This window comes from Salvelinus alpinus, chromosome 3, assembly GCF_045679555.1.
Source record: "Salvelinus alpinus chromosome 3, SLU_Salpinus.1, whole genome shotgun sequence".
Taxonomy (NCBI): Eukaryota; Metazoa; Chordata; class Actinopteri; order Salmoniformes; family Salmonidae; genus Salvelinus; species Salvelinus alpinus.
Genome location: NC_092088.1, coordinates 62,318,089 through 62,429,279, shown reverse-complemented (window position 1 = coordinate 62,429,279; position 111,191 = coordinate 62,318,089). Strand labels below are relative to the sequence as shown.

General features: G+C 42.9%; 1 protein-coding gene across 1 annotated transcript; it reads right to left on the bottom strand.

The window, feature by feature from the left end:
- Window positions 1-45,322: 45,322 nt before the first annotated feature.
- On the bottom strand, window positions 45,323-109,683 carry crtac1b (cartilage acidic protein 1b). Its single transcript, XM_071393623.1, has 15 exons — window positions 109,571-109,683; window positions 99,893-100,083; window positions 93,905-94,101; window positions 93,300-93,436; window positions 80,579-80,735; window positions 57,804-57,938; window positions 57,534-57,679; window positions 52,322-52,458; window positions 50,616-50,698; window positions 50,136-50,236; window positions 49,841-50,009; window positions 49,160-49,305; window positions 47,421-47,463; window positions 47,096-47,239; window positions 45,323-46,757 (listed from the first exon to the last, which is right to left on the bottom strand). The coding sequence occupies exons 2-15, from the start codon at window positions 100,078-100,080 to the stop codon at window positions 46,630-46,632; spliced, it is 1,911 nt and encodes a 636-aa protein (XP_071249724.1). The 5' UTR covers window positions 100,081-100,083; window positions 109,571-109,683; the 3' UTR covers window positions 45,323-46,629.
- Window positions 109,684-111,191: the final 1,508 nt, after the last annotated feature.

Below are 111,191 nucleotides of genomic sequence, written 5' to 3'. Positions count from 1 at the left end.
AAAGCAAAAACAGTTTTTTATAAATGTTAGCAAATGTATTAAAAATGATCAACTGTAATACCTCATTGACATAGTTATTCAGACCCTTAGCTATGAGACTCGAAATTGAGCTTGGGTGCATCCTGTTTCCATTGATCATCCTTGAGATGTTTCTACAACTTTATTGGAGTCCACCTGTGGTAAATTCAATTGATTGGACATGATTTGGAAAGGCACACATCTGTCTATATAATGTCCCACAGTTGACAGTGCATGTCAGAGCAAATTGTCCGTAGAGCTCCGAGACAGGATTGTGTCGAGGCACAGATCTGCAAAATGGTACCAAAAAATGGCTGCAGCATTGAAGGTCCCCAAGAACACAGTGGCCTCCATCATTCTTAAATGGAAGAAGTTTTAAACCACCAAGACTCTTCCCAGAGCTGGCCGCCCTGCCAAACTGTGCAATCGGGGGAGAAGGGCGGTGACCAAGAACCCTATGGTCACTCTGACAGAACTCCAGATTCCTCTGTAGAGATGGGAGAATCTTCCAGAAGGACAACCATCTCTGCAGCACTCCACCCACTCCTCAGTAAAAGGCACATGACAGCCCGCTTGGAATTTGGCAAAATACACCTAAAGACTCTCGGAAATTGAGAAACAAGATTATCTGGTCTGATGAAACCAAGATTGAACCCTTTGGCCTGAATGCCAAGCGTCACGTCTGGAGGATACCTGGCACCTGAAACCTTCACCCTACGGTGAAGCATGGTGGTGGCAGCATCATGCTGTTGGGATGTTTTTCAGCGGCAGGAAATGAGAGACTTGTCAGGAGCAAGGGCATGATGAACAGAGCAAAGAACACAGAGATCGTTGACCTCAGACTGGGCGCGAAGGTTCACCTTTCAACATGACAACGACCCTAAGCAGCCAAGACAACGCAGCAGGGGCTTCGGGGCAAGTCTCTGAACGTCCTTGAGTGGCCCAGCCAGAGCCCGGACTTGAACCCAATCGAACATCTCTGAAGAGACCGGAAAATAGCTGTGCAGCAACGCTCCCCGTCCAACCTGACAGAGCTTGAGAGGCTCTGCAGAGAAGAATGGGATAAACTCCCCAAATGCAGGTGTGCCAAGCTTGTAGCGTCATACCCAAGAAGACTCAAGGCTGTAATCGCTGCCAAAGATGCTTCAACAAAGTACTGAATAAAGTGTCTGAATACTTATGTAAATGTGATATTTCAGTTTTTATTTTTTTTATACATTTGCAAAAATGTATAAAAAACTACTTTTTTTCGCTTTGTCATTATGGGGTTTGTGTGTAGATTGAAAAAAACAAAACTATTTAATCCATTTTAGAATGAGGCTGAAAAAGTATACTTTCCGAATGCATTGTACTCTCTCTCTCTCCCTGTGTTCCACACACTCAGCCATGCAGTGTTCTTTGTGGTCTCAGCTCATTGGAATCACAAGCAAACCTCCATCCCTTTAATAAAGCCATGCTAGTCCCTGCCCTGGCCTGTAACACTGCTAAACTGCCTGGCTAATTGTAGATTGTTCGTCGCTCCAAACGAGGCCTGTATAAAGTTTATTTAGACAGATGTGGTTCACAGAGGATTGACTCAGTGTAGTTTTAACACTACAGCTGGATAACGACTGCTCTCTGGTTCTCTGGTCTCTCCGTATATGATTGGGTGTTAAAATGATGGCCCCTAGTGTGTATGTTGGAGGATTCTCCCCACGCACGCACTCTCACATTCACTCATCCATGTGTAACTATGTGTTGTTGTATGTGTCGAACTGCTTTGCTTTATCTTGGCCAGGTCGCAATTGTAAATGAGAACGTGTTCTCAATTTGCCTACCTGGTTAAATAAAGGTTAAATAAAAAAAATAAAAAAAATACATGCGCACACACACTTTCTCTCAAACACACACAGACAAACACACACACACACACACACACACACACACACACACACACACACACACACACACACACACACACACACACACACACACACACACACACACACACACACACACACACACACACACACACACACACACACACACACACACACACACACACACACACACACACATACACACACAAAGAGAGAGGGATAATTGAGCCTTTCTCACAATGGACATAACTGACTGCCTCTCTATGGGAGAGAGAGAGATCAGTTGAATAGGAGTAAAGTGGAGACTGATTACATTTCTCTATGCCAGCTGGGTCTGACTGGGTTTTCCTCTGTGGACTCTTGGCTATCACAGTCAACCATAGAGATGGATAAAATAACATAATGCAATATTGCCATGGGTATAACTTCTGTGTTATCAAACCACACATTGGGACTTCAAAGCAAGTGGCTGAGTCCATTGACCCTGCACACAATGTAGTTGCTCTCCCTCTCTCTCTCTCTCTCTCTTCTCTTACTCACTCGTTATCTCTCGCTATCAAACACACACATACTCACACACATTGCAATTTTGAATCTCTGGAACACTGCTGACAGGAATAGTATTAAAAATAATGTCTCCGAAAGAAGTCTCCTTGGAAACACAGGGGGTCTCAGTTTCTGTCTCACATTGTCATCCACCCATTTCACTATTATTTTTCATTTTCCCTTTTTATGTGACGCACAGTTATATCACCCTCTAGTGTGTGGACTGAGGAAGTGCTACCACCAAGTTACCCTAAGACACAGATCTAAGGTCAGGTTTGTGATTTACTACTGGTGATCACAGTTAGGATCTAGGGAGCATAATCTGATTCTAGTGCTGTGCCTAAGAGCAACCTCCAGCCAAATCCCCCAACAATCAGACATGCCTCTTCTTAATCTGCACTTACATCAGATCACCCACCAAGCAACCCTCCAGAGCACACCCTCTAAATCTCCACTCATATCAGTTTGGCCATGCTTGTTGTGCAGCCTCCTTTGCTTCGATACCTTCTAAATCTACTCTCTGACCAGCCTCCTATGCTTTTAATGCCTTCATGTTTCATCCCTGTGAATTGGTTACCCAACCTGGGGCTGACTGACCAACACAAAGACTAACACTGCCAACGAGCCAACCGGTGGGCTCTATGGACATGTATATGAACCAATCAGTGGACATCTAAATAACCTTTGAACTTTTGTATGTGTAGACTCTATTGTCACTATCTGGCCATGCTAGAAAAAGGCAAAGATATATGGTGCTTTACCACTATTCAACAACATTTGCCCATTCATTTGAATGATGTTGCCATTTTTTTTTCTACCATGGCCATTTAGTATCTACTCTGTAAAAGTGCCGTCATCGAGTGACCAAGTCTTGTTTTTGTGTAAATCTTTGATGATGATGATGATGATGATGATGAGAAGGATACTCAGGGGAGGAGGAGTGGAAGGTGCCAAATATATAAAAGAGAAGATGTGCATACATACTGTATTGACTGACAGCATGTTATATTTTGTGTAGCATTTTTATTCAGCCAGCAATGGGAATGTAGCATACTGAGAGACGTAAAGACGTAAAACTGTATATATTGAGAGAAGAGGATGTACTCGTGCTGAACGTTTCTGTACTGTGGAGATGGAAGGGAAGACAGAAAACTAACCAAGGGCTCTCTATTCAATCCGTATTGCGTTCAGTGTTAAAGCGTGATTGAAATTTAAAGCCAATGTTCTCGTGTCAGCAGAGCCTGCGTAAACGCTGCATATGTTGGCTCAATCTGAAATTACCTTGACATTTCTATCGCGCAACCTGTAACACTCGGCGATACATATTGAATAGAGCCCCAACAGTTGTTATGTTATTGGCTTTTTGTAAATCTGATGGGACACTGAATTTGCAAATGTCAGACTGCTTATAGGCCGCTGTAAGCTTGCTAACTGGAACCCAACAAAAATGTGGTGATGACCAAGTTAAGATGTATTGTAGATGTTAAAATGTCATATACAGTACCAGTCAAAAGCTTGGACACACCGACTCATTCAAGGGTTTTTCTTTATTTTTACTATTTTCTACACAGTAGAATAATAGTGAAGACATCAAAACTATGAAATAACACATATGGAATCGTGTAGTAACCAAAATAGTGTTAAAAACTTCTTATGGAGCAGGGGCAGTATTGAGTAGCTTGGATGAAAGGTGCACAGAGGTGCCCAGAGTAAACGGCCTGCTCCTCAGTCATAGTTGCTAATATATGCATATTATTATTAGTATTGGATAGAGAACACTCTGAAGTTTCTAAAACTGTTTGAATTATGTCTGTGAGTATAACAGAACTCATATGGCAGGCAAAAACTTGAGAAAAAATCCAAACAGGAAGTGAAAATTCTGAGGCTGGTCGATTTTCAACCAAGATCCCATTGAAATCACAGCGAGATATGGATGAGTTTGCACTTCCTACGGCTTCCACTAGATATCAACAGTCTGTAGAACCTTGTCTGATGCCTCTACTGTGAAGGGAGGCCGAATGAGAGGGGAATTAGTCATGTCTGCCATGACCTGACCATGCCTTCACCATGCGCGTTCACATGAGAGGGAGCTCTGTTCCATCGCTCATCTGAAGTCAATGTAATTCTCCGGTTGGGACGTTATTCAAGACTTGTGTTAAAAACATTCTAAAGATTGATTCAATACATCGTTTGACATGTTTCTACGGACTGTTACGGAACTTTTGGACATGTCGTCAGGTTTTAGTGAACGCGCTTCCCTGACGTTGGATGTGTTTACCAAACACGCTACAAAAATAGCTATTTGGACATAAATGATGGACATTACTGAAAAAAAAGAAAATTTCTTGTGGAAGTGGGAGTCCTGGGAGTGCATTCCCAGGACTCCCACTTCCACAAGTGCTGAACGCTGTTTTCAGGTTATTGAATATTGTGTTTTGCCGTAAAGCTTTTTGAAATCTGACACAGCGGTTGCATTAAGAACAAGTGTATCTTTAATTCTATGTAAAACATGTATCTTTCATCAAAGTTTATGACGAGTATTTCTGTTATTTGACGTGGCTCTCTGTAATTTCTCAGGATATTTTGGAGGCATTTCTGAACATGGCGCCCTTGTAAACTGAGGTTTTTGGATATAAATATGAACTGAATCGAACAAGATATATATGTATTGTGTAACATGAAGTCCTATGAGTGTCATCTGATGAAGATCATCAAAGGTTAGTGATTCATTTTATCTCTATTTGTGCTTTTTGTGACTCCTCTTTGGCTGTAAAAATGGCTGAATATTTTTGTGAGTTGGTGGTGACTTAACATTATCGTTTGTGGTGCTTTCGCTGAAAAGCCTATTTGAAATCGGACACTTTGTTGGGATTAACAACAAGATTACCTTTAAAATGGTATGAGACACATGTATGTTTGAGGAATTTTAATTATGAGATTTCTGTTGTTTGAATTTGGCACCCTGCACTTTCACTGGCTGTTGTCATATCGATCCCGTTAACGGGATTGCAGCCATAAGAAGTTTAAACAAATCAAAATATATTTTATATTTCAGAAGCTTCAATGTAGCCACCCCTTGCCTGAATGACAGCTTTGCACACTCTTGGCATTCTCTCAACAAGCTTCATGAGGTAGTCACCTGGAATGCATTTCAAATAACAGGTGTGCCTTGTTAAAAGTTAATTTGTGATATTTCTTTCCTTCTTAATGCATTTGAGGCAATCAGTGTGTTGTGTTAAGGTAGTGGTGGTATACAGAAGATAGCCCTATTTGGTAAAAGACCAAGTCCATATTATGGCAAGAACACCTCAAATAAGCAAAGAGAAATGACAGTCCAGCATTACTTTAAGAGATGAAGGTCAGTCAATATGGAAAATTTCAAGAACTTTTAAAGTTTCTTCAAGTGCAGTCGTAAAACCCATCAAGCGCTATGATAAAACTGTTTCTCATGAGGACCGCCACAGGAAAGGAAGACCCAGAGTTACCTCTGCTGCATAGGATAAGTTCATTAGAGTTACCAGCCTCTGAAATTGCAGCCCAAATAAATGTTTCACTGAGTTCAAGTAACAGACACATCTCAACATCAACTGTTCAGAGGAGACTACGTGAATCAGGCCTTCATGGTCGAATTGCTGCAAAGAAAGCACTACTAACGGATATCAATTAGAAATAGAGACTTGCTTGGGCCAAGAAACAAGATTAATGGACATTAGATCGGTGGAAATCTGTCCCTTGGTCTAATGACTACAAATTTGAAATGTTTGGTTCCAACTGCCGTGTCTTTGTGAGATGCAGAGTAGGTGAACGGATGATCTCCGCATGTATGGTTCCCACCGTGAAGCATGGAGGAGTAGGTGTGATGGTGTGGGGGTGCATTGCTGGTGACGCTGTCTGTGACTTATTTAGAATTCAAGGCACACTTAACCAGCATGGCTACCACAGCAATCTGCAGCGATAAGCCATCCCATCTGGTTTGCACTTAGTGGGACTGTCATTTGTTTTTCAACAGGACAATGACCCAACACACCTCCAGGCTGTGTAAGGGCTATTTGACCAAGAAGGAGATTGATGCAGTGCTGCATCAGATGACCTTGCCTCCACAATTACCCGACCTCAACCCAATTGAGATGGTTTGGGATGAGTTGGACCGCAGAGTGAAGGAAAAGCATACAACAAGTGCTCAGCATATGCGGGAACTCCTTCAAGACTGTTGGGAAAGCATTCCAGGTGAAGCTGGTTGAGAGAATGCCAAGAGTGTGCAAAGCTGTCATCAAGGCAAAGGGTGGCTACTTTGAAGAATCTAAAATATATTTTGATTTGTTAAACACTTTTTTGGTTACTACATGATTCCATATGTGTTCTTTCATGGTTTTGATGTCTTCACTATTTTATTCTACAATGTAGAAAATAGTTTAAAAAAATGTTTTACCTTGAATGACTAGGTGTGTCCAAACTTTTGACTGGTACTGTATGTACAGTTGAAGTCGGAAGTTTACATACACTTAGGTTGGAGTCATTAAAACTCGTTTTTCAACCACTCCACAAATTTCTTGTTACCAACTATAGTTTTGGCAAGTCGGTTAGGACATCTACTTTGTGCATGACACAAGTAATGTTTCCAACAATTGTTTACAGACAGATTATATCACATATTTCACTTGTATCACAATTCTAGTGAGTCAGAAGTTTACATACACTAAGTTGACTGTGCCTTTAAACAGCTTGGAAAATTCCAGAAAATGGTGTCATGGCTTTAGAAGCTTCTGATAGGGTAATGTACATAATTTGAGTCAATTGGAGGTGTACCTATGGATGTATTTCAAGGCCTACATTCAAACTCATTTCCTCTTTGCTTGACATCCTGGGAAAATCAAAAGAAATCAGCCAAAACCTCAGAAAAGATTTGTAGACCTCCACAAGTATGGTTCATCCTTGGGAGCAATTTCCAAACGCCTGAAGGTACCACGTTCATCTGTAAAACCAATAGTACGCAAGTATAAACACCATTGGACCGTCATACCGCTCAAGAAGGAGACGCGTTCTGTCTCCTAGAGATGAATGTAGGAAACAGGTACAAATGTATCTATATTCACAGTAAAACGAGTCCTATATTGACATAACCTGAAAGGCCGCTCAGCAAGGAAGAAGCCACTGCTCCAAAATTGCCATAAAAAAGCCAGACTACGGTTTGCAACTGCACATGGGGACAAAGATCATATTTTTTTGAGAAATGTCCTCTGGTCTGATGAAACAAAAATATAACTATTTGGCCATAATGACCATCATTATGTTTGGAGGAAAAAGGGGGATGCTTGCATGCCAAAGAACACCATCCCAACTGTGAAGCACTGGGGTGGCAGCATCATGTTGTGGGGGTGCTTTGTTGCAGGAGGGACTGGTGCACTTCACAAAATAGATGGCATCATGAGGCAGGAAAATTATGTGGATATATTGAAGCAACATCTCAAGACATCAGTCAGGAAGTTAAAGCTTGGTTGCAAATGGGTCTTCCAAATGGACAATGACCCTAAGCATACTTCCAAAGTTGTGGCAAAATAGCTTAAGGACAACAAAGTCAAGGTATTTTAGTGGCCATCACAAATCCCTGACCTCAATCCATAGAACATTTGTGGGCAGAACTGAAAAAGCGTGTGCGAGCAAGAAGGCATACATTCCTGACTCAGTTACACCATCTCTGTCAGGAGGAATGGGCCAAAATTCACCCAACTTATTGTGGGAAGCTTGTGGAAGGCGACCCGACACGTTTGACCCAAGTTAAACAATTTAAAGGCAATGCTACCAAATACTAATTGAGTGTATGTAAATTTCTGAACCACTGGGAATGTGATGAAAGAAATAAAAGCTGAAAGAAATCATTCACTTTACTATTATTCTGGCATTTCACATTCTGAAAATGAGGTGGTGATCCTAACTGACCTAAGACAGGGAATCTTTACTAGGATTAAATGTCAGGAATTGTGCTAAACAGATTTTAAATGTATTTGGCTAAGGCGTATGTAAACTTCTGACTTCAACTGTATGTTCTGATATGTAAACCTGTGAAAGTGAGTGATAATCCGATCTTCCTATAAAGTAAGGTTGTATTCATTAGGCCCGAAACAGGAGAAAGCAGACAAAAAAATTGAAGAACTACCTTGACGTGTAGAATAAGAAACACATTTTTCGTTGCAAATTTTAAAAAAAATGTTTTCCATTGCTTGCCCCAATGAACCAGATGTTTTGTAATGTTGAGTAAGCTGAGTTCTGTTTCTGCTTCAGTCATCTTGTCATTGTCTTACTGTTGTTGGCAATGCAACAGTGTAGCATGGTGTTAAATAAAGAAACAGTCAGGTACTCTGGCTTGTGTTCCTTAGGCACCAAACGGAAGAAAAGAGACTGAAACAGAGACTGAAATGGTGTTAAATAAAGAAACAGTCAGGTACTCTGGCTTGTGTTCCTTAGGCACCAAACGGAAGAAAAGAGACTGAAACAGAGACTGAAATGGTGTTAAATAAAGAAACAGTCAGGTACTCTGGCTTGTGTTCCTTAGGCACCAAATGGAAGAAAAGAGACTGAAACAGGGAGGGACTACCCTAGAAACACTTTTCATTTTCCGTTCCAAACTATTTTGCTCTCATGAATACGGCCCAGGCTAAGGCTGTTGAGTCTGAGTGCTGAAATAATTTCTTCCTTGTATAAGGTAGTCTACAACAGGGATCTCCAAAGAGTTAACACGACTCACGTCTGCTGCAATGAGAAAATGAGGATCTTGGAACTTAACTTAATACTGTTTATGTATTTAGAGTATCCTATTTATGTATTTGCATAATCCTATTTAGTATTTATCAGTCAGAGTTATGTATTTAATTTTCACCAAGATTATTATTATTGATGTGAGCCTTGAAAGTTTGAACAGTAACTGGAAGATAAAAAAAAAAATATTACTTCAAAGATTGATTTATTGTGGCAGGCTGTGTGTGTGTGTTTGTCTGTGCGTCGGTGTGTGTGCGTGTGCACATGTTTGTGTGTGTGTGCTGGTCTTTGTGTGTGTGTGTGTCCTAGCTATGCTTGGTCCATGGGAATAGCCTCAACCTTCAGTTGTTTAGCAACAGAGTCCATGTTGTCCCTCAGTCCCAGTAAACACTATGGACACCAGTTCATCTGAGGTAAGAGCTGAGATGTCTCTTTTCTTATTTCCCTCTATTTATCTCCCTCTTAACCTCTCTTTTTTCTCTTTATCTTTTTCGCGCTCTCAACTTCTCTCACTTTCTTTCCCTTGTTTTTATGCCTCTTTTTCTCTCCCTCTCAACATCTCTTTATTTTCAAAATTTCTCTCCTTGTCTTTCCTTTATCTCTTTCTCTCTTCCTCTCTAACTCTTTTTCTCCATTCCCTCTTTCTCTTTCTCTCTCTCTCAAACCTCCGTCTGTATCTTTTTCTTCCCCTCAAATGTTCTCCTTATCCCCTCTGTCTCTTTCTCCCTCTCCATATCTCACATTTCTCCCTTGTCAAATGAAAGTAAATGCTTTTCCCTTTACTACTCCCAAACTTTATTTGTATAAATCGAATGATAAAACAACGGTGGTCATTGACAGGGTCGTTATCCTGTTTCCGTTACCTTGTACCTACAGTAACTACTTGCTTTCATTTGTTGATTTTTATCTTCTTGCTGTCTTTCCAGAGTTCAACTAGGGTAACTGCTCAGCACTCAACTGCTCATCTTTTATGATGACTTTGTAAGATGGTGCCGACAGGTAGATAGATAGTGGTGGATCAGGCTTTGGGACAGGACAGGATATCTGGACCATTACCTTGCGTGGGAGAGCCCTAAACTGCCTTGTTACACACACACACACACACATACACACACACACACACACACACACACACACACACACACACACACACACACACACACACACACACACACACACACACACACACACACACACACACACACACACACACACACACACACACACACACACACACACACACACACACATACCAGCTGGCAAGTGTCTTCACTGACATTTTTTGTCAATCAGACCACCATAGTTCCTGTCCCCAAGAACGTCAAGGTAACCTGTCTAAAGGACTGTCGCCCATAGCACTCACGTCTGTAGCCATGAAATGCTTTGAAAGGCTGGTCATGGCTCACATCAACACCATCGACCCAGACACCCTGGACCCACTCCAATTCGCATAACGCCCCAACAGATCCACAGATGACGCAATCTCTATTGCACTACACACTGCCCTCACTCATCTGGACAAGAGGATCACCTATGTGAGAATGCTGTTCATTGACTACAGCTCAACGTTCAACACCATAGTGACCTCCAAACTCATCAGTAAGCTCAGGACCCTGTGACTGAACACCTCCCTCTGCAACTGGATCCTGGGTAGGAAACAATATGTCCGCCATGCTGACCCTCAACACGGGGGCCCTTCCCTGTTCACCCACAACTAAATGGCCGTGCACGACTCCAACACCCTCATTAAGTTTGCTGACGACTCAGCGGTGGTAGGCCTGATCACCGATGACAATGAGACCACCTATAGGGAGGAGGTCAGTAACCTGGCGGTGTGTTGCCAGGACAACAACCTCTCCCTCAACATCAGCAAGACAAAGGAGCTGATTGTGGACTACAAAAACCGGAGGGCCGAGCATGCCCCAATCCATATCGAGGGGGCTGTAGTGGAGCAGGTCGAGAGCTTCAGGTTCATCGGTGTCCACATCACTAAGGAATTAACATGGTCCACACAAACCAACACAGTCGTGAAGAAGTCACGACAACGCCTCTTCCCCCTGAGGAGGCTGAAAAAATTTGTCATGGGCCCTCAGATCCTCAAAGTTCTACAGCTGCACCATTGAGAGCATCTTGACTGGCTGCATCATGGCAGCTGCTTGGCATCTGACCGCAAGAGGCTGCAGAGGGTACTGCGTACGGCCTAGTGCTTCATTGGGGCTGAGCTTCCTGTCATCCAGGACCTCTATACCAGGCGGTGTCAGAGGAAGGCCCTAAAATGTGTCAAAGACTCCACCTGGATGGCAGGGAGCTCGGCAAGCAGTACCGATGCACCATGTGTGTACCAACAGGGCTACTCCCAAGCCATAAGACTGCTAAATAGTTAACCAAATATCTACCTGGACTATCTGCATTGACCCTTTTGCACTCTTCACATAATGCTACTGTTTATTATTTATCCTGTTGCACAGTCCCATTACCCCTACCTAAAGTATATCTAAATATCTACCTCAATTACCTCGTACCCCTGCACATCAACTCGGTACTGGTACCCCGTGTACATAGCCAAGATATTGTTGCGCATTGTGTATTTTTTCCTCACGTTATTATTTTTCTATACGTTTTTAATTGTTCTCTCTGCATTGTTGGGAAGGGCTCCTAAGTAAGCATGTAACAAATAACATTTGATTGGATTTGACACACCCATGCCAGTACTAGGAAGATCACGGTCAAAGCAGCTCCAATCTGAGGCCAAATCACGACAGGAGTCATCCTACAGACGTGACGAGATGTGACATGTCCCCCGTTCCAGAACTATTGGGACAGTGAAAAATTATTTGTTGTTTAGGCTATGTACTCCAGCACTTTGGATTTGAAATGATACAATGACTATGAGGTTAAAGTAAAGATTGTCAGCTTTAATTTTTATCCATATATGGTGAACCGTTTAGAAATTACAGCACTTTTTGTACATAGTGGACCAAAACTATTGAGACAAATTCACTTATACTGTATGTGTATTAAAATAGTAAAAAGTGAAGTATTTGTCCCATATTCATAGCACGCAATGACTATAGATTGTGATTCTTCAAATTTGTTTGATATATTTGCTGTTTGTTTTGGTTGGGTTTCAGATTATTTTGTGCCCAATAGAAATTAATTGTAAATAATGTTTGGTGTCCTTTTGGTTTCAGAATAGAATGTGTTTCTAAACATTTCCACTGTAATGTGGATGCTACCATGATTATGGATAATCTTGAATGAATCATGAATAATGATAAGTGAGAAAGTTACAGACGCACAATTATCGTACCCCCAAAATATGCAAACCTCTCACCATTACAATAAAAGAGGAGGGTAGCATTTTTGGGGGGGTATGATATTTATGCCTCTGTAATTTTCTCACTCATCATTATTCATGATACATTCAGGGATATCTGTAACCATGTTCGTATCCATTCATTTCTATTGGGCACAGAATATTCTGAAACACAACCAAAACAAACAGCAAATGCATACAACAATTTTTGTTGAGTCACAATCTTGATGTAGTCATTGCGTGCTATGAATATGGGACCAAATACTAAACTTTTTACTATTTTAATACGCATACAGTATAAGTGAATTTGTCCCAATACTTTATGTCCTCTAAAATGGGAGGACTACAGTATGTACAAAAAGTGGTGTAATTCCTAAACTGTTCACCGTATATGGATTAAAATACCCCAAAATTAAAGCTGACAGTCTGCACTTTAACCTCATAGTCATTGCTACATTGAACAGAGCCAAAACAACAACTAAATGTGTCAGTGTCCCAATACTTTTGCTCACTGTATTGCTCACGTCATGTTTCTGAGCCAGTGTTTTGGCTGTACACATACATATGTACAGTCTCAATCACTCACTCACTCACTCACTCACTCACTCACTCACTCACTCACTCACTCACTCACTCACTCACTCACTCACTCTCACACTCACTCTCACACTCTCACACACGCACTTCAAACTTAATTTTGTCTCACTTTCATCTTATTGTGTAATAACAGCATCACTCAGGTGATAGTCTAAGCCTTCAGAGGGGTGTATGTGCAGCACAGATCTGTCAAGGCCAGCTAATATTGAGAGATAAAGATATGAAAGATACAGTAGCTTTTTTAAATCCACCGGCTTAAAGAAACAGTGAATGAGTTCAAAGAAACAGTGAATGAGTTCAAAGAAACAGAGGATGAGTTCAAAGAAGATAGAAGAGTAAGCTAACAGCACTACACCTGTGAAAAAAGGTCAGCTTTTATGTTCACAGGCCACTCTCTTTCTTTCTCCTTCCATCTTTCTTGGCCACCTCTCAAACCCTTCCATTTCTCCCTCTCTCTTCCTCCTGTTCTCTCTGTCCCTCTTTAAAAGGTCAGTTTTGCTGTTGTGCTTACAGTTTTCTAAGCCCTTGCTCCTTCACAGATGGGGTTTGTTCCCTGACTAAAAGGTCTCTCTCTGTCTACCTTTCTTTCTCTTTCTCCCTCTGCTCAGCCTCTTTCTTTCCGTCCTGCTCTCCCTTTCTGCCTCTCTTACTTTACCTCCCTCGCGCTCTGTCTTCCTATTTTTCGAATGAACTGCTTGGCTCTAGTCACCCAGTTCTTTAAATAACTGACCATAACAAATGTTTTCAAAAAGTTCTGTTTCTATTAAAAAGTTATATTTCTATCCCTGAACAGAGTGTACTTTATTAGTATTTGGCTGAGCTCACCTAAGCATCTGTCTAAAGGAATACTGAGACACACACCGCATAACTTCAGTGTGTGTGTACGTGTGTTTGTGTGAGTGTTTATGTGTGTTGTGTGTGTGTGTTTGTGCTCTCTGACATGCTGTTTTCTGCTTTACTGACTCATAAACCTGTGTGTTGTTATTCCAGCTAAGGAGGGATATCTCCCTGTGAGCAGCTTGACTCCTGAGCTCAGTATCAGTGCAACAGTCTCCTATCTGCCATCATGTACTACTATCTGTAGTATAGCCTGATCCCACTGGTCCCAGACCTGTTTGTGTTAGTGTGGTCTCCTCAACTCAAAATCCCCAAAAAAGACCATATTATAAGAGTTGACAATACAAAATGTATAGGCTAAGAGTCTTTGAACAGACAGAGGTGTTTTAAGGCACCCTTAGACATGTGATAACTCACAAGATGTCACAGTTATAAGAATATAGAACGTAAGTAACTGCAGAAAGTATAGCTAGCAGCTCAGAGGCTGCACAAGGCTACCGTTCTTCCTCAGATCAAGAGAAGGTAACTAAGTCACAAACACACACACACACACCCACACAGAGACTCCAATCCTAACCAAGTCACAGTACAGCAGTGTTCCATCATGCCAGCTGGCATCTGCTCTTTACAAACCCAGAGAACCTGCTTTTGACAGGACAATACCCTACAGTAACAACCACTGAACCGTCATGACACACTCACGCCCACAACACACGCACACACAATGTCTCACACAACACACGCAGAGAGAGTTTGGCCCCCATGCAGACCTCACAGAACAGGTCTGATCTGTTGGACGGTCAGAACATTAGGAATATTCTTTCTGATTCTCAACATTTGTTTGGAATATTTATCACTCATAACATTCCATGTGCAGGAGCAGGCAACCACATTGCTGAGAGCGACTTTGAAGAAGGGAGAGCGAGAGGAAGGGAGGAGAGAGAGAGGTTGAGTGAAAAAGGTGTTATTTGTGAGAGAAAAGGGAGAGAACGATGGAAACTACCATCCTTCTCAGTCAGTGAATGTTTTGACCACATTTTATTTATTGTCCTTGAGCCTGGTCTTGGAACGTTTCTCCTAAATCCCTATTCCCCTTCCACAGCCTTCTGTGCTGCCCATTGTCTGTTGTCTTTGGCTATGGTTTGTCTAACCTTACTGAGATTGACAGTATTGTTGTTGTGTCTGGGTTAGAAGCTAACGCTAACCCAGCGGATTTAGGAATGCCGAATAACAACAAAATGTATTGGCATCGGAGCATGGGAATTAGCAGATTCACTAAATCTAACCAAGTAGAGCTAGTTTAAACACTTGAAATAAGAATATGACAGAGATATACTGTGCATCTCAAATGGCACCATAAAGTCCTGTTTTTATACATCTATGTACTGTAGGGAGTTAGGTGCTCTTTGGACACACTTTATGGATTCTGTGATGAATGGGCATATTTAGTCATATAAACAACGGGTGACATCAAAATAAGTCAGTTTGTCTCAGGGGTTGGAACTGGTTCAGGGAACAGAACCGAAAACCGGAAAAGAACAAAGAAAAATTGAGGAACAGAACCAGAAGTGAGAACAAAAGTGATCTATAGTGTTCCGGAACACAACCGTTATTTTAAAACCATGCGAACTGGTTAATAATGTTATTTTACATTCCGGGAATTTTTTTCCAGTCCCACAAAAAAACGCAACAAAGTGCCTATGCAAAGCCCTCACTGTCACCCAGAAACTTTTTGCAGTATCTGCCTGCCTGCCAGCTGAAAATCTTTGCCAGTCTGTATGTAGGCTACCTGCCCATCCCCCTCCCCCCGAAGCATGCATAGTCTACTGTAGCTACAGACATTGCAGGCGTGATTCAGAAATTAGGAAGATATTTTTTATTAGAGAACAGTGGATTAACCTTTTCAATGCTAGTTAAGGATACCATAGTTATCACGTTTCACATTGTATTTAATAAGTACAAAAAGGTAAAACATGTTTTCATTTTAATTCTGGTGCCGCTCTGCACACACAAGCTTGTTAGCTAGCTAGCTTGATAGCAAGCTCTGGTCTAGCTCTTGAAAACTAGATGGCATTGTGTGTAATGTAATGGAACTGAGAGTCATGATCAAGGGCTAGCCCTGGTCCAACATCAGTTAAGCCAACTCTCTGAAGTTCAAAGACATTCAAAGTTCCTTCATAGAAGCCACTCCTCCATAAGTATAATTATGTGGGCCTAATTCAGATAATGCATGTCATTACAACAAGATGCCCAGCGCTTCATGCCCAGCTCTCTCCTCAGCCACAACATTTCAGTCGCATGTCGCACCCTACACTACACTTGTCTGTCCAATGCATGTATATAACTTGACCGCTCCATAGCAAGCTGCTCATCCATTGGTGAAGTAATTTGATGTCGAGCTAAATTTACATTTCAAAGGTTAAAAAGGGAACAGAAAAGAAAGATATAAATTGTAACTTTTTAGGGGTTCAAACCGGTTCAGAACTTTATTTTTCTGGTCAGAACATTGGAATGGAACGAAAAAAGTTATGGTTCTGTTCAGAACGAAACAATTGAAAAATAATATTGGTTCCAACCCCTGGTTCATCTTTCAAATGTACAAGTTGTGGTAAGTAACCCACTGTGCCAAATCAGATAGTGATCAGACCTGTCAGTGGGTCTAGTGAACATCAGAGGAGCTGGTTTGTTAATGCAAGCTGGGACACACACTGCTGCAGACAGACAGCATGTCTGGCAATGGGCTTACGGGAAGGCCAACTCTGTGTGTGTGAGTGTTTCTCTCTCTCACTAGCTTACTCTCACTCTCTCTCTCGCTGTCTCTCTCTCCCTCTGTGTCTCCCTCTCTTAGTGTGTGGCCCTGTGTGTTTGTTATTGGATGTAGAATAGAGACAAGTCTTCAAAGCTCTCCTCCACATCAACCCATCCTCCCACCTCAGTCAATGATATCTTGGATATACAGTGGGGTCCGAAATTATTGGCACCCTTGATAAAGATGACATTTAGCAAACATTTATTTTTAAAATAAAGAATTAAAATACTGAGCTAAATTGTATGGCAATTTTTCTTTATATTATATTATTTTATACTACAAAAAATGTTTTTTTTACGTACAATTTAGCTCAGTATGTCACACCCTGGCCTTAGTATTCTTTGTTTTCTTTATTATTTTAGTTAGGTCAGGGTGTGACATGGGGAATGTTTGTGTTTTATCGGTTTTGGGTGGTTATATGGTAAAGGGGGTGTTGGGTGTAGTGTATGGGTTTGTGTTGAGTGTATGTGTCTAGCTGTGTCTATGTTGGTGTAGTTGTCTAGGAGAGTCTATGGTTGCCTGAATGGGTTCCCAATTAGAGACAGCTGATTTCTGTTGTCTCTGATTGGGAGCCATATTTAGGGTAGCCATAGGCTTTCGTTTGATGTGGGTAATTGTCTATGTTATACGTTTGTAGCCTGTATGTGCACTACGTTCATAGCTTCACGGTCGTTTGTTTGTTTTGTTAGTTTTGTAATAGTGTTTTGTTTTTGGTTCTCCTTCTTCATAATAAAAAGGAAGATGGCTTATTTTCCTAATGCTGCGTTTTGGTCCGTCAATCCTCCACACGATCGGGACAGAATTACCCACCAATACAGGACCAAGCGGCATGTAAAGCGGCAACAGGACCCACCTACACAGGATTCTTGGACATGGGAGGAGATACTGGATGGTAAGGGGCCTTGGGCACAACCGGGAGAATATCGCCTTCCTCGTGAAGAGCTGGAGGCAGCTAAAGCCGAGAGGAGGCGATATGAGGAGGCAGCACGGAAACAAGGCTGGAAGCCCGTGAGTACAACCCAAAAATTTCTTGGGGGGGGCCTTAAAGGGAGTGTGGCGAAGTCAGGTAGGAAACCTGCGCCTACTCCCTGTACTTACCGTGGAGAGCGAGAGTACGGGCAGACACCGTGTTACGCAGTAGAGCGCACGGTGTCTCCTGTACGCGTGCATAGCCCGGTTCGGTACATTCCAGCTCCACGTATCGGCCGGGCTAGATTGAGCGTTGAGCCGTATGTCATGAAGCCGGCCCAACGCATCTGGTCACCAGTGCGTCTCCTCGGGCCGGCGTACATGGCACCAGCCTTACGCATGGTGTCCCCGGTTCGCCTACATAGCCCGGTGCGGGTTATTCCACCTCCCCGCACTGGTCAGGCGACGGGGAGCATACAACCAGGTAGGGTTGGGCAGGCTCAGTGCTCAAGGGAGCCAGTACGCATGCACGGTCCGGTATTTCCGGCGCCACCTCCCCGCCCCTACCCAGTACCACCAGTGCCTCCTCCACGCACTAGCCCTATGGTGCGTGTCTCCAGCCCTTTACCACCAGTGCCTAAACCACGCAACAAGCCTCCTGTGTGTCCCCAGAGTCCTGTGCGTCCTGTTGCTGCTCCCCGCACTAGCCCTGAGATGCGTGTCCCCAGTCCGGTACCACCAGTTCCGGCACCACGCACTAGGCCTAATGTGCGCTCCCAGGGTCCAGTATGCCCTGTTCCTTCTCCCCGCACTAGCCCTGAGATGCGTGTCCCCAGCCCGGTACCACCAGTTCCGGTACCACGCACCAGGCCTACAGTGCGCCTCAGCCGGCAAGAGTCTGCCGTCTGCACAGCGATGCCTGAACTGCCCGTCTGCCAAGCGCCATCTGAGCTATCCGTCTACCCAGCGCCATCTGAGCCATCCGTCTACCCAGCTCCATCTGAGCCATCCGTCTACCCAGCGCCATCCGTCTGCCCCGAGCCATTAGAGCCGCCCGTCTGTCCCGAGCCGTCAGAGCCGTTCGTCAGTCAGGAGCCGCTAGAGCCATTCGTCAGACAGGATCTGCCAGAGCCGCCAACCAGACAGGATCTGCCAGAGCCGCCAACCAGACAGGATCTGCCAGAGCCGCCAACCAGACAGGATCTGCCAGAGCCGCCAACCAGACAGGATCTGCCAGAGCCGCCAACCAGACAGGATCTGCCAGAGCCGCCAACCAGACAGGATCTGCCAGAGCCGCCAACCAGACAGGATCTGCCAGAGCCGCCAACCAGACAGGATCTGCCAGAGCCGCCAACCAGACAGGATCTGCCAGAGCCGCCAACCAGACAGGATCTGCCAGAGCCGCCAACCAGCCAGGATCTGCCAGAGCCGTCAGCCAGCCATGAGCAGCCAGATCCGTCAGCCAGCCATGAGCAGCCAGATCCGTCAGCCAGCCATGAGCAGCCAGATCCGTCAGCCAGCCATGAGCAGCCAGATCCGTCAGCCAGCCATGAGCAGCCAGATCCGTCAGCCAGCCATGAGCAGCCAGATCCGTCAGCCAGCCATGAGCAGCCAGATCCGTCAGCCAGCCATGAGCAGCCAGATCCGTCAGCCAGCCATGAGCAGCCAGATCCGTCAGCCAGCCATGAGCAGCCAGATCCGTCAGCCAGCCATGAGCAGCCAGATCCGTCAGCCAGCCATGGGCCGTCCCTCAGTCCGGAGCTGCCGTCCCTCAGTCCGGAGCTGCCGTCCCTCAGTCCGGAGCTGCAGTCCCTCAGTCCGGAGCTGCCGTCCCTCAGTCCGGAGCTGCCGTCCCTCAGTCCGGAGCTGCAGTCCCTCAGTCCGGAGCTGCAGTCCCTCAGTCCGGAGCTGCAGTCCCTCAGTCCGGAGCTGCAGTCCCTCAGTCCGGAGCTGCCGTTCCTCAGTCCGGAGCTGCCCCTTATCCTGGTGCTCTCCCTTATCCTGGTGCTGCCCCTTACCCTGGTACTGCCCCTTAGTCCGGAGCTGGCCATTAGTCCGGAGCTGGCCATTAGTCCGGAGCTGGCCCTTAGTCCGGAGCTGGCCCTTAGTCCGGAGCTGCCCCTTAGTCCGGAGCTGCCCCTTAGTCCGGAGCTGCCCCTTAGTCCGGAGCTGCCCCTTAGTCCGGAACTGCCCCTTAATTCAGTGGGGTTAATGTGGAGGGGGGTCATTTGGAGGAAGCTAAGGAGGCGGTTAGTGACTGTGGTGGGGTGGGGACCACGACCAGTGCCGGAGCCGCCACCGTGGAAGGAAGCCCACCCAGACCCTCCCCTAGACTGTGTGCTGGTGCGCCCGGAGTTCGCACCTTAAGGGGGGGGTTATGTCACACCCTGGCCTTAGTATTCTTTGTTTTCTTTATTATTTTAGTTAGGTCAGGGTGTGACATGGGGAATGTTTGTGTTTTATCGGTTTTGGGTGGTTATATGATAAAGGGGGTGTTGGGTGTAGTGTATGGGTTTGTGTTGAGTGTATGTGTCTAGCTGTGTCTATGTTGGTGTAGTTGTCTAGGAGAGTCTATGGTTGCCTGAATGGGTTCCCAATTAGAGACAGCTGATTTCTGTTGTCTCTGATTGGGAGCCATATTTAGGGTAGCCATAGGCTTTCGTTTGATGTGGGTAATTGTCTATGTTATACGTTTGTAGCCTGTATGTGCACTACGTTCATAGCTTCACGGTCGTTTGTTTGTTTTGTTAGTTTTGTAATAGTGTTTTTGGTTCTCCTTCTTCATAATAAAAAGGAAGATGGCTTATTTTCCTAATGCTGCGTTTTGGTCCGTCAATCCTCCACACGATCGTGACACAGTATTTGAATTATTTACTTAATACAGTCGTTTCTGCTAATCTTTATCAAGTGTATCAATAATTTCAGACCCCACTGTGCATCAGTTTAAAACAGTCTACTGTTAATAGAAGTTATTTAGTTCACATAGGGGAGAGGTGTTGTGCCATGAGGTTTAGGAATTCTGGAAATAGGAATTATGGGAAAGTTGCCCTAGTTCTAGTTGAGAGACCATCTAAAAAGATTGAAAGATATACCACTCAAAATATATACCACTAAAGCTTTGAGTACCAAAATACTCAGAAAAATCACATCTCTACGCTTAGGCTACAGTTAGACATTGATTTAGAATTTGTTAACACTGAAATGTATATCAGGGCCTATATTCATAAAGCGTCTCAGAGTAGGAGTGCTAATCTAGGATTCCTTAATAGTCTCAACTATGACCCCAACAACCACACTGCCTAAACCCCCTTGTAGCTGTGCAACAAATAATTAAATACATAACAAGAAGATTTAACTGGTTATTTCCATTACAACACCTACTGTTGATGACATATTGAGCTGTGTGGTTGAGTGGCAGAGACTGTCATTCTGCATCAAGTTCATGCCTGCGTCCCAAAGGGTACCCTTCCCTCTACAGTGCACTACTTTTGACCATAGGCTCCGGCCTATAGGGCTCAGGTTAAAATTACTGCATTATATGAATATTTGGGACTCATACCATAAGTTTCCACCTTGTGCCAGTCTGTTTTCAGAGTTGAATGTACCTTATTCATTCATATTTGTGAGAGAGCGGAGGGTCGGCAAAGTTAAGTAATGTCTTCACAGTCATTGGCTCAGATCATAGAGTAACATCTGCAGTAACCATAATATAACCTTTTCCTGGTCACACACGCATGAAAAGAAATACACTCAAACACAAGTGAAACACACGGGCATGCATACACACATACTGAAATCGGACATACAGTGCCTTCAGAAAGTATTCACATACCTTAACCTTTTCCACATTTTCTTGGGTTACAGCCTGAATTTAAAATGGATTCAATTGAGATTTTGTGTTTCTGGCCTGCACACAATACCCCATCATATCAAAGTGGAATGATGTTTTTAGAAATGTTTACAAATTAATAAAAATGAAAAGCTGAAGTGTCTTAAGTCAATAAGTATTCAACCCCTTTCTTATGGCAAGCCTAACATAAGTTCAGGAGTATACATTTGCTTAACAAGTCACATAATAAGTTGCATGGACTCTGTGTGCAGTAATAGTGTTTACCATGATTTTTTTATGACTACCTCATCTCTGTTCCCCACACATACAGTTAATTATCTGTACGGTCCCTCAGTTGAACAGTGGATTTCAAACACAGATTCCTCCACAAAGACCAGAGAGAAGAAGGGCACCTATTGGTAGATGGGTACAAAGCAGACCTTGAATATCCCTCTGAGCATGGTGAAGGTATTAACCCTTTCACACGTACCATCACACGGGTGTGATCGTTCTACAGTGGTCCCTGAAGCGTACAATCACACCCGTGTGATTAGAACGCTTATTTAGAATGGCCAGTTTCGAAAGACGCAACAATCAGCATTGTGCTGGCCACGCTTTTTTCAGAAACTATTTACACAAACACAGTCCTTACAAAGTTATGTCCAGAATGTAAGCAGTTTATTTTTGAATGCACTGTTCAGACATTCACAGAAGTATCTATAGCATAACACAATCATCCAAACTGGAAAAATGTAGGGTGCATTTGTCCTAGCGCTAACTGAGGAAAGATTGACGCAACACAAGCGGTCATATGTGTAACTCTCGGCTGACAAACTACAATATGAATTAGCTAATAGCAATTACTATTTATAATTAATCACATCATGGGTGAGCTCACCATTGATCGAAATAATTGAGTAAAACACTTTCTAGAAATCGAAAGTAATCCGACGATTAGTTTCAGCGTGCCGCCATGCTTTTTTTCCTCACAGAAACCACAGATAATAAAAGAAGACAAGATGAGTTTGGTCTGTTTTATAGTATGCATTTTGAAGGGGTGTGCCGTCTACCATCATTCACATCCCGCCATTCACTTCCTGAAGTTCTCAAAAAAGGAGTGAACCCTTACTCACCTCATTTTAGCATCTTTGGTCAGACAGACGATTACGTGAAACCCAGAATGCATTGTATGTCAACAAACATGGCTCCACACACACAGCTGGAATTAGCTTAGCTCATCATAATCAGAACCTTCAAAAAAGTATTTTACACACATTATATGTGCCCATTACAATCTATGCAAGAATCGGAATACATGATTTATCACCGTTACTTGAAAACATGTGAATGAAACAGTAAATATATCAATAATTACCACACAAAACGTTTTCTGATAGTGATTTATTGATACAAATGGCGCGTGCCGGCAATCAATCACATAACCTCTCTCTCCAACTCTGAGCCATTCAGTGTTGTTGTTTATGTATGTAGCTAGTGAGCTAAGCTGTAGCATTAGCAATGTCTTTCAAAAAGGAGACACCTCACAAACGTGGAAATTCTGGATATTTTTTTACAATTCTGACAATGATTCTGAGTATGAAAGTCAGGAATCAGATTCTGACAGTGACAGCGAGGAGCTGCCCCCCAGCCATTGAGAACCCTGAATCCCTTTGAAGATGCTGGTGGTGATGTAGGCAGACCGACAATGGATGAAGTACAGAAATTCTGTGGTAGCTGGAAGTCTGACAGCCATTTCACCCCTCCTGGCCCTGCTGTTGGCTTTGATGAGTCCCAGTCTGGAGTGCAACGCCCCTTACCATTTCCATCTGAGGCAGAGTGCTTCAAGTTGTTTCTGACAGAGGAGCTGGTGGGAGACATAGTAGAGGAGACCAATTGCTATGCCTTGGAGCTACAGGAGAAGAGAGAGCCAGGAGTGGGGGGGACAACCACAATTAGTGAAATGTATACCTTCCTGGTGACAGTCCTCATGGGGATAGTAAAGAAGAACTCCCTAAGAGAATACTGGAGCACAGATCCTATGTTTGTAACTCCCTTCTTTGCCACCCTCTTTTCCCAAGACCGCTTCCTAGTTCTGCTGCGATGACTGCATTTCATCAACAATGCTACTGCCATCTTAAATGACCCGTTATACAAAATAAGAAATGTCAACAGTTGGCAGTAAAGTGGCATGACAAACGAGACATCCATGTCCTCTCCACTGTCCATACAGCAACCATGTCGGCCACAGATCAGGTGGACCACCTGGCAGGAGAGAGAGAAACAAACCAGACTGTGTGGTTGACTATAACCTCAACATGGGGGCAGTGGATAAGGCGGACATCATAAACAGCTTTGTGGAATGCACTCAGAAAACGACCAAGTGGTAGAAGAAGATATTTTTCCAGGGTAGCTTCAAATTACAACAAGCCAATACTTCTAACGCAATTAGCATTGTTTTACAGAGCTAATAGAATAATGTAGCTAGCTACATAAGTATTATTGAATATAACACCATAAATGTTATGAAATGAGTAACGTTGCCTCGCATGTCCGCGGTTAAAAGGAATATACACAAATATATTATGCTCCATACAGTGAGCTACAGTAGAAACGGTATAACACAACATACATAAACTATTATAACATAATAAGGCACTTACTTTGATAGAAACTCAATCTGGATTTGAGCCTGGGTGTCTGTAGAACTGAGACGCTGTGCCTTAGACAGCTGCGCCACTTGGGAGTCATAAGGCCAGGGTAGCTTCAAAATACAACACATGCTAATACTTCTGACGCAATTAGCATTGTTTTACAGAGCTAATAGAAGAATGTAGCTGGATACCTAAGCATTAAGTATAACACCATAAAGGTTATGAAATGAGTAACGTTACCTCGCGTGTCCGCGATTATAAGGAATATACACTAAAATATTATGCTACAGTAGAAATGACATAACACGACATGCAGAAACTATTATAACGTAATAAGGTACTTACTTTGATAGAAACACACACATTTCCAAAGTTATTATGAGTGATGAAAACAACAACGACTGCGATGCGGGCATCAGACGGAAAATATGAACACGTGTGTGCAGATCCTGTTCTGACTGGAGATGCGCAAATGTCTGCAGACTTGAACTGCACAAACAATTGGGAAGTGTTTGGGGAATTTTGTTCGGGTCAGAAATGTTTAAAAAAATGAATTGGTCCGCAAAAGTAAAAATTACTACTTTTATGTGAATGAATGAGGAGGAAAACAGCTCAATTCAAACTGTTATTAGAAAATAAAAAACTTGTTCGAAAATAATTTGAAATTGACAAGTTGAAACCAGCCTATAAATAAAAAGAGGCTGCGTGCCTTGGTTTGAGGGCAGCGTTGATTAAATGTACTGTTGCGTAACAATCACATTCTGTAATGGAGAGAATGTTCTAACATCAAGTGGATAAAAAAAACTCACGCTGGGGCGACCGTTAGAGATATTTGGAACTCACGCATGAAAGGGTAAATTACACTTTGGATGATGTTTCAATACACAGAGTCACTACAAAGATACAGGCGTCCTTCCTAACTCATGCTTGAGTCTTGTGACCGTAGCGTATGTGAAGGTATGTACGGCAGGACCAAATCGGAGAGATAGGTAGGAGCAACTCCATGTAATGCTTTGTAGGTTAGCAGTAAAACCTTGAAATCAGCCCTGGCTTTAACAGGAAGACAGATGCTAGCACTGGAGTAATATGATAAAATGTTTGGGTTCTAGTCAATATTCTAGTAGCCATATTTATTACAAGCTGAAGTTTATTTAGTGCTTCATCAGGGTCCACAATAACGGCAAGGTCCTTCACAGTTTTTTTGCCGCCATCCACTTCCCTATGTCTGAAACACAGTTTTCCAGAGTAGGCAATTTTGGGGATTCACCATGTTTCATCGAAATGTACAGCTGTGTGTCGTCTGCATAGCAGTGAAAGTTGACATTGTGTTTCCGAATGACGTCCCCAAGAGGTAGAATATATATTGAAAACAATAGTGGTCCTAAAACGGAACTTTGAGGAACTCTGAAACTTACCATTGACTTTTCAGAGGACAAACCATCTACGAGGATGAAATTATATCTTTCTGGCAGATAAGATATAAACCAGGCAAGATCTTGTCTGTGTAGACCAATTAAGATTTACAATCTCTCCAAAAGAATGTGGTGATCGATGGTGTCAAAAGCAGCACTAAGGTCTAGAAGCACAAGGACAGACGCAGAGCCTTGGTCCGACGCCATTAAAAGGTAATTCACCACCTTCATGAGTGCGGTCTCAGTACTCTGCTGGGGTCTAAAACCCGATTGGAGCATTCCGGGTACATTATTTGTCTTCGGGAAGGGAGTGAGTTGCTGAGAAACAGCTTTTTCCCCAAAATTGAGAGGAATGGGGGAAAAGTTGCTTACCAAGTTGCTAGGTAAATTGCTTACCAAGAAAACATTGAATGTTCCTGAGTAGCCTAGTTACAGTTGTCATGACTTTACTTTCATTAATCTGACGACTGTTATTTATTTAATCAACTAACTATGTTTAATTGTTACCCAATTAAATTAGTCGTGTAACAATTAACTCATTAGGATTTGGGGCACCACGAGAGCGGTTGTTAAAAGAGTTACCATCTCTCGAATTTAACTCTTTACCTATCACATCTATAAAACAGTCAACATGAACGTAAATCATAACCTCTTATCATATCGTCATCCTGAACTAAATAATTAAATAATAACAGAAAAAATATACACACTTAATACATGAGAAAAACGTAAGTCCGTAGAAACATGTCGAACGATGTATAGAATCAATCTTTAGGATGTTTTTAACATAAATCTTCAATAATGTTCCAACCGGAGAATTGTCTTCAGAAAAGCAATGGAACAGAGCTCGCTCTCACGTGAACGAGCGTCACGAGCTCAAAGCATTCTGGCAGACCTCTGACTCATTCCCCTCTCATTCGGCCCCACTTCACAGTAGAAGCATCAAACAAGGTTCTAAAGACTGTTGACATCTAGTGGAAGCCTTAGGAAGTGACCCCATAGACATTGTGTATTCGATAGGCCAAGAGTTGAAAACCTACACACCTCATATTTCCCACTTCCTGGTTGGATTTTTTCTCAGGTTTTTGCCTGCCATATGAGTTATGTTATACTCACAGACATCATTCAAACAGTTTTAGAAACTTCAGAGTGTTTTTACTCTGGGCACCTTTTCATCCAAGCTACTCAATACTGCCACCCAGCCATAAGAAGTTAAGGAACTCCAACGTTTCATTAGGTTCTACAACTTCCACCGCCGGTTCATTCGGAATTTCAGTTCTACGGCCGCTCCCCTCACTGCCCTTACCAGCCAAAAGACCCGGACCCTTCAATGGACTGATACCGCCCTGACTGCATTCAGCAACTTAACGCCTCTTCACCTCAGCTCCTGTCCTTCACCAACCTGATCCGACCCTTCCTTTCACCCCTGGAGGTGGATGCCTCCGAAGTAGGAGTAGGAGCCATACTCTCTCCGCGGCTGGGAACACCTCCCAAATCACATCCCTGTGCCTTCTTCTCCCGGAAGTTATGCCCCGCTGAGAGGAATTATGATGTGGGGAACAGAGAACTCCTCGCCATCAAGCTGGCCCTCGAGGAGTGGCACCACTGGTTGGAGGGCGCACAACGCCCCTTTCTCATCCTAACGGATCAATGTAATCTAGAATATATCAGAGGGGCCACATTTTTTTACTCCAGACAAGCCTTCTGGGTTCTCTTTTTAACAAGCTTCCATTTTCATGTTACTTACATACCCGGAAAGAAAAACGTAAAAGCTGATGCTCTCTCCCGCCAGTTGGATCTTCCGACCAGTAACTCAGATCCTACACCCATTCTTCCTTCCTCTTGCATTATGGGACCGGTACAGTGGGAGGTTCACTCTGCCATACAAGAAGCCCTTAGCCTCATATCCGGATCTTCCTGAGACACCAGCTGGGAATAGTTACGTACCAGCAGCTGTTAGACCTCAACTGATGCAATGGTGTTACACGTCCTTGGGGTCAGGACATCCGGGCGTTACACGAACCACCGAACTTCTAGCCCCGGAAGTTCTGGTGGTCCTCACTGTTATCCGACGTAAGGGATTACGTACTCTCCTGTCCAGTCTGAGCCCAAACCAAAAGCCCTCGTCATCTCCCTTCCGGGAAGCTTCAACCTTTGCCAATCCCTCACAGACCCTGGTCCCACATAGCTGTTGACTTCATCACAGACCTTCCTGAATCCTCTGGTAACACCACCATCCTTGTCATAGTAGACCGTTTTCAATTATGTGTCATCTGGTTCCTCTTCCTCATCTACCTAACGCCATGGAATTGGCAGACTGTATGTTCCAGCAGGTGTTCAGTCTGTATGGGATTGCGGAGGACATCGTCTCTGACCGCGGGCCCCATTTTGTCTCCCGGGTGTGGCGAGCCTTCTGTGACTGACTGGGGGTTGCCCTCAGCCCCTGCTTCGGGTACCACCCCCAGACCAATGGGCAGACGGAACGCTTGAACCAAGAAATAGGGAAGTACTTCCACCAACAATCTTCTGCCTCTCCACACGACTGGAGTCGATATATGGCCTGGGCCGAATATGCTCAGAACTCACTCATGCACTCATTCCTTCGCCTTACTCCGTTTCAGTGTGTCCTTGGTTACCAACCCCCCATGTTTCCCTGGGAGGTGGAGCCTGATACTTGGTCAGCTGTTTACGACTGGTTTCGGCATAGTGAGGGGGTATGGGAGACCGCTCACCGGCATCTGCAGGAAGCCTCTAATACCCAGAAACGCTTTGCCGACAGACGCCACCGACCTACGCCACTTTCACCCCGGACAGCGTGTGTTGCTCTTTACCAGAGACATCCGGCTCCGCCTCCCCTGCAAAAAGTTCTGTCCCCGCTTCATTGGTCCCTTCAAGATAACCCATCGCATCAACCCTGTCACGCACCACCTCCAGTTACCCCATCAGTAATAAAGCTCCTCGTCCTTCCATGTGTCTCTGTTAAAACCGGTCACCTACAGTCCTCTTCATTCTCCAGTCTCTACCCGCAGTGTGCCCCCACCGTTGGACGTTGGAGGGGAACCTGTCTACACCATACGGGCCATCCTTACTGTAAGGTTCTGCTTTTCGTAGTCAACAATGTTTTATTTTTCTTTGTGTTCTGGAATGTGGACCTGTCTTTCATTACGGGGTACTTATATTTTTTCGCTGTATGTACAACTGTATGTAATTGGGGAGAACGGGCTGGTGGTAATGACTGGAGTGGAATAGGTGGAACGGTATCAAATACATCAAAGACATGGTTTCCATGTGTCTGATGCCATTCCATTCACTCCGCTTTGGACATTATTATGAGCTGTTCTCCCCTCAGCAGCCTCCTGTGATGTACAAGTGGGCAACCTGTACAGGTGTAACTTTGTTGGAGTCCACCTGTGGTAAATTAAATTAATTGAACATGATTTGGAAAGGGACACACCTGTCTATATAGGGTCCCACGGTTGACAGTGCATGTCAGAGCAAAAACCAAACCATGAGGTTGAAGGAATTGTCCGTAGAGCTCCGAGACAGGATTGTGTCGAGGCACAGATCTGGGGGAGGGTAGCAAAAAATGTCTGCAGCATTGAAGGTCCCCAAGAACACGGTGGCCACCATCATTCTTAAATTAAAGAAGTTTGGAACCACCAAGTCTCTTCCTAGAGCTGGTCGCCCGGCCAAACTGAGCAATCGGGGGGAAAGGGCCTTGGTCAGGGAGGTGACCAAGAACCCAATAGTCACTCTGACAGAGCTCCAGAGTTCCTCTGAGGAGATGGGAGAACCTTCCAGAAGGACAACCATCTCTGCAGCACTCCACCAATCAGGCCTTAATGGTAGAGTGGCCAGACGGAAGCCACTCCTCAGTAAAAGCCACATGACAGCCCGCTTGGAGTTTGCCAAAAGGCACCTAAAGGACTCTCAGACCATGAGAAACCAGATTCTCTGGTCTGATGAAACTCCTTGGCTTGAATGCCAAGCGACACGTCTGGAGGAAACCTGCCACCATCCCTACGGTGAAGCATGATGGTGGCAGGATCATGCTGTGGGGATGTTTTTCAGTGGCAGGGACTGGGAGACTAGTCAGGATTGAGGCAAAGATGAACAGAGAGAGATCATTGATGAAAACTTGCTCCATAGCGCTTCGGGGCAAGTCTTTGAATGTCCTTGAGCGGCCCAGCCAGAGCCCGTACTTGAACCCAATTGAACATCTCTAGAGAGACCTGAAAATAGCTGTGCAGTGATGCTCCCTATTCAACCTGACAGAGCTTGAGAGTGTCATGGTAATCGTGACCTGAGGGGGGGGGGGGGGGGGGGAGAGAGAGAGAGAGAGAGAGAGAGAGAGAGAGAGAGAGAGAGAGAGAGAGAGAGAGAGAGAGAGAGAGAGAGAGAGAGAGAGAGAGAGCACATAGCATAGCCTTGTGTCATGGCTGGCCTGTGAGGATCACAGTTCTACAGAGATATTTCTCACTCCCGCAGAGGGGGAGAGATATAGAGGGATTGATGGGGGGTGGGGGGGTTTGTGACATCTAACGCCCATTGTAAATCTTAGGGCAGCAGACAAATCCTTTGTCCTGTTAGTGTTTGGGACTGAAATGTCTGTGTGAGCCTCATGGAGAATCTACCTCAGAACTGTAACATGCAATAAATGGACTTTGGGACATTATATTTCATCAGCCGAAATGGTGGTAACAATGATATATGGAATATGAAATGAATGTCATTTCTGTTATGTTATTAAAAGTTAAATGATGACGTTATTATGAAAACATTGTAACTTGAAGCGTTTTCATAATATGTACATGATGTTTATATACTGTGTGTTGTGTAGAAAATATCCAGATCAAAGAGAATGTTTTTGTAAAGATGAACTGTGATTTTAGTTGTCTAAACGAGATCCTGGTAAGTTCTAATACCTTGCCTTGTAACGAGCTATGACCCAGGGAACCCAGAGCGCATGTCATAAAGACTGAAACGCCCCTTTGTGACCCGTGGGTGTAATACATGTGAGTTAAAAATGTATGTGCAGACTAAGTTGACCGTGCGCTACAGCCGAGGTCCACGACTAGTCATGACCCCAAAACGCAACACGAGGAAGAGGACAAAGGAACCTCTTAACAATCAAGGCTACTATTGATTACTGTATCTAAGAAGGTGAATTCAAGAAGAACCAACCAGTTATTCTCTTCAAATCATCGGTTGTCTACACGGCCCTCCTACCCGAGCTGGGAGCTTCGACACAGCTGATTAGCCTCTTAAAACTTCTTATGGCTGCATCCCGCTACCGGGATCGATATGACAGCAGCCAGATAAAGTGCAGGGCGCCAAATTCAAAAAACAGAAATCTCATCATTAAAATTCCTCAAACATACATGTGTCTTATATCATTTTAAAGGTATTCTTGTTGTTAATCCCACCAAAGTGTCCGATTTCAAATATGCTTTTCAGCGAAAGCACTACAAACGATTATGTTAGGTCACCATCAAACCACAATAAGCACAGCCATTTTTCCAGCGAAAGATAGCAGTCAGAAAAAGCAGAAATAGAGATAAAATGAATCACTAATCTTTGAATATCTTCATCAGATGACACTCATAGGACTTCATGTTACACAATACATGCATGTCTTGTTTGATAAAGTTCATATTTATAACAAAAATTCTGAGTTTACATTGGCGCGTTACATTCACTAGTTCCAAAAACATCCAGTGATAGTGCATAGCCACATCGTTTCAACAGAAATACTCATCATAAATGTAGATGATAATACAAGTTATACACATGGAATTATAGATATACCTCTCCTTAATGTAACCGCTGTGTCAGATTTCAAAAAAACTTTACGGAAAAAGCAAATCATGCAATAATCTGAGGCGGAGCTCAGAACAATAGCTAAATTAGCCGCCATGTTGGACTCAACAGAAACCAGAAAATACATGATAAATGTTTCCTTACCTTTGATGAACTTCATCAGAATGCAGTCCTAGGAATCCCAGGTCCACAATAAATGCTTGATTTGTTCGATAATGTCCGTTATTTATGTCCAATTAGCTACTTTGGTTCGCGCCTTTGGTAAACAATTCCAAAGTCAGAACGCGCCTCCACTATAACGTGACGAAATGTCCAAAGGTTCCGTAACAGTCAGTAGAAACATGTCAAATGATGTACTGAATCAATCTTTAGAATGTTGTTAACATACATCTTGAATAACGTTCCAACCGGAGAATTAGATTGACTTCAGAAGAGCGATGGAACGGATGTCCTACTCATGTGAAGGCGCATGGTGAATGCGTGATCAGCTCGTGGAAGTGATTACTCATTCCTGTCTCCTTTGGCCCCCCTTCACATTAGAGTCATCAGACAAAGTTCTGTTGACTGTTGACATCTAGTGGAAGCCGTAGGAAGTGAAAACTCATCTATATCTCGCTGAAATTTCAATTGAGAGCTTGGTTGAAAATCTGACACCTCAGAAACAATTCAAACAGGAAGTGGAACTTCTCAGATTTTTGCCTGCCATATGAGTTATGTTATACTCACAGACATAATTCAAACAGTCTTAGAAACTTCAGAGTGCTTTCTATCCAATATGAATAATAATATGCATATATTAGCAACTGGGACTAAGGAGCAGGCCGTTTAATATGGGCACCTCTGTGCACCTTTCATCCAAGCTACTCAATACTGCCCCTGCAGCCATAAGAAGTTAATTAAGAAGACTACTCTCACAGAACGAGTGCAAGAAACCAGACAACGAAGAGAAAGGACATTGTGACATTGTGTGGACAATCAGAGACTTAGACCCGGTAACGAAGGAGACGCCGCCATCGGAAGAAAAGGGTGTCGGCCAAACCTATCCTAAGCGGAACTCGGTCCACAAAGAGATACCCAACGGAGACCTTCAACAAGTAAATACATTCATTATAGTTCTGACCAATAAGAGCGGCAGTTCGGGGCAAGGTGTTAGGGCTAAGCTAAGCATAGTTTACAAATGTATCCAAGTATGCTTTTCTCATGCACTTTCTCTCTCTTTCTTTAATCTTTTCATGCGTGACTTCAAAATATCTCTAACGGTCGCCCCAGCATGAGTTTTTTTATGCACGTGATGTTAGAATGTTCTCTCCATTCCAGAATGTGAGTGTTACTCAACAGTACATTTAATCAACGCTGCCCTCAAACCAAGGCACACAGCCTGTTTTTATTTATAGGCTGTTTCAACTAGTCAATTTCAAATGATTTTCTAACAAGTTTTTATTTTCTAAGAACAGTTTGAATTGAGGTGTGTTCCGCCTCCTCATTCATTCACATCAAAAATAGTAATTTTTTACTTTTGTGGACAATACATTTTTTGGACATTTCTGACCCGGACAAATTCCCCAAACACTTCCCAATTGTTTGTGCAGTTCAAGTCTGCAGACATTTGCGCATCTCCAGTCAGAACAGGATCTGCACACACGTGTTCATATTTTCCGTCTGATGCCCACATCGCAGTCATTGTTCTTTTCATTACTAATAATAACCTTGGAAATGTGTGTGTTTCTATCAAAGTAAGTGCCTTATTACGTTATAATAGTTTATGTATGTCATTTTAACTGTAGCTTACTGCATGTATGGAGCATAATATATTTGTGTATATTCCTTATAACCACGGACACGCGAGGTAACGTTACTCATTTCATAACCTTTATGGTGTTATACTTAATGCTTAGGTATCTAGCTACATTCTTCTATTAGCTCTGTAAAACAATGCTAATTGCATCAGAGATATTAGCTTGTGTTGTATTTTGAAGTTACCCTGGCCTTATGACTCCCAGGTGGTGCAGCGGTCTACAGCACTGCATCTCAGTGCTAGAGGTGTCACTACAGACACCCTGGTTCGAATCCAGGCTGTATCACAACCGGCCGTGATTGGGAGTCCCATGGGGCGGCGCACAATTGGCCTAGCGTTGTCTGAGTTTGGCCGGTGTAGGCCGTCATTGTAAATAATAATTTGTTGTTAAATGACTTGCCTAGTTTAATAATGGTTAAATAAATAAAAATATATATGACCATGGTTTGTTTTCATTTGGCCTTTTTAGCATAGCTCTGTTCTGGCCTGCCTTGCCCCCTTGTGGAGCTCAAAAGTTACTGTTTCTTACTGTTATAACTCAAACTTGTGATTTTGTCAATGCAATATACTACTTTTTATAGCAGTGTTTATTATGTTACTACTTTGTAATATTGTTTTATTGCTATATCCTGATATTGTATTCTAATTACTAATAATTCCTCTTTATTCTGTACTTTCAGAATCCACAAACAGTACTTGCTAATATCATAACTGGAACTGGAGCTGGACATCTTTGGAGCTGAAGACTGAGGCCAGCTTTTGTATGCTAGCGTACACTCCTTCACAGTTTAACTGGATGAAAACACAGCAAGAAAACACATAGGCCAATATGTAATAGCCATCTATTTTATTGCAGTATTAGTGGTGGTTGGTTCAACAACAACAATAAAAACGTGTTTTACTTGAGAAAAAAATAAACATATTTCATGTTCATGCAGAGACTGAACAACAACTGCATTTCCACCCCCACCTCTAAAGGAATAGTATCATGGCAGGTCACCTGTCAAGTCAGTCAGTCATTAATTGCTGCAGATGTGCTCAATAGTGCTTGAGCATATGATACTCCCCAAAGCATGGCGAAATACATCGAGGTCTATCACAAGCTAAACGCATGTATTTTGTCAACTTCCTCTGCTTACTTTTCCTGGTGCCAGACAGGCATACTTTGCAGTGTCTCCGTGTGTGACTACCTTGAGCAGCAGCAGTTTGAGGGACTTTGGAGGGAAAATGTCGTGCAGTGAAGCGTAGGGGATTGTCCGCATCAGGGCGACCCCCAGTGGATGGGCGCCGAGGGGTGTGGTGCTCCTCCAGCAACTCTCTCATGAGGTTTTCTCTGTACTTTTGGTAGGTAATTACTTTACCTATGAGGGATTGGGGAGGATGAGGGAAGATAGAGGATGATGAGACAGTGGGTAGGTGGGTGAGATATTGTCACTATAATTGCATAATGGATGTATGTGATTTGTATGTGAACTGTACGTCCAATTATAAAAAATACCTTGTTCAGTAATCATCTCACCTGTTAATTGGCAGTGAACTATTTGGCCATTGAAGGCAGCAGTGTTGATCAGATGTAAAAATATCTTCTTATACCACTTGGTCGTTTTCTGAGTGCATTCCACAAAGCTGTTTATCATGTCTGCCTTATCCACCGCCCCCATTTTGAGGTTATAGTCAACCACACAGTCTGTTTTTTTTTTCTCTCTCCCGTCAGGTGGTCCACCTGACCTGTGGCCGACATGGTTGCTGTATGGACAGTGGAGAGGACATGGACGTATCGTTTGTCATACCACTTTACTGCCAACTTGTCACGTTCCTGACCTGTTTTCTTTTGTCTTGTATTTATTTAGTTGGTCAGGGCGTGAGTTGGGTGGGTTTGTCTATGTGTGATTTTCTATATTGGGATTTTGTGTTCGGCCTGGTATGATTCTCAATCAGAGGCAGCTGTCAATCGTTGTCCCTGATTGAGAATCATACTAAGGCAGCCGGGGTTTCACGTGTGTTTTGTGGGTGTTTGTTCTTGTGTCAGTGTTTGTGCCACACAGGACTGTTTCGGTTTTGTCACGTTTGTTGGTTGTTTTGTGTTTTGTTGACTTTCATTAAATAATGAACACTAACCACTCTGCGTTTTGGTCCTCTCCTTCTGTCAGCGAGGACAGCCGTTACAGAAACACCCACCACCAAAGGACCAAGCAGAGTGGAAAAGGGCAGCGACAGCAGCAGCAGCAGCAGCGCAAAAGGGAGAATTGGACATGGGAGGACGTTTTGGACGGCAAGGGTTGCTACACATGGGAGGAGATCCTGGCTGGAAAGGATCGCCTCCCATGGGAACAGCTGGAGGCAGCTCGGAGAGCAGAGGCAACCGGAGAGAGGAACCGGCGGTATGAAGGTACGCGGCTAGCACGGAAGCCCGAGAGTCAGACCCAAAAATTTCTTGGGGGGAGGCACACGCGGAGTGTGGCAAAGCCGGGTAGGAGACCTGAGCCAACTCCCCGTGCTTACCGTGTAGTGAGAGGGCGTCGTACTGGTCAGACACCGTGTTATGCGGTGGAGCGCACGGTGTCCCCAGTACGCGTGCTTAGCCCAGTGCGGGCTATTCCACCTCGGCGCACTGGTAGGGCTAGGTTGGGCATCGAGCCGGGTGTCATGAAGCCGGCCCAACGCATCTGGCCTCCAGTGCGTCTCCTCGGGCCAGCGTACATGGCACCAGCCTTACAAATGGTGTCCCCGGTTCGCCAGCATAGCCCAGTGCGGGTTTTTCCACCTCGCCGCACTGGCAGGGCTACGGGGATCATTCAACCTGGTAAGGTTGGGCAGGCTCGGTGCTCAAGAGCGCGTGTCCTCCTTCACGGTCCGGTTTTTCCGGTGCCACCTCCACGTACCAGTCCTCCGGTGGCAGCCCCCCGCACCAGGCTGTCTCTCCGTCTTCTCTCTCCAGTTGCTCCCACCTGTCCAGCGCTGTCAGAGCCTTCCTCCTCTCCAGCGCAGCCAGTGTCTGAGCTGCCTGCCTGCCCAGCGCTGTCTGAACTGCCTGCCTGCCCAGCGCTGTTTGAACTGTCTGCCTGCCCAGCGCTGTCTGAACTGTCTGCCTGCCCAGCTCTGTCTGAGCTGCCTGCCTGCACAGCACCGTCAGAGCTGTCCGTCTGTCCCGAGCCGTCAGAGCTGCCCGTCTGTCCCGAGCCGTCAGAGCTGCCCGTCTGTCCCGAGCCGTCAGAGCTGCCCGTCTGTCCCGAGCCGTCAGAGCCGTCCGCCAGACAGGAGCAGCCAGAGCCGTCCGCCAGACAGGAGCAGCCAGAGCCTTCCGCCAGACAGGAGCAGCCAGAGCCGTCCGCCTGACAGGAGCAGCCAGAGCCGTCCGCCAGACAGGAGCAGCCAGAGCCGTCCGCCAGACAGGAGCAGCCAGAGCCGTCCGCCAGACAGGATCCGCCAGGGCCGCCAGCCAGCCAGGATCCGCCAGAGCCAGCCAGCCAGGATCCGCCAGAGCCAGACAGCCAGGATCCGCCAGAGCCAGCCAGCCAGGATCCGCCAGAGCCAGCCAGCCAGGATCCGCCAGAGCCAGCCAGCCAGGATCCGTCCCTCAGTCCGGTGCTGCCCCTCAGTCCGGTGTTGCCCCTCATTCCGGTGTTGCCCCTCAGTCCGGTGTTGCCCCTCAGTCCGGTGTTGCCCCTCAGTCCGGTGTTGCCTCTCAGTCCGGTGTTGCCCCTTAGTCCGGTGCTGCCCCTTAGTCCGGTGCTGCCCCTCAGTCCGGTGCTGCCCCTTAGTCCGGTGCTGCCCCTTAATCTAGTGGGGTTAATTTGGAGGAGGCTACGGAAGAGGGGATTGACTATGGTGGGGTGGGGACCACGACCAGCGCCAGAGCCGCCACCGTGGACAGACGCCCACCCAGACCCTCCCCTAGAGTTTATGCTGGTGCGCCCGGAGTTCGCACCTTAAGGCGGGGGTTATGTCACGTTCCTGACCTGTTTTCTTTTGTCTTGTATTTATTTAGTTGGTCAGGGCGTGAGTTGGGTGGGTTTGTCTATGTGTGATTTTCTATATTGGGATTTTGTGTTCGGCCTGGTATGATTCTCAATCAGAGGCAGCTGTCAATCGTTGTCCCTGACTGAGAATCATACTAAGGCAGCCGGGGTTTCACGTGTGTTTTGTGGGTGTTTGTTCTTGTGTCAGTGTTTGTGCCACACAGGACTGTTTCGGTTTTGTCACGTTTGTTGGTTGTTTTGTATTTTGAAGTGTTTTGTTGACTTTCATTAAATAATGAACACTAACCACTCTGCGTTTTGGTCCTCTCCTTCTGTCAGCGAGGACAGCCGTTACACAACTGTTGACCGTTCTCCTTGAACTCCACCTCCACTCTCACACATGACAAAGAACTTGACCCCAAACCTGTGCCTTTTGGAGGGAATATATTGACGGAACACCAGCCTACCTTTCCATAACATCAGGGACTCATCAATGCATAGATCCTTGTATGGCACAAAGACCCGATCAAATGCTGATGTCAGGCTGGTAAGAACATTTCTTAGTTTGTATAACGGGTCATTTAGGTTGGCAGTAGCATTGTTGATGAAATGCAGACATCGCAGCAGAACTAGGAAGCGGTCTTGGGAAAAGAGGGTGGCAAAGAAGGGAATTGCAAACATAGGATCTGTGCTCCAGTATTCTCTTGGGGATAGTAAAGTAGAACTCCCTATAAGGACTGTCACCAGGAAGGTATACTTTCACTAATTGTGGTTGTCCCCCCCCACTCCTGGCTCTCTCTTCTCCTGTAGCTCCAAGGCATAGCGATTGGTCTCTACTATGTCTCCCACCAGCTCCTCTGTCAGAAACAACTTGAAGCACTTTGCCTCAGATGGAAATGGCAAGGGGCGTTGCACTCCAAACTGGGACTCATCAAAGCAAACAGCAGGGCCAGGAGGGGTGAAATGGCTGGCGGCCTTCCAGCTACCACAGAACTCCTGTACTTCATCAACTGTCGGTCTGCCTCCATCACCACCAGCATCTTCAAAGGGACTTGGGACTTCATGAGTGGACAAGGGGTCCTCAGATTCAGGGTTCTCAATGGCTACAAGGTTGGGGGGCAGCTCGTCACTGTCACTGTCAGAATCTGATTCCTGACTTTCATACTCAAACGTATTATCAGAATTGTAAAAAAATCTCCAGAATATTTGTGAGTTGTCTCCTTTTGAAAGACATTGCTAATGTTACAGCTTAGCTTACTAGCTGTGAGACAAAAAGCATGGCAGCGCGCAGAAACTATCCATCGTCGGATTACTTTCGATTACTAGAGAGTGTTTTATAGAGAGAGAGAGAGAGAGAACTAGGTACAGCTATTTTCAGGTCTCTCTAGAGATCAATTGGGTTCAAGTACGGGCTCTGGCTGGGCCGCTCAAGGACATTCAAATACTTGCCCCGAAGCGCTATGGAGCAAGTTTTCATCAATGATCTCTCTCCGTTCATCTTTGCCTCAATCCTGACTAGTCTCACAGTCCCTGCCACTGAAAAACATCCCCACAGCATGATCCTGCCACCATCATGCTTCACCGTAGGGATGGTGGCAGGTTTCCTCCAGGCGTGTCGCTTGGCATTCAAGCCAAGGAGTTTCATCAGACCAGAGAATCTGGTTTCTCATGGTCTGAGAGTCCTTTAGGTGCCTTTTGGCAAACTCCAAGCGGGCTGTCATGTGGCTTTTACTGAGGAGTGGCTTCCGTCTGGCCACTCTACCATTAAGGCCTGATTGGTGGAGTGCTGCAGAGATGGTTGTCCTTCTGGAAGATTCTCCCATCTCCTCAGAGGAACTCTGGAGCTCTGTCAGAGTGACTATTGGGTTCTTGGTCACCTCCCTGAGTGTTTTACTCAATTATTTAGATCAATTGTGAGCTCAACCGTGATGTGATTAATTCTAAATAGCAATTGTTATTAGCTAATTCATATTGTAGTTTCTGTCAGCCGAGAGTTATACAAATATGACCGCTTGTGTTGCGTCAATCTTTCCTCAGTTAGGGCTAGGACAAATGCACCCTACATTTTTCCAGTTTGGATGATTGTGTTATGCTATAGATACTTCTGTGAATGTCTGAACATTGCATCCAAAAATAAACTGCTCACATTCTGGACATAACTTTGTAAGGACTGTGTTTGTGTCAATAGTTTCTGAAAAAACAGTGTGGCCAGCTCAAATGCTGATTGTTACATCAATCGAAACTGGCCGCTCTAAATAAGTGTTCTCAATAAGCGTTCTAATCACACCGGTTTGATCGTATGCTACAGGGACCACTGTAGAATGATCACACCCATGTGTTGGTACGTGTAAAAAGGTTAAATCTCCATCTTGTGTAACACATGTCATATTGTGTTGGTCCGCTAGGAACCTGTTACCATTTTATGAAGTTCTAACCAATAACCTAGACTGTTTGTGTATCTTATATTATCATTTATCTTGTTAGTAAATAAATAATCATCTCAATTGGTGTGGTCAGAATTATTTAGTGAGACCCGGGTTTGTGCAAATTTACGAATTATCCGATGTTCAGAATGAGACTGATCAGGAAATGTATTAATTAGTGACTGCTATGAAATCGATATTCTGATATTCTTTGAGTTAATTTGCGAAATGGTAACTAATTAAACAAACTTTTCCCATGGTGCCCCAGGCTACTGAGTTAATGGTTTCCTGATTAATTTAATCACGTAATTATAAACCTGGTTAATTATTCGATGAATAGCAGTCGTCACATTAATGATACCAGCGTCACGACACTTGCTATTGAGAAAGGCCGCTGTAGGCAGACCTGGCTCTCAAGAGAAGACAGGCTATGTGCACACTGCCCACAAAATGAGGTGGAAACTGAGCTGCACTTCCTAACCTATCAAATGTATGACCATATTAGAAACACATATTTCCCTCAGATTACACAGATCCACAAAGAATTCGAAAACAAACCCAATTTTGATCAACTCCCATATCTACTGGGTGAAATACCACCCATCACAGCAGCAATATTTGTGACCTGTTGCCACAAGAAAAGGGAAACCAGTGAAAAACAAACACCATTGTAAATACAACACATACAGTATTTATGTTTATTTATTTTCCATTTTGTACTTTACCTTTTCTCAATATAGGGGGTGCTGTTTCAACATTAGCATTTATCGTCTCCAAATTAAACTGCCTCATACTCAATTCTTGCTCGTACAATATGCATATTATAGTTATTATTGGATAGAAAACACTCTCTAGTTTCTATAGCCGTTTGAATTATGTCTCTGAGTGAAACAGAACCCATTCTACAGCACTTTTCCTGATATGGAGTGAGATTTCAGACATTTTGGCCTCTGGTCCCAGGTCAGTTTTAAAGTCCCTGTAAATCCTATGAGGATACAAACACTGCCCATGCCTTCCTCTAGATGTCAGTAAGAGGTGACAATTTGAATGGAGTCGATTGCGCAATCAGGGCCAGTATAAAACAGAAAAGACCGGATGTACCGTTCTTTTCCCGCTGCGCCTCACGCAAGATGGACGTCGGACTCTCTCTCTTTCCAAGCGTTGGTTTAGCCATTTATATATCGCCGGTCATGTTTTTACTCGTTATAGGTGTTAAAAACATCATAAGGTAGTTAATTTAAACCGTTTTATAGCAATTTATATCCGTTTAGTGCGATTTTGAGGCATTGCTTTGTGATGCACATTGAAGCACCGGGCACGTTTCGGGGTCCCGGTCGAACGTTAGTGGGCATTTCGACGGACAAGAGGACAGCTTTCGACCAAAAGAAGATTAGACCCAAGAAAGGATACATTGCCCAAGATACTGATGGAAGAACAGCTCACAGTAAGAACTATTTATGATGATAAATCGCTGTTCTGTTGAAAAATTTTAAACGCATATGTCGCCATTTTGTTATGTGTAGCTTCGCTTGGCGGACCCGGTATTGCACAGTAAGGATAATTTTACAAATTTAAGTCAGCGATTGCATTAAGAACTAATTTGTCTTTCGATTCCTGTCAACCCTGTATTTTTTAGTCAAGTTTATGATTAGCTATCGATTAGACTAGATCACTCTCAAATACAGCGCCCGACATTTTCAGGGCAGTTTTGCTAGTATTCTCATTGTATAACCACGTTTTTTTGTGGCTAAATATGCACATTTTCGAACAAACTCTATATGTATTTTGTAATATGATGTTACAGGAGTGTCATCGGAAGAATTCTGAGAAGGTTAGTGAAAAAATTTATATATTTTGGTGATCATAACATTATCGCTCCCCTTGCCTTTGATTCATGCTGGGGTAACGTTTGCACATGTGGTATGCTAATATAACGATTTATTGTGTTTTCGCTGTAAAACGCTTAGAAAATCTGAAATATTGTCTGAATTCACAAGATCTGTGTCTTTCCATTGCTATGCTTTGTCTATTTTTATGAAATGTTTTATGATGAGTAAATTGGTAATACACGTTGCTCTCTGTATTTATTCTAGTCGAGTTGTGATGGTGGGTGCAATTGTAAACTATGATTTCTACCTGAAATATGCACATTTTTCTAACAAAAACTATCCTATACAATAAATATGTTATCAGACTGTCATCTGATGAGGTTTTTTCTTGGTTAGTGGCTATCAATATCTTTATTTGGCCGAATTGGTGATAGCTACTTGTGGAGAGAAAAAATGGTGGACAAAGAAAAATGGTGTCTTTTGCTAACGTGGTTAGCTAATAGATTTACATATTGTGTCTTCCCTGTAAAACATTTTAAAAATCAGAAATGATTGCTGGATTCACAAGAAGTGGATCTTTCATCTGGTATCTTGGACTTGTGATTGAATGATATTTAGATGCTACTATTTACTTGTGACGCTATGCTAGCTATGCTATTCAGCTTTTTTACTGGTGGGGGGTGGGGGGTGCTCCCGGATCCGGGTTTCTGACTCGTTAGAAGTTAACTATTTGCACATCGTTACAACACTGTATATAGACACAATATGACATTTGAAATGTCTTTATTCTTTTGGAACTTCTGTGAGTGTAATGTTTACTGTTAATTTGTATTGTTTATTTCACTTTTGTTTATTATTTACTTCACTTGCTTTGGCAATGTTAACATATGTTTCCCATGCCAATAAAGCCCTTGAATTGAATTGAGAGAGAGAGTGAGTGAGAGGGAGAGAGGAGGAGGAGGGAGAGATAGAGAGAGTGGCACCTGGATAAACAGGGGAGTCAATAGCGCGAGCCCTGTGTTCCAGTTCATTTGGCCCAAGCGCAGAGGAGGGTAAACCCGCTTGCTCTCTTACCCATCTCTCTCCTCTCTAATCCCTTTAATTCCTCCCCTTCTCTCCCCCGAAGCTCTTCGAAGGTCTAACGCAGCCTTAGGAATCTAATGTTGCATTCAAACATAACAAACACACACATGCGGCACACCATCCAGGCAGATCGCTCAAGAGTGACTTCAAAATTGGACGTCTATCAATGTCTTGAGGACGTCGAGAAATCCCTTCAAAACCAGCCATTGGGGCAACAGTGAGCAGTATTACCATCAAGTTTGCTCAAGTATTGTGGACGGGGGACGTGGATGGGCGTAATCCAATGACCCTGGATCAGGTTGTGTGCTCGATCCCAGTTTATTTTATTTTTGTTTTAATGATATAATGACACACACACACACACACACACACACACACACACACACACACACACACACACACACACACACACACACACACACACACACACACACACACACACACACACACACACACACACACACACACACACACACACACACACACACACACAGTGGTGTATTTAAGAAAAAAATACTTTAAAGTACTACATAAGTTGTTTTTTGGGGGGTATATGTACTTTACTTTACTATTTATATTTTTGACAACTTTTACTTTTACTTCATTGCATTCCTAAGGAAAATAATGTACTTTTTACTTCATACACATTCCCTTACACCCTAAAGTACTTGTTATATTTTAAATGCTTAGCAGGACAGAAAATGGTTCATCAACACACTTATCAAGAGAACATCCCTGGTCATCCCTAATGCCTCTGATCTGGCGGACTCACGAAACACAAATGCTTCGTTTGTAAATGATGTCTGAGTGTTGGAGAGTGCCCATGGCTATCCGTAAATTTAAAAAACAAGATGACACACAAACAAACACACACACAGTCAGTAGAAACGCAGCTGTTGGTTCAGTTGAACAGAGGGACATGGACATGACATCACCAAACGCTCACTGGCTCTGTCTACAGGACACAGTGAGATAGCGGTACTGTTCCCCTTTATAGGTCAGCATTTCCCATCCATCTCTTCATGTTACTGTGAGGCTGAACCCAGGTTGACCAGAAGCTAAAGGTAAAGGTGAATGTAGACTGTGATGTGACACTTACTCTCCCTAGCGCTGTCTGCAGGTTAGCATATGACATCTTTCTCTCCAGGTCCCCCCATACTGAGAGGCTGAATGAAGCTTGACCAAAAGGTAAAGGCAAAAACGAAGTACAAATGGTAGAGGTAAAGTAGATGTAGTGTCCAAAGGGCCACTGCTTCTAGTCTAGGAAGTTCCCCCCAGCAGCCACGAGGACAGATGACTTCACCTAGAATGAACCTTATTAAGTGAATTTGTAACACCTAAACTGTGTTGACAATGGCAAGTTTCCATTCTATCACATCATCTCTGTTTCTTGAGCAGGTATGTGTGAATCACCCTATTTTTTCCACTGAACTGTTTATTGGTTCATGCACTAACCAAAGATCCTGTTTACAGTTTGGAGTTGGTTGAGTCAGATAGTACCTTCTTGCATCATTGACCAGGAATGGGCCACTCAGGTCTAGTGGCTTCCTGTTTTTTTCCTCTCCCTGGCACTTCATTGGTACATTAATGTCACTGATTGGTCAGGGAGGCCATACACCTGGTTTTCCAGATAAGTGCCCATCCCTGATCTAGCCGAAAAGGTGATTGGATGTTTTATGCTGGTCATTGTCTAACTGTGTATGCTGCTGCTTTGGCTAAGTTTCTTCTGTAAAAGATAAGAGAACTTCACCTGAGATGATCCTGAAACCAAATAATCCTCTCATTCCATAGATTATGATCTGTTCATACCATCATTCCATAGAACACAGGACATGGGAATTGTGACAGTATCATTATGGGTCCAGCAGATATCCAGTGAGATTCCGGTTTTGAACATTTTTAAATATCCCTCACTGATTCCCTTTGTTTATTGAAATTCCAGACTTCTGTCTTATCCCATTACATTGTCTCACTAAGAAGAAATATACAACACATTTTTAGGCTATTGTTGGTGTGTTTTATCAACACACTTATCAAGATAACATCCCTGGTCATCTCTACTGCCTCTGATCTGGCGGACTCACTAAACACAAATGCTTCATTTGTAAATTATGTCTGAGTGTTGGAGTGTGCCCCTGGCTATCCATAAATTAAAAAAATATGAAATTGTGCCACCTGGTTTGCTTAATATAAGGAATTTGAAACGATTCATACTTTTACTTTTGATACTTAAGTATATTTTTGAAATTACATGTACTTTTGATGCTTAAGTATATTTAAAACCAAATACTGTTTATTATCTATGCATAGTCATTTTACCCCTACCTACATGTACAAATTACCTCGACTAACCTGTATCCCCGCACATTGACTCGGTACCGGTACCCCCTGTACATAGCCTCGTTATTGTTATGTCATCTTATTGTGTTACTTTTTATTTTACTTTAGTTTATTTAGCAAATATTTACTCTATTTCTTGAACGGCATTGCTGGTTAAGGGCTTGTAAGTAATCATTTCACTGTAAGGCCTATCTATACCTGTTGTATTCGGCGCATGAGACAAATACAATTTCTCTTGATTTGAACCCGCAATCAGACTGAATCCCAACCTTAGTCACACAATGTGACTGTTTCCTTTTTGTACAGCTTGTGTATTGTCTCTCATGGCTATACATTAAAAGGCTAACATCGGGAACAGAGTGTCAGAACCTAACTTGAGTTTCATCAGTACTAAATATACACATCTCTGATTGACATCTGTGATTCATATTGAAAGTGTGAGTGACAGTACATGCAGGAATCTCAGGTTAGGATTCATCCTATAATGAGATGGATTTTACTTTTTAAATCACATTGCACATGGCTCTTTTATATAATAATGACACTTTTATTTGACATTGGAGACACGATAAGCAATGCAATTAACTTGAAAACAGGTTGAACATCATAATTTATACATCATCATCATCATAATTTATTTACAGTAAGGAGGCAATGCAACATTTGGTGGAAAGCCTGGTTTGAGGTACCGGGAGCATCATTATACATCAGTGTTCTTCAGTGCTGGTCCTGGGGATCTATATGTTGTGCAGGATTTTGTTCCAGCACAACGTTAACATTCCAGATTCATCTGATCAGCTGAGTTTGAATCAGGTATGTATGTGCTGGGACGGAAGAAAAGTCTTGCGGAACCCTAGAAGCAGGATTGAAGAACACTGTTTGGCATTGAAGGCTTGGGTATGACTGTGTGATATGTGTTTAGATATGTATTTGTTATGTAATATGTTTCCATGAAAAGCATCTATCAAGAATCATCCAATGCTAATGTAAAAAACATGATGAAGATCATCAAATAAAGCAGACATTACCTTTCTTCCATCATGGGAAACCCAAAGCAGGGTCCTCTGTAGCTCAGTCGGTAAAGCATGGCGCTTGTAACACCAGGGTAGTGGGTTTGATTCCTGGGACCACCCATATGTAAAATGTATGCATGCATGACTAAGTCGCTTTGAATAAAAGCGTCTGCTAAATGGCATATATTATGTTCAGTAGGCACGAAATAAACGTTTTGGAACAGAGTGAAATGGGGAGGTATTAATATATGGAAACGTTTTTCTATGGTGTGCCCTTTTGAACATGACCCAGATATGTACCGGTGCATTCTAGAGGGAATAGTGTGCGATATATAGACGCAGACACACTGAAGTCCAGGTCTAGTCCAACTGATGAGGTGGTGTGAAGGACTCTGCAGTTCGTTGTTAACTCCTTAACTCACAGCAGCATGCTCCCAGTGTGTGTGTGTGTAATTATACAGTTCAGAGGGGGCTGGGAGCTAAGTGTTGACAAACAGAAGTCCATGAAAAGTCCATGAACAAGTGAAGAAAGGAGGAAGAGAAGTCCATGATTTGTTATGTATGAGAGGAGTGAAGAGAATAAGAAATGTTCATGGAGAGCTCGTTTTGAGAGTGAAGAGAGGGAGTGAGTTCTATGATCAGTTTGTTTCAGGACGAGTGAAAAGATGGTAGATGCTTCCATGAGCAGTTAATTTTCCAGAGGAATGAAGATAGAGAAGAGACTTTCATGTTCAGTTTGTTTTCGAGAGTCACTGTACACTCCACCAGAGAGAGGGATAGAGGGAGGAGAGCGAAGGTTCCAGAGGGAAGTGGAGAGGAAGTGTGTAGCAGCTACAGTGGTCCGGTTTGCAGACGGGAGGAGAGGAGAGGCAGCAGAGAGAGAGAAAGAAGCCAGAGAGAGAAGCCGGCCCATCTTCGGACCCCCGAGGAGCGTGTCCCCCCAAAGTAAGCTACCTGAGCTGCAGAGAGGCACAAAGAAGACAGAGAAAGATTAATAACAGCCATAGATTAACTCACAGTGCAAAGCCAGTGCAAACAGTAAGTCATGCAGGTACAGGGATGCAGAGAGGAGAAAAGTAGTTTGGAGAATGTTACGATCACTCGGTGGAAGGACTGTAGCCTCGAAAAACCTATTTCGCTTGGGCAGCTATATCTATAGTATATCGTAGCCCATTCTAGCCTGGTACCAGATCTGTTAGTGCTGTGTAGACACTTTTTATGGTCAAACATAGCATGGCATTTACAAGAGATGGCAAGACAGCACAAACATATCTAGGACCTGGGTAAGCACACTCACCCACGCAGGCCGATCCATCATCGTTGGGTTCAAAGCCCTGGTTGCACCTCTTATTGGCACGACACTTGTAGCTGCCATAGGTGTTAGTGCATACAGGACGGTCAGTGGGGCACACAGAGGGGAACTGGGTGCACTCATCCTTATCTGGAGGGAGGGAGGAGGGAAAGAATGGGACGTGTAAAGGGGGAAGGGAGGAGAGTGGGAGGAGAGGGAGAGAGAAGGAAGGTAGCGGGAGAATACGTTTATTACAGGGAAAGAGATGCAGGATAGCACATTGGCAAACAGGACAGGGATTGTTAAAGACATATAGTGGGGCTCAACCTACCTGTGCACCGGCCATTCTCATTCATAGCAAACCCTTGGCCACACTGTAAGAAAGGGATACACCTTCAATACTGTCTCGTTGAAAACGAGAAACTGTATCATCTTATAACACAAGATCTTATGATAAGTACAGAATACAGTCACTGGATAATAATTATTAACAACCAGAGAGAGAGAGAGAGAGAGAGAGAGAGATTCATTCCAGGGATGAAGCTTAAGCCCCACTCTCTTCAACATATACACGACCATTCAAAAGTTTGGGGTCACTTAGAAATGTCCTTATTTTTGTAAGAAAGCACATTTTTTGTCCATTAAAATAACATACAATTTATCAGAAATACAGTGTAGACACTGTTAATGTTGTAAATGACTATTGTAGCTGGAAATGGCAGATGTTTTATGGAATATCTACATAGATGTACAGAGGCCCATTATCAGCAACAATCACTCCTGTGTTCCCATGGCACGTTGTGTTAGCTAATCCAAGTTTATCATTTTAAAAGGCTAATTGATCATTAGAAAACCCTTTCGCAATTATGTTGGCACAGCTGAAAACTGTTGTCCTGATTAAAGAAGCAATAAAACTGTCCTTCTTTAAACTAGTTGAGTATCTGGAGCATCAGCATTTGTGGGTTCGATTACAGGCTCAAAATGGCCAGAAACAAAGAAGTTTCTTCTGAAACTCGTCAGTCTATTCTTGTTCTGAGAAATGAAGGCAATTCCATGTGAGAAATTGCCAAGAAACTGATGATCTCGTACAACACTGTGTACTACTCCCTTCACAGAATAGCGCAAACTGGCTCTATTCAGAATAGAAAGAGGAGTGGGAGGCCCCGGTGCACAACTGAGCAAGAGGCCAATACATTAGAGTGTCTAGTTTGAGAAACAGACGCCTCACAAGTCCTCAACTGGCAGCTTCATTAAATAGTATCCGCAAAACACCAGCCTCAACGTCAACAGTGAAGAGGCAACTCCGCAATGCGGACCTTCTAGGCAGAGTTCCTCTATCCAGTGTCTGTGTTCTTTTGCCCATCTTAATCTTTTATTTTTATTGGCCAGTCTGAGATATGTCTTTTTCTTTGCTACACTGGCTAGAAGGTCAGAATCCTGGAGTCGCCTCATCACTGTTGACTTTGAGACTGGTGTTTTGCGTGTACTAATTGAGGTGGAAACTGAGCTGTACTTCCTAACCTCCTGTCAAATGTATGACCATATTATAGATACATATTTCCCTCAGATTACACAGATCCACAAAGATGTTGAAAACAAATCCAATTTTGATTAACTCCCATATCTACTGGGTGAAACACCACAGTGTGCCATCACAGCAGTAAGATTTGTGACCTGGTCCCACAAGTGAAGAACCAGTGAACCAGTGAAGAACAAACACCATTGTAAATACAACACATTTTTATGTTTATTTATTTTCCCTTTTGTACTTTAACCATTTGCATATCGTTACAACATTGTATATATACATGATATGACATTTGTAATGTCTTTATTCTTTTGGAGCTTCTGTGAGTGAAATGTTTATGGTTCATTTTATTGTTTATTTCACTTTTGTATATTATCTACTTTACTTGCTTTGGCAATGTTAGCATATGTTTCCCATACCAAAAAAGCCCCTTGAATTGAATTGAGAGAGAGGGGGAGGGCAGTGAGAGGGAGAAAGAAACAATGAAAGAGAGAGAGAGAGAAAGAGAGAAGGAAAGAGTGAGATAAAAAGACAGTCCTTACCTCTATCTCTATTTCAGGTGTGCCCTCCTCCTCCTCTCTGGGATAGGCGATCTCCAGGACAGAGTTGATCTCACTTGGTTCCAGAGGCCTGGCTATTGACTTCCCATCTGGCCAGTACACCTCAACATTAGTGGCTATGTCTTTACCTGGAGAGACAGGTAAGAGAGACAGGTAACATCACCAAAACATCCTCATAATGTTCCATAACATTGTCAGAATGTTTACATAATGTTCCCGTAAAATCCCCATAATGTTCCTTTAATGTTTCTATATCATGTCAATACACACACACACACACACACTACACTAGTGCTAGTCTGAACCGGCAGAAGTTAACTGTCTTGGCTGAACTATGGGGATGAGGGGCTGGAGAGGGGTTTCTATTCAGGCCTTCCAGCTGCTGCACCTGCACCTGCCTTTCCCTCTCCCTTCCACCTCCTTCCCCCTCACCTCCTCCCCTTTCTCTCTTTCTCTCCATCTCTCCCACGGGCCTCCAATCAGAAGGGGTATTAAGGCAATGCTTTCCACATGGATCTGGCAATGCTTTCCACACACACACTCAGTCTGTGTGCACGCTGCGTGTGTTTGTTTCCTACGTGCATGTGTGTGTGTATGAGCGTACATCTATATGTACCTGCATGTGTGTGTGCATGAGCGTACATCTGTATGTGTCAGACCTACCGAGCCCAAAGTGTGCTACGGGCTCCATCTCACATAGGTATCCGGAGCCCCCGTCGATGATGCGTGTGTGTGGACCACTTCTCTTGGTGTAGACCACTACTTTAGCCCCCCGGGCATATGCTCCGTACTGGGTACGAGGGATAACACGCAGCCACGAGTTAGTGGAGCCCTGAGAGAAAGAGAAGGGGGGGGCAGATTAAAGGAGATGTGTGTGGGATACAACATCTTGAGGTAGAAAATATGGCGAGAGAACACACAACGAGAACACGCGGTCAGAACACACACACAGTGGTACCTGGTTGACTCTGTAGATAGAGAGAGGCTGTGCAGCACTCTCTCCATGAGATACCAGCAGGTCCAGACGACCGTCTCCATCAAAGTCTGTTACTGCCGCCCCTGATAGACGACAACACATACACACATGCAAACACTTAGAACACACACATCGAACTAACAGCGGACACAGGTCACTGAGAGGACACGAACATACAACACAATAAGAATAATAAGAGTACACACATTGAGAAAAGAGGCTGATAAGGAGCAAGAATCAGAGCTGCCAGAGCTGATTAGTCAAGTTTACAATCTCAAACCACAGACATCTAGCACCATCCCTTGGAGGAAGTAGGAATTACACTATTTAATCGATGTGCGTTACACATTTACAGTGTAGAATAGGTTAATGATAAACAGTTCATCACAGTGTAAGCCTAATAGGTATTTCTACCCCCCCATACACATACACCTGTACACTCCCCTGATCCCCAACCCTCACCTGTTCCTCGTCCTTCTGGCTCGGCTGCCTCCCCCACATTCAGCTCCTCAATCTGGGGGTCCCCATGTTCTCTCCTAGTTACCCTGCCATAGCAACCAGATATCTGTTAAACTCCCCATAATAACCCAGGCCCAGCTACCATCACTCAGGGTGCATTCTGTTGTTCCTCAAGTGGGACTTGAACTCACAACATTCTGCACAGCAACAAATGCCCCTCAAAGCCAACCGCCTTAGTCAAAAAAGCAAGAGACTAGTCCAGGGATCATCAACTTGATTCAGCCTTGGGCCAATTTGTTCTTGCGTGCATAGTTGGGGGGTCGGAACAGAATGCCAAATAATTTGTTGATTGCAAACAGATATAATATTTCAAACCTTGCTTACATTTATATATGATCACTTGTCTATTATGCGTGGGAATACGTGGGAACATATTTCCAAAATTAAAATCACTTGGAGCTGATTTCCTGGTATTTTTACATACTTTTATGTCCAACAATATAAAAAAATATATATATAATACATAATTTGACTAAAACAATCATTTCAAACCTTGCTTGCATTTGTATACGATCATATGTCTCTCTATTATGGTGGGAATACTTAGGAACATATTTCCAAAATGTAAATCACTTGGAGCTGATTTCCTAGTGTTTTTACAGTCTTTAATGTCCCACAATGACATACAGTTTCAAAATATATATATGTTTTTCTCAGAAAACTTTGGGTGGGCAAATAAAACCACACGCAGGCCAAATTCGGCACGCGGGCCGCCAGTTGGAGAACCCTGGACTAGCCTATCCCTCTCTGTGAATGACAGTTGCCTTTTAGATCTCAGTGATGTCACTGATTTACTCCAGCCAACACACTTTGGACGAGTTTCAAATCCACTACACATTTGTAATGTTGGATGTTATGAAGCACAGCAGCTATTTTGTCCTGATTATCCTGGCATGGACAAGTTCAATCATTTACACATCCGGTACTAATCACTATCATTTCCCTCGTAACATCTCATAGTTTGTACAGCGCCTCACCTAACAAAATGTTCCATATTGAGATTGGGTTACAAATGTGTTTTTCTATCAACTTTATTAAACTTCAGAACATTGTCAACTTAGAACATAAGGCAGAGGTTTTCAGCACACTCAAACCCAGCACAACTTTGATTGATTCAATCAATTAGCTTCAATGAGGACAATGAGGACAATAGTTCAAGCTGTGTATTTCATTGCCAGACAATACATAACTGTTAATTTGGTGGATTGTGTTTCATGATTGAAACTTCAACTCAGGTTTTAATATGGTACAAGTGGAGCCTCGGGCATTGGATGTTGGATCGATCACCATTTCAAACCACAGATATCCTGCATAACTACAAAGGGGACACACACATGAGCACACAAACATACACAAACACATACTCCACCAATAGTCACACGTCTGGGAATATTCAGTCATTATGACTACTTCCTGACTACAGAAATGCTTTAAGTCCAAAATAATAGAGGAATTAGAGATCTGACATTAACAAATGTTAGCTAAGATTTGAGGCTCAAATTTACATGGAAATTAAATTAGTTTAATTGCTTTTTGGAACTGATGATTCAACTGACATATTGCATGTGTGTGAGTGTGTATGTGTGTGCGTCTCCGTGCATGTGTCTGTGTGTGTGCGTGCGTGTGTGTGTGTGTGTGTGTGTGTGTACCTGAACAGTCTGTTGGATGACGACCCTCTGTAAGCAATGTTATTAAAGAACACCTCTAGTTCGTTGTCGTTGTCGAAGTCTGCAGCGATGACCGTACGCACCGGAGACGGCATGGAGAACTTCTGAGATGCTATGTCCTGGGGGAGGGAGACAATATGTTAACACAGACACAGGAACACAGGCACGAACGTATATATGCATGCACGGCACGCCTTTGCATGCAAGCACACACACCTCCACACACACACCTCCACACACAACAGGAACACCAGGAGACCAATGTAACATTATGGGGATACTCAATATGTTCACTCACTCCAGGTAGCTAACATTACACTATGGCGACCTCATGGGGTTTAGGCAATGTTTCGTGTTGATATTACATACACACTGGGGGATATTCCTGTTCATAAAATAGTATTTCTGTAAATGTACCATCTGTCGAGTGGGAAAACTCTCAACCAAACCCAAATAGTGGGTCACTCCGTCCTGTCTGCAAGCATTTTTCATGTGTTTTCTTAAAATGGTAAAATGGTAATACATGTGCAATTGTGGTCAAATGTAATGAAATGTGACTGCTGGACACACTGTGAGTATGGATAAGCAAAGTGAGTCATGTGTAGTCGGCCTGCTGAGTAAGCTGGTGTAAAGCTGGGCTGTAACAAAAACCTGCACATCCTATCCAGGACCAGGCATAGTGTCAACTGTCAACTGTCAAAGTATTTGGGAGCCTCAAGCCCAAACTATTGTACTGTTCTACAACACTGGGGGGAGAGGAGTCTTGATTTGTTGGTTAGCTGAGTCAGGTGATTTAGTACTGGGCTCGTGGAGTGGAGGCTGTTATAGCAGCAAAGGGGGGACAAACTCCATATTAATGCCCATGATTTTGGAATGAGATGTTCGACAAGCAGGTGTCCACATTCTTTTGGTCTTGTAGTGTATATGTTCCTCTCCTCTTCCTCCTCTATCTCCTCCCTCTCACCTCTCCTTACAGTGTTTACTCCCTGTGTTAATTATATGGATCATAAAGCCTAAGGGGAGGGCGGAGAGGAGAGGGGATGAGGAAAGCGGGGAGGGAGGGGAGTGACCTTCTACTGTTTAGGTGAAGGAGAGGGGATGGCCAAGTGAGGGCATGAAGGAGGGAGGTGAGGGGAGGAAGAGCGAGGAGAGAGAAAGAGGGAGAGAAGGAAAGGGAACGAGGGAAGAGTAGAAAGGTGCAGAAAGTGATCTTCTGTTGTTAAGGTGAATGAGAGGATGGAAAGGCCAAAGAAAAAAGGGAGAGGGGAGAGAGAGAGAAGTTGACGAGAGAAGAGAGGAAAGGGAAATTCAAAAAGGGTGAGATAGGGAAGGGGAGATAAAGAGAGGGGCAAAGGAGATGGAGTGAGGTGCTCTATACTGGGAAGAAGTAGCCTGGCTGATGCGGCCCACGTGACTCACAGTGCAGGGAGAGTTGTGACACACTGATCTAGAAAGGAGGCCTTGATTGGTTCTCTCAAATGTTTTTTTTTCCTCTGGGGTTGAGACCTCAACTTGTTTGGATTTGAAAATCCAACCGTTGTAATGGAAGGGCTGTGCATAGTATGTGGGTATTTGAGCGAAATAGAAAGAGGAGAGCCAACCAGTAAAAAATACAGCCCCCTTCATTATCGACGCATTGTGGCGACAACATCAATGAGCCATCCGACGACTGAAGCCAGCAGGACTTGGAGAGTTAGTTGTTAGCCAGACTAGGGAAGAGGACCAACTACTTAGTCAAATCTCAGATTTGTTCAAGTCAAATCAACATGATAGTGATTTTCACTGAATCCCTGCTGACATATTTCATATCAAGATGCCCCATTAGCTCACATCATGTCTTCTGAGATTTATGCTTAGTTACGGATGGTGGGGCTGGGAGACATACTGCTAAGATGAGTGTGTGTGCCTGTGTTTTTGCGTGCATGTGTGAGTGTGCAAGTGTGTGTGTGTGTGTGTGGACGCTGCAGCCATAGAGTTAAAACAGTCCTAATCGGCACTTTCCCCTCTTCCCCCTGTCCATCCACTGTCCAGCCAAGCTGCTGCTTCAGCTCCTTATTCAGTAGATTACTGGAGTGACAAAACACCTGTCACGACTTCCGCCGAAGTCGGCTTCTCTCCTTGTTCGGGCGGCATTCGGCGATCGACGCCACCGGCTTTCTAGCCATCGCCGCTCCATTTTTCATATATCCATTTGTTTTGTCTTGTCCCATACACACCTGGTTTTCATTCCCTAATCATTCTACATGTATTTAGCCCTCTGTTTCCCATCATGTCTTTGTGTGTAATTGTTTGTTTGGTATTGTGGATTATTGTCTGGCGCTTTACTTTTGTCATGTTCCGTGTTTTTGGCACGTTATTGTTTTTATGTGCTGTGTATTTTGGAACGGAATTAAAGTGCGCCTGTTCACTACACTCTGCTCTCCTGCACCTGACTTCACCTCCCGTACACACCTTTGACAACACCTTAATTACCAATGCCAAAGCTCAACCCAGATACTGTGTGTGTGTGTGTGTGTGTGTGTGTGTGTGTGTGTGTGTGTGTGTGTGTGTGTGTGTGTGTGTGTGTGTGTGTGTGTGTGTGTGTGTGTGTGTGTGTGTGTGTGTGTGTGTGTGTGTGTGTGTGTGTGTGTGTGTGTGTGTGTGTGTGTGTGTGAGTTTTGAGGTTGTGACAGCAACTATGTGAGCTAATTCTGGTATTATAGTCATTATGTCCTGGGATTTCCTATGGTCTTTGTTTGTGGAAGTCTCAGCTTTTCATTTATATATTTTATATAAATATATGTTTTATATGTTGTGCACAAATTTGTTTAAATCCTGGTTAAGGAACGTTTCTCCTTGGCCAAGATAGTCCATCCACCTGACAGGTGTGGCATATTGTAACGAGTGCGCTGAGAGTCGGAAAGCAAATTCAGGGAGTGAGTGTTTTAATAAATAAAAGAAACAATGAACAAGAAACAAACAACGCACCGACAAGAAAACAAAGTCAATAACACCTGAGGAAAGAACCAAGGGGAGTGACAGATATAGGGAAGGTAATCAAGGAGGTGATGGAGTCTAGGTGAGTGTCATGAGGCGCAGGTGCGCAAGACAATTGTGACAGGTGTGCGGGATAATCAGCAGCTTGATAACCGAGAGGCCGGAGAGGGAGTATACGTGACAATACCCCCACTCCGACGCGCAGTTCCAACCGCAGGACGCCGTCAAAGGGGACGAACCCGGGGATCAGGAGCGGACCGATCACCCCTGCTGATGTGCGAGAACTTGTAACGTCAGCAGAGGCACGAGAACCTGTCGAATCAGCTGGGCACGAGAACCTGTCGAATCAGCTGGGGCACGAGAACCTGACAGATCAGTCGAGGTAGGGTAGCCTGGCGATCCGCCTGAGGCATGAGAACCTGATGAGCCGGTGGAAGCAGGGGAGCCTGGCGATCCGGTGGAGGCATGAAAGCCCAACGAGCCGGCTGAGGCAGGGGAGTCTGGCGATCCGGCTAAGGCATGAAAGCCCGACGAGACGGCTGAGGCAGGGGAACCTGGCGATCCGGCTGAGGCATGAGAGCCCGACGAGCCAGCTGAGGCAGGGAAGCCTAGCGATCTGGTCGAGGCATGAGCCTGTAGCAGTTCCCGGACCCGGCGTCATTACTCTGACATAAGAAATAACACTCCCTGATGCTTCCCTTAGGTGAGGTGTTATTCTGTAACAAGTGCCCTGAGAGTCGGCATGTTCAGGGAGTGAGTATTTTAATAAATAAAAGAAACAATGAACACAAACCACAAACAATGCACCGACATGAAAACAGAGACAATGACACCAGAGGAAAGAACCAAGAGGAGTGACAGATAAAGGGAAGATAATCAAAAAGGTGATGGAGTCCAGGTAAGTGTCATGAGGCGCAGGTGCGCAAGATGATGGTGACAGGTGTGCGGGATAATCAGCAGTCTGATGACCTAGAGGGCAGAGAGGGAGTATACGTGACACATATCAAGAAGCTGATTAAACAGCATGATCATTACACAGATGCACCTTGTGCTGGGACAATACACGGCCACTCTAAAATGTGCAGTTTCGTCACAACACAATGCCACAGATGTCTCAAGTTTTGAAGGAGCATGCAATTGGCATGCTGACTTCGGGAATGACTACCAGAGCTGTTGCCAGGGAATTGAATGTTCATTTCTCTACATAAGACGCATCCAACATCATTTTAGAGAATTTGGCAGTACGTCCAACCGGCCTCACAACCGCAGACCACGTGTAACCACACCAGCCCAGGCACTCCACATCCAGCTTATTCACCTGTGGGATCACCTGAGACCAGCCACCCGGAGAGATGATGAAACTGATGAGTATTTCTGTATGTAATAAAGCCCTTTTGTGGGGAAAAACTCTGATTGGCTGGGCCTGGCTCCCCTGTGGGTGGGCCTATGCCCTCCCAGGCCCACCAATGGCTGCTCACCTGCCCAGTGATGTGATATCCATAGATTAGGGCCTAATTTATTTATTTCAATTGACTGATTTCCTTATATGAACTGTAACTCAGTAAAATTGTTGCTTGTTGCGTTTTTATTTTTGATCAGTATAAATCATGCCGGTGCGATGGTGGGACTCATTGGATTAACAGAAACATCAGCCCAGCCAAGGTTATGGGGTTTGTGGTGTAAGGCCTCACTGGGACAGCTTAATCCCTGACAACACACACACAATACACACACACATGCATACACTGGAAACAAATTGAATTAGCTACTTTACTTTTAACTACAGTTAGAAGTAATTGGTAAATCATCAGCCGAAAGTATTTAAGACCATAAAAATACATTGATAATAATGGCATTCAGGATCTAAATAGCTGGGCTTTGTTCTAGCAGGAAAGTAGCCATTGATTATTTTCAGAGGAGACAGAGCAGCAGCAGCAGCGTGCGTGTGTGTGTGTCAGAGGAAGGATCTGCTGTACCCTCTAGAATCATTAAGCACAGTAGCTGAAGGTTAGCTAAGATCAATGTACTGCTCAATAGAAGAAACGGTGGGATGCTAGTTGATTACTGTGCTTGAACCTTTGTTACCGTACCTTGAAGCTGTGTGTGAGCCTACTTTCTGTAACTTGAACCTGTGCTGAAGTTGTGTTTGTACCTGTCTACCAAACCTTGAACATGTGCTTGAACCACAGTACCGTACGTGGAATCTGTGTTTAAATACCTTGAACCTGTGCTTGCGGTTGTTGCCCAGCTGTAGGTAGAGTCGATGTGGCCCGTTCCAGTTTCCATAGACAATGTCCATCTTTCCGTCTCTGTTGAAGTCAGCCAAAGTCACCCCTCTACCGTGCTGCATGGGGTCTTCCACACCTGGTACACAGAGGAGGGAACTTGTTAACTTTTAAAATGAAAAACACCACAGTAATATATGGTGTGGCAATCAAAATACATAGATAAACCTGTTCAATTAGCTGTCTCTCCATCTTCCTCTCACCTGCCTGCTGAGCCACGTCAGTGAAGGTTCCGTCTCCATTGTTTACAAACAGGAAGTTAGGTCCGTACTCGTTATCACAAAACACGTCAGACAAGTACTGGCTAACAATGGGACCTACAACCACACCACGGCCACCTGGAGAGAGAGACAGAACACATCTCACAATCTGACTCTCACACCTCGGGAGAGAAAGAGATGAGAAATTGGTTTTATTGATTTTTAAAAGTAGATAGAACATAATGGACAGTAACAACATAAATACAGCAAGTTACATTGATACTATCCTATGCAATAGCTGTTAAACAATATATGACTTCCACTTCAAAAGAAAGAGTTGGCGGGCCAGAAGGCTATGGCGTCTACTTGGGTGTTACAAAGAGTAAGCCCTTCGGGGGCTACCCCGAAAATAGCAACAGAGGGATCTGAGGCAATTTCCTTATTGCATATACTGTATATGAGAAAGTCTCAAATATAGAGGACCAGAATGGAACTAGTGCCGGGCATGACCAGTATGTGTGATACAGCGTGGCGGGTGCCTGATGGCATCTAGAGCAGGTTGGGTCCATTTCTGGAAACAATCTGGCAAGTCTACTCCTGCAAAAGTGTAGGCAATGAAATACTTGAAACTGTAATAACCCATGTCTAATGCAGATAGAGGATGAGTGCATCCTGTCAATTGCAGAATGCCAGGCCATATCGGAAATCAAACTCTTCCTCCCATGAACGCTTTACATGGTCAAGAGTGGGGCATGCAATATTCTGAATATTGTCATATAGCTTAGTGTAACAATGTGCGCTGAGAGTTGGGAAGCAAGTTCAGGGAGTGAGTGTTTTAATAAACAAATGAAACAAACACGTAACACAAACAACGCACAGCCATGACCCAGGAACAGAAACAATAACAATAACACCTGGGGAAGGAACCAAAGGGAGTGACATATACAGTATAGGGAAGGTAATCATGGAAGTGATGGAGTCCAGGCGAGTCTGATGACGCGCAGGTGTGCGTAACGATGGTGACATGTCTGCACCATAACGAGCATGCTGGTGACCTAGAGACCGGAGAGGGAGCACACGTGACACTTCGAAATGTTTCCCTTTACATAGGGATCCAGGTTCAGACATTCATTGAGCCAGCTGGTGGGTGGGAGAGATGGGAATGAGGGGGAAATCTTTCTTGTAAAGTTATGAATCTGCAGGTACCTGAAGAAGTGTGTCTGAGGTATACTGTGCTCTCTAACTAGATGTTCAAAGGAGGTAAATATACACTCATGGAAAAGGTATTTTACACTCTTCAATCCTTTCTGAAACCATAGCTATGAAGGTGTGAAGAGTGGGTTGGAAATAAAAGGCATGGATGAGATAGCTTGTCTATGTCCAAAGTGGATCCTAAACTGAGACCATATCCTGAGGGAACTTTTCACAGTAGGGTTGTTTGTGTGGTATTGAATGCTCAATGGTAGGGGTGCACAGACTAAGGAGACTGGGGATGATGTTTGACACGAGTGCTTTTCCATAAGGGACCACACCGGTCCTTCCCCCTCTAAAAATGTAGAGACCCAAAAGGTTACCTTCTGAATATTAGCAGCCCAATAGTAATGGAGGAAATTGGGTTGGGCAAGACCCTCCTCTCCTTTCTGTCTCTTCAAAAACACTTCACGCAACCATGGGATCTTTTTATTCCAAATGAAAGTAGATATGTCTATCCAGTTTAAAATATATATATTTTGCAATAAAGATGGGAATAGTGTCAGGACCCGGTGTGAGAAACAGTCACTAATAGTAGGCAGAACCCAGAAGATGAGGCAGACACAGCAGTACTAGAGACGGTGGTTTAATAAAGGAAAAAGATCTTCAAAATATAAATCCACCACGCCAAAAGTAATGCCAAGAGAAAAAAAAGAGTATCCTCCAAGATACAATGAAAATCCACAAAGTGGTAAGAACAGCAGGAAAAAGCAAACCTTAAAAAGAATAATCAAAAATAAACAAGAACAAAACCAGAGTACCTCAGGAAAATCCAACTAGAGAAATAAAGTTTCACAGCATGGCTGGGGCTGGGTGCTAACATACAAACACAGAGCAAAGAACTGAGGAACACTAAGGGTTTAAATACCTACAAGGAAATGAGGCACAGGTGCAATTAATAACTATAACAAGGGAAAAACAAAAGGTTCAAAAAGGCGCAATGGGGGCATCTAGTGACCAAAACAATCCTGGCCAAATCCTGACAAATAGTCTGAAATACATACAGGAATCTTGGCATGATGACCATCTTGACCGAGTTGACTCAACAAATGATATGGGGATTGATTGAGGTCTTGCTTAGCCTTCTCCAAGGCTGTTTTGAAATTAAAATTGAACCGGTCTTTCAAGTTCAGAGTCACACAGAACCCAAAATATGTGAAATTATTGAGCGCTACCATGAAAGGAAATTAATCCAAAGATAGATCTATTGCTTGCTTATTGAGCGGAAAGGGTAAGCTTTTTGTGAATTTGATTTTGTAACCTGAAACATTGCCAAATCTGGAGATGATATCAATAGTGATTGGGATAGACGTGATGGCGTCTGAGATATACAGTAAGAGGTCATCAGCATACAGAGACAGTTTGTGGACCTGCCCTCCTCAACTGTCATCCCTGCGCCACCTCTCAGGGAGATGTCTAGGCGTTCGATGGCTATATCAAACAGGAGAGGACTCAGCAGACAGCCCTGACAATTTCCTCTATGCAGGGAGAAATATTGTGAGGGTGCTGTTAGTACGAACAGATGCTTGAGGATCTGAATATAGTTCCTTTATCCACAAGACAAAAGTAGTGCCAAATCCAAATCTTTCATGTGCAGTAAAAATGTATTCAAATTCAATACGGTCAAAGGCTTTCTGGGCATCCAGAGAGATCAGGGCTTCTGAAGTGGGGGAAGATTTTGGTGAGTAAAGAACATTAAATAAGCGCCGTAGGTTACCGAATGAACGTCTGCCCTTGATAAAGCCTATCTGATCGGGTTGTATTATTGTAGGCATAACCACTTCTAATCGGATATGCAGAACCTTAGTAAGTATCTTATAGTCACAGCAAAGCAGGCTAATGGGTCGGTAGGACTCACATTTGGGCGGGTCATTCCCCTTTTTCAGGAGGACTGATATTACAGCCTTGACATGGTAGGGGGGAGTGACCCCTGCATGCGTGCCTCAGTATAAAAGTTGCATAATAAGGGTCCCAGCTTAGAAGATAATCTTTTGTAAAACTCAATTGGGTAACCATCGGGGCCCAGGGCCTCACCACTTTTCATTGATTTTATTGACTGGTCAATCTCTGCTACAGAGAGGGGCTTCTCAAGATCAGATGTATTGTTTGTGCTGGCTCTAACCATAATAGAAAGAGGAATGGGAGGCCCTGGTGTAAAACTGAGCAAGAGGACAAGTACATTAGTGTCTAGTTTGAGAAACAGATGCCTCACAAGTCCTCAACTGGCAGCATCATTAAATAGTACCTGCAAAACACCAGTCTCAACATCAACAGTGAAGAGGCGACTCCGGGATGCTGGCCTTCTAGGCAGAGTTCCTCTGTCCAGTGTCTGTGTTCTTTTGCCTATCTTAATCTTTTATTTTTATTGGTCAGTCTGAGATATGGCTTTTTCTTTGCATTTCTGCCTAGAAGGCCAGCATCCCGGAGTTGCCTCTTCACTGTTGATGTTGAGACTGTTGTTTTGCGGGTAAAAACAGAATGGAAGTACTCTGAAACACCAAAAGTGGTTCTTCAATCTGAATATTGGTGTTTTTAAGAGAACCTCGTGAAACCCATTGTTGGTGTTTCAGTCCATGAAAAAGGCTGCATCCAAACACAAAAAATAATGTTTTGACAGAGTGTGTCTTTCATTCAATCAAATGGTTTTGAAATGTCAATGGTTTATAGTGTAAATATTGATTGATCATTTTCAGACAATATTTTAATCAACATTTTAAAGAATACACTGGGAAGTTAACACTTTTCCTATGGTAGACAATGGCAGTAATTATTAGTGGCATGTACTCATGGATGCCAAGGGAAGCCAGCCTTCCCCAAAAAATTTACCAAGAAAAAAGAAAAAATGATTTGTCTTTCGTCTCCGTGTTTCATAATTTTCCTTCAATTCGCAAGAGCCTGAATGTATCTCACCGGAGAAAGCATGTTATTGCATCCAACTTTTGACATTCATATTGTTATCTTGTTTCTATATTTGCATAGCTTCATTCAGGTATATATGCATTTTGCATATTGCTATTGATGTTTAATAATTGTATATTCATGTTGCAATTTAAGAAATATTAAAGCAGTTAATAACTGAAATACGCATTCATGTACTACCATTATTGCTTGTTATTATTTGCTATTTCTCAGTTTCCATGCAGAAAAACATACATACTACATTTACCACAGGCTGGCGAATCCTAACCAAAGCCAATTTAGACAAGGATCACAGACTAATGCCAACTGACCTGTCAACTGTCAATCATATCATCTAACGTAATTGTACTGTGACTCAAGCCATCTGAACAACCTTCCATGTACCATCATCTGAATATAAAGACTCAGTTCAGAGACATTAGCATAATGGATGACTGGTGGATCGCATTGAGCCCTGAGCTGAAGTTTTGTACAAGTTTTGTATTAGTGCTACTTCTAACTTCTAGCAGTCATTGACAGTATTTTATTTCTATTCATGTCAAATATAATACCATATTTCCCTTGATTTTGAAGAATATGAATATGATAAATAACTTACAGATCTTTGAACTGTCTTACTTATCAATATAAAAATGTTAAAGACCTGTTCATGTTTTGTCATTTGATAATTTGCAAAGAAAAAAGTTAAAGCATTTGAAGCTTCAAAATCATGTCTTGAAAAAGCCCTTTTGTACTCGTTAATTATCATCCTGGACAAACGTATTTTCACAAAACGATATTTTCTCATATCCTTTGTTTGAGCATAATACAGTACATTTTACCTTTTGGAATTATCTATGAGGAGTTTATCAGCACACCATATAGGAGCAGGGAAAATACAAAAAGAAGAGGGACACCCATTTACAGTATTTGGAAACTCCAGAAGATAGGATCTAATTCTGCACTAGACAGGATTCGAAACATCATAGTATTGTTTAGGAGCTTTAGAGAGAGGAAACAACACCAAAAGACAAGGGATCTAATTATGCATGAAACAGAACTCGAAACACCATAATAGTGTTTTCAACCTTTTCCGGGTTACTACTCCCAGTCTCTGGCAAGGTGTTTCATAACTTTTGGCTATGTGGTGTTACGACACACCATGTCCTGTTTCAGAACACCTTAGGATGAATGTTTCTGTCAGTGGCGACCCCTCATTCAGGGCAGGGGTTTTGAGCCCCACCTGTTTAGCAAAAAAAATTATAAAACCAAAAATAAATGTTGTTGCCTGTTTTGCATGTTATTTTGGCAAACAATGTAAATATATATTTAGTTAATACAATCATGGTCTCTTTTATTGCTTTCTTGAGGAAGGCAGCTCCAAAATGCAGGTGTTTCTGCCACGCTCAGTGCTTTCTGTGATGGAGGGGCAGCCAGCGGAAAATACAGAGCGTAGGGGTTGGTAATCTTATCTAGTTGCGCTGTGATTGGCTCAATGTTCTGCCACTCATAGGGACACTACATCACAGCAACATCTACAGGGAGAGCTAGAAAGTTCAAGCCCTGGCCTCCCGAGTGGTGCAGTGGTCTAAGGCACTGCATCGCAGTGCTAGCTGTGCCACTAGAGATCCTGGTTCGAGTCCAGGCTCTGTTGCAGCCGGCTGCGACCGGGAAACCCATGGGGCGGTGTACAATTGGCCCAGCATCGTCCAGGTTAAGGGAAGGTTTGGTCGGCAGGAAGGTTCTTGTTCCATCGCACTCTAGCAACTCCTGTGACTGGTCACGCACATTGCACGCTGACACGGTCGCAAGGTGTACGATGTTTCCTCTGACACATTGGTGCTTCTGGGTTAAGCAGGCATTGTGTCAAGAAGCAGTGCGGCTTGCCTGGGTTGTGTTTCGGAGGACGCACGGCTCTCGACCTTCGCCTCTCCTGAGTCTGTATGGGAGTTACAGCGATGAAACAAGACTGTAACTACCAATTGGATACCATGAAATTGGGGATGAAAAGGGGATAAAAGTAAAAAATAAATAAGAAAGTTCAAGCCCCCTTAGGTGCTGCCATAAATGTATATTAGAAGTGTCCATCCAAGAAGGCTCAAGGTCATTGGCCACAAATACAATTCCAGTTGAAGTCGGAAGTTCACGTACACCTTAGCCAAATACATTTAAACTCAGTTTTTCACAATTCCTGACATTTAATAATAATAATAAAAATCCCCGGTCAGTTAGGATCACCATTTTATTTTAAGAATGTGAAATGTCAGAATAATAGTAGAGAGAATGATTTATTTTAGCTTTTATTTCTTTCATCACATTCCCAGTGGGTCAGAAGTTTACATACATTCAATTAGTTTTGTCACGCCCTGACCTTAGAGAGCCTTTTTATGTCTCCATTTGGTTTGGCCAAGGTGTGATTTGGGTGGGCATTCTATGTTCTTTATTTCTAGGTTTTGTGTTTCTATGTTTTGGCTGGGTATGGTTCTCAATCAGGGACAGCTGTCTATTGTTGTCTCTGATTGGGGATCATACTTAGGCAGCCTGTTTTGCCACCTTAGGTTGTGGGATGTTGTTTTTGTTAGCTCTATGTAGCCTACGGAACGTGACGTTCGTTGTTCTTTTGTTGTTTTGTTTGGTGTTCGGATTTAATAAAGAAGCATGAACCCGTACGACGCTGCACCTGGGTCTCATCCTTCCGACGAGCGTTACAAGTATTTGGTGCATTGCCTTTAAAATGTTTTACTTGGGTCAAACGTTTCGGGGGCCTTCCACAAGCTTCCCACAATAAGTTGGGTGAATTTTGGCCCATTCCTCCTGACAGAGCTGGTGTAACTGAGTCAGATTTGTAGGCCTCCTTGCTCTCACACGCTTTTTCAGTTCTGACCACACATTTTATATAGGATTGATGTCAGGGCTTTGTGATGGCCACTCCAATACCTTGACTTGGTTGTCCTTAAGCCATTTTGCCACAACTTTGGAAGCATGCTTGGGGTCATTGTACATTTGGAAGACCCATTTGTGACCAAGCTTTAACTTCCTGGCTGTTGTCTTGAGATGTTGCTTCAATATATCCACATCATTTTCCTTTCTCATGATGCCATCTAATTTGTGAAGTGCACCAGTCCCTCCTGTAGCAAAGCACCCCCACAACATGATGCTGCCACCCCCGTGCTTCACGGTTGGGATGGTGTTCTTCGGCTTGCAAGAGTCCCCCATTTTCCTCCAAACATAACGATGGTCATTATGGCCAAACAGTTCTATTTTTGTTTCATCAGACCAGAGGACATTTCTCCAAAAAGTAGGCTCTTTGTCCCCATGTGGAAACCGTAGTCTGGCTTTTTTATGGCGGTTTTGGAGCAGTGGCTTCTCCCTTGCTGAGCGGCGTCAATATGGGACTTGTTTTACTGTGGATATAGATACTGTTGTACCTGTTTCCTCCAGCATCTTCACAAGGTCCTTTGCTGTTGTTCTGGGATTGATTTTCACTTTTCGCACCAAAGTACGTTCATCTCTAGGAGACAGAATGCGTCTCCTTCCTGAGCGGTATGATAGCTGCGTGGTCCCATGGTGTTTATACGTGCGTACAATTGTTTTTAAATGTGGTACCTTCAGGCGTTTGGAAATTGCTCCCAAGGATGAACCAGACTTGTGGATTTCTTGGCTGATTTCTCTTGATTTTCCCAGGATGTCAAGCAAAGAGGCACTGAGTTTGAAGTTAGACCTTGAAATACATCCACAGGTACACCTCAAATTGACTCAAATGATGTCAATTAGCCTATCAGAAGCTTCTAAAGCATGACATCATTTTCTGGAATTTTTCAAGCTGTTTAAAGGCACAGTCAACTTAGTGTATGTAAACTTCTGACTCACTGGAATTGTGATACAGTGAATTATAAGTGAAATAATCTTTCTGTAAACAATTGTTGAAAAAATTACTTATGTCATGCATAAAGTAGATGTCCAAACAGACTTGCCAAAACTATAGTTTGTTAACAAGAAATTTGTGGAGTGGTTGAAAAACAAGTTTTAATGACTCCAACCTAAGTGTATGTAAACTTCAACTGTATGTTAAATTCAGTTATATCTACCGTAGCTTTGATTGGACTGATCATTTCAACATCATACTTTCAAAATCTTAGTTAGCAAGCTAGACAAGCGGACAATCTACTGGCAAATCCTTTTCAATCCTTGTCATATGAAGAGAAATTATAGCTAAAACGTATCGGTGCTCATCGGCCATTTGCCATAAACATTACACAACAATTTGGAAATCGCAAATTCAACAATTACTATTTTGGAATTAATCAGTGGCTAACTGCAAGTGTTGCAAAGGAATCACTGTTTTGCTTACCCTGCTATTCAGTGGGGAGGGTGTGTGGTCCAAGTCTGGTTTTAAGGGTCTCTTTTCCAAGCTTAAAAGGATAAAAATTCACATGGGCCAGAAAAAGTAGCATAAATTGGCCATGTTGTCATTCCTAGGAACTGGAAAATCTCAGACTTCAGTGAGTTCAAGACAACTGGGAACTCTGAGGAACGACTGAGGAAGAGCTCCGAGCTCCGACCTGAAGATCACTAACGTCATGATTCAACCTTGTTTTTTTTCGGAGTTCCCAGTTGTCTTGAAAGCACCATAAATCCAGAGAATGACAAGACTTTGATGACAAAGTTTCATGACAAACTTTGCCCACAAGAAGGACCGTGCGCCACCTTCCTGTTCAAGTGAGCACAGCACAATGGTGACTACAAAAATTACTTGTATGCTGCTGAATAAATTATGTAAAATGCCATGGAGATATGTATACTGTAGCTTAGAAAGTAATACTAAATGTATGGTGTGTAGTAAGCTGTTAGTAGCCCATGTGCCACATCCTAATAACTTGGTCCCTTTAGCCCTCATAACTTAGCCTACTGTTCTGACTTGGTGGTGCACATGTAGCCTATAACCTGTTTTAGAGAAATGTTATCATCGAATATTGTAAGAGCTTTCATTGTCTGCTAATATTCCCCCTTTATTTATCCGACGGCTCTGACTTGGTGTACTGGGAGATTACTGTAAAAATGGCCCATGTTCTGAATTTTGTCGTTGTACATTTTAGAAGTGCTGAACAAATAGTTTTGACTACATCCGTCTTATTGACTACGTTCGTCTTAGCTCGCTCATTAATGTCTTAATCAAAATGATGGATTACATCTTATCCGCTCATCGTTCCCTTATGCCATAGTTTGTACATCTCAATTGTCAGTAGAAACCACATTTGTTTAACCTCTTAGCGCTAGGGGTCAGATTTTTTATTTTTTTAACCTTTCACGAGCCTCTACCCCGGGTCCGGGATCACCCCCCACACCCCCCACACACTGATTAGCATAGCTAGCATAGCTTCACAAGTAGATAGTAGCATCTAAATATCATTAAATCACAAGTCCAAGACACCAGATGAAAGATACAGATCTTGTGAATAAAGCCACCATTTCAGATTTTTAAAATGTTTTACAGGGAAGACAAAATATGTAAATCTATTAGCTAAACACGTTAGCAAAATACACAATTTCTTTGTCCACCATTTTTTCTCTCCACCAGTAGCTATCACCAATTCGGCTAAACTAAGATATTGATAGCCAATAACCTATAAAAAACCTCATCAGATGACAGTCTGATAACATATTTATGGTATAGGATAGGTTTTGTTAGAAAAAAGTGCATATTTCAGGTAGAAATCACAGTTTACAATTGCACCGACCATCACAACACGACTAGAATTACTATAGAGAGCAACGTGTATGACCAATTTACTCTTAATAAAACATTTCATAAGAATAGACAAAGCATAGCAATGGAAAGACCCAGATCTTGTGATTCCAGACAATATTTCAGATTTTCTAAGCGTTTTACAGCGAAAACACAATAAATCGATAAGTTAGCATACCACATGTGAAAACGTTACCAGAGCATCGATTCCAGCCAAAGAGCTCTATAACGTAATCACCGCCAAAATATATAAATTTTTTCACTAACCTTCTCAGAATTCTTCCGATGACACTCCTGTAACATCATTTTACAACATACATATACAGTTTGTTCGAAAACGTGCATATTTAGCCATACAAAACCGTGGTTACACAATAAAAATACTAGGAAATCAAGCCTCAATATGTCTGACGTCATCTTTCAGAGTGATCTAGTTTAATTGAAAGCTAATCATATACTTGACTAAAAAATACAGGGTTGACAGGAATCGAAAGACAAATTAGTTCTTAATGCAACCGCTGACTTACATTTTTAAAATTATCCTTACTTTTCAATACAGGGTTCGCCAAGTGACGCGATAACAAACAAAATGGCGAAATATGCGTTTAAAATATTTCGACAGAACAACGATTTATCATATTAAATATTGCTTACTTTGAGCTGTTCTTCCATCAGATTCTTGGGCAATGTATCCTTTCTATGTTGTAATATTCTTTTGGTCGATAGATGTCCTCTGTCCTTCGAAATGTCCACTAACAACGACCGAGACCCCGAAACGTTCCCAAAGCTAGAAAGTGCACGACAAAGAAATTCCTCAGAATCGCACTAAACGGATATAAATTGCTATAAAACGGTTCAAATTAACTACATTATGATGTTTTTAACAACTATAACGAGTAAAAACATGACCAGAGAAATATTGCTGGCTAAACAACGATTTGGAATGAGGCAAGTCCGATGTCCTTCACGCTTCAGGCGCGCAACGAGAAAGGGAGGTTCCTCTACGTTTTCTTCTTTTATAGTGGCTGTGATTGTGCAATCGATTCCATTCAAAACGTGATGACGTACAGACACCCAGAGGAAGACGTAGGCAGTGTCGGTTTCTTCATAGCATTCACTGTCACCTTAAAAACAGACTCCAGATCAGGGGTAAAAATTTCTGAAATCTGACCCCTGTCATGAAAAGTGCTGTAGATATAGTTCTGTACCACTCAGAGACAAAATTCCAACGGCTATAGAAACTAGAAAGTGTTTTCTATCCAATAATAACAATAATATGCATATTGTACGATCAAGAATTTAGCACGAGGCAGTTTAATTTGGAGACCAAAATATGCTAATGCGGAACAGCACCCCCTATAGTTCCAAGAAGTTAAATAACGTACCAAACGTAAACGGACATTTTCTCTGGCCCAGATCGTAGAATATGCATATAATTTACAGATTAGTATAGAAAACACTCCAAAGTTTCCAAAACTGTCAAAATATTGTCTGTGAGATAAATAATATTTATTCTGCAAGCGAAATCCTGAGAAAAAGTAACCCGGAAGTGATATTTAAAAAAAAATAATCTTTGTTTCCTTTCCCCTCTAACCTCCATTTAAAACTTCTTGTCAATATGGGGGCGCTGTTTCCACTTTGGAAAAAATCGTGCCCAAATTAAACTGCCTCGTACTCTATTCTAGATCGTACAATATGCATATTATGAGTACTATTGGATAGAAAACACTCTCAAGTTTCTAAAACTGTTTGAATTATATCTGTGAGTAAAACAGAACTCATTTTGCAGCAAACTTCCAGACAGGAAGTGAAAAATCTGAAAACGATGCTCTGTTCCAGGGCCTGCCTATTGAATTGCCTTATATTTATGGATTTGCATGCACTGCATACCCCTTCCACTAGATGTCAACAGGCAGTGGAAGGTGGAATGGGGTGTCTAGCTTGATCTTTGGTCGAACAAGAGCTCTTGGAATGACGTGACCAGAATTTCCTTTCTCTACCTAGGCACGGGAAGTACCTCCATGTTGTCTGATGATAAGCGTTCGGTATACACGGCTAATATCTCCGGCTCTGTTTTTATTTGATAGATATTAGAAAAACATCATAAAGTAGTTTTTTTCAACCGAGTTTCATCAGTTTATTCAACGTTTAATGGGACTTTTGGAGTTTTCCGTTCTCTGCGTCGAGAGAAATTGGGAACGTCACCAACATTGGCTAGCCTTGTGGAGCGAATTCGACAGAAGAGAAGGACATTCTAAAACCAAACAACGATTTATTCTGGACAAAGGACTCCTTGTACAAGATTCTGATGGAAGCTCAGCAAAAGTAAGAACAATTTATGATGTTATTTCGTATTTCTGTGGAAAATTTTATTTCTATTATCTGCCGTTTTTGGCGGGCGCTGTCTCGCTATAACGTAAGCTGTTTGTTATCGTAAAGTTATTTTTAAAAATCTAACACGGCGGTTGCATTAAGAACCAGTGTATCTTTCATTTGCTATCCAACATGTATTTTTTAGTAAAGTTTATGATGAGTTCTTTGGTCAGATTAGGTGAGTGTCCAAAATATATCCTGACATTCTGGGGAATCGATGCTACATTTTCACAATGTATAACCACGGGTTGCAGCTCTAAATATGCACATTTTCGAACAAAACATAAGTGTATTGTATAACCTGATGTTATAAGACTGTCATCTGATGAAGTTGTCCAAGGTTAGTGATTAATTTTATATATTTTGCTGGTTTTTGCGATCGCTACCTTTTGCTGCTAATAAATGCATTTGTGTGTTTGGCTATTGTGGTAAGCTAATATAATGCTATATTGTGTTTTCGCTGTAAAACACTTAAAAAATCGGAAATATTGGCTGGATTCACAAGATGTTTGTCTTTCATTTGCTGTACACCATGTATTTTTCATAAATGTTTTATGATGAGTATTTAGGTATTTCACGTTGCTCTCTGTAATTATTCTGGCTGCTTTGGTGAGATTTGTGATGGTGGCTGCAATGTAAAACTATGATTTATACCTGAAATATGCACATTTTTCGAACAAAACATATGCTATACAATAAATCTGTTATAAGACTGTCATCTGATGAAGTTGTTTCTTGGTTAGTGACTAATTATATCTTTATCTGGTCGAATTTGTGATAGCTACCTATGCGGTAAAAATATTGTGAAAATCTTGTGAGATTTTTGTGAGAGTCTTTTACTATTGTGGTTAGCTAATAGAAATACATATTGTGTTTTCGCTGTAAAACATTAAAAAAATCAGAAATGATGGCTGGATTCACAAGATGTTTATCTTTTATTTGGTGTCTTGGACTTTTGATTTCATGAAAATTATATTATATGATATCCCTGTCGCGTTAGGCTAGGCTATGCTAGTCAGCTTTTTTGATGGGGGGATCCCGGATCCGGGTTTGTGACTCATGAGAAGTTAAAACTGTCTCATAACCCCATATACCAGGCCTGGGCAATTACAGTCCTCAGGGGCCTGATTGGTGTAAACTCCAGCAAAGTTAAGGTTTTGTCTCCCTAACAATGGTGGCAGCTCAGTTGCCACTAGTTTAAGTGTTACAAAACACTTTTTAACAGTGCATTACAGCAAAATACAATTTGCTCTTAACAACTTTACTATACAGATTAAAGCGCTTACCCACTCCATAGCAAGCTGCTTTAGCTGCACTGATTGGTGGAGTCATTTAACGTAAAAATGTTTTGACTAAAGTAGTGAAAAAGATATGGCTACGCAATTCACTTTTAGTCCTGAATACAAAGTGTTATGTTTGGGGCAAATCCAATACAACACATTACTGAGTAACATTCTCCATATTTTCAAGCATAGTGGTGGCTACATCATGTTATGGGTATGCTTGTAATCGGTAAGGACTGGAGAGTTTTTCAAGGTAAAAAATGAATGGAATGGAGCTAAGCACAGGCAAAATCCTAGAGGAAAATGTGGTTCAGTCTTACTTCCAGCAGACACTGGGAAATTAATTCACCTTTCAGCAGGACAATAACCTAAAACACAAGGCCAAACACTGGAGCTGCTTACCAAGAAGACAGTGAATGTTCCTGAATGGCCAAGTTACAGTTTTGACTTAAATCTGCTTGAAAATCTATGGCAAGACCTGAAAATGGTTGTCCAGCAATGATCAACAACAAATTTGACAGAGCTCGAAGAATTTTGAATAGAATAATGGGCAAATGTTGCACAATGCAGGTGTGGAAACCTCTTAGAGATTTACCCATAACAATTCACAGCTGTAATCGCTGCCAAAGGTGATTCTAAGATGTATTGACTCAGGGGGTTCAATACTTAATTCAATATCAAGTGTTTTATTTTCATATATTTTTTTGAAATGTTTGAATTTTTCTTCCACTTTGACATTAGAATATTTTGTGCAGATCGTTGACAAAAAATGACAATTAAATAAATGTTAATCCAACTGTGACACAACTAAATGTGGAAAAAGTCAAGGGGTGTGAAAACTTTCTGAAGGCACTAATTTTGGTTACAACCCCTGGGGGGATAGCGCGGGACAGGGAGACATCAAAAGAGAACAGAAAGGAGAGACAGTGAGAGAGATAGAGCTAGAGAGTGAGAGTGAGTGAGAGAGGAAAGAAGGCGAGAGCAGGCTCCATCAGAAAAGCGATCAGAGAGATCATTACAGTCTTTCCAGGCCATTTCCCCTGAACGGGGCATAGGGCATTCTGCTGACACAGACCTCACAGAGAGAAAGCACACCAACTGCCAACACATCACAGGGAGCATGACCACATGAACATGCACGCGCACGCACACACACACACAAAGATACATGCATGCAAAAACGCACGCTCACACATACAGTACCCACAGATCAGCCAGATCGCTCAAGATTGACTTAGAAATGTAACGCCTGTCCATGTCCAGAGGACATTCGGAAATGACTTCAAAAAACAGGCCACTAGGGGCAACAGTGAGCACTATTAACATCAAGTAGGCTTGGGTTTTGCTAAGGTGTTGTGGACAGCGGTGGCAGATAGGCGTAATCTCTTGATCCGAAGGTAGTAAATTCAATCCCAATGGTAGACACTCATTTTTTTTTGTTTTTTTAACCTTATCTCAAAATGTAACCCTTATCCATTCAGAATGAATTCCTAAACTTAATGTTTTAACCCTTTTCAAAACCTTAATCCTTAAATTCGAAATGTAACGTTTGGAGAAACAGAATGATGCGGAGTAGGAGGAGCAACCCATGGTGTAAAAAACAAGTACATTTTTATTTACAATGGATAAAAGCAGAGACACAGAGCTACAAAATGGTATATCATACACTGCATTTGAGGAACAATGGGAAATGTTTTGGAACCTACTGGAGAGGCCTTTGAATGTTTTGGTACGTACTGAAGAGCTCTTTTTGTCTACACCCATTCAGCATCGTTTACACCCTCTTAAGTTTTAGCCCCCACCCATTTTACTCGCCCTAGCAGAGCTGGTTAGGCTGTTTTCATATTATCCAGAGCGTTGGTGACTGTAACTGTCCTGCTGGCAACAATTGAATTACGCTTTTTTGTCGATGTTTACTGACACTGGCCATATTCAATGGGTGTTGAGCATTTGTAAATTCATCAGATATTCTGCACTCTGGCACACTCAGACGAGAGTGCCCTGAAATCGGAGTAGATGGCCATATTGAATTTACGAACACACCCGAAATGGTTACTTGCATAGTGGAGTCTTTTGTTAAAACATATAACTAGCTAGCTAAACAATGAACCATAATCCCAACTCATGACGTTACTACCCTGCATGAATCTGCAACCAGGTTCAATGTTAGCTAGCTAACATTAGGCTATAACTAGCCAAGAATACACGTAACATTAGCTAGCGAGCCAGCCAGCTAACATTAGCTAGCTAGCTAACAGTACACTTTAACTTGAAATGAAACCACTTTCTGTCAAAATTAGAAACGTGTAATATCTGAAAATGTAGCTAGCTAGACTATCTACCCGTATACATCATGGATGGACGCGTCTCCTGTCGGATGCCATGGTTGCCCTTAGTTTGAAGATGTAATCTGGAGACAGGTGTTTTCTCCATCTCCTTAGCTATCATATTCGAATTCCACTGATTTCAAAACTCGGTCCACAAGAAGGTGGAGACCAAAACTTATGCAGTTTTACTACGCAATAAAAAAAAATGTAAAGCCGCCTTAGACAGGATTACTTAGCTATACTGACCAGCTCAAATATACAGAAGCGTGCTATATGGCAGACCAATCCAAACTCATCTCTCGGCCTGTCCAGCCCACTCATTATCTCAGTCAATCATAGCTAACGGGAAGGTTTCTGACTTTGTGGCTAAACCAACTAGGCTTGTTATTTAACAATTGTATTTACAGATGGAATACAAGTGTGTTCTTAAGGCACATAAAAGTGTATATGTTCGAGAAGGCATTTCTGCCAAAAAAACGCATTTCGATTTTAAAAAGAATTACATTCAAACGGCTCTGCTGTAAAGTAGAGACCCGCGACATAAGCCTAGTTTCCTGAAATGGGTCGAATTTGACATTTGGAGATACTTCTAAATTTGACGTTAGTAAAAACGTGGATAAACGTTAGAATCTGAAGTCAAATTGGTAAAACCGTGAGATCTTGTTAACACAGATACAAACACGTGCACACCCTGTACCATACAATTCATTTATTGAAGCCAAAAGCCCTTTTGTATTAATTGCTCAAATCACTTTGCTTTTAATCTTGCACCGATGCTGGCTTGAATGAAATGGGTCGAACTAGCCATCCAAAATACTCCCTGTATAATATCTGTCCCCCCTATATCAGGACAACACAGATTGAAGGAAGAAGAGCTGTCACGTTCCTGACCTGTTTTCTGTTGTTTTGTATGTGTGTGATGGTCAGGGCGTGAGTTTTGGGTGGGCAGTCTATGTTTGCTGTTTCTATGTTGGTTTTGGGTTGCCTGGTATGGCTCTTAATTAGAGGCAGGTGTTTTGCGTTTTCCTCTAATTGAGAGTCATATTAAGGTAGGTTGTTCTCACTGTTTGTTTGTGGGTGATTGTCGCTGTGTCTGTGTTTGTTGCACCACACGGTACTGTCTCGTCTCGTCTCGTTCATTCGGTCGTTCCTGTTCATGTGTTCTTCGTTTCATGTAAGTTCGTAGTTTAGGTCTGTCTAGTTCGTTTTGTTATTTTGTATATTTAGTCAAGTGTATTTCGTGTCTGTCTTCGTCTTACAATAAAGTCATTATGTATTCATCACCCGCTGCGCCTTGGTCTACTCACTCACCGAAAGAGAGCCGTTACAGAATCACCCACCAAACCCAGATCAAGCAGCGGGTTAACGGACAGCCACGACAGCAGCAGTGGGAAAAGGAGGAATGGACATGGGAAGAGATCCTGGACGGTAAAGGACCCTGGGCAGAGCCAGTGGAGTGTCGCCGCCCCAAAGCGGAGCTGGAGGCAGCGAAAGCGGAGAGGCGACGTTATGAGGAGGCAGCACGGAAGCAAGGCTGGAAGCCCGCAAGTACTACCCTAAAATTTCTTGGGGGGAGGCTAAGAGGTAGTGGGCCAAGAGGTAGTGGGCCGAGGGCAGGTAGGAGACCTGCGCCCACTTCCCAGGCTAACCGTGGAGAGCGGGAGTACGGGCAGACGCCGTGTTACGCAGTAGAGCGCACGGTGTCTCCTGTACGGGTGCATAGCCCAGTGCGGGTTATTCCACCTCCCCGCACTGGTAGGGATAGATTGAGCATTGAGCCAAGTGCCATGAGGCCGGCTCTACATATCTGGCCACCAGTACGTCTCCTTGGGCCGGCTTACATGGCACCAGCCTTACGCATGGTGTCCCCGGTTCGCCTACATAGCCCGGTGCGGGTTATTCCACCTCCCCGCACTGGTCGGGCGACGGGGAGCATTCAGCCAGGTAAGGTTGGGCAGGCTCGGTGCTCAAGGGAGCCAGTACGCCTACACGGTCCGGTATTTCCGGCGCTACCTCCTCGCCCCAGCCCAGTACCACCAGTTCCGGCACCACGCACTAAGCCACCTGTGCGTCTCCAGAGCCCTGTTCCTCCTCCACGCACTCTCCCTATGGTGCGTGTCTCCAGCCCAGTGCCTCCAGTTCCGGCACCACGCACTAAGCCATCTGTGCGTCTCCAGAGCCCTGTACGCACTGTTCCTTCTCCCCGCACTCGCCCTGAGGTGCGTGCCCTCAGCCCGGTACCTCCAGTTCCGGTACCACGCACCAGGCCTATAGTGCGCTTCGAGAGGTCAGTGTGCCCTGTCCCTGCTCCCCGCACTAGCCTTGAAGTGCGTGCCGTCATCCCGGTACCTCCAGTTCCGGCACCACGCACCAGGCCTACTGTGCACCTCAGCAGGGCAGAGTTGGCCGTCTGCCCAACGCCTTCTGCACTGCCTGTCTGCCCAGCTCCGTCTGAGCCATCTGTCTGCCCAGCGCCGTCTGAGCCATCTGTCTGCCCAGCGCCGTCTGAGCCATCTGTCTGCCCAGCGCCTTCTGAGCCATCCGTCTGTCCAGCGCCTTCTGAGCCATCCGTCTCCCCAGCGCCTTCTGAGCCATCCGTCTGCCCAGCGCCTTCTGAGCCATCCGTCTGCCCAGCGCCTTCTGAGCCATCCGTCTGCCACGAGCCATTAGAGCCGCCCGTCTGTCCCGAGCCATTAGAGCCGTCCGTCAGTCAGGAGCCGCTAGAGCCGTCCGTCAGTCAGGAGCCGCCAGAGCCGCCAGCCAGTCAGGAGCTGCCAGAGCCGCCAGCCAGTCAGGAGCTGCCAGAGCCGCCAGCCAGTCAGGAGCTGCCAGAGCCGCCAGCCAGTCAGGAGCTGCCAGAGCCGCCAGCCAGTCAGGAGCTGCCCTACAGTCATGAGCTGCCCTACAGTCATGAGCTGCCTTACAGTCATGAGCTGCCCTACAGTCATGAGCTGCCCTACAGTCATGAGCTGCCCTACAGTCATGAGCTGCCCTACAGTCATGAGCTGCCCTACAGCCCGGACCTGCCAGAGTCCCTCAGCCCGGACCTGCCAGAGTCCCTCAGCCCGGACCTGCCAGAGTCCCTCAGCCCGGACCTGCCAGAGTCCCTCAGCCCGGACCTGCCAGAGTCCCTCAGCCCGGACCTGCCAGAGTCCCTCAGCCCGGACCTGCCAGAGTCCCTCAGCCAGGACCTGCCAGAGTCCCTGAGCCAGGACCTGCCAGAGTCCCTCAGCCAGGACCTGCCAGAGTCCCTCAGCCAGGACCTGCCAGAGTTCCTCAGCCAGGACCTGCCGCCCCTTATCCCGGTGCTGCCCCTTATCCCGGTGCTGCCCCTTATCCCGGTGCTGCCCCTTCATTTAGGTGGTTTTAGTTGGAGGGTGGTCCTTGGGAGGGGGATACAGAAGCGGGGAGTGACTATGGTGGTGTGGGGACAGCGTCCGGAGCCTGAGCCACCACCGTGGTCAGATGCCCACCCAGACCCTCCCCTGGACTTTGTGCTGGTGCGCCCGGCGTTCGCACCTTGAGGGGGGGGGTTCTGTCACGTTCCTGACCTGTTTTCTGTTGTTTTGTATGTGTGTGATGGTCAGGGCGTGAGTTTTGGGTGGGCAGTCTATGTTTGCTGTTTCTATGTTGGTTTTGGGTTGCCTGGTATGGCTCTTAATTAGAGGCAGGTGTTTTGCGTTTTCCTCTAATTGAGAGTCATATTAAGGTAGGTTGTTCTCACTGTTTGTTTGTGGGTGATTGTCGCTGTGTCTGTGTTTGTTGCACCACACGGTACTGTCTCGTCTCGTCTCGTTCATTCGGTCGTTCCTGTTCATGTGTTCTTCGTTTCATGTAAGTTCGTAGTTTAGGTCTGTCTAGTTCGTTTTGTTATTTTGTATATTTAGTCAAGTGTATTTCGTGTCTGTCTTCGTCTTACAATAAAGTCATTATGTATTCATCACCCGCTGCACCTTGGTCTACTCACTCACCGAAAGAGAGCCGTTACAAGAGCGAGTGGCCGGGGGGAGTGGGCGAGTCGGGACTCAGTCTTACAATCTGCAGAGTCACCCTGGTATCAGATTTTTATCTGTTGATTGACTATCTCTCTCTATCAGTTCTGACAACACAACTGTCTCCTTTAGGTCATAAAATATGAACTACCCCCCCCAGGACGATGTTACGATTAAAAATACAACCTCACTCTCTGTCCCTCCTCCAGTGTGATTAATGAGCGTAGAATGAAGGCATCTAGATCACTATGAAACCGTGATGGTAGACTGTTAATCTACCCACTCTGAACACTCTGCCCCCTAGTGGTTTGGATGCCTTCCTACAGCAGTGGTCACCATACCTGTGTGCAATCCCAGGACCACAAAACCTGGTTTAGCAATTTAGCTGCTTACCTAGACCAAATCAACCCCTAGCCCCAATTGTGTAGATCTAAGAGGATTGGATAGGTATATCTTGCCTATCAGAGGAATATATGGAGCTACCAATGATATTGCTTACACTTATCCAATCTTCTTAGATCTAGACCTAAGGGGGGCAAGGAGTACATTTGGGATTCAGGGTTTGTCCGTTCTACTCCCTGTCACACAAACGCACGAACACAGCTCTGCTAAGCAGTGAGTAATGTCATTGAGCCAGTCCCGGGTGATGTATGTGCGTGTCGCCCTTCTCTTCTCCTCTCCTACTGTACACTCCCTCACTTCATGACTTTGACTGGAGTAAACAGCTGACAAGGCAGTCTCTGTCTCTCTCTATCTCTCCTCTCTTATATCACATTTATGTCTCGTTTCTTTCTCTTCCTTTCCCACTATCACTCCTCTGTTTTTCTCAAAATGTCTTTCATTCTAGTGCTCTCACTTTTACTCTCTCTCTAACTCTTTCCCTCTCTATCTCTCTATCTCTCTATCTCTCTATCTCTCTATCTCTCGCTCTCTCGCTCTCTCGCTCTCTCGCTCTCTCGCTCTCGCTCGCTCTCTCTCTCTCTCTCGCTCTCTCTCGCTCTCTCTCTCGCTCTCTCTCTCGCTCTCTCTCTCGCTCTCTCTCTCGCTCTCTCTCTCGCTCTCTCTCTCTCTCTCGCTCTCTCTCTCGCTCTCTCTCTCGCTCTCTCTCTCGCTCTCTCTCTCGCTCTCTCTCTCGCTCTCTCTCTCTTCCTCTCTCTCTTCCTCTCTCTCTTCCTCTCTCTATTAGAGGTGTGTCTGTAGTAAAAATGTCTATATTTCAGTGGGACTTGGTCGCTCTGTAAATCAGGCTCGGGACAAAGAACATGGCTAGTCACACACACACACACACCAGCCAGGTCACACCAGATCCACTGCAGAATGTCGGGGGATGCTTCAATACCGTCCACTAGGGGCAACGTGAGCGCCTATTACATCTATTAGGCTCGCGGCTAGCAAGTGTCAGCCGATGTCACAAAGCGCTATACAGAAACTCAGCCTAAAACCCCAAACAGCAAGCAATGGAGATGTAGAAGCACAGTGGCTAGGAAAAACTCAGAAAGGCAAGAACCTAGGAAGAAACCTAGAGAGGAACCAGGCTCTGAAGGGTGGCCAGTCCTCATCTGGCTGGGTTGCAACCATAGCGGATCCCTTGTTGGTGCTACATATAACCTTTTTTTAAGGTTTTATAAAGAACCATGCTAATAAGGTTCTAAATGGAACCTGTATGGTGCTATAAAGAACCCTTTCCTAAGGTAACTTAAGGACCATTTAAAAAAGGTTCTATAATAGCACCAGAAAAGGGTTCCGCTATGGTTACAACCCTTTTGGGGGCTATATAGAAACTTTCTCAATCTCAAAGGTTGTTTGTAGATCCTTTTGAAGAACAATACAGGGTTCTGTATTTTATATTGTTAAAATTCCATAGGCGTTATTATTGTGTTAATTGACAAGTTGAATCAGGTGTGCTAGCTTTGGAACAGCTGGGGGTCCCTGAGGAGAGAATTGTTAACCACTGACTTAGTCGACCGTTCTCAATTGACACAAGACCATACGTGACTCTATCAAATGGCATAACACAACAGATTAGATCAACTGGAATGACTCTCACTCACAGTTGCACAATAAGAGCTGTGAGCAAACCACGCCCCTAAATATTCGATTGAACCACTGAAGGGTTCTTCGATTCACTATGGTTCCCCATAAAACCATCACCTTTCCCAAATAACTCTTAGTGTGCAGAAATAGGCATACGTTTTTATTAGCAAATGTTTTAACTATTCCAAACTAGTGTTAAGCAATTAGTTATTTTTGAGGTCGGTTCGGTTTCGATTTGATTATTTAAAAAATCACTGTTTGATTATTTTTTTAAACATGAAAATGCAGTATGCATTATGTGGGTTGAATACTGTAACACAGAATAAAACAATTAATACATGTCCCATGATGGTAGTGACTGCCCATTACTATGTATCCCTTATTAACCATCATTTATTCACAATACTTTACTTTTATTTCAGTTGTTGCATTACATTTGTTTTATTTGATTACTTTATTACTTCATTCTCATCTCTATAGAGCTGCTGCCTATGCTGTCTTACAAAATCACAATTTTAGTATTTCTGCAAAGTAAATAAGGCCTACTTTTGGTTAAATAAAAAAATTAAAAAATTAAAATTATGACTGCTGAATACCAACTATCAATCACTTTGATCATGTATTTTCAGGTAGAGAGACCTTGCAAAGCAACTGCTCTGTTTTTCTCGATAGCGCATTCTTCTGTATTTTACTTAGGTGTAAAAGAAACAGACCGGACAAGTAGGCACGCAATGGATTATGGTCTCTTCCTCCCTTTCCCTCTATCACTCCTCCGTTTTTCTCAAATTGTCTTTCTCGCTCTCATTCTAGTACTCTCACTTTTACTCTCTCTCTAAATCTGCATAAGTACACAAGCACACACACACAGATCTACCTGTGAACTTGTTGACTCCAGCCTGCTCTGCGACGTTGGACAGGGCGATGATGCCTCGGGAGAGGTCACTGGCAGCTTCATCCATTTCTATCAGGGCATGGGGAGCCACGTTACCACTGGCATAGTTAGCTATGTAGATGGCATAACGACCTGTACCCTAGAGACAAGAAGACATGGACTTTGAGTTAGATTTAAGTTACCGCTGGTAAATTTGGTTATTAAAACAACCATGTATGAAGAGAAGAACATAGGTGAAGTTTGTAACAGTTATTAGATGGCATAACGATATGTACCATATGAAAGGAGAAGACATTATTTGGATAAGAGACTTTAGTAAGCAATGTGAACAAACATTGTCCATGGCATCACACCCAGTTCCATAAGGAAGGAGAGACATGAAAAGTTGGAACCATTGACTGCACAAAAAGGTTGGAACTCTAGACCCTTATCTTTCACTCATCTAACTCAACCCTTATCCTTGTTCCCTAATCCCCTACTCAGTTCCCCACATACATACAATTTTCTCTTCCACTCTCTACCCGTCTCCCTTCTATCTCTTTCTTTCATCCTACAATCTTTCTCTCTCCCTCTTTCTGTCTTCTTACTCCATCTTTCTTTCCTTCCCTCTCTTCTCTCCAGCCCTCCATCTCATTCCCTCCTCTCTCTCCTCCCTTCTTCTCTCACTCTCCTCCTTCCATCTTTCTCTTCATCCCTTTGGAGGTTAATTTCACACTCCATTATCAGTGAGGGTCCCTGCAGACACAAAGGCACAGACGGAACCACCCTAATAGATTACACACTACCATTACAATGAGCTAACTTACCCACTGGCCCTTACACACACGCGCACACACACAACACAACACACATCAAATCAAAGTTTATTGGTCGCGTACACAGATTTGCAGATGTTACGGCAGGTGCAGCGTAATATTTCTGTTTCTAGATCGAACAGCGCAGTAATAATACCTAGAAAACAAAACAAAGCGCACATAATCCAAAAAGTAAAAAATTAAGAAATTAAGAATATATACAGTTGAAGTCGGAAGTTTACATACACCTTAACGAAATGAATTTAAACTCCGTTGTTCACATTCCTGACATTTAATTCTAGTAAGAATTCCCTGTATTAGGTCAGTTAGGATCACCACTTTATTTTAAGAATGTGAAATGTTATTTCTTTCATCACATTCCCCGTGGGCCAGAAGTTTACATACACTCAATTGGTATTCGGTAACATTGCTTTTAGATTGTTTAACTTGGGTCAACCGTTTCAGGTAGCCTTCCACAAGCTTTGTGATGGTCAGGGCTTTGTGATGGCCACTCCAATACATTGACTGTTTATGCCATTTTTCCACAACTTTGGAAGTATGCTTGGGGTCATTGTCCATTTGGAAGACACATTTGCAACCAAGCTTTAACTTCCTGACTGATGTCTTGAGATGTTGCTTCAATATATCAACATACATTTTGTGTATTTTGTGAAGTGCACAAGTCCCTCTTGCAGCAAAGCACCCCCACAACATGATGCTGCCACCCCCGTGCTTCACGGTTGGGACGGTGTTCTTCGGCTTGCAAGCCTCCCCCTTTTTCCTCCAAACATAACGATGGTCATAATGGCCAAACAGTTCTATTTTTGTTTCATCAAACCAGAGGACATTCCTCCAAAAAGTACGATCTTTGTCCCCATGTGCAGTTGCAAACCGTAGTCTGACTTTTTTATGGCGGTTTTGGAGCAGTGGCTTCTTCCTTGCTGAGCAGCCTTTCAGGTTATGTCGATATAGGACTTGTTTTACTGTGGATATAGATACTTTTGTACCGGTTTCCTCCAGCATCTTCACAAGGTCCTTGTTCTGGGATTAATTTGCACTTTTTGCACCAAAGTACGTTCATCTCCAGCAAACAGAACACGTCTCCTTCCTGAGCGGTATGACGGCTGCGTGGTCCCATGGTGTTTATACTTGCGCACTATTGTTTGAACAGATGAACGGAGTACCTTCAGGTGTTTGGAAATTGCTCCCAAGGATGAACCAGACTTGTGGAGAGCTAAAAAAAAAATCTGAGGTCTTGGCTGATTTTTTTTAACTTTCCCCTTCGGTCAAGCAAAGAGGCACTGAGTTTGAAGGTAGGCCTTGAAATACATCCACAGGTACACCTCAAATTGACTAAAATGATGTCAATTAGCCTATCAGAAGCTTCTAAAGCCATGACATTATTTTCTGGAATTATCCAAGCTGTTTAAAGGCACAGTCAATTTATTGTATGTAAACTTCTGACCCACTGGAATTGTGATACAGTGAATTATAACAGAAATAATCTGTCTGTAAATAATTGTCGGAAAAATTACTTGTGTCATGCACAAAGTAGATGTCCTAACCGACTTGCCAAAACTATAGTTTGTTAACAAGAAATTTGTGGAGTGGTTGAAAAACAAGTTTTAATGACTCCAACGTAAGTGTACGTAAACTTCCGACTTCAACTGTAAGTATTCAGAGCACTTGCAATGCTACTCAAAATTTAGCTCAGGTGCATCCTGTTTCCACTGATCATCCTTTAGATGTTTCTACAACTTGATTGGAGTCTACCTGTGGTAAATTCAATTGATTGGACATGATATGAAAAGGCACACCTGTCTAAATAAGGTCCCATAGTTGACAGTGTCAGAGCAAAAACCAAGCCATGAGGTCGAAGGAATTGTCCGTAGAACTCTGAGACATGATTGTGTCGAGGCACAGATCTGGAAAGGGTACCAAAAAAATTCTGCAGCATTGAAGGTCCCCAAGAACACAGTAGACTCCATCATTCTTAAATGGAATAAGTTTGGAACCACCAAGACTCTTCCTAGAGCTGGCCGCCGGCCAAACTGAGAAATCGGGGGAGAGTGGCCTTGGTCAGGGAGGTGACTCAGAACCAAATGGTCACTCTGACAGAGCTCCAGAGTTCCTCTGTGGAGATGATAGAACCTTCCAGAAGGACAACCATCTCTGCAGCACTCCACCAAACAGGTCTTTATGGTAGAGTGGTCAGACGGAAGCCACTCCTCAGTAAAATGCATGAGACAGCCCAGGTGGAATTTGCCAAAAGGCACCTAAAGACTCTAAGACCATGAGAAACAAGATTCTCTGGTCTAAATATCAGACATTTGAAAGCTCTAGTTTTGACCGTCATAATACCTCTGATAGCAGTAACTTTACAAGCACTAATTATGGTCAATTTAGACTGAGAATAGTATCTAGTTATGGTAAGGGGTGAAATAAGTATAGCCAGTTATAATTCTAACGGTTTAGCAGATAATTAAAAAAAATCTGTCTTTATGTGGCTAAAAGAAAAGGAATATAACATATACTGTTTACAGGAAACTCACTCTACATCCTTAGATGAAGTTGCGTGGAAAAAAGGAATGGGGTGGTGAAATAATTTTCTGTCATGGACACAGTAACTCAAAAGGTGTGATGATATTAATTTACAAAAATGGCGATCTGAATGTGCAACTAGTTAGGAATGATATGCAAGGAAGGTGGATCTTTATGAATATGAAAGTGGCAAACATAGGTGGGAACAGGCTACCTAAGTATGATTCTCAATCAGAGACAACGATAGACAGCTGCCTCAGATTGAGAACCATACCAGGCCAAATACATAGAAATACAAAACAAAGACAACATAGAACACCAGACATAGAATACCAACCCAAACTCACGCCCTGACCAACCAAAATAGAGACATAAAAAGGACCTCTACGGTCAGAGCGTGACAAATGGACTGTAAATGAAATCACTCTACAAACTATCATCACCGTGCCATTAAGGAAATCACAAATATTATGGACACATTAGAAATAGTGGATATCTGTAGACTAAAAACACCCGACCTAGTGAGATATACATGGAGGAGACTTAATCAAGCTAGCTGTCATGACTACTTTCTTGTCTCTTTCTCTCTTGCATCAAAGGTGACAAAAGTTTTAATAGGAGACAGAATGCGATCGGATCATCGTCTAATTGGCCTTCACATAACCCTTATAGAATTTCCACGTGGACAGGGATATTGGAAATTTAATCAAAGTTTACTGGGGGACAATTTATGTTTAACTAAGACAAAATAATTTATAACTGAATTTTTACAGTATAATATAAGAACAGCAAATCCACTTATTGTTTGGGATACCTTTAAAATGTACCTTCAGAGGTCATTCAATTGAATGTTCATCAATAATAAAAAAGCAGTTTCTGGCTAAAGAAACGAGACTAACAAGGGAAATACATGAACTAATAGTACAGGTAGATAGCAATAAAAACAATACTACAGAGATACAAAATAAGTTAGAGGAAAAACAAAAAGAACTTGAGGAACTTATTCAAGAACGATCTAATGAAATCTATTACAAAAATAAAGCAACCTGGATGGAAGATGAAGAAAAATGTACATAATTCTTCCTGAATCTCCAACACAGGAACGCTAAAAAAATTATTTGCAGAAACTCGTTACTGAAGACGGAGTCATCTATGATTCTCCGAATTATATTTTAAAAGAGGAAGCTAAATATTTTAAGCAGATGTTCTCTTTTCCGTCTCATCCTCTCCCACTGAATGAACATTACGGTAAGGAATTATTTCCAAATAAAACAAAAAATTCAAAAATTAACAAATGTACAGAAAGATCAGTGTGAAGGCCAAATTACAGAGGAATAACTTTGAGGCTATTAAATCCTTTCAGTCTGGAAAAACTCCAGGGCTTGATTGCATACCGGTAGAGGTCTAATCAAGCCTTTTTTGATATGCTAGAAGCGCCATTGTTAGATTGTTTTAACTACTCCTATAGAAATGGTCTGTCAGGTACTCAGCAGGAAGGTCTGATTTCACTATTATTAAAACAAGACCCAGATGGCAAATATAAAGATCCAGTCTATCTAAAAAACTGGAGGTGTCTTACATTTCAATGTTGTGATGCAAAAATACTAGCGTAGCACTCAGAATTAAAAGGGTTTTACCAGGTATTGTTCATCCTGATCCGACAGGTGTTTTACATGGACGATACATTGGAGATAATATACGACAACTACTAGAAATAATAGAACATCATGAAACATCTAAGAAGCCAGGTCTGAGATTTACAGCAGATTTTGAAAAGGCATTTTATAAAGTAAAACTGGATTTTATTTACAAATGCCTGGATTTTTTCAATTTCGGTGATTCTCTTATAAAATGGGTAAAATAAATGTATAGCAACCCCAGGTGTAAAATCGTAAATAACAGCTACTTCTCAGAGAGTTTTGAATTGTCAAGAGGAGTTAAACAGGGGTGTCCACTGTCACCATATCTATTCGTTATGGCCATCGAACTGCTAGCTATTAAAATCAGATGCAATAACAACATTAGAGGATTAGAAATCTAAGGCTTAAACACAAAGGTGTCCATGTATGTCGATAAATCAAGTTTTAAATTAAGTCCGCAAGCTAGATCCATGCAATGTCTCAATGAAGATCTAGATAACTTTTCTGGACTCTTTGGACTAAAACTTAATTATGATAAGTGTACAATATTATGTATTGGATCTTTAAAAAATACAACTTTTACATTACACTGCAGTTTACCTATTCATATCACAAAATATATAAATAAACTCTCCACAATGAATTTCAATAGAAAACTTCTAAAAATAGACCGGATCCTGCAACCATGGAGAGGTAAATGCCTGTCTATTTATGGAAAGATTTCCCTGATTAACTTCTTAGTCATATCTCAGTTTACTCACATACTTATGGCGATGCCTACTCCTGATTATTCATTTTTCAAATCATATGAGCAAAAAATATTTCGCTTTATCTGGGAAGCTAAACCAGAGAAAATAAAGCGTGCCTATTTATATAATGAATATGAATTGGGTGGGTTGAGATTATTAAATATAAAAGCACTAAACCTCTCTATTAAAGCTTCACTTACTCAAAAGTTTTACTTGAACCCTAAATGGTTCTCAAGTAGATTACTAAGAAAAGCTCATCCATTATTTAAAAATTGCCTTTTGCCTTTGTGCAGATTTCCATGTCTCATTTTTGATTAATTGAAAATGATACTTATTTCAAAGTATCTCTTTCTCTCAAACATGCATTGAAGAGCTGGCTACAATTTCAATTTCATCCCCCTGAAAAGATAGAACTAATATTACAACAAATATTATGGCTGAACTCAAATGTGCTGGTTGATAAAATACCTGTATTTATGTGAAGATGTTTTAAAAGGGTATTTTGTTCATAAATTATATTGTAAATTGCAATGGTAGAATTTTGTCTTTCGTGGAGTTATCAGAATTGTACGGGAAAGTCTGCTCAATCCAAGAATACAACCAATTGATTACAGCATTACCCCAAAAATGGAGGAGGCAGGTGGTAGCGGGAGGAGGTAGGGAACGGGTCTGTCTGCCCAATATAATGGATTAAAACTGGCAGAGGAATAAAAATAGCATAAATAGGAAAGTATACCAGTATGTTGACAACTGTGCCATACAGATTGCAAAATAGTTGGGAAGAGATTTTTGATGAACCGATTCCATGATACTATGAGCTGATATATAAAATGAAGCAAGATTCAATACTTTGTGCTTTTCAGCTAAAATTATGAATTAGAATTCTTGCCACCAACAAAATGTTGAATATTTGGGGCATAAAATCATCGAAACTCTGCAGATTTTGTTGTGAGGATACAGAATCAATTTTCCATTTATTTTGGTATTGCCCTCAGGTAGCCTGTTTCTGGTCTCAGGTTCAGGAATGGCTGAAAATGCATAACATTGATCTAAAATTGACCCTAGAAATAGTACTGTTACGAGATCTGGAGAGACCGGGTCAGTCAATTACTAATATACTATTAGATTGAAATTGTAAGTTAAACATCACTGCATAGATATACACTACCGTTCAAAAGTTTGGGGCCACTTAAATGTCCTTGTTTTTGAAAGAAAGGCACATTTTTTGTCCATTAAAATAGCATGAAATTGATCAGAAATACAGTGTAGACATTGTTATTGTTGTAAATGACTATTGTTGCTGGAAACAACTGATTTTTAATGGAATATCTACATAGGCGTACAGTGGCCCATTATCAACAACCATCACTCCTGTGTTCCAATGGCACGTTGTGTTAGCTAATCCAAGTTTATCATTTTAAAAGCCTTATTGATCATTAGAAAACCCTTTTTCAATTACGTTAGTACAGCTGGAAATGGTTGTGCTGATTAAAGAAGCAATAAAACTGTCCTTCTTTAGACTAGTTGAGTATCTGGTGCATCAGCATTTGTGGGTTAGATTACAGGCTCAAAATGTCAAAAAACAAAGGACTTTCTTCTGAAACTCGTCAGTCTATTCTTGTTCTGAGAAATGAAGGCTATTCCATGCAAGAAATTGCCAAGAAACTGAAGTTCTCATACAACGCTGTGTACTACTACCTTCATAGAACAGCGCAAACTGGCTCTAACCAGGATAGAAAGCGGAGTGGGAGGCCACGGTGCACAACTGAGCAAGAGGACAAGTACATTAGAGTGTCTAGTTTAAGAAACAGACACCTCACAAGTCCTCAACTGTCAGCTTCATTAAATAGTACCCGCAAAACACCAGTCTCAACGTCAACACTTAAGAGGCGACTCCGGGATGCTGGCCTTCTAGGCAGAGTTGCAAAGAAAAAGCCATATCTCAGACTGGCCAATAAAAAGAAAAGATTAAGATAGGCAAAAGAACAGACACTGGACAGAGAAACTCTGCCTAGAAGGCCAGCATCCCGGAGTCGCCTCTTCACTGTTGACGTTGAGACTGCTGATCACAGACTACAAAAAGAAAGACAGTCATGTCGCGGACACCAACGCCGCCCTAACGGATGAGATAAACACATTTCCTCACGCTTCGAGCATAACGACTCTGAACTGCCGAGGAGAGCCCCTGAGGACAACGGAGGACGCATGTAAGTCATTCAAGCGTGTTAACCCTCACAAGGCTGCCGACCCAGACAGCATCCCTAGCCGCACCCTCAGAGCATGTGCAGACCAGCCAACTGTTGTGTTTTCGACATTTTAAATCTCTCTGTAGTGCAGGTCATTATCCCCACCTGCTTCAAGATGTCAATTAACATCCCATGCCCAAGAAAGGGAAAGTAACAGAACTGAATTACTACCGACTTGTAGCACTCACTTCCATCATCATGAAGTGCTCCGAGAGGCTAGTCAAAGACCATATCACCTCCTCAATCTCCAACACACTCGACCGTCTCCAATTCACCTACCGCCCGACAGATCCACGGACGAGGCAATCGCCATTGCACTTCACACACTGCCCTCACCCACCTGGAGAAGAGGAATTCATACGGTATGTGAGGATGCTGTTCATCAACTAGAGCTGGTCCCACAAGGATGCATCCTCAGTCCCCTCCTGTACTCCCTGTATATCCACGATGGTGGCCTTACACAGTACCAACTCCATCATCAAGTTCGCTGACAACACGACAGTAGTAGGCCTGATTACCAACAACGACAAGATGGCCTACAGGGAGGAGATAGGCCCTCTGATGGTGTGTTGCCAGGTTAACAACCTCTCCCTCAACATCAGCAAAACAAAGAAGCTGATTGTCGACTTTAGGAGGAACCAGGCTGGGCACGCCCCCATCCTCATCAAAGCGGCCGCCGTGGAGACAGTCAAAAACTTTAAGTTCCTCTGCGTACACATCTCGGAGGAGCTGAAATTGTCAAACGACACAGACACCATGGTGAAGAAAGCACGACAGCGACTCTTCAACCTCAGGAGGCTGAAGAAATTTGGCTGAAATGTGCCTGTCCCAGAGGGTCCTCATAGTGTTCTACAGGAGCACCATCGAGAGAATACTGTCGGACTGCATCACAGCCTGGTATGGAATCTCCACCGCCGCGGACCGCTAGGCATTACAGAGGGTGGTACGCTCAGCCAAACGCAGCATTGGGTGCACACTGCCTGCCCTCCAAGACCTACAACACCAAATGTCACAGGAAGGCCAAGAAGATCATCAGGGACATCAGCCACCTGAGCCACGGCCTGTTCTCCTCGCATCCATCACTTTGACGCACGCAGTACAGGAGCATCATGGCTAAAACTAAGAGACTGGGCAATAGCTTCTACCCCCAGATAATCAGCTCGGAGCTTAACAATTTCACTGTACACTGCAACTACATCTGTGACCCTGTGCATGTGACTAAATCCAATCTAATCTAATTTCCACTGTGGGACTAAAAGGAAAATGACTGTTAAGGAACGTAAATGTCACCATCAGCATCAGATCGTCACAGCTCACTCTCTCAGCACATCAATCTCAGGTAATAGAAACAAACACACACACACACACACAAGTACGATTTAGTGCTGCAGGCTCCAAGGCCATTGAAAATTGGTTACTGGTGTTAAAAGTCAGTGGTTTTCAGTAATGATGCTTCACTCACGCTCATTTCTGTAACCAGTTATTACAGATCAGGAGACTATACATATTGTGTGTGGTTGTGTGTGTGTGCATGCATGCATGCATGAATGGCTGTGTGGGCATGTGTGTGTGCGTGTTTTGAAGGCCTTTCGCATTGTGACGTTGTTTGACTTAGGTTAGGGAGGCTATTACAGTCAACAAATCAACTTTGACATTCGGTTAGGACCAAATATTCACATTTGGAGCTAAAAGTGTAAATCGTTTCCAGATAGCTCTTTACCCCAAAGCTCACCTTCGGTCACTAGTCTTTGTCTGAAAGTGGTCCTGTTTCAGTGTCATCTATCACTTTCGCATGTCTTAAATCAATAGCTTCCCTTCATCAGTTTGGAAAAGACAAATGATGGCACTTCCCTCCCAAGGAGACTAAAAAACACACATACGGAGGCATGCACACACACACATATACGGAGGCACGTATGCGAAGTACACACACACACTGGAGACTAAGAAAGATGCAGTGGTCTAGATGAGTAATTATATCTCTGAGGGAGTGATAGAAGTCTATTTAGAAGTAAATAACACCAGACAAATTCTTTCTCTTTTCCCCCACACTTTCAGTGGCCTTTTTGTGATATGAGTCCAAATGTGAGATTTTTGGTTCCAGCCGACGTGTCTTTGTGAGACGCAGAGTAGGTGAACGGATGATCTCCACATGTGTGGTTCCCACCATGAAGCATGGAGGAGGAGTTGTGATGGTGTGGGGGTGCTTTGCTGGTGACACTGTCTGGGTTTTATTTAGAATTCAAGGCAAAATTAACCAGCATGGCTACCACAGCATTCTGCAGCGATTCGCCATCCCATCTGGTTTGCGCTTTGTGGGACTATCATTTGTTTTTCAACAGGACAATGACCCAAAACACACCTCCTGGCTGTGTAAGGGCTATTTAACCAAGAAGAGTGATGGAGTATTGCATCAGATGACCTGGCCTCCACAATCACCCGACCTCAATCCAATTGAGATGGTTTGGGATGAGTTGGACCGCAGAGTGTAGGAAAAGTGCTCAGCATATGTGGAAACACCTTCAAGACTGTTGGAAAAGCATTCCAGGTGAAGCTGGTTGAGAGAATGCCAAGAGTGTGCAAAGCTGTCAAGGCAAAGAGTGGCTACCTTGAAGAATCTAAAATATATGTTGATTTATTTAACACTTTATTGGTTACTACATGATTCCATATGTGTTATTTCATAGTTTCATGCCTTCACTATTATTCTACAATGTAGAAAATAGTAAAATAAAGAAAAACGCTTGAATGACTAGGTGTTTCCAAACTTTTGACTGGTACTGTATATACACATGCATACATACTGTACATTTGACTGGCAACATATTTTATGTTAAAAAATCTCTGCGACTCTGGGAATTGTGGTCTTCAAGAGCTTTTGACTGTGATTTGGTGGTCCCCTGAAAGGGGGAACAAGACAGAGTGGTTCACATCTTAGGCCTTATTACAACATTTTTCTCTGTCTTTTCCCCCTTTTTCACACTGTCTTTCACTATAAAGTGTGTTAGGGACGTGAGTGATACAAAATTGAAGTTGATTGATCAGTTGAATTTCCTAGCACAAATACAAATGTGCTATATCTTAATTTGATCTGTGCTGTCGAATGGAATTTTCCTGTGCAGCAGGAAATGCAAACATGTAGTGTATTCAAGGTTTAAAAAGGCTTCTAAAGTTTGTAATTTACACCTAAAAAAAATTCAGAGTTGATTTGCCCTAACAAAAAATGTATCAACCCTTACAAAAATGTAAATTAATTATAATGCAGGAATATTTTCCTGCTGTGAGAAACTGCTCAAACTGGTCAAACCAGTGGCTTTTATAACCTTGTGATGCTGCCCAATGGGGCTATAATTTATATATTATATATCATATTACAGTACAATGATGAGAAATCTCCATTACACGAGGCGGGATCACACCCTGCTCATCAATGACTGCTGTAAACTTAACTCCAACTGTGGATGGGAGAATAAGAAGGTCCTCTCAGAAAGTATAGGAGAGGTAGATTTTTACAGCTAAAGGAAAATGCTTTATTCTCTCATCCATCTCATGAAATTAACACACACACACACGCAGGAACATGCCCGTGCGCAAACACACACACACAGTACACACACACAATACACACACTCAAGGAGACCACACACTCAAGGAGACTAAGAGTTTGGACCATTCTAAAGGTATTGTCATATTAAAAGGAGATCTCTTTCCTATGGGCTTGGCTCCTCTCCCATGCCCAGTCAGATGAGACTGCAGTCAGAAAATCGATTCTAATACCGTCCGTACTGTACCTCACTGGGTAACAGCTTTATCCCTCAACCTGGGGTGGGGTAGAGAGGACTGCAGTCATGATTACAGAAATATGCTGTTCTGCCTATCTCCATTTGGCCCATACACTGGACAACCATTGTCACATTATTTTACTGTGTGTGTGTGTGTGTGTGTGTGTGTGTGTGTGTGTGTGTGTGTGTGTGTGTGTGTGTGTGTGTGTGTGTGTGTGTGTGTGTGTGTGTGTGTGTGTGTGTGTGTGTGTGTGTGTGTGTGTGTGTGTGTGTGTGTGTGTGTGTGTGTGTGTGTGTGTGTGTGTGTGCAAGTTTGTTTAAATGTGTGTGTTTGTGTCTTGTATTTTGTGTGTATGCATGTCTGTGTGTATAAATGTGTGTAGACATAATTTCTCCCCTTGTATGTCTGTCTGTAGAATGAACGAGCCCATTGTTTTGTAATTACAGCGGTGCACTGAGAAAAAGAAGAGACGGAACACCACATCTCTCTTCTAATGAACTGTCATAACACACACTGAGGAGGGCGGGAAACACAGCAAGCATGAATTATGACTACGCACCTACAGTCACACAAACACACACACACAGACACACAAACATAAAACCCACATCATAATATGGGCTGGGAGAAGAGACACTAAACAGAAAGCCTGAGTTATTGTTGATATGCTCAAATGAGATAAGAGGTTAGTAATGGGGTGTAAAGGACAGAAACTGACATAGAAAGACAGATCTGTTTAGAGAGAGCTGTGTATAGTGAGTTCTGCAGTGTGAGTGTGTTTCTCAGTCTGTCAGTGTGTGTGTGTGTGTGTGTGTGTGTGTGTGTGTGTGTGTGTGTGTGTGTGTGTGTGTGTGTGTGTGTGTGTGTGTGTGTGTGTGTGTGTGTGTGTGTGTGTGTGTGTGTGTGTGTGTGTGTGTGTGTGTGTGTGTGTGTGTGTGTAGCTCCTGTACCTTTCGGTCTACGCAGGCTACAGATCGTCCAGCCAAGCGGTTGGCTACATCACGGTGTTCGTTAATGTCGTCGTTTAACAGATCTTCAAACCGGCCATTACGGAACTTAAAGAGCTTATCAGAGTAGGTGGCACGACCTTCAGGAGAGGAGGAGTATAGGAGAGGAGAGGAGAGGAGAGGAGAGGAAAGAAGAGGGGAGGGGAGAAGAAAAGAGAAAAGAACAGAGAATATTTTAGATTTAAATGAAGATAAAACATCTAGAATCCTATACAACCATTTTGGGGGTAAATAAAGTAAAGAGAAAATGATAAAGCTGTGATATTGTAGTTTTGGCAGTCAGTCCTATAAACTCTCAGAAGATTAATAGCGACACAAAGTCCTTATCTGTTACCTGATGAAGTCTGTGATTAGAAATGTTTATCTCTGCTATATTGATCCTCCCTTCTGTGTTTGTGTCTGCAGAGAGATGAGAGGACGTGATCCGTGTGTATGTGTGTGTGTAATCGTGTGTGCGTTTTAGTGCATGTGCGAGTGTATGTATGTATGCTTAAACGTGTGCATGCATCTCTCTGTGTATGTGTGTATGTGTGTGTGTGTGTGTCTACCTGAGAAGGCATTGTTGGTATTGAGCACATAGATCTCCTCTCTTCCGTCTCCATCAATGTCGCAGGCTGTCACTCCGATGGCATTGCCTTGGCGATCTCTCAGAGCATAGAAAGGGGAGCTACGGTTGTCGACAGCAATGTTGACCAGTCTCTTCTTCTGCTTGTCGTACTTCAGAACCAGGTTGGGACCATTGTACCTGTAAGAGACCAACAACAGAGTTAAAGGCTGCACATCATGTAAACCCTTTGAGCTAGGCAATAGCAACAACAGAGTTACAGGGCACAGAGTTCCAGTGTTTACTTTAATATTTGCATAAATAATCATTGCCTTTTCATGGACATTATTCTATCGGAGGTTTTGAGAGATCCCACTTGAAGATTTGTGAGGTATTGTTAGGGCAAATAGTATCGGTTTTAAGAAGAGTTAAATGTCGCCCATAGGGCTACACCTAAAATCATCAATCAGGGAGTAATTGCCTTCTTGTATTTAATCGCCTCAAGATCGTGTTAACCCTCTGAGCTAAAGTTTAGGTATTAGCAAACACCAGTTTATGTCTCATACCTTCAGGTATTTAGAATAATGTAAAAATGTTCAAGCCCCAGGTAAGGTTCATGAGAGTTCCCTTAGAAAAGTCAGTTTCTAAAACCGTGTAGTTACTACAGTAGTTATAGGCTGGATGTTATAGCCTGTAGATGTTATAGGCTGGACGTTATAGGCTGGATGTTAAAGGTCGTAGATGTTCAAGGCTGGATGTTATATGCCGCAGACGTTAAAGGCTGGATGTTATAGGCCTTCGATGTTATTTCTTAAAAGTCTATGCCGTTTGGGGGGGGGGGGTTCTAAGCTGATATATGGAATTGTTTTAGGAAGGTCACACCATGGATCATTTAACTATTTGATTTTGAATTTTAGGACCCCTATTAGGTATCCCCCAGAAATATTAAAACAATTATTTATAATATTACGTTTTTGACGTGTCTTTCTAGGAAATATAAGAAAGCTTTGGAAGTTTTTGACACATTTAACCCCTTATTTTTATAGGCCCATGACACCATTGTGTTCGTGAAAGTCTCCCCTGAGGTCATATTAGTTTGTAGCCCAAACGGTTCGGACACTACAGACAAAAGTTGGCAAATTAGCGTTACTGATTTCAGACGAGTCCCGTGAGGCTTGTGGGGGAAAAACACCATCATGTTTGTGAGAGTCTCCCCTTTCTATAGAATGGTATTAGTTTGTAGGCCAAACCGTTCAGATGCTACAGGTGTTTTTGTGAGAAGACGGATTTTCCGGATGTCTGTTGGTCTGAAACAGTGCTGTAGCTCTGACACTTTCCATCGCAGATGCAGCAGTGAAACATACGCAGATGCGAAGAATTGAGACACAGCCCATGCAAAAACACGGATATCTCTAGCTTAAACCGATGGATTCTTTATGTTACTTAGATTCAATCAATCAAATGTATTTATAAAGCCCTTTTTACATCAGATGTCACAAAGTGCTATACACACACCGGTACACATAGGCTGGATGTTACATGCCGTAGATGGTATAGGCTGTTTGTTATAGGCTGTAGATGTCAAAGGCTGGATGCTATAGGCCATAGATGGAGCAGAGAGATGATGGGAGGTCAAACAGAGTAAACCTGTCATTTATGGACACTTATCTGACGATCAGTGCTATCCATCATCCTTGGGACGTCCCAACCCTAAAACTTAAACCTTAAAATTAACCCCTCCCCTTACATTTAACCATAACCATGATCCTTACTTTAACCATTTTAAAATGTCAACCTCAATTGGGTAGGGACGTCCCGGATAGCACATACCCTTATCTGACCTCAGGAATTCATTGAAAACTTGTCTCATACTTTGACTACAGATGTGTTCTATGGAACATAGACATACATTAAACTGTGTCCCATCTCGGCAACCCAGAACCAAATATCGCGTGAGATTTGGTTCTGGGGAGAGAGTTTGAGACTGAACTATGTCAAAATATATGTCTATGGAATAATAATGCTGCTCAAAGATATACATGTATTCAGTAGGCTATGCCCCAGTATTTTATGTCTGAGGGACAGGTTTACTTCCAAAGGGCCAGGTTTTTTCAGCGAGGTTAAAACACCAAAAAATAAAAGCTAAAACATTAAACTATGTTAATTTACAATTTATTTTTTTATATATCTCACCATTATTTAATCTTTGTCCTCAATGTTCCCTTTAGAAAATATTACCACCTGGTTCAAATCTGGCCATTTGTCATGAATAATGAATAAAGGAGAAGAGAAGGGGATCTTCAGACAATGTGAAGGTTACCAGCCTGCTCTGATGAAAGGTTTGATGCCAAAACATCTTGTTTTTAAGAATAAAGGGCCACTTCTTATTGAACTTCCAATCACTTAACTTCAACTAGATGCCACACTTCACTAAACTATATCATAATCATGGGATGACAGTGCTTAATTTCACCATCCCTGTCTCTGCCTCTACCTCCACTCTCCTGTATACTGCAGTCTTGCCAAACCTCTATCAGTGTAGCGCCATCGAGCATTATCCATTCCCATGAGCACCACTTGTCGAAGCCTCAGGACACCCTTATACACTTTCATCCTGTAAAGCACTTTCTTTGTCATCCTTGTTCAGCCCTTCTCTCTCTTCCATTAGCTAAGAAAATGACCGATCTCTTCCCCCCTTTTCTTGTACATTTAGCTAAGTGAGTGACAGAACACTTCCTACCCTCAATCTTGTCCTCTTGGTCAGAAATGACAGATCCCTTTCCCCCTCTTCATCTATGTTTAGTTCAGTGAAGTAAAGATACCTTAACATAAGAGCAAGAGCTAAGGACCTATTTAAACTTTAGTTAAGCAAACAATAGATCACTTTCCATTTTTCCCACCTTGTTGGGGTTATTGGAGAGATCACTATCTTGTCTTGGAATCGCTGTAATTGTCTCTTAGGTCCATAAATGGAAGAAAGCGTTTTACTGCTATAAACTCCCTGATTCTCCTGTTACTGTGAGAACGAATCAATTTTCCTCTTGAAACAGAATGGGATTCCACATTGTATAAAACAGAGAAGACATTTTGTTATGTAATTATCTGTAATATACATAATTTGTGATAGTACCACCTTGTATTTCACTTACTGTTGAAGCATGTCATGGTGGATTTTATTGAGGCAGTAGTGAATTTAAACAGGATAGAGGTTGTTTTAGGTTTGTTTCTGTAATGTTACATTAAGGTTGATGTCATTTTGGCCACCCTGTGAATTTTCTATAAAACATGCCCTTGTGGCTTTTCTTGAAGCAGGAATAAATGTAACAAGGTCAAACATAATTGAGAGTATTTTGAATAGGCTGTTTTATAACAGTTTTGACCAGTCATATACAGTGCCTTCGGAAAGTATTCAGACCCCTTGACTTTTTCCACATTATGTTACAGCCTTATTCTAAAATGGACTAAATAAAAACAAATCCTCAGCAATCTACACACAATACCCCATAAAGACAAAGCGAAAACAGGTTTTTAGAAAATGTTGCAAATTGACAAAAAAAAGAATATTCCTTATTTATTCAGATCCTTTGCTATGAGACTCAAAATTGAGCTCAGGTGCATTCTGTTTCCATTGATCATCCTTGAGATGTTCCTACAACTTGATTGGAGTCGACCTGTGGTAAATTCAATTGATTGGACATGACTTGGAAAGGCACACACCTATCTATATAAGAACCCACAGTTGACAGTGCATGTTAGAGCAAAAACCAAGCCATGAGGTCAAAGGAATTGTCCGTAGAGCTCCGAGATCCGAGACAGGATTGTGTTGAGGCACAGATCTAGGGAAGGGTACCAAAACATTTCTGCAGCATTGAAGGTCTCCACGAGCACAGTGGCATTCTTAAATGGAAGAAGTTAGAAACCACAAAGACTCTTCCTAGAGCTGGCCGCCCGGCCAAACTGAGCAATCGGAGGAGAAGGGCCTTGGTCAGGGAGGTGACCAAGAAGCCAATGGTCACTCTGACAGAGCTCTAGAGTTCCTCTGTGGAGATGGGAGAAGCATCCAGAAGGACAACCATCTCTGCAGCACTCTACCAATCAGGCCTTTATGGTAGAGTGGCCAGACGGAAGCCACTCCTCAGTAAAAGGCATATGACAGCCTGCTTGGAGTTTGTCAAAAGGAACCTAAAGACTCTCAGACCTCAAGAAACAAGATTCTCTGGTATGATGAAACCAAGATTGAACTAAGGGAACTCTCATGACGTCTGGAGGAAACCTGGTACCATCCCTACGGTGAAGCATGGTGGTGGCAGCATAATGTTGTGGGGATGTTTTTCAATGGCAGGGACTGGGAGACTAGCCAGGATCGAGGCAAAGATGAACGAAGCAAAGTACAGAGACATCCTTGATGAAAACCTGCTCCAGAGTGCTCAGGACCTCAGACTGGGGTGAAGGTTCACCTTCCAACAGAACAACGACCCTAAGCACACAGCCAAGACCACGCAAGGGTGACTTCGGGAAAAGTTTCTGAATGTCCTTGAGTGGCCCAGCCAGAGCCCCGACTTGAACCGGATCAAACATCTCTGGATAGACCTGAATATAGCTTTGCAGCAACGCTCCCTTTTCAACCTGACAGAGCTTGAGAGGATCTGCAGAGAAGAATGGGAGAAACTCCCCAAATACAGGTGTGCCAAGCTTGTAGTGTCATTCCCAAGAAGCCTCAAGGCTTTTATCGCTGCCAAAGGTGCTTTAACAAAGTACTGAGTTTTGGGTCTGAATACTTACGTAAATGTGATATTTCAGTTTTTTATTTTTATAAATGAGCAAAAATGTGTGCCACTTTCTCAATAATTGACACTTCCGCGTTGTGCTGTTAATTTATTTATAATAGTTTTCAAAACCAATGAAGATGTCCAGTGAAAGCATATATGCAATTTGTTTACACAACAACAGTATAGACTTGGAAACACAAACCTCTACGGGATCGGTGTCCCTATACCGGGACTGTTGACCTAAAGTGCGCTAATGTGATTAGCATTACATTGTAAGTAACAGCAAACTTTCCTGGACATAGACATGTCTTATATGGGCAGAAATCTTAAATTTGTGTTAATCTAACTGCACTGTCCAATTTACAGTAGCTATTACAGTGAAAAAATGCCATGCTATTGTTTGAGGAGAGTGTACAACAACCAAAAAAATGTATCACGGCAACTGGTTTGCTACATTCACCTTTGAAGGTAAATAATGTACTTACATTCAGTAATCTTGCTCTGATTTGTCATCCTGAGGGTCCCAGAGATAAAATGTAGCATAGTTTTGTTTGATGAAATCAATTATTATATTCAAATGTAGGAACTGGGTTCTACAGTTTGAACCCCTGCTGTCTCTGGCTCCACACCCACACCACCTGGCAATCTACATGTGTGAAAGTGTACAAGCTAATGATACATCATGTAAGACATTCTTGGGTGTTTTGTAAAGTTAAATATTGTATTACCATATCATTGTTGTATGTTCTCTATAGTTATGTACTTGAACATGTATCAATTGACCAATTCGGTACATTTGGGCAGACTTGATACTATGCAGTATTGCAATGCTCCACTGGATTAATCTGAAACTTGGCACACACACTGATGCCATCTAGTGGCCAAAATCTAAATTACGCCTAAACTGCAATATTATATTATGGCCTTTCTCTTGCATTTCAAAAATGATGGAACAAACATGTTTTTGGAAAAAGCATGTTATTTTGTTTGTATTATCTTTTACTAGATCTAATGTGTTATATTCCACTGACTGGTTTTGACAGGTTCTTCTAAGTTCTTTTGACTGGTTCTGAGACCTTCTAACTTACTCACCTGGTTATGAACATCTCCAGATCATCCACTGCTTCCTATGTCTAACATATTCTGGATCTGACACATTCTGACTGGTTCTGACCAATTCTGACTAGTTCTGATTAGTTCTAATGACCATGTCACTCACTCACCCGGCTACAAACATCTCAAGGTCTCCATCGTTGTCTACGTCGGTGACAGCCACTCCGTAGTTGAGCTGGGTGGGATTGTTGTCATAGTCCGGAGGAAGCATGGTCTCTGTGACCGCTGAGAACATGGGCTCTGACCGTTGGGCCGCAGAGAGGACAGGGAGGAATATACACACCCACAGGGACATCATCACCTGTAGACAGAATCACAACCTTAGGGATGCAAAATTTGAGCATCTTTCCCAAAATTCCAAAGTTTTCTGGAAATCCTGGTTGAAAAATTCTACATTTTCTGCATATTCCCTTCCGATTCAGGAAATCTCCTAAGCAGGATTTCTGGATAACCTTGATATGTTGGTCAAATTAGCATAATTTTGCAACCCTCCACAGCCTCAGAACAGCTGGGCAGTGGAGGTGAAAATATGACATCACATTGACATCATATTCTGGATGAAAACTGTCTTTCTGGTTGAGAAGATTATAACCAGAAACAAACCAAATAGTCACTATTACAACCAGGTAAATACTTGTTTTTTCATAACAAAATGTAATGGAAAAGGTGTCGGGCATATTGTAACCGTCGATGGCCACCAGATTATCACCAGTTGATCTCGCATTAAACCATCAATAATTCACCAACACAGCTGATCTCATTTGCAACCATTATTGGTCACCTCATAACCGCACCCTAAAAGCTGATGTCGATGACACCTTAGTCCTGCTTGCTACCAAAGTCTTTGAATATACAGTACCAGTCAAAAGTTTGGAAACACCTACTCATTCAAGGGTTTTTCTTTATTTTTACTATTTTCTACATTGTAGAATAATAGTGAAGACATCAAAACTATGAAATAACACAACCAGCTTCATGAAGAAATCACCTGGAATTCATTTCAATTAACAGGTGTGCCTTTTCCAACAGTCTGAGCACTTGCTGGCTGCTATTCCTTCACTCTGTGGTCCAACTCATCCCAAACCATCTCAATTGGGTTGAGGTCGGGTGACTGTGGAGGCCAGGTCATCTGATGCAACACAACATCACTCTCCTTCTTGGTCAAATAGTCCTTACACAGCCTGGAGGTGTGTTTTGGGTCATTGTCCTGTTGAAAAACTGGATGGCGTATCGCTGCAGAATGCTGTGGTAGCCATGCTGATTAAGTGTGCCTTGAATTCTAAATAAATCACAGACAGTGTCACCAGCAAAGCACCCCCACACCATCACACCTCCTCCTCCATGCATCAAGGTTGGGAACCACACACGCGGAGATCCTCTGTTCACCTACTTCGCGTCTCACAAAAAAACTCAAATTTGGACTCATCAGACCAAAGGACAGATTTCCACTGGTCTAATGTCTATTGCTCGTGTTTCTTGGCCCAGGCAAGTCTCTTCTTATTATTGATGTCCTTTAGTAGTGGAATGAAATAAATGGAACGGAGTCAATCAATCGACCACGAAGGCCTGATTCACGCAGTCTCCTCTGAACAGTGGATGTTGAGATGTGTCTGTTTCTTGAACTCTGTGAAGCATTTATTTGGGCTGCAATTTCTGAGGCTGGTAACTCTAATGAACTTATCCTCTGCGACGGAGGTAACTCTGCGTCTTTTTCCTGTGGCGGTCCTCATGAGAGTCAGTTTCATCATAGCACTTCATGGTTTTTGTGACTGCACTTAAAGAAATTTTCAAAAGTCTTGAAATTTTTCGAATTGACTGACCTTCATGCTTTAAAGTAATGCTGGACTGTCATTTCTCTTTGCTTATTTGAGCTATTCTTGCCATAATATGGACTTGGTCTTTTACCAAATAGGACTATCTTATGTATACCTACCCTACTTGCCACAACACAACTGATTGGCTCAAACGCATTAAGAAGGAAAGACATTTTCAAAATGTACTTTTAACATGGCACACCTGTTAATTGAAATGCATTCCAGGTGACTACCTCATGAAGCTGGTTGAGAGAATGCCAAGAGTGTGCAAAGCTGTCATCAAGGGAAAGGGTGGCTACTTTGAAGAATCTAAAATATATTTTCATTTGTTTAGGTGTCTTCACTATTATTCTACAATGTAGAAAATAGTGAAAATAAAGAAAAACCCTTGAATGAGTAGGTGTGTCCAAACTTTTTGACTGGTACTGTATATTCGCCCTCTGGTGGGTATTATCATCAGAAAAACTTAGTCCTACATTTTGACCAGACTATTTAACAATCATTCCGTACAACTGAAATAATCTCTACTGTGGCAATTTTTGTATGCATGGAAAACTTATGTTACCCTACTCTTACTATTTGATCAGTTTCCAATCCATGCAGTCCATTAAATACCACTGTCTTTTTTTATTGTCTGGTATGGCCATTTCTTATAAAGATCTGGAGTAAAATATTCCTGGACTGTCCATATTTGAAATGTGGAACTAAATTTCGTGATTCATATTTTTTTTGTTGTCAAAATAACATTTAGGCTAATAAAGTTATTTCAATTGGCATATATTATACAGTATTATTTTGCCATTTAAGATGAAACTTTTGAATGAAATATAGGCCTCCTTCTTCTATATTCTTATACTCAAATATCTTTTACAGCCTTACGGTTTTTGATGCTCCTGATGCTCGATATTTCATTGCGGGTGGGAGTAGAGAACCTAGAAGCAGCTGTCTGGTATCATAATCACTTGACACAGATCGGCTAGTTTATTCTTGTGGGCTGTAATGCGTAGCACAGTACTACATTATGCCCGTTGGTTGCAAGGCTCTCGTCATGTCTTCATAAAAAATCATTCTGACCACTAAAAAGACAATAACAAAACAGTCTTCTACAACCAGTATACAACCTGATCATGACGTCATAATGAGGAAATGGCAACCAGTTTTGACCGCTGGGGAAGGTCATTCCCATTGTAAATGTCAAGCACACACACACATACACACACTGAACCTGATGGCCTTATAAAAGCTGACAACTTGATTTACCAACTGACTGTATAAACACCATAAGCCATCATCACAGTCCCTCAGTTCTAATGTAATACAACAGAACCATTCTCATCTCAGCTCCCTAGTGCTGTGGATTCACTCACTGCTTAGTGCTTACACACACCGTTCTGCTTTGCCTCTGTCTGGGTGATATATGACTCTTTAACATCCTCCTCAACAATTCAATTTGAGATAAAACGGCATCATTGTCCCAGTAATCGGGGTAGGGTAATAGCAAGCTGTGTGTGTGTGTTTGTGTGTGTGTGTGTTTGTGTGTGCGTGCGGCATGCATGTGTAAGTTTGTGCTTGCATCTATGTGTATGTCTGTGTGTGTGTGTGCACGTCCATGTGTACATCCGTGTGTCAGAGGAGGCTGGTAGGAGGGGCTATAAGTGGACGGGCTCATTGTAATGGCTGGAATGAAATAAATGGAACGGAGTCAAACATGAGCTTTCCATATGTTTGATACAGTTCTATTCATTCCATTCCAGCCATTACAATGAGCCCATCCTCCTATAGCTCCTCCCACCAGCCTCCTTGGCCGTGTGTGTGTGTGTGTGTGTGTGTGGGCAGCACAGTGATAAGAGGGTAGCGTTCAGCAAAGACAGTCTTGCGTTCACCGCCTCTGGGTTAATGAATGGTAGAGAAGGGAAGAGATGTGGCCGTTTCTACCCATTAGAAGCGACCATAATGACTGATGAGTCTGGGAAATACAGGCCGTTTTACAGGCCTGCTAATGCTCTGTAATAGATAAGAGGGCAGGACATACATTATAAAAGGGGAGGACAGGAAGGGATAGATGAGTAATGAAACTTTGACTGAAACTATAACTTCACAAAATATGAAGGAAAATGTGTTATGTTTTATAGGTGCAATGTTGGCCAGTGGTTGGTGAGAAAGTTTAAGGGTATACCACTTAAATAGAAACAAACTAACAAAATACATGTATTGATCAATTAATAATTACCGACGCTGCACACTCCTACCCTACTACAAAGATTAAAGATGTGTCACATTGTATAATGATAGGAGGCAGGGAACCAGGTGTGCGTAATGAGACAAGACAGTACGGTGGTAATGAATCCAACTCAGTGACGCCTAGAAGGCCAGTGACGTAGACCTCCGGAGCTGGTGAACGGAATGAGCAGCAGTACCGGGGGGATCCGTGGCAAGATGGCACCGACAGAGGGCTGTCTCGCTTCTAGTCCTTAAGAAACTTTGCAGTATTTAGTTTTTTTATGTATTATTTCTTATATTGTTAGCCCAGAAAATCTTACGTTTTAATACATACAGCCGGGAAGAATTACTGGATATCAGAGCGACGTCTACTTACCAGCACAATGACCAGGAATAAGACTTTCCCACCCAGGGCATTTTAACTGATTCCAGAGGCCTACCCAATACAACGCCGCCGTAGAAGAGGGAGAGGCAGCGGCGCGCACACCACCCACCGCTTCCAAGTATATTACTCGCTAATGTCCAGTCCCTAGATAACAAGGTCGATGAAATCAGGGCAAGGGTTGCTTTCCAGAGAGACATCAGGGATTGTACCATACTCTGTTTCACAGAAACATGGCTCTCTCAGGATATGCTGTCTGAGTCGGTACAGCCACCTGGATTCTCAGTGCGTTGCGCTGACAGGAATAAACATCTCCAGGAAGAAGGGCTGGGGTGTATGTTTCATGATTAACGACTCATGGTGTAATTGTAACAACATACCGGACCTCAAGTCCTTTTGTTCACCTGATCTAGAATTCCTCACAATCAAATGCAACCGTATTATCTCCCAAGAGAATTCTCATCGATTATTGTCACAGCCGTGTATATCCCCCCTCAAGACGATACCACGACGGCCCTCAAGGAACCTCACTGGACTTTATGCAAACTGGAAACTATATATACTGAGGGTGCATTTATTGTAGCTGGGGATTTTAACAAAGCATATTTGAGAACAAGGCTACCTAAATTCTATCCGCATATTGATTGCAACAATCACGCTGGAAAAACACAGGACCACTGTTACCATAACTTCCGTGACGCATACAATTCCCTCCCGCGCCCTCCTTTCGGCAAATCTGACCACGACTCCATTTTGCTCCTCCCTTCCTATAGGCAGAAACTCAAACAGGAAGTACCCGTGCAAAGGACTATTCAACGCTGGTCTGACAAATCGGAATCCACGCTTCAAGATTGTTTTGAACACGCGGACTGGGATATGTTCCGGGTGGCCTCAGAGAATAATATCAACGTATGCGCTGATTTGGTGAGTGAGTTTTTAAGGAAGTGTATAGGGGATGTTGTACCCACTGTGACTATTAAAACCTACCCTAACCAGAAACCGTGGATAGATGGTGGCATTTGGGCAAAACTGAAAGTGTGAACCACCACATTTAACCATGGAAAGGTGACTGAGAATATGGCCGAATACAAACAGTGTAGTTATTCCCTCCGGTGGTGTCCGTGACATGGCTGGTTTTCGTTTTGAAGTCCAAGATCGTCTGTAGACCCTGCCATATACGTCTCGTGTCTGAGCAGACAAACTAAAACACCTTTTTTGCCCACTTTGAGGATAATACAGTGCCACCAATGCGGCACGCTACCAAGGACAGTGGGTTATCCTTCCCCGTGGCCGATGTGAGCAAGACATTTAAACGCGTTAACCCTCGCAAGGATCCCTAGCCGCGTTCCACAGAGCATGCGCAGACCCGCTGGCTGGTGTGTTTATAGACATATTCAATCTCTCCCTATCCCTGTCTGCTGTCCCCACATGCTTCAAGATGGCCACCATTGTTCCTGTACCCAAGAATGCAAAGGTGACTGAACTTAATGACTATCGCCCCGTAGCACTCACTTCTGTCAACATGAAGTGCTTTGAGAGACTAGTCAAGGATCATATCACCTTCACCTTAACTGTCACCCTAGACCCACTTCAATTTGCTTACCGCTCAAATAGGTCAACAGATGATGCAATCGCCATCACACCGCACACTGTCCTATCCCATCTGGACAAGAGGAATAGCTCTTGTATAGTCCTGAACTTCCTGACGGGCCGCCCCCAGGTGGTGAATAGTAGGAAACATCTCCACTTAGCTGAACCTCAAAACTGGGGCCCCACAAGGGTGTGTGCTCAGGCCCCTCCTGTACTCCCTGTTCACCCATGACTGCGTGGCCATGCACGCCTCCAACTCAATCATCAAGATTGCAGACGACACAACAGTAGCAGGCTTGATTACCAACAATGACGAGACAGCCTACAGGGAGGAGGTGAGGGACAAACTGAAATGGACAAACTGAAATGGTCCACCCACACAGACAGTGTGGTGAAGAAGGCGCAACAGCGCCTCTTCAACCTCAGGAGGCTGAAGAAATGTAGCTTGTCACCTAAAACCCTCACAAACTTTTACAGATGTACAATTATGAGCATCCTGTGAGCTGTATCACCGCCTGGTATGGCAACTGAACCTCCCACAACCACAGGGCTCTCCAGAGGGTGGTGTGGTCTGCACAACGCATCACCGGGGGCAAACTACCTGCACTCCAGGACACCTACAGCACACAATGTCACAGGAAGGCCAAAAAGATAATCAAGGACAAAACCACGCGAGCCACTGCCTGTTCACCCCGCTACCATCCAGAAGGCGAGGTCAATACAGGTGCATCAAAGCTGGGACCGAGAGACTGAAAAACCGCTTCTATCTCAAGGACATCAGACTGTTAAACAGCCATCACTAGCACAGAGAGGCTGCTGCCTACATACAGACTTGAAATCATTGTCCACTTTAATAAATGGAACAGTAGTCACTTTAATATTGCCACTTTAATAATGTTTACATATCTTGCATTACTCATCTCATTTTTTTTTTTTTTTTTTTTCACCTTTATTTAACCAGGTAGGCAAATTGAGAACACGTTCTCATTTACAATTGCGACCTGGCCAAGATAAAGCAAAGCAGTTCGACACATACAACAACACATAGTTACACATGGAGTAAAACAAACATACAGTCAATAATACAGTGAAAAATAAGTCTATATACAATATGAGCAAGTGAGGTGAGATAAGGGAGGTGAAGGCAAACAGAATATATATATAAATAAATACAAATATAAAAAGGCCATGGTGGCGAAGTAAATACAATATAGCAAGTAAAAAAAATAAAGTAGAGTAGAGATAGTAGAGATAGAAAAAGTAGAGATAGAAATAATGGGGTGCAAAGGAGCAAAATAAATGAATAAATACAGTAGGTAAAGAGGTAGTTGTTTGGGCTAAATTATAGATGGGCTATGTACAGGTGCAGTAATCTATGAGCTGCACTGACAGCTGGTGCTTAAAGCTAGTGAGGGAGATAAGTGTTTCCTACCTACCTATATGTATATACTGTATTCTATACTATCTATTGCATCTTAGCCTATGCCGCTCTGTCATTGCTCATCCATATATTTGTATATTTATATATTCGTATTCCATTCCTTTACTTAGATTTGTGTGTATTAGGTATTTGTTGTGGAATTGTTAGATATTACTTGTTAGATATTGCTGCACTGTCGGAACTAGAAGCACAAGCATTTCGCTACACTCGCAATGACATCCCCTAACCATGTGTATGTGACCAAAAAAAATTGATTTGATTTATTATTAGATCCTTTGTTAAGCTAGCTTGGTGCCAAACCAAGACAGAGGTATTACACAAGCTCTACTGCTGCAATGAGACAGCAGCTGCATCTCAATGGTCTAACGTGGCATCCTCTCTTCCCCTCCTTTCTTAATTTGCACTTATCCAAGAGTTGGAACTGTGTTAATCTCAATAGTCTAAAAAAGTATCTTTCTTCTCATTTCTCCTTCCTCTGCACTGATCGGACAACAAAACGTCTACCAAGTATTTTTGCTTTCACCAGTCCAGCTCTTTCACAACAGGAGAGGAGCAGAGAGGACAGGACGGAACCCTGCTAGTACATTAGGCTTCTACGGTACTACTTTACCTCAAGGACAGATCTGAGCGGCTCCTGCCTGTTTCTCAACTACCTCGCACTGCAGTAAAACACATTACACTCTCTGGGACGTCCCTTATCACATTGCTCTTCACACCCCTCCCTACAAGAGTTTAGGAAGTTCAGAAGTATGTAGCTATGACTCATATGAAATATGTTTGTCATATATGATATATCTAGTTGTATTTGAGCTGTGAGTAAACTCAGTTACTGATATGCCAACTAAATCAAAACCCACTCTCACACAACCAACAACTCGTACATCAGTGAACAATACAGAAATATAGTCCAAAACCTGCTTTCTTTATGGAAAATAACCAAATGCTCTCCTTCAATACAATAGAATATCACTCTCAATTACGAAATAAAATGATTTGACAGATTGGAACACTGTCGTTTGAAATGGTGAGATGTTTTGGACTTTATTTATGGGGCCATAAAGAGGCCATTACAGTACAGTATGCAAACATCAGCAAGTGTTCACGTCGTGCTCAAATCTTGATAAGACTGCGACAAAGAGCACCATGCAGCACCAGCATCTTCACTTTCACAACACGCTGTATGGAGGCTCCTCTCTGTGAAGAACACCATCACTGCACCCCTCAAACACACACACTTATGGGGAACGCACGCACACACACACACGTGCATGAACACACACACACACACACAGAGAAAACCACCATCAGTGAATTAAAACTGTTCCAGACACACTGAGTTGAGCTTAGTCATAATCATTCTGACCAATCAACAGTTTAGAGGAATGCTACTTCATCAGGAGATTTTCCCGAAAAAGTGAAAAGCAGCAAGAGCCCTCATCACACACACAAACACACACCATCTTCAAATCAGAGCCAAGGCACTTATACAATCATACTAATGGCCAATTACAACACTTACTGCTCTCAAATAGGTCCAACTTGACACTCAGTACAAACTACGAATGTACTTAAATATTTCACTGCAATTCAATCACATCTGATTAGCTCTGAAAAATAATTAAAAAAGAATAATGAGTCACACTTTATTTGGATAGTCCATTGTAGATGCTCTACAGATGGTCATAACATCTGTTGATATGCAACTGTTTGCTAATGTTAGGGTTAGGTTTGGAATGAGGGTTAGAGTAAAGGTTAGGGCTAGGACAAGGGTAAGGGTTAACTTGAGGGTTAGGATAGGGGTTATAATATGTTATTTTCATCAACCATTAATTCATTAATGAATTAATGTAATTATTACAATAAATAAATCCATTCTAGCCTAGATACAAATGACTTAGCCTGCACAGACATTACTTTCAAATCCATAATATATTATCTTGCAAATAGCTTTGGAACAACTATTATCCTATATCAAATATATATATTACACAAATTAAAAGTTTTGCAGCGACTATTCAGCATCACTGAACATTACAGCATATTGTATATAGGCTACCCAATCCCGCAAACCTTTGACTTGGGTATCAACTTTATACTGTAGTCTAGTTGCCTACCTACCTACCTACCTACCACAAACATATTGTACAAGCTTAGAATAGAACCCATATCAACACATCATTGGCCATGCGCTCGTATGATAAAATATAACATAATATCACTGTGTTGAATGATGACGAGCTAAACTTTCCACAGACGCGCTCAGAGCATCCTATCCGCGCGCCGTCCAGTTAAGTACAGTAGCCTACCGCCGCAGAACTATCAAAAGACCCAGGGTACTCACTCGCAATCACATGGACACACCGACGCAACTATTCCTCCAGCGCCAGAAAGAGTAAGAGGGGACGAGTCAGCGAATTCTGTAGAGACAAGCCACTTCACGTCTCTTGGGTACCAGACTTCTTCAACCATTTACACTAGTTAGAAAATAAAAGCTTTATGAAATCATTTGTGTCAGATTTAAACCAATCGGCAGACACGTGCGTGAGGTTTTAGGAGGCAGCCAATGGATAGTGCGGAAAGGGAGACGTGGGCGGGTGGAGTGTATATTTTCTCAGGTGCTCATTAAAATATGAAGTGAGTTGCAGCGGGGACCGGGGACTGGGAGATGCGATGGTTATTCGGCTAAGAGGATGCTTCAATGCCTTTACATTTCATCCTCATCATGATTCATACTTGCGTACAGAATCTGTGAAACTTTTATACTCTTTACATCTTATATATCCTAATATAGGCTGTAGGATAACCGTTTTCACCAATCAAAGCATGTTGTCTACCCCTCATATGTAATGGCAATAATCCAAACGCAGAAAAAAACACATCCATGTGAAAATGAATTCCACTCAAAAATAGGCTTAACTTTTTGCAGCTCAGGTGCTATTGGTCTGTCTAGTTTGCCACCATTTAAATTATGGTAGCATTTTATGATATGTTACCTGCAGTAGCAATCCTACCGCAGGGTCATTTTTATAGATAAGAGAATCTCTCTGCTCTCAATTTGCAAGGAACATATCACAGACTGTGGGTAGAATAATAGAAACACAACATTTGCACAAGGCATAGGCTTGTACTTCAGAATGGCAGTACCCTCCAGTGAACTAAGTAATGTTACATCAAACAGTGTTATAACACTGAGCAATCCTGCTCTCTCTGCAGTCACAATGTATCTACAGAGAGCTAAGTGAGGAGATTGGAATTGAGTTGGTGCTGCTCAGACACTGATCAGACTAACACGCACACGTGTGTGTGTTGCTGCTGGTCTGCAGTTGTATAATTCCCTGGTCATGCTCTGATGACCTAGCCTCCCTGCGACCCCCAGCGAAATGAGATGTGTGGTGTGTGTGTCTCTCTCTCTGTGTGTGTGTGTGTGTGTGTGTGTGTGTGTGTGTGTGTGTGTGTGTGTGTGTGTGTGTGTGTGTGTGTGTGTGTGTGTGTGTGTGTGTGTGTGTGTGTGTGTGTGTGTGTGTGTGTGTGTGTGTGTGTGTGTGTGTGTGTGTGTGTGTGTTCGCGCGCTTGTGTTGTATGCACTCCCCACTGAAATGAGACGTTCACTTCTTCAAGGACGTCTCCCACTATAATTTAATGCCAGTGAGGTTGGGATGCTTAAAACACACAAACTACTGAGGTCATAAACTTAGTAAACCTATATACACTATATACTGTATACAAAAGTATATGGACACCCATTCAAATTAGTGGATTTGGCTATTTCAGCCACACCCATTGCTGACTGGTGTATAAAATCGGGCACCCAGCCATGCAATCTCCATAGACAAACATTGGCAGTAGAATGGCCTTACTGAAGAGCTCAGTGACTTTCAACGTGACACCGTCATAGGATGGGACCTTTCCAACAAGTCAGTTTGTCAAATTTCTACCCTGCTAGAGCTGCCCCGGTCAACTGT

Excerpts from the sequence above, each read along its gene's own strand:
- crtac1b (XM_071393623.1), bottom strand. The coding sequence starts at position 100,080 with ATGATGTCCCTGTGGGTGTGTATATTCCTCCCTGTCCTCTCTGCGGCC. Across the intron at positions 80,736-93,299 it reads TAGCCTGCGTAGACCGAAAG|GGTACAGGTCGTTATGCCAT; the intron begins GTACAGGAGCTA and ends TCTTGTCTCTAG. Across the intron at positions 50,237-50,615 it reads GCCAGAAGGACGAGGAACAG|GGGCGGCAGTAACAGACTTT; the intron begins GTGAGGGTTGGG and ends GTCGTCTATCAG.